The 118,048-nt window shown below is 46.5% G+C and overlaps 3 protein-coding genes and 2 non-coding genes across 16 annotated transcripts; 1 reads left to right on the top strand and 4 right to left on the bottom strand.

The window, feature by feature from the left end:
- Positions 1 to 18,327: 18,327 nt before the first annotated feature.
- Positions 18,328 to 29,248, bottom strand: LOC104003633 (uncharacterized). 3 transcript variants are annotated; one of them, XM_063803101.1, is made up of 6 exons: positions 28,861 to 29,248; positions 28,370 to 28,474; positions 27,019 to 27,104; positions 26,625 to 26,686; positions 25,781 to 25,847; positions 18,328 to 18,546 (listed from the first exon to the last, which is right to left on the bottom strand). In XM_063803101.1, the coding sequence occupies exons 1-2, from the start codon at positions 29,246 to 29,248 to the stop codon at positions 28,470 to 28,472; spliced, it is 393 nt and encodes a 130-aa protein (XP_063659171.1). In that variant the 3' UTR covers positions 18,328 to 18,546; positions 25,781 to 25,847; positions 26,625 to 26,686; positions 27,019 to 27,104; positions 28,370 to 28,469. The 3 variants fall into 3 exon arrangements, with proteins under 3 accessions (XP_063659171.1, XP_063659170.1, XP_016793603.3); XM_063803100.1 differs by lacking the exon at positions 25,781 to 25,847; XM_016938114.3 differs by lacking the exons at positions 25,781 to 25,847; positions 26,625 to 26,686; positions 27,019 to 27,104.
- Positions 26,817 to 26,906, bottom strand: LOC112204039 (small nucleolar SNORD12/SNORD106). The gene has a single exon (XR_002941002.2). It is a non-coding gene; the product is annotated as a small nucleolar SNORD12/SNORD106 (small nucleolar RNA).
- LOC112204038 (small nucleolar SNORD12/SNORD106) lies at positions 27,179 to 27,269 on the bottom strand. The gene has a single exon (XR_002941001.1). It is a non-coding gene; the product is annotated as a small nucleolar SNORD12/SNORD106 (small nucleolar RNA).
- Positions 29,099 to 61,395, top strand: ZNFX1 (zinc finger NFX1-type containing 1). Of its 6 annotated transcripts, XM_016938110.4 has the most exons (15): positions 29,099 to 29,554; positions 30,983 to 31,101; positions 31,690 to 31,798; positions 35,510 to 37,318; positions 40,996 to 41,127; positions 42,391 to 42,539; positions 43,772 to 43,921; positions 46,674 to 46,788; positions 49,604 to 49,851; positions 51,318 to 51,457; positions 52,641 to 52,795; positions 53,483 to 53,628; positions 54,471 to 54,581; positions 55,684 to 55,779; positions 57,585 to 61,395. In XM_016938110.4, exons 3-15 carry the CDS (start codon positions 31,738 to 31,740, stop codon positions 60,027 to 60,029), a joined length of 5,757 nt encoding a protein of 1,918 aa, XP_016793599.2. In that variant the 5' UTR covers positions 29,099 to 29,554; positions 30,983 to 31,101; positions 31,690 to 31,737; the 3' UTR covers positions 60,030 to 61,395. The 6 variants fall into 6 exon arrangements, with proteins under 6 accessions (XP_016793599.2, XP_003317055.2, XP_016793602.2 ...); XM_003317007.5 differs by lacking the exon at positions 30,983 to 31,101 and having other exon boundaries at positions 29,119 to 29,554; XM_009437407.5 differs by lacking the exon at positions 30,983 to 31,101 and having other exon boundaries at positions 29,123 to 29,554; positions 31,698 to 31,798.
- A 1,828-nt stretch (positions 61,396 to 63,223) lies between these two features.
- On the bottom strand, positions 63,224 to 88,500 carry DDX27 (DEAD-box helicase 27). 5 transcript variants are annotated; one of them, XM_024352045.3, is made up of 22 exons: positions 88,263 to 88,443; positions 85,386 to 85,532; positions 83,975 to 84,034; positions 83,558 to 83,723; positions 81,999 to 82,045; positions 81,791 to 81,877; positions 80,463 to 80,568; positions 78,425 to 78,598; positions 76,969 to 77,119; positions 76,203 to 76,295; positions 73,904 to 74,003; positions 73,600 to 73,741; positions 72,221 to 72,374; positions 71,075 to 71,156; positions 70,792 to 70,969; positions 68,255 to 68,361; positions 67,972 to 68,074; positions 65,308 to 65,402; positions 65,089 to 65,212; positions 64,614 to 64,701; positions 63,593 to 63,667; positions 63,224 to 63,480 (listed from the first exon to the last, which is right to left on the bottom strand). In XM_024352045.3, exons 1-22 carry the CDS (start codon positions 88,353 to 88,355, stop codon positions 63,462 to 63,464), a joined length of 2,391 nt encoding a protein of 796 aa, XP_024207813.2. In that variant the 5' UTR covers positions 88,356 to 88,443; the 3' UTR covers positions 63,224 to 63,461. The 5 variants fall into 5 exon arrangements, with proteins under 5 accessions (XP_024207813.2, XP_001166506.1, XP_009435681.3 ...); XM_001166506.7 differs by lacking the exon at positions 76,203 to 76,295 and having other exon boundaries at positions 88,263 to 88,500; XM_009437406.4 differs by lacking the exons at positions 64,614 to 64,701; positions 76,203 to 76,295 and having other exon boundaries at positions 88,263 to 88,498.
- Between the last annotated feature and the right edge of the window lie 29,548 nt (positions 88,501 to 118,048).

Below are 118,048 nucleotides of genomic sequence, written 5' to 3'. Positions count from 1 at the left end.
TTAAGTATAATAATTACCTTCAAAGAGTGGGAAAGGAGACAAGAGCTGTCACTTTAAGTTGTTTACAACAGGCACATATTACTTAATGAGTTTAAGGAAACAAGCAATATTGGTTTTGCCAGCAAGCCTTGGCCCAGCCTTTAGGAGACCTGTCACATGCCCACAAACGACCAGGTTATTCTGCCAAAAAAAGATACTTCCCGAATTTGAGTCAAGGGTTTCTGGGGGCAAATTCCCATCTGAAGACAATGAAAAATGTCCTCCCTCAGAACAAGGACTTTATTTACACCTTATATCTACATTCCGGACTGGGGCCCGCACGGGATGATAGCCTAGGAAGATAATGGAGTCATTCATTTCTGTCAAGGTTAGGCTCCACCTGCCAGCTTCCCATCTGGGTAATTAAACCAGCTGGCAGCTCTGTTATCAGTCTCCGTGGTGTCTGCAGCGCAGAGGAGGGCACCTCTGGACATGGCACTGGCTTCTCCAGAAAGACAGGTTCCTGAGTAACCTCAGGAGAAGCAAACTAAGCCCACGCTGGGTATTCAGGCCTGACTCTGGCTAGGAAGTAGAGCCAAAACCTAGGCAAACATGGCCCTCCTGGCACATCAGGGAGTTGGGAACAGATGTCTGAGCTTTTGCATTTGTATGGTTGCCCAGGTGTAAGCTTCTAACCTCACCCTAACCTTTAATTCTTTGAATGCCACGGGAGTTGCCTACCCCACAGCTAGTCCCCAATGAGCCCCACTTTCTTCCTTCCTCACTAAGACCACCAAGATGTTTCAGGGGAGCACCCCTCTGCCTGCCCCAGAAGGTAAACGTTAACCAGACCTGGCCCTCGCTCCCTAGAGCATGGTCCAGCATCAGCATCCCCTGGGAGTGTGGTGGAAATGCACAATTTCAGGCGCACCCAGACCTGCTGAATCAGAACCTTCACTTTAACTCCCTGGAGATTTGATCGTGTTCATTCACAAATCTGGCTGAACGTCAGAAACGTCTGGAGAGTATTCCATGATACCAATGCCTGGGATCTTCTCCTAGAGATTTTGACTTAATCAATCTGGAATACAACCTGGACATCAGTATTTTTTTAAGTTGTGATGTACACTTAGTAGCATGTGTAAGGTGCACAAACTTTAAACGGATAGCTTGATTTTTTTTTTAAGACAGTCTCACTCTGTTGTCCAGGCTGAAGCACAGTGGCGCGATCATGGCTCACTGCAGCCTCTACCTCCTGGGCTCAAACGATCCTCCTGCCTCAGCCTGCCTAGTAGCTGGGCCTATAGGCATACATCACCATGTCTGGCTAATGCTAAAGTTTTTTTTTAATTTATTTTTAGTACAGATGGGGTCTTGCCATATTGCCCAGGCAGGCTGATCTCAAACTCCTGTGCTCAAACAATCCTCCTGCCTTGTCCTCCCAAAGTGCTGGGATTACAGGCTCGAGCCACAGTGCCCAGCTCAGCTTGATATTTTTTACACATGCGTACACACATGCAACCACCACCCAGATGATGGGATAGAACATTTTCAACACCCCAGAAAATTCCCTCTTGCTCCATCAAGGTAAGGTGACAAACCATCCTAATTTGCCCAGGATTGAGGGGATTTTCTGGGACAGAGGACTTTCAGTACTAAAACCAAGAAACTCCCAAGCAAACCACAAGTTGGTCACACTACTTCAGGGTCTATACTCCAGTGCAGCCTGCAGAGGTAACCACCATTCTGACGTCTATCTAGCGGTAGCTTTAAGAGTTCCCTGGATAATTCCAATGCGCAGCCAGGGCCAATTCTAGTGTGTATCACAATTATCTGGAGCCCTTGTTAGAATCCATTGCTGGGCCTCACCCCTAGACTTTCTAATTCAGTAGATCTGGGGTGCAGCCCCAAAATATGTTTTTGTCTTTGTTTTTTTTGAGACAGAGTCTCGCTCTGTTACCCAGGCTGGGGTGCAGTGGCATGATCTTGGCTCACCACAACCTCTGCCTCCCAGGTTCAAGCGATTCTTCTGCCTCAGCCTCCCAAGTAGCTGAGACTACAGGCATGCATCACCATGCCTGGCTAACTTTTGTATTTTTAGTAGAGACAGGGTTTCACTATGTTGGCCAGGCTGGTCTTGAACTCCAGACCTTGTGATCCACCCACCTCGGCCTCCCGAAGTGCTGGGATTACAGGCGTGAGCCACTGTGCCCAGCCTAAAATATGTATTTCTAACAAGCTTCCCAGGCGATGTGATGCAGGTACAGCTGGTCCCAGCACCTCACTTTGAGACTTCTGGCCTGAGCCAGTCACAGTCATTCTACTCTCCTTGCCAATGACTGGCTTAAGCTTGAAGCACACGACACACATCTGGCTAATGAGATGTGAGGAGAAGGCTGCTAGGACTTCTGGGACCACATTCCCAGAGAGTCTATTAAAATGGTACTCCTGGCTTGTGCCACACGGCAGCCATTGGCTGGGGTGAGGGGTGGGGGTCGGAAGAATGGGCTCCTGGGGAAAGATTTCTCCACTGATAGACAGATGCCTGGAAAGGTACATGCTCCTCTTCCTTTGAAAGTTCAGTTATGTCTGGGTGTGGTCGCTGGCATTGTGTCCTTGACCTTGTGACCTTCACACAACAAGCCTGGGGACAGCACACCAACCATCCAGGATGGCAGGGAGAAAAGTGGGAGAGATCTTGAGCCCTTGAAGAACTTGTTGAAATGGTGGATCAGCCAACCCTAAATGGTCCTCCTTAGGAACATCTCTCAAGCTCCACCACAGACCTACTGAACCAGAATCTGCATTTTAGCTGAGAAGCATCCAAAAGCACTGCTCCAACTTACACAGCAGAACACATGCTTTGGATTTTCTGGGCCTTTCTATTTAGCCCCATGTACTTTTTTTTTTTTTTTTTTTTTTTTTTGAGATAGAGTCTCACTCTGTCACCCAGGCTGGAGTGCAGTGGCGTGATCTCGGGTCACTGCAACCTCCACCTCCCAGGCACAAGCAATTCTGCCTCAGCCTCCTGAGCAGCTGGGATTACAAGCGTGTGCCACCATGCCCAGCTAATTTTTGTATTTTTAGTAGAAATGGGGTTTTACCATGTTGCCCAGGGTGGTCTTGAACTCCTGACCTCAGGTGATTCGCCGCCTCAGCCTCTCAAAGTGCTAGGGTTACAGGCATGAGCCACCACGCCTGGCCCCATCTACTAATAGCTGCATGAAATCATATTATTAATCATGTGAAAACAAAAAATCACAGGCACTACATACAGAAGCTCCCTAGCCAATTTTTCCATGCGTCTCATTGGCCAGAACTAGGCTGCATTCATTAGCTGCAGAGGAGGTTGGGAAGGTGAAGGTCTGGCCTCATCTGCTTCTGTCATGGGAGAAGGAAGCAAAGACCCAGGAGGGGAAAACAACTGTTGGGTAGAAACCATCAGTATCTACCACAAATAAGTATTATTAATGCCCATTTTCAGAGTAAGTCAAGGCTCAGAGGTGTGAACTCACTTGCCTAAGGTCACACAGCTAAAAAGTACCTGCCACTTTGTAAGAAACTGGTGTAAATTTTTACAAATGAGAGGGCTGAGTCAGTTAGTGCATGAAATGGGCCTTGAACCCAGATTCTGTGAAGTTCAATATGGTGATATAGCCACTTCCTCAAGTTGCCTTCCTTTTGCCTTTTGTGTGTGTTTATATCTTAAGGAAGATTTTTTTGGCTGGGCACAGTGGCTCATGCCTGTAATCCCACCACTTTGGGAGGCCGAGGCGGGTGGATCACCTGAGGTCAGGAGTTCGAGACCAGCCTGGCCAACATGGTGAAACCCCACCTTTACTAAAAAAATACAAAAAATTAGCTGAGCATGGTGGTGGGCACCTGTAATCCCAGCTACTTGGGAAGCTGAGGCAGGAGAATCGCTTGAACCCAAGAGGCAGAGGTTGCAGTGAGCCAAGATGGCGCCATTGCACTCTAGCCTGGGCAACAAGAGCAAGACTCCATCTCAAAAAAAAAAAACATTTTTATATATTTTTTAAAGACAGAGCTAAATCAGGGAGCAGTAAGGTACCCATGTGACTTCCTGAGTGGCTAGCCACAGAGAGAAGAGATGAATGCCTGATACAACTGGAATTTTCCCAGCTGCTTCTGTATGCCACCCAACCCAAAACGCATATGGAACCATTAGACACACAGGCAAATGTTATTTTCACCGTTTTCTGCCAAATGTCTAGCTGGCTCCACTGATAAATGATAAAGCTCAGGGTGGAGCCGGGTGCTTAACTTTCTCTGATGGTTCACTTTCCAGCTCAATTTCCCTTCCTGGCAGAGAGTTTGGGAAACTGGAACCCCATGATTTAGAGATGAGGAAAATTCCTCCTAAGCAAATGAAGCATGTTGAGTGTTTATGGAAATGTCTGGAGTTTGACATTTTTATTCTACTTTAACATGAGTCCAGCTCTGATAAGTGTTTAACTGATGTCTGTTATATGTGTCTGAGGCCCAAGTTTATCATGAACAAGTTTTTCAGCAGCTGGAGAATGTTGGACACAATTCTGTGTAGTGTTGCCGAGTTCATTCTCATCTCTGAGCCTTTGCACTTTCTGTCTCCACTCCCAGAATGCTCTTCCCTTTCAGATTTTCTTGTGCCCAGCTCCTATTCATCCTTCAGATCTTGGCTCACATGTCACATCCTCAGAGAGGCCTTCCCTGAATACTGTAATCAAAGTAACCCTCTAGTAATTTTCAATTTTCTTTCCCATTCCTTTTTTTTGAGACAGGGTCTTGCTTTGTTGCCCAGGCTGGAGTGCAATGGTGCAATCTCAGCTCACTGCAACCTCTGCCTCCCAGGTTCAAGCGATTCTCATGCCTCAGCCTCCTGAGTAGCTGGGATTACAGGTGTGTGTCCCCACACCTGGCTAATTTTTGTGTTTTTCGTAGAGAAGAGCTTTCACCAAGTTGGCCAGGCTGGTCTCAAACTTCTGGCCTCAAGCAATCCACCCGCCTCGGCCTCCCAAAGTGCTGGGATTACAGGTGTGAGCCACTGTGCCTGGCCTGTAAATCTCTTTAATGTCTGGGAGGCTGAAACACAAGAATTGCTTGAACCCGGGAGGCAGAAGTTGCAGTGAGCTGAAATCACACCACCACACTACAGCCTGGGCAACAGAGTGAGACTATGTCTCAAAAAGAGAGAGAGAGAGCCTAAGGAGAGAGGACATCTAAATAGAACATGTTTCGACGTTAGCTCTTCATGCACATGTATGTTCATCACAGCACTGTTCACAATAGCAAAGACATGGAATCAACCTAGGTGCCCATCAGCAGTGGAATAAAGAAAATGTGGTACATATACACAACAGAATACTACACAGCCCTGAAAAAAAATGAAATCCCCAGGCACAGTGGCTCACACCTGTAATCCCAGCACTTTGGGAGGCTGAGGTCGGTGGATCACCTGAGGTCGGGAGTTCGAGACCAGCCTGACCAATATGAAGAAACCCTGTTTCTACTAAAAATACAAAAATTAGTCAGGTGTGGTGGCGCATGCCTATAATCCCAGCTACTCGGGAGGCTGAGGCAGGAGAATCGCTTGAGCCCAGGAAGTGGAGGTTGCAGTAAGCCGAGGTCACCCCACTGCACTCCAGCCTGGCGACAGAGCGAGACTGTGTCTCAAAAAAAAAAAAAAAAAAAAAAAGAAGGAAATCATGCCCTTTGCAGCAACATGGATGCAGCTGGAGGCCACTATCATAAGCAAATTACCACAGAAACAGAAAAACAAATACCATATGTTCTCACATACACATGGGAGCTAAACATTGGGTACACATGGACACATACAGATGAAACATTAGACACCAGGGACTACAAGAGGGGGAAGAGAGGGATGGGGCAGGGGGTGAAAAACCGCCTACTGGGTACCTTGCTCACTACCTGGATGACAGGCTTGAGGGGGAAGAGAGGGACGGGGTAGGGGGTGAAAAACCCCCTACTGGGTACCTTGCTCGCTACCTGGATGACAGGCTCAGTCATACCCCAAACCTCAGCACCACGAAATATATCCTTGTAACAATCCTACACGTGTACCGCCTGAATCTAAAGTAAAAGTTGATATTTTTTTTTAATGTGCTCTTGGGTTAGATCTTAGACCATAACAAGGATATTAGTAGGAAAATTGGCAACATTTGAATGAAGTCTATAGAACAGATTGGTTATTCTTAAAGTATGGTGTTTAAGACCCTTTCAGGGGGGTGCAAGGTCAAAAGAATTTTCTTTTTTTTTTTTTTTTTTTTTTTGAGGTGGAGTCTCACTCTGTCACACAGGCTGGAGTGCAGTGGCGCCATCTCGGCTCACTGCAAGCTCTGCCTCCCGGGTTCACGCCATTCTCCTGCCTCAGCCTCCTGAGTAGCTGGGACTACAGGCACCTGCCACCATGCTCGCCTAATTTTCTGTATTTTTAGTAGAGACAGGTTTTCACCGTGTTGGCCAGGATGGTCTCGATCTCCTGACCTCGTGATCCGCCCGCCTCGGCCTCCCAAAGTGCTAGGATTACACGTGAGCTACCGCGCCCGGCCAAGAATTTTCATAATGATAGTAAGACTTTATCTTTTAACATTCCCCTGTGACATTTGCGTTAAATGGTACAAAAACAACAGAGGGCAAAGCTGCTGGCTCCTTAGCATGAATCAAAGTGGTGGCACCTAATTCTATTAGTAATCACTGTATTCTTCACCCCTACAAGCCCACAGTAACAAGAAGAGAGCCAGTTTCACTTAGAAATGTCCTTGATAAAGCAGTAAAAATTGCTAATTTTATTGCATGTCAACCCTTGAATACACTTTTAAAATGTGTTTTTAAAATTCTGTGTGAGGCCAGACATGGTGGCTCACACCTGTAATCCTAACACTTTGGGAGGCCGAGGCAGGTGGATCACTTGAGGTCGAGAGTTGAAGACCAGCCTGGCTAACATGGCGAAACCCCGTCTCTACTAAAAATACAAAAATTCGCTGGGCGTGGTGGTGGGCACCTGTAGTCCCAGCTACTCAGGAGGCTGAGGCAGGAGAATCACTTGAACCCAGGAGGCGGAGGTTGCAGTGAGCCGAGATCCCGCCACTGCACTCCAGCCTGGGCAACAGAGTGAGACTGTCTTAGAAACAGTCTCAGCTGAGCATGGTGGCTCACGCCTGAAATCCCAGCACTTTGGGAGGCCTAGGCAGGCGGAGATCGCTTGAGCCCAGGAGTTCAAGATCAGCCTGGGCAACCTGGCAAAACCCATCTCTACAAAAAAATACAAAAATTAGCCAGGCGTAGTGGTGCATGCCTGTAGTCCCAGCTACTCGGGAGGCTGAAGTGGGAGGATCACCTGAGCCCAGGAGGCAGAATTGCAGTGAGCCGAGATCATCCTGGGCCACAGAGTGAGACTGTCTCCAGAAAAAAAAAAAGAAACAAACAAAACCAGAATCTCACTCTGTTGCCCAGGCTGGAAGATATCACTTCTATGTGGCATCTACACATATAAGTCAAAGTCATAGGAGAGAAGCAGAGAAAATTGTTTTCAGGAGATATTGATCAAAGGGTACAAATTTCCAGTTAAACAAGAGGAATAACTTCAAGAGCTCTATTGTACATCATGGTGACTACAGTTAATAAGAATATACTGTGTACTTAAAAATTGCTCAAGAGATTTTGTGTTCTTATCACAAAAAATATGTGAAGTATCATGCCTGTAATCACAGCACTTTGGGAGGCCGAGGGGGGCAGATCACCTGAAGTCAGGAGTTTGAGACCAGCCTGAGCAAAATGGTGAAACCCGTCTCTACTAAATACAAAAAATTAGCCGGGCGTGGTGGCAGATGTCTGTAATCCCACCTACTTGGGAGGCTGAAGCAGAAGAATCGCTTGAACCCTGGAGGCAGAGGATGCAGTGAGCCGAGATCATGCCACTGTACTCCAGCCTGGGTAACGAGAGCAAAACTCTGTCTCTTAAAAAAAAAAAAAGTGAAGTAATGCATATTTTAATTAGCTTGATTTAGCCATTCCACAACGTATACATATTCCAAAACATCATGTTGTATACCGTAAATATATACAACTTTTATTTGTCCATTAACTATAAAATGTGATGTCACCTGATGTGCCCAGCATCATCATGTATGATGCTTTCTTGCCAAAATATTTAACTTGATCTTATCAAAACTTTAGATTGACTCTCCAATTTACAGGGGATGCAGGATACAGAGGAACAAATGAAATGACACCCCCAGAAGGCAACACTCAGATGAATCCAGAAGGTGAGACATTCTCTAGGACAAGCCCCTATGGTAAAGGGGAAGAAAGGGTGGTGCTAGGCTGGAAGAACCTGAAGGACCTAATGGCCTCCAGTCACACATATCCTCTGCCAGCTGTACAGGACTTTTGTGGACAAATGGGAAATTTATTGATGTGAAAAAATGGAGATGGTTAACTGACAGAGGTTACAAAACAGCACTATAGGCCAGGCGTGGTGGCTTACACCTAGAATCCCAGCACTTTGGGAGGCCAAGGCAGGTGGATCACATGAGGTTGGGAATTCGAGACCAGTGTGACCAACACAGCGAAACCCCGTCCCTACGAAAAATACAAAAATTAGCTGGGCGTGGTGGTGGGCACCTGTAGTCCCAACTACTCGGGAGGCTGAGGCAGGAGAATCACTTGAACCTGGGAGGCAGAGATTGCAGTGAGCCGAGATCACACCACTGCATTCCAGCCTGGGCAACAGAGTAAGACTGTCTTAAAAACAAAAACAAAAAACAAAACAAAACAAAACAAAACAGCATTATGGTATGATCCCACTTTGGTAAAGAATACATAGAGTGTATATATAAACATGTAGAAAAAGATCTAGAAGTGGCCTGACGCAGTGGCTCACACCTGTAATCCCAGCACTTTGGGAGGCCGAGGCGGGCGAATCACCTCAATCAGGAGTTCGAGACCAGCCTGCACAACATGGTGAAACCCCGTCTCTACTAAAAATACAAAAATTAGCCAGGCATGGTGGCAGGCGCCTGTAATCCCAGCTACTCGGGAGGCTGAGGCAGGAGAATCGCTTGAACCCGGGAGGCAGAGGTTGCATTGAGCTGAGACTCTTCTCAAAAAAAAAAAAAAGACCTAGAAGTATATAAAATAAAATAAGGTTCAACAGTGGAGTCTGAGTTGTGTCAGTATCTTCTTGTTTTTATCCTTCTGTACTTCCCTCAACAGTGCACCACATATTCTGCTTTGGTTTTTGTTGTTGTTTGTTGTTGTTTTTTTCTGATTTAGTAATAAAGTTTTTTTTAACATTTTATTTGGAAATAACTATTGATTCACAGAGAACTGCAAAAATAGTATGTAGAATATCAAGTACACTTCAACCAGCTTCCCCCAAGTGTGACATCTTTTTTTTTTCTGTTTTGTAATTTTAATTGAAGAAATTGCTTTTTTTGTTGTTGCTTTGTTTTTAACAGGGTCACCAGCCTGGCAGTCACAGAAAACGCATTTGGCAACTTCCTGCAACTGTTGTGGAAATGACAGCAGGCCACGGTCCAAGCCAAAATGGAGAAGCCGGGCCTCGCAGAAGAAACCAGCAGGCAGCTCTGGGAGGCCATTTGCACAGAGCTTATTTTGAAGTCTTGGGATTCAAATCCCAACTCTGCCTCTGGATAGTCACAACCCACTGGATAGAGAATAGTTCAAGCAGAGTGTAATTTGAGACTAACAAAGGTGCGCCCAGGATATAAGGAAACCACATAAGCTAATGTTGACCCATGAAGCACCCCCTACACCTGACGGGGCTGGCAGGAAGCGGTTACCAGAGCCCAGAAAGTCAGGTGGGGAAGCACTTGAGGGGCTGTGGCCTTAGACAGAGGCAGCCAGGCTGAGGCATGTGCCTTAGGGGAACACACATCTCAGCCTCACCCTCCCTGCCTCCTGGGGAACCTTGAGGCCACCAGACAAGGAGCCATTAATGCAGTGAGAAGGGGATCGGAAGCGCTAAGGAAGACACTGGCAGAGCCATTTATTGTGCATCTGAGGCAAGTCACTTCCCCTGCCCAATCTGTTTCCTTGTCTGTAAAACTGGGATGTTACCTCACTCACTTGAGGTGAGGAATAAATTATTTAAAACATATAATGGTGGCTCACACCAGTAATCCCAATCCTTTGGGAGGTTGAGGCAGGAGGATCGCTTGAGCCCAGGAGAGATCAGCCTGGGCAACAAAGGGAGACACTGTCTCTACAAAAAAATAGAAAAATTAGCCGGGCGCAGTAGCACAAACCTGTAGTCCCAGCTATTCGGGAGGCTGAGGCAGGAGGCTCGCTTGAGCCCAGGAGTTTGAGGCTGCAGTGAGCTGCGATCACACCACTGTACTCCAGCGTGGGGGACAGAGTAAGACTCTGTCTCAAAAAATAAATAAATAAAAATAAAACGTGGAAAGTACCTAGCATGAAGCCCAGTAGGAAATTTTTTTAAAGGCAGTTGTTGTTATTATAACTCAAGTGGGGAGAAATCAGGCTGAGAGAGGTACGTTAGAGTTGGCTGAAAGGTACGACAGCGAGGGATGTTTGAGGCAGCCTAACATACACTATGATAAATACCACCACACTCAACAAGCAGCCTCTCTCCCTGTAAAAACATCAGGTCAACCTGGGCAGAGGCAGAAGACTGCACATACTGCCATTTTAACATCAAGGCAAAAAAAAAAGTTCTCGCTCACTTGGCCCACTCCCATCTCAACCCTTCCTACCCACACAGTGGGGCCAGTCTATTTTAGCAAAAGACCATTTAGTTAAAGGAGGCTGACAAGGAAAGGATCCAGATTTCTCCTTTTCTGTCTTTTAAAAAAAGCCACAGATATAAATAAGCCCAAGACCGTCTGTTTCTGCCACCTTCTAAACAGACCTGTGATGAATTAATATCAGGACCATGGGAGACTGTGACCGAAGGATGGGTTAGGCTGGCCGCAGACCCAGCCAATTCCACAAGCCCAGGCTTTGAAGCCAGTTTGGAAACTAGCCATCGGGAAACTCCACAAACCTCAATTTCTCCCAGACAATTTTGGAGGAAAAACCCAAGTCAGCAAAGAATATGGAAATTACTGAGAAGGTACGAGGTCCACGGAGGCTGCATCTTAAAGAATGATTGCCATCGGCCGGGCGCGGTGGTTCACACCTGTAATCACAGCACTTTGGGAGGCCGAGGCAGGCGGATCATGAGGTTAGGAGATCAAGACCATCCTGGCCAACATGGTGAAACTCTGTCTCTACTAAAAATACAAAAATTAGCTGGGTATGGTGGTGCATGCCTGTAATCCCAGCTACTCGGGAGGCTGAGGCAGGAGAATCACTTCAACTAGGGAGGTGGAGATTGCAGTGAGGCGAGATCATGCCACAGCACTCCAGCCTGGCGATAGAGGGAGACTCCATTTCAAGGAAAAAAAAAAAAGAAATTCAAATTTAACTGAGCATCCTATGTTTCAGCTGGCATCCCAGCTCAGGAATGACAAGAACAGTGCCGAAAGGGACACAGCTCAAGCTACAGAGGTCTCCAACTGGTGGCCTCCAGGCCATATGAGGCCCATGCATGTGTGTTGCTCAGTCTTCACAGTTTATAAAATTGGAACAGGCTACAAACATTTCAAAGAACTTTAAAGGATTTCTTGCCTCTTTAAAAATGGGAAGCTCCAACCATGCAGGTAGAAGCTGCCCCACTATGGGAACATAATGGGGACAGAAGGGAACGCGGAAAAGTGAAAACTGATCACTGACTTGTTAGGATGGAGAAATTGTGAATAAATCTGTTTAGGGGTTGTTTATTGCATAAGGAGTCTGGAAGTGACAGTGTCAGTAGCCCATGCCTGGAGAACCAGCCCTCTGCAGGCTCCACTGCTGCGGTCCCAGAAGTGCTGGCTGCAGTGTCTGAAAAACTTGCCCATCTGCACCATCTCTGCCAGACGGACTTGTACTTCCCTCTTTCCAGGCACAAGATGAAGGCCTCTTGCCACGGGCTGGAGAAATCAGTCCCTACAACACCCCTTGCAGACAGGCTGGAGCTGCAAGTCCTGGGAGAGACCTGCTCTATCTTCTCTGGCAATTGTGGCCACTACTAGAGGAGCTCAGGCAGGCAAAATCTAGGAAAAGAAAAAGAAGATTGAGCCAATGGCTAATACATAACAGAGCCGGGATTTGAACCCAAGTCTAGCTCCAGAGCCTATGTTTGTTTTTAACATTTTTAAAAAGCACTTTCGGAGGGTGAGGCAGGAGGATCACTTGAGACCAGGAGTTTGAGATCAACTCCAGCAACACAGTGAGACCCCTATCTCTAAAAAAATTTAAAAATTAGCTGAGTGTGGTAGCACGCACCTGTAGTCACAGCTACTCAGGAGGCTGAGGTGGGAGGATTGCTTGAACCTGGAAGGTGGAGGCTGCAGTGAGCTAAGATCGCACCATTGCACTCCAGCCTGGGTGACAGAGCAAGACCTTGTCTCAAAAATAAATAATAAAAAAATTGTCATACAATAAAACTATTTTTTTATTTTGCTGTACAGTTCTATAAATCTGGGTTTTTGTTTTGTTTTGAGACGGAGTCTCACTCTATTGCCCAGGCTGGAGTGCAATGGTGCGATCTCAGCTCACTGCAGCCTCCACCTTCCAGGTTCAAGCGATTCTCCTGCCTCAGCCTCCCAAGTAGCTGGGATTACAGGAACGCGCCACCACGCCTAGCTAATTTTTGTATTTTTAGTAGAGATGGAGAGATGGGGTTTCACGATGTTGGCCGGGGTGGTCTCAAATTCCTAACCTCAGGTGATCCACCCACCTGGGCCTCCCAAAGTGCTGGGATTACAGGCGTGAGCCACCATGCCTGGCCCAGTACTATGAATCTTAACACATGTACACATTCATGTAACCACTACTGCAATCATGACACCGCAAACACTTCCTTGTGCGATCCCTTTACATCCACATCCGCCACCCATCCTAACTTCTGGCAACACCATCATCTCTTCCCTTCATCATACCTTTGTCTTTTCCAGAATGTCAAATAAATGGAATCACACAGCATGTAACCATTTGAGGCTGGCTTCCCTCAGTCAGCATCACATCTCTGGGGTTCATCCAAGTTGTTGCACAATCACTAGTTTATTCCTTTTCACTCGGATGAAGATGACGATTACTTATCGGGGGACCTGCCCTGATAATCACGTAGGTTCTTTTCTATTTTCCTAAGCATTGGCTGGCTTGAGAAATAAAGGGACAGAGTACAAAAGAGAGAAATTTTAAAGCTGGGCGTCCGGGGGTGATATCACACATTGGTAGGATCCGTGATGCCCCACAAGCCACAAAAACCAGCAAGTTTTTGTTAGGGATTTTCAAAAGGGGAGGGAGTGTGTGAATAGGCGTGGGTGACAGACATCAAGTACTTAACAGGGTAATAGAATATCACAAGGCAAGTGGAGGCAGGGCGAGATCACAGGACCACAGGACCGATGCGAAATTAAAATTGCTAATGAAGTTTCGGGCACCATTGTCATTGATAACATCTTATCAGGAGACAGGGTTTTGAGATCAACCAAAATTTATTAGGCGGGAATTTCCTCTTCCTAATAAGCCTGGGAGCGCTATGGGAGACCGGAATTTATTTCACCTCTGCAATCTCGACCATAAGAGACAGGTACGCCCCGGGGGGGCCAGTTCAGATACCTACCCCTAGGTGCACATTCTCTTTCTCAGGGATGTTCCATGCTGAGAAAAAGAATTCAGCGATATTTCTCCCATTTGCTTTTGAAAGAAGAGAAATATGACTGTTCTGCACGGCTCACCGGCAGTCAGAGTTTAAGGTTCTCTCTCTTATTCCCTGAACAATTGCTGTTATCCTGCTCTTTTTTCAGGGTGCCCACATTTCATATTGCTCAAACACACATGCTGTACAATTTTTGTAGTTAACGCAATTATTACAGGGTCCTGGAACGACATACATCCTCCTCAACTGACAGGATTAAGAGATTAAAGTAAAGACAGGCATAGGAAATCACAAGGGTATTGATTGGGGAAGTCCATGAAGTCTTTACAATTGACGTTTAGAGATTGCAGTAAAGACAGGCGTAAGAAATTACAAAAGTATTAACTTGGAGAACTAATAAATGTCCATAAAATCTTCACAATCCACGTTCTTCTGTCATGGCTTCAGGCGGTCCCTCCGTTTGGGGTCCCTGACTTCCCGCAACAATTACTGACCTAACCCTGTGGTCAAGCATTTAGAGGACACATTGTCTCACTTGATCCTCACAGTAACTCCAGGAGGAAAGACATGTTATGCCCACTTTACAGATAGGAGATCTGGGGAAGTTACTGCTGTCTGCCAGGAGCTGGGAATAAGCCCAAGCTCCAAACCATTTGTAAAACTGCTCTGTTCCCAGAAAATGAGTAGTGGGGTATGGGGGAGATAATACCACCACCTCTCAGCTAAAATTCTGGAAGACATTGTGAATCTCTTATTTTTTCCCAGAGCTTTCCAGAAATGCTTGTGTGGGTTTTTCTTTGTTTTTGTTTTGTTTTTATTTTGAGATGGAGTCTCACTCCATTGTCAAGGTGTAGTGCAGTGGTGCAATCTCGGCTCACTGTAACCTCCACCTCCAGGGTTCAAGTGATTCTCCTGCCTCAGCCTGCCAAGTAGCTGGGACTACAGGCACGGGCCACCACGCCCAGCCAATTTTTGTATTTTTAGTAGAGACGGGTTTTCACCATGTTGGCCAGGATGGTCTCGATCTCTTGACCTCGTGATCTGCCCGGCTCGGCCTCCCAAAGTGCTGGGATTACAGGCGTGAGCCACCGCACCTGGCCATGCTTGTGCTTTTACCCATGCAGTTGGTGAGGGTCTTAAGCAAAGGCCCTTGGAAATTAGGGGCCTAGGATAGTACTGGTTCACATCCCAGCTTTCAAGAACCACCTTCAAGGTATATGAACTCACCAAACCTCCCTGAGCCTGTTTTGCTATCTATAAAATAGGGTAATAACAGAGTTGGGGTATAGATTAAATGAGATAATAGCACAATATTGGCACGTGGCAAGCACCCAATAAACCTCATTTCACAGATGAGGAAACTGAAGCTTATAGAAGGACTCCTCAGTCAAGAAGACAAAGAGGTAAAACGAGACTGAAGCATCAAATGTTTGGTGGGACGGGTAGGAGCTAAAGCTAGAGACGGGTTGCCAATAGTTTGATCATTAGAGGCCTACAACTGCCTTGGAGCTCAGAGAAGCAACAGCAAAGCTGAGACTATGGGTGTGGCTGGGAGTTCTCCAGGAAGCTTCTCTGGCCCCTGGCTGGCAGGTATTTGGGGCCATTTCTGACCTCAGTGGTATCTCATCAACACAGAAGTCCAGCAAAAGCATTTGAGCTTTTAAGAGCCAGAAATTATCTCCTTCCTGTATCCATTAGACTGCATTTAAGTAACATGTTGCAATTAAGCCAAGGGTTACAAATACAAGTGCCAGGCCAGGCACAGTGGGTCATGCCTGTAATCCCAGCACTTTGGGAGGCCTAGGCAGGTGGATCACTTGAGGTCAGGAGTTCGAGACCAGCCTGGCCAACATGGTGAAACCCCACCTCTACTAAAAATACAAAAATTAAGGGGCACCGTGCAGGCTTCTGTAATCCCAGCTACTCAGGAAGCTGAAACAGGAGAATCCCTTGAACCCAAGAGGCGAAGGTTATAGGGAGCTGAGATTGCACTCCAGCCTGGGGGACACAAGACTCCATCTCAAAAAACAAAACACCCCACAAATACAAGAGCAGACTGACAGAATCAAATGCATGCTCTGCCACTTAACAGCTGTATGACAAACTATATATACACATATACATAGATGTATATATACATTTATGTATATACTATACACATAGGCAGTACCTGTTAGGCACTAAGTAAAAACATGGCCAGGCATGGTGGCTCATGCCTGTAATTCTAGCACTTTGGGAGGCCAAATAGGGAGGATCCCTCAAGCCCAGGAGTTTGAGACCCGCCTGAGCAACAGAGTTTCTATTTAAAAAAATAAAAAACAAGATAAGGGAATAGAAAGTGATAGAGATGATTAGATAGTTCCCCAGAGGGAGTATGTGAGAGCAAATACCTGAATGACACAAGGCAGAGGGCCGTGCAAAACTCTGGGGGTCTAGGGCTGATCATTCCAGGCAGTGGGAAAATCAAGTGCTAAGATACTGAGGTTGGAGTAATCCTAAAGGAATGGAGAAATCAGGGGGCCCATGTGGCTAAGATTGAAAGGGAAGAGATGAAGTTAGAGGTTAAGGGAAGGGGAAGATCATGTAGGCCCTGATGGACTTTGGCTTTTACTGTGTGAGGTGGGGAAGACACTGGAGGCTTCTGAGCAGAGAGCTCCATACCTAATTCAGGTTTTCACAGATCGCTCTGGTTGCATCTCAACTGATTGTAGGGAGCAAAGGCTGAAGTAGAGACCAGTATTCCAAGCTTGTTTGATGGTTTGTACCAAGGTGGTAGCAATGAAGATGCTAAGAGGGGGTGGGTTTCAGATGTATTTTGAAGGTAGAACCAATAGGATTTGCCAAGGGATTCACATGGTACATGAGGTTGATTCCACAGCTCCTGACCAACTGGACTTCTGGTGTTGCCAATACCTGGGAAGGGAAGATTGCAGGAAGCACAGACTTGCAGGGAATGGGGTTAGGTGAGTGAAGCATCAGGCATTTAGTTTTGGACATGTTAAGTCAAATGCACAAATAAGTCTGAAAATGTAGGCTGGGGCCAGACATAAACGCCTCAAATGCTACGTGGACAAATTGAAGTAGCATCAGTTGACTTAGGTAATGGAGATGCCCATGTCAGGACCTTTAGAGTTGGCATTATAGAGTTGTGAATTTACTGCTTTGTAGCAAGTTATCTCAAAACCTAGTGGCTTGAAATACATTTCCTATAGGTCAGAAATCCAAGCACAATCTGGGTGGGTCCGCTCTCAGGGTTTCTCACAAGCATCTCCGAGAGGTCTGCTGGGGTGGTAGTCATCAAGCCTCCGCTATAGAAAGACGTGCTTACAAACTCACATGGTTGTTGGGTAACTCCTCCCACACTAATGGTTCAACCTCAGTTGATTGCTAGGCTAGCCTTTCCCAACATGGCAGCTTAATTAAAAGTGAGCAAGCTAGACCAGGTGTGGTGGCTCACGCCTGTAATTCCAACACTTTGGGAGGCCGACGCAGGGAGATCACTTGAGGTCAGGAGTTCAAGACCAGCCTGGCCAACATGGTGAACCCCCTCTACTAAATATACAAAAATTAGCCAGGCGTGGTAATCCAAGCTACTCGGGAGGGTGAGGCAGGAGAATTTGCTTAAACCCAGGGGACGGAGGTTGCAGTTCGCTGAGATCTCAAAAAAAAAAAAAAAAAAAAAAAAAAAGTGAGCAAGCCAAGGAGAATGAGAAAAAGAGCTAGCAAGTCTCAGAAGTAACACTAGGTCCAGCCTAGTCAAGGGGAGGGGATTCTGAGTCAATACCAGGAGTCATTTTAGAAATCTAGAGGTCCCAGGCTGGGCCCAGTGGCTCATGCCTGTTATCCCAGCACTTTGGGAGGCCGAAGTGGGCAGATCACAAGGTCAGAAGATCAAGACCATCCTGGCTAAAACAGTGAAAACCCGTCTCTACTAAAAATACAAAAAATTAGCCAGGCGTGGTGACGGGCACCTGTAGTCCCAGCTACTCGGGAGGCTGAGGCAGGAGAATGGGAACCCAGGAAGCAGAGCTCGCAGTGAGCTGAGATCATGCCACTGCACTCCAGCCTGGGTGACACAGCGAGACTCCGCCTCAGAAAAAAAAAAAGAAATCTAGAGGTCCCATCTTTGAGGTGAGATTAAGATACTTAAAAAATTATTCAGTGTGTATTTTAAATAAAAAATCATCACATATTGATAAATGATGCAGCCTATTTTTGCAATTTCCTATGATGTTTATAAACAAATACCATAGCCCACATCATCCTTACTCATCTCATGCAACCATTAAGGCCTAATACCCACGATTTAACATACACGATCTTGTGCAGGTGTAAGCATACAAATGAGATACCTCTGTATTGACCCTCTGCTTCGAATTCTGGCCCAAGTGTGCTTGCTTATTCTTAGGTTTCCAATGCAGAAGCCAATCACGAGGCACAATACCTGTGGAAAGCCAGGCTTTGCCCACAGAAACCAACTGCCCACTAGGGTGATTCTCCCCTCAAAAAACTGAAACCAAATGAAACTGCAAATACCTAACTACTACTTGTTATCCCTGTTCAATGGTTATCTCCAATGGCCAAACAGAAGAGCATTTTGATTTAAAAGATTTTATTTTCTTTAGCCAGGTAGGCAGTTAGAAATTTCACCAAAGTCTAACAATGACATTCTTGAAGTGGGCACAGCCTTTTAAACTCAGGCTATGTATACAGTAACCTTGTGGAACTGGTTCAGCCAGATCTTCACTTTCATGAAAGCACAGGGTCTGTCCTTTTCTTTCCAGAGGGCTCCTCTCATATTCCATCGCCAGTTTCTAAGAAAGAAGGTGGATTACAATCAGTGCTCCATTCTGGTCTATACCGCTTCTTGTTTAGGGTATGAAAATACATGTGACTAAGACCTGGTCACTCCAAGTCCATCCCCTTTATCGGTACCGCCAAGTACCGATAAAGGGAGCTGGGAAACTTCCCAATCTCTAATAAGACAACTTTAATTCTGTACTTTTATTGAATCCCATATTGTACCTGCGTTGGCAAAATGTTTAACCTTCATCTAAAAATGACTTCATGTCACAGTAAACACAGAAGACAAAAACCCAGAATGAGGACACTACCAGTAAAAATCTTTTAAAGGATGAGAAGCTGAGCAGTGGGGGGCATGGCTGTAGTTGCAGCTACTGAGGATATTGAGGTGGGAGTTTCCCTTGAAGCCATGAGTTTCAAGCAATCATGCCTGTGAATAGCTACTACACTCCAGCCTGGGTCACATAGCAAGGCTGCAACTCTACAAAATATTAAAACATTAGCCAGGGATGGCAGTGTGTGCTTTCAGTCCCATCTACTTGGGAGGCTGAGGCAGGAGGATCACGGATGCAGTAAGCCATGATTGCACCACTGCACTCCAGCCTGGGTGACAGAGCAAGACCCCATTCTCTTAAAAAAAGAAATTGGGATACCTGTATGTTCATTCAAGAGACAACCCAAGTAATGTGTATTAAAGACATTTTAGGGGCAAATAAGGATACTTTATGAATAAAGTTATACCAGGCTTAGGATCTATTTAACATCTTAGACGTAAGGGTCATTGTTATATGCAAGATGTCTTATTACATGAATGTTGGACTTTAAGAACTATGCACATTCACACATCCAAAAACAAAATACTTCTAAGATGAGTCATCACTGACTGACATGAACTACAATTTTTGAGGTTTTGGTTTTTTAATATAAAAGTTGGAGAATTATGAGGAGCCACATCTATGATGGCAAAAACACTATACTCAAAAGGTGTAAGAAAACTCAGTTTGCTTTTCCCCTTCCATTGATTAAGGACACTAGGCAAACTGGAGGATGATGCAACACAGTTATTTGGTAAAAAAGCTTCCCTGTGTTAGCTCAATTTATTGAGGGATTGTAAAGGTCAGCAGAAGGAAAGCATACAATCATTGTCTCAGGCCACAGTATGCTTATCTGCTGTAAAGTCCAGCCATGTGACCAGACATGGAGGTAGTAGTGTCCCCAAGGGACACGGAAAAGGAGTGGTGTTACTTTCTCTTTAAAGGGGGTGGAAGGTATAGACTTCAAACATCCATCTCTATGTCTTTCTCTCCTGGGTTTGCTCATAGACAAAGCTGCCATGTTAACAGGCCCACGTAACAAGGAGCTGAGGATGGCTCATGGTAGTAGTATGATGAATCTTATACCTGAACCTCACAAGAATTAAGTAAAATCAATTGACTCCCAACTTAAATATAACTTGGAGCTCCTTCTCTTACTAAGTGAATTGGCCAAGGAAAATTAGCTCCACCCAATGTTCAATCACTTTGTCATCCTTTCTTACAAGACTGTTAGGTATGATGGGTTTCTCTTCAAAGTTTAACTTCCTTGTTCCTTGTTCTTAAGGTCAACTTCCTCATACCTTCCCACTCCTAATTACCCATTCTGTAAACATTTCTCCCACCATTCCCAACCTGTAACCCGCATCTGTTCCTTATCTGGAAAAGTCCCCCTCACTCGTGGCAACTGCTCTTCCCACTGCTGTAACCCACACCCCTCCTGTTTAAAATAGCCAATCAGGACTAGTTTAGATTGGACTCTAGCCAATGGGGATAGGACACAGAAGCAGGAACTAGCTGTGTTAGGGATAAAAACCACTTCACCTCCTTTGTTCGGGGTGCTCTCACTGTGACCAGGAGTGCAAGCAGCACCATTCTGCAGAAGTAAATCTGCCTTGCTGAGAAATCTTTTGGAGATCATTTTCTTTGCAACTCTGAGCTCTTATTGCCAACAATTTGGGAGCTCGTCTGGGTTTACCGTTCTCCTTCAGGAGAAGCCCACGATCACCTCCTCTTGAGGAGAGGCATCCCACCACCTCTTTGCGGTGGCCTCACAAACAGGAGATTGGGTCCCACCCAGAGTGACACATAAACCCAGACTCTCAGCAACACAGGCGGAAAGGATCCTCACATACTGCGGTGACCAGGTAACTGCACAGACCAAGGTAAGAAAAGTCACAGGGGCGACAAAGTATTTCCTTGGTGGTCAGGGCATTTTGGAGGTTGAAAGTGTCAATGAGACGCACAACTGAGTGCGAAGCGAGCGATGATTCCGGATCTGTGATTCCATGGTCACCTCGTATAGCTTATGGTGGATTCCTGTCATGGGCTTATACTGACACACCAATGCTAAGGAGGACCTGAAATATTCCCTCCTGGGAAGCAGCCAGAGAAGGATGAAGCGAAAGGAGAAGAGTGCAAGAAATCTCCAGTAGCCGGGGGCTGACCCTCTAGAGAAAGGAATGGCGAGAAATCTCCAGTAAGGGAGGTTGAGCCTATGAGAGGAAAGGCAATAAATCTCTAATTTTGGGCCTCACACCAAACCTTCATTATGGGAAATACCTCAAGAAAAACAGTAAATAGAAAGGATCAAATTAAGGACAGTAACATCCCCTCTGACAGTCCCCTAGGTTCTCATGCTAAAAGAAGGATAGTGAAAGGACTAAACATAACTACAGGAAGCAAGCCAGAAGCCAACTCCTCTGAAAGGAGTAAGGTCTCTACCCCCGAACCGCCTGCTAACATATGGGACCCACCAGACCACTTGCCTCTGCCAAACCCCCTGCATCAAGCAGGTACACAGGATCCCCCCACTCAGTCCTTCCCCCACATAATCCTGAATCAAAACCCCATGTTCCCCCTAGCCACACACTTGAGCCCTACAGCATGAAATAGAACAATGTAAAAAGGATACTCAGAACTTCCCTTTCCCCTTTCCACCTCCAAAGAATTGCCCCCAACTCTCTTCCCCTTGAAGAAGTGCCCCTTGGGAGAGGTGGCATCAGCTTCGTAAATGCCCCCTTAACCAGCTCAGAAGTACAAAATCTAAAAGAAAAAACTCAAGCCCTTGTCAGATGACCCTTATGGGGTAGCAGATCAAATCATTTTTTAGGACCCCAGTTGTATGGGCCGAGCTTATGTCCATTTTAGGCATTCCCTTCTTGGGAGAAGAACCATGATCCATAGGGCTGCTATGGTAGTCTGGGAACATTAACACCCTACCGGTCAAAATGTTCCATCAGTATTCCGAACTGAGAGTATTTCCCAAGCATTCAACATACAAGGGATGGATGAAGGACCCATGAATTCCTAAATAGGCTTAAAGAACAGATGAGAAAATATGCAGGTTTAGAAATGGAAGACCCACTGGGGCAAGGGATGCTAAAGCTTCATTTTGTTACTAAGACTTGGCCAAACACCTCTAAAAACAACTACAAAAGATAGAGAATTGGAAAGATTGTCCCAGAGACTAACTTCTTAGAGAAGCATATAAGTAGGAACAAAGAGCAGCAGAAACAAAAGGCAAAAATCATGCTGTCTACCTTACAACAGAGAACTCTGCGATAGGAGACACAAGGAAGTAAAACTTACAAACCCTCTCGGCCACCAGCGACCAAACTGTATACAAGGAGTAAGGGAATAAAACCTGGAAGTCACAGTGCAGGATAGGGAAGAGGGGAAAACAAATGTTTCAAATGTGGAAGAGTAGGTCACTTCAAAAGAGAATGCCCCAAATGGGAAAAAGAAAAAATATCATTCCACTTATGGCCTTCCAGGAAAATAGGGAGGTCAGGGGCTCTGTCTCTTTTACCTTGAGTCCCACACCAAGAGCCCCTGATAAATTTAGAGGTGGGACCCAAATGTGAACTTAAAACCTTCTTACAGATTCAGCAGCAGCTCGCTCCCGTTCCCTCCCATCTGGTATCTATCACCTGTTCTTCAGAAGAATTTTCTATCTCAGGGATAAAAGAAGATTTAAAGCAAAAATCTTAAAAGACAGAGGTCTATATAAAAATTGATCAGCCCATGTTAAATTCCTGTTAATCCCTGAGGCAGGAACGAACTTATTAGGAAGAGACTTACCACCGCAGAAGAAAAATACATTCATCCTCATGTATGGGCAGGAAAAAGAAATCAGGGAGGCTGGGCGTGCTGGCTCACACTTGAAATACCAGCACTTTGGGAGGCCAAGGTGGGTGGATCACGAGGTCAGGAGTTTGAGACCAGCCTGGCCAACATGGTGAAACCCCATCTCTACTAAAAATACAAAAATTAGCTGGGCACAGTGGCAGGCGCCTGTAATCCCAGCTACTCAGGAGACCGAGGCAGGAGAATTGTTTGAACCCAGGAGGCAAAGGTTGCAGTGGCTTAAGATCACCATTGCACTCCAGCTTGGGTGACAGAGACTCCAACTCAAAAAAAAAAAAAAGAAAAAAAAAGAAACTTCAAGTCACTCCAATCCATACAAAGTTAAAGACCCCAGGGGAAATAGTAAGAAAAAGGTAATATCCCATTCCCCTAGAGGGCAGAATAGAATTAAAGCCTGTAGTTGAAGTTCTCATTCAGGACTGATTCCCTGAACCCTGTATGTCCCCCTATTAACACCCCAGTATTACCTGTAAAGAAATCAGACAGATCTCATCAACTAGTACAAGATCTCCAGGCTATCAACCAAATAGTCCAGACTACCCACCCTGTTGTCCCCAATCCTTTTACCATCCTCAGCAGAATTCCATGACAATCAATGGCTCAGAGTAACAGATTTAAAAGATGCCTTCTGGGCATGTCCCTTGGCTGAAGACAAGAGAAGTATTTGCTTTTGAGTGGGAAAACCCTCATTCTGGATGGAAGCAGCAGTACCAATGGAGAGTCCTACCCCAAGGGTTTACAGATTCACCTAATTCGGTCAGGACTGCCTCTCAGAAAGATACTGGCCTATCTCTCTACGTTATGTGGACTGCCTTATTTACACTCTACTACTGACATTCCTACCTTTGAAACAAAGGATCAAATTATATACTTGGTCTTCCACTTTCTCTTACCTCAGAACTAAAGGTCTTTTAGCACAGATGCCACCCTTACAGTTCCTGGTACATCAATACCAGCCTGGAGATCACATCCTTATCAAAAGCTGGAAGGAGCCAGCTTGGGAAGGACCATACCTAGCACTCCTAACAACTGAAACAGCAGCCCAAACCGCCGAAAAGGGGTGGACCCATCATACCCCAGTCAAAAGAGCATCACCATCTTCAGAGTCATGGGCTATTGTTCCAGGGCCAATTTCTAGCAACCTAAAGCTACGAAAACTTTAACCCTCTTATACTGCCTTGTCTTCTTTCCTCTCTCTACCGTCAGCTACTTTATCATTAATGTAACTAGATCAAGCTCACCTCAATCACATTTGATGCCTGTCTTGTCATACCCTGTGGGGATCTCCAAAACCAGAGGCAACTGGCCTTCTCAGAAAAATATCTCTGCCCTTCCAAGATAAATTCTAAATCCTCACACAATGCTTGCCTAATCGAAACTAAATCCATTACATTCTTTGCAGTTTGGGAATGGGAAGGGTTTGAGGAGAGGTTCTGCCCATCCCGGAATGATGTCCTATGGAATACCGATCCTCAAGGGTAGACTTCCCCAAAAAGCTGCATCTCTCTAGAACCCTACCTTCGTTTCAAAGGGGAGGCCCCCTCTAATTGCCAATATCACCAATGTAACCCAGTGCAAACTTCTATTCTTACCTCTACCTCCACCAATCCTAATCCCACTTTAAGTAGCTTCTACAGCATGGGAGCCGCAACATTAGGGATAGACCCTACAGGATCTTTCGAAATGCGCTTCATTGTTCCCCCACCCCCTTCATCCCCTTCTAAACAAACACCCAATGACAAAACCAAAGTGACCATTGTAGAGGTTAAAGATCTAAAGCAAACTCTACCAATTGAAACGGTACCGAGACGCAAATGCATGGCTGGAATGGATTAAACATTCTGTCTGCTCGCTAAACAAAGCGATTGTTATGCTTACGCACGTGGTAAGCCAGAGCCCCAGATTGTTCCCTTTCCACTCGGATCGTCCTCCGGCCGATCAGGCATTGAGTTGTATGGCAGCTCTCTTCCAAGACCCCACAACCTGGGGCAATAAGCTATGCCAAACTCTCTCGCTGCTGTTCCCTGAAGTCCCCTGAAGTCTGACACCCTGCGGGTCAGCCCCCGAGGGCCATCAAGCATCCGTCTTCCAATGCCAATTTTACCTCGTGTCTCTCACAGGGGGAGAACTTGAATTTGCTTGGAGACCTAACGAGATGCAGTGAGCTCAAGCCCTTCCAGGAGCTTACCAATCAGTCGTCCCTTATTCATCCCCAAGCAAATGTATGGTGGTATTGTGGTGGACCATTACTGAATACTCTGCCAAGTTACTTGGCGTGGCACTTGAGCTCTAATCCAATTGGCTATCTCCCTTTCACCCTGGTATTTCATCCAGAAAACACACATAAAAACAGAACATCATAAAACAATGGATGTCCCTCGTGACTCTCATGTTTATATGGATGCCATTGGAATCCCACAAGGAGTGCCAGATAGATTTAAGGCCCAAAATCAAATAGCTGCAAGTTTGAATCCATGTTGTTCTGGTGGTCAACTCTAAATAAAAATGTAGATTGGGCCGGGAGTGGTGGCACACGCCTGTAATCCCAGCATGTTAGGAGGCTGAGGCGGGTGGATCACAAGATCAGGAGTTTGAGACCAGCCTGACCAACATGGTGACAGCCCCCAGCTACTTAGGAGGCTGAAGAAGGAGAGTAGGTTGAACCCAGGAGGTGGAAGTTGCAGTGAACCATTGCACTCCATCCTGGGCAACAGAGTGAGACTCCATCTCAAAAACAAAAAACAAAAAATGTAACCCAGCAACGATTCATTAATTATACTAGGGATGCTATTAAGGGAACAGTTTAACAATTAGGGCCCACCAGTCAAACGGCCTGGGAAAATACAATAGCATTAGACATGATACTAGCGGAGAAAGGTGTAGTTTGTGTCATGATTGGAACCCAGTGTTGTACTTTCATCCCTAATAATACTGCTCCCGATGGAACCATAACAAAGGCCCAAGGACTTACTGCTTTATCCAATGAGCTAGCTAGAAATTCTGGAATAAATGACCCCTTCACGATTTTAATGGAAAAATAGTTCCGCAAATGGAAAGGACTTACGTCCTCAATCTCCTGCCATCAGAATAGGTTTGCTCATTCTTGTAGGATGCTGTATCGTACCCTGTATCTGAGGATTAATACAAAAGCTTATTTTAACAGCTCTCACCCACCAAAATCTTCCTCAATCCTCCCTCGCATTATTCAGTTAAGCTTCTAATTTCAGAGGACCAAGAGGAACAAAGTCAAGACATGCTAAAACAAGTCTGAATAATTATAAGAATCAAAAGGGGGAAATCGTTAGATACAATGGATTTCTCTTCAAAGTTTTAACTTCCTTGTTCTTTGTTCTTAAGGTCAACTTCCTCATACCTTCCTGCTCCGAGTTACCCGTTCTATAAACAACTTCTCCGGCCAATCTCAACCTGTAACCTGTTCCTTATTTGGAAAAGTCCCCCTCACTCCTAGCAACCAGCTCTGTAAACAAGTTTCCTGCCCTTCCCACAGCTGTAACCCACATGCCTCCTGTTTAAAATAGCCAATCAGGACTAGTTTAGATTGCGCTGTCGACTCCAGTCAATGGGGATAGGACACAGAAGCAGGGACTACTTGTTAGGAATAAAAGCCCTTTCTTTTGTTAGGTGTGCTCTTGCCAGGAATGCCAGCAGCAGCACCCTACGGCAGAAGTAAATTTGCCTTGCTGGGAAATCTTTTGTTCAAGTGCTCGTTTTCTTTGCGACTCCAAGCTCTTATTTCCAACAAAGACCTAGTAATACCAACAGGCCAATGTCAGTCCTAATGACTTATTCTCCCAGTTTTATACCCAACTTGGAAATGGGTCCTGAGGTTAGGCCCAGTTGGACAAATTTTGCTGTGGGGTTTGACAGATAGAAAGCAGAAACCTCACCTGTTACAAGGCAGACTGAATCAAGCCAAGATCAACACACACTGGTACACGTGGCTCCCAACCTATAGAAAGTTAACAGGTCAAAATAAGCCATCTGAATGCTGGAAAAAATAGAGAAAGCCCAGTTCCCATGAACAAGCAATAGTCTCTGATAAAGATAAGCAGAAAACAAAGATAGGAGTTATTACTGGGGCCAATGCATCAGACAAAAGTGGCCAATAGTGTAGAGATCAACAGGGTCGATCTGATGGGGAAAGAAGCTGTATCATCAGCTGCAAAGGCCACATTTGAGTCGTACAAGAAGTAGGGTGACAAACCCACACTGAAAAGCAGCTACTACGCCCTCCAGAGCCTGTGTCTACTCAGCCAGGGAAGACGTGTTGGCACCACTTACCAATTTTATATGTATATATATATTCTACTTCCAACACCCGCATTCATCCTGGTTCAATCAAAGCCTGGTTTTGGCCAACAATAAACCTGAAATGAAAAAACAAAAAATGAGCTCCCATCAGCTAGATGCCCAGGGGAGCTGGGACAAAGGAGCTGCTCAAGCTGGCATATCAGACAGAAACTGGCTTAGAAAAGTTAGATCAACATAGTCGATCTGTCGGGGAAAAAAGCTAAGTCATCATATATGCCAGCAGGAAGTTCTTGAGTGAGGAGTAAGATTTGAAAGCCATGAGGAGTAAGATTTGGTTGGTATGCTTCATATTTGCAAATTTGCATTCGGTGTTTGAGCACTTCTGTGTTGTATCCTGTAGCTGGTAGTAGCCAAACCAAACACCCCTGTCTTCAGTGCTTACACTGAGTATAGGCCCATGATAGAAGCCAGTGTGGCTGGAAGAGTTGAGGAAGTAGTTGGCATTTACTGAGTTGGGAAGTGAACAAGTACCAAGAGATTGCATTTTAACACAAGTTACCACAAGTTACCTGACAAAAGAACAATCTGGAACAATAAGCTTCACATGTGTTCCCATGAAGCCCAGACTTTGTAAATGCCTCACTCCTGGACTCCAGCAAAAATATTAGTTATGTAGTCAGGCACTGGTTTGAGTGGCTGGTTCAACAGAAAAACACATTTGGCTTTCCAAAATATGTCAATAAATCATCCCTCCACTTGGAAATTTAAGCGCCCCAACACACAGGAAGAATGGAATCCAAAAATATGTTTAAGTGGCATTAAAATGTTAAACGCCTCTTCACTAACAAGGTTCTTCCACTTCAGGCATTTCTCTTAAACCTGTTTCTTCACCAGAAATCTAGTTCCAATATTTAAACTGTGAGAATAAAACATTCAGACATGTTTTTCTTTTTCTTTTTTTTTTTGAGACGGAGTCTGGCTCTGTTGCCCCGACTGTAGGGCAGTGGCGCAATCTCAGCTCACTACAACCTCCGCCGCCCGGGTTCGGGCAATTCTCCTGCCTCAGCCTCGTGAGTTGCTGGGATTACAGGCGCGTACCACCACGCCCAGCTAATTTCTGTATTTTTAATAGAGTCAGGGTTTCACCATGTTGGCCAGGCTGGTCTCCAAATCTTGACCTCAGGTGACCCACCTGCCTTGGCCTCCCCAGGTGCTGGGGTTACAGGCGTGAGCCACAGCGCCCGGCCGTCACAACACTTTTTTAAATACCTAATAAATGCTCGATAGAAAGTGCTTTGTTAAATTCCACGTTTTCCTAGAAAACTAAAGCTTCTCAAAGCACGTGTTTTCTACAGTAGACCCATAGGAGACAAAGACTTACTCGTCAGGAGATCGAAGGTTGTAGACGTCTGCACGTGGCTTCCTTGGAGGTCCAGTGGTGACTCCCTCTTCCAAAATCCATTCTGTACCCGCTGGCTGCTCTAACCTGTGAACCAACAAATAAAGGGCGTTAACCGCCATCTTCCCACGGTCAGAAACGAACAAGGCCGGGCCTTTTGAGGCCGATGTATCAGAACTAACTGGCAAAATATAAGACGTCAGCATTGTCGATCTGATGGGGAAAAAAGTGAAGTCATCATTTACACCAGCCAAGGGCTTCTCAGGCCCGTGCAGAAGGCAGTGGCTTTTCCAGCTCTAGAAACTCATTTCTCCCACGCCCTTAAGGCCTATTTGGGGTCAGAGACGGAGAAGCCACGAGAAGGAGATTAGGGCTGGCCGCAGAGACGACGGCACAAAGAAGGGAAGGGAGGACCAGAGGTCTCCAGCGAAGAACATGGAGTTTCCACTCACACACACAAAACGGGAACTTACGGGCAGGACAATAGCGTATGAAGCCTGACTGCAACCAGCAGAAGCACCACACTCCGAGCGCCGCAGACGCGAAAGGACGAATGGCTTCCTGAACCTCCCTTATATAACCAAAGATGGCTTTCGCACCTGCGCACTGGACCCGAAACGCTCTCTTTCCCGCCCGCTCCGCGCGGGTCGCCCTGGGAAATGTAGTCTCGAGCAGCACAGCCCGAGGCGCTCTAGTAGTTGTCCAGGCCGCGTCTAGCCCCGCCCCCTTCCCTCTACACGCCGGGCCACCCGGGCTTGTCCGCTTCCTCGCCATGTCGCGCTTCACACGCACCAAACCGCTCGACGGGTTTCCCTTCCTCTGGGGCCGGCTGAGGCCCGCAAAGGCCTTGGGCGCAGTCATCCCGCCCCCCGCGGTCCGCTCCCCTCAGCCGCGCCCGCCTGAGCCCGCCGGCTCCGCCGCCGGGGGGAGCTGAGGTGACGCCCTCCTCGAGGGCGGAGGCGCCGGCCGTGCCTGGGCCAGGCCCTCGCGCTCTCCACCCTGGGCCCCCGCCTCCTCCTTCTCCTCCTCTGGGCCGCCCGCCCGGCTCCGCCCAGGGTCTGCGGGGAACGGAAACCGAAAGTGCGCGGTGCCGGGCGGGGCCACCGACCTGCCTGGGCCGAAGCCCCAGCACTCGCCGGCGGCAGTGAAAGGACGCGCCGGAGCCGGGTGAGTGGCCCCGCAACTGCCCCTGCCCCTGCTTCTTCCTTGCCTCGCCGCGAACCCCGGCACCCGCGCCGACTCGCCACTGCCTCTGCCCGTAAGACCTGTCACCCTCTCAAGCCCCCAGCGCACCCGTCACCCGCTCAGAGCCCCTGGCCCCTCAGCGCCCCGTCGCCCCCTCAATCCCCAGACCCCCATCACTCACTCAGAGCCTTGTCACCTCTTTGGCCCCCAGCGGCATCAGCACCCACTCAGAGCGCCTCTCAGCGCCCCGTCTCCCCCTCAGACCCCAGACCTCCATCGCCCACTCAGCGCCCTGTCACCCACTCAGCCCCTGGCCCATCTCAGCGCCCCGTCGCCCCTTCGGCTCCCCTGTACTCTCTTTAGTGTCCCCATCCCCTCAGCTGGCCCGTCGCTCTCCCCAGCACCCCCGACACCGTCACCGCTTCTGCCCTCAGCACTTCGATCTCCTCTGCCCCTACCCCTGTCTGTGTCCTCCCTTCTGCCACTCGCACCCCCCTCATTCCTCCGGCCTCACCTCCTGTCACCTTATCAATCCCCCTCTTCTACAGAGCACCTCGGCACCCCCTTCAGCCTGCTCCCTGCCCCCCCCCCCCGCCGCCTCCGTCCTCAGCAAGCACCCCCTGGTGCTCGCTACCACCCTCTCCGGAAGGCCCCCGTAACCCCGCCACCTCACAGCCTTGGCCCTCCCTGACCCCATAACATTTCCATCAGGGACCGTGGGCTCCCTGGGTCAGGGATTCCCCAGGACCCTGGAGACTTCCCCCAAACCCAGCTCTGCCTCCGACCTCAGCCTCCTGCGTCCCACCCTGGTGATGACTAGCCCCTCTCATTCTGACTCCAGGCCAGCTTGATCATCACTGATTTTCTTTTTCGTGCCCTTTAGGCCTTGATTCCCCCCACCAAAAAAAAACACTTCAGTCTGTTTTCGATCCCAGCATTTCCTGTTCATGTCTACTCCTCCCTTCCTTCCCTTGCCTTTTTTTTAACATCTTTTTTTCTTTTCTTCCGTTTCTTTTAAATTTTCTGGAGTTTCTATTTTAGCATTTTTCAACAAGGGGAAGAAGGAATTTTCCCCTCGGAGAATTGAAAATAAACAAACAAACTCTAAATACTGAGTCTGCGCCAGGAGGGCTGGGTTTGATAAGATGAGGGAGGGGACTCACCAGAGATATTCCCAGGGGGAAGAAAAGAGACTCCTTTTTCAGATGAGGAAAAAAGCTGCCCCTCATATAATGCCAAATGTAGTCACAGTTTCCAATTATGAATATTTTAAAACTCAGTGAAGACAGTCTCAAAAATCCCTTTGCTGAGGACTCTGAGTCACCCACTCTTTCCTTAGCCCCAGCCCACACCATGTGTATGAGTTGGGTTGAGAAGCTCCCTTAAAGGGGCTTCCTCTTCCTCTTACAGGACCAGTGTCAAAGATCACCAAGGTAGAAGAATGAGGAGGAAGAAAGAATATCAGACTTCTAGCTGGTCCTGAGGAAACAGCACCTCGTAGTTGCCAAACTTCCTGGTTATTGAAACATGTAATTTCTTTCTCTTGATTCAGTAGAGCAGAGAGCTTAATCATTTGGCTCCATTCCAAAGAGTAGGCTAAGGGGATAACTGCTCACTAATTATTTATAAACTGTAGGGTACTGCAAGCTATTGGGTACTATATAAGTGGCAGATATGTAAATGCCAGATAAGGTGGTGAGCACATGGTTTTGGATTAACAAAAATGTACTCCTTTTTGCCCTGGCAACAATATTGTCTGCTTCTTAGGAAAGGAAAATGAAACCTAGCAACTGATTAAGTAACTTGGCTAAAGGCATAAACCAAACAGCAGTTTCGAATGGGAATTGATGACATTCCCTCTACCCCAAGAAAGTGCCAGGGTAAAAGAAAGGGGAATTCTATCTCTTGAAATCAGCTAAATTGTGAATTTAATATTTTATATCATAATTGGGCATTTGCAGAGTCGAGCACTTGTGCTCTAGATTAAAATCTGTATTTAACCCTTAGTTAACAAATCATTAAAATGTTAACAAAGGCAGAAGGACTGGCTTGATGGTGTTTGGGTTTTTGCTGCTAGATGCTATGTTTCGAGGACACTGATAACTCAACATGTGCAGTTTTCCAGATAACAGAAAGTAACGTGAAGGAATTCAGGTGACTCAGACATGGAGGAGAGAAGACCTCATCTGGATGCCAGGCCCAGGAATTCCCATACCAACCACAGAGGTAAGCAAGGTTTTCTACCTAATGAGAAGGAAATTCTAGTAATAAGAGAAGGAAATAGGGCTCTCTATAAATGAGCAGGCCTACCTAAGATTGTCTGCATCTCTCAAGTAAAGAATGACTATGGCTGGATGCAGTGGCTCAAGCCTATAATCCTAGCATTTTTGGAGCCCGAGGCAGGAGGATTGTTTACGCCCAGGGGATTGAGACCAGCCTGGGCAACATGGCAATAGGCTTTCTCTACAAAAAAATACATAAATTAGCCGGGCTTGGTGCTGCGTGCCTGTAGTCCCAGCTACTTAGGCTACTTGGGAGGCTGAAGTGGGAGGATCCCTTGAACCTCGGGAAGGGGTGGGTGTAGAAGGCAGAGGTTGCTCTGGACTGTGATCTGGCCTCTGCACTCCAGCCTGGGTGACAGAAAGACCTTGTCTCAAAAAAAAAAAAAGAATGAGTTATTTCATAATTACTTCATGAATTACTCTGAAAAACAGCCAACCCTCCAGTTTTCCTAAGAGAGCTGATGAATGGGTGCAGTTCACTTTAACAAAAACCGTGATAGAGTTTCAGAAAGGGAAATGACGTTTGGTGTAGAGCAGCATCCAATAGAAACAATGTAAGCCAAGAGCATAAGTTTTTATTTTCTAGAAACATCATTTTAAAACGTAAGAAGAAACAGATGAAATTTATTTATGTATTTATTTATTTATTTTGAGACGGAGTCTCGCTCTGTTGCCCAGGCTGGAGTGCAGTGGTGCGATCTCGGTTCACTGCAACCTCCACCTCCCAGGTTCAAGCGATTCTCCTGCCTCAGCCTCCCGAGTAGCTGGGATTACAGGTGCCTGCCACCATGCCCAGCTAATTTTCGTGTTTTTAGTAGAGACAGGGTTTCACTATGTTGGACCAGAATGGTCTCAAACTCCTAACCTCAGGTGATCCACCCACCTTGGCCTCCCAAAGTGCTAGCATTACAGGCGTGAGCCACCGTGCCTGGCCTTGAAATTTATTTTTTCAATTTGATGACAATTTAATAAAATTTAGGAATTTAATAATGTCTTATTTAACCCAGTATAACCAAAATGTTATTTGATTATAATAATTGACTATAATTTATTATCATACTTTAATAATTCACGTATATTTATTTCCCTCAAATACTCATTTTAAGATATTATCAACATAAAAATTTTTAATGTAATGCTTAACAGTCTTTGGTACTAGCTTTCAAAATCTCGTGTGTTTTACACGTCTTAATTCAAAGTAGTTACATTTCACAAACATAGCAGCCACATGTGGCTAATGGCTTTGTATTGGATAGTGCAGATCGTGAATCCTAGTCACCAAAGCTAAATTAGTTCCAAGACCATCACTCTACTAAAGGAATTATTCTGCTTGCTCAGCACTTTCTAAAACTAAACAACCAAATGGATTCCTGCTTTTCCATAAGTTTGCAATGTGTCTTCCAAAGAGTTTTAGCTGTGGAACAAATGAGGAAGAACTATGGGCTCTTATGAGCTATGTGAATGGTTTGTTTTTTGTTTTGAGACAGGGTCTTGCTCTGTTGCCCAGGCTGGAGTGCCATGGCATGATCTTGGCTTACTGCAGCCCCGACCTCCCGGGCTCAAGCAATCATCCCACCTCAGCCTCCCAAGTAGCTGGGACCACAGGCATGCACCATCACGTGTGGCTCATTTTTGTATTTTTAGTAGAGACAGGGTTTCTCCATGTTGCCCAGGCTGTTCTGAAACTCCTGAGCTCAAGCGATCTGCCTGCCTTAGCCTCCCAAAGTGCTGGGATTACAGGCATGAGCCACCACACCTGGCCATGAATGTTGAAAGAATAAGAAATGATACGATTTTCCATTCTTCCAAGACATAGAGTCTTCTAATCAGATAAAAATATTAAAAGTAGTACTTTCTTCTGATTTTGGAGGTAGTTTGAAAAGTAAATATGTAAGTAACAATTATAAAAATTTAGAGTTCAGTTGTAGATCATTTATATTTTACCAAATATTCCTTTATGTTGTCACATTAAAGTCTCGGCTGGGCACGGTGGCTGACACCTGTAATCCCAGCACTTTGGGAGGCCGAGGCAGGCGGATCACGAGGTCAGGAGATTGAGACCATCGAGGCTAACATGGTGAAACCCCATCTCTACTAAAAACACAAAAAATTAGCCAGGTGTGTCAGCAGGTACCTGTAGTCCCAGCTACTCAGGAGGCTGAGTCAGGAGAATTGCTTGAACCCAGGAGGCGGAGGTTGCAGTGAGCCAAGATCATGCCACTGGACTCCAGCCTGGGCGACAGAGCCAGACTCCCTCTCAAAAAATAAAAAATAAAATTCTCTACAAAATGCAAAACAAGGAAGAGTGTGCATAAATTGATTTAGTATCTGATGTCAGGAAATGGTATAATCATCTCAAATATAACATGCATTTGAAGCTTTTACAACTTTTTTATCAAATCATTGTATACAGTCGTATTTTATTTGTTTTTAAAATCTTCATGTCATTCTGCTAAGTTAGGTCAGCCCCAGAATCAGTTTTAGCAAAAAGGAAAGTGAAAAAAACTGGACTTTGGGTATGTTAGGCTTCCTGTATAAGGGTTGGTAATTGGTAAGTACTATGAGGGTGAAGTTCATGCTACAGAAAGGAGGAAAACTTGAGTTTCATTTTTCAGTTTCTTTCATAGTCTGTTAGCTCAAAAACATCTTGGTAAGGAAACCCCACCTTTCTCTTTCCCATTCAAACTGCATTTGCTGATGCTGGACAGCATTCAGGTAGTACTTCCCTTTGTAATATTATTTCACTTGATGTCTCTGTTGGCTGTGATAATTGTTTAGTGGTAGAACCAGTGGCCCCCTTAGAATCAATAGGATATTCCCAATTACTGCTATTAGTAATAACTAACATTTATTGAGAGTTTTTAATGTGTCCAGTACTATACTAAGCACTTTATAAACATTTAATCTTTATAAAATCCCCACCAGGCACGGTGGCTTACGCCTGTAATCCCAGCACTTCCAGCACTTTGGGAGGCTGAGGCGGGTGGATCACAATGTCAGGAGTTCAAGACCAGCCTGGCCAAGATGGTGAAACCCCATCTCTACTAAAAATATAAAAATTAGCCAGGCGCGGTGGCAGGTGTGTGTAATCCCAGCTGCTCGGGAGCCGAGGCAGGAGAATCACTTGAACCTAGGAGGCAGAGGTTGCAGTGAGCTGAGATCGCACCACTGCACTCCAGCCTGGGAGACAGAGCAAGACTCCGTCTCAAAAAAAAAAAAAAAAAAGCAGAAACTGAGACTTAGAGAAATTATACAACTTGGCCAAGGTTATATAGTAAGGCAGTGGCCAGGCCAATGTTTGAACCAAGTCAGTTTGGCCTTTAAACTCATGTTCTGACTGTTATTTGGTACTGGCATGAGATTAGAAGCAATGAGACATACTGTATGTATTTATTCTCTAACACACATCAGGTACTCAATAACTGTTTATTCCTTTTCCCTTTTGCATCCTTTGGAAAAATAATATTTTCCTAACCTCTACAGCAACAGTAATTATCTTTCATTTATCATATGACTTGGTAGAAATCGTTTTTCTTACCGTATAAAACCTGAGCTCTTTAGTTATTTTGGAAAATGAAAGCACGTTCATTGTTGTTCTGTTGGGTTTCCAACAGAACTTGGTTCTTGTGGTTACTCAATATTTCATTGTGTTTAGGCCCTGTGGATGGAGAGTTACCACCAAGAGCTAGAAATCAGGCCAGTAACCCACCAGCCAATGCTCTCCGAGGAGGAGCCAGCCACCCTGGAAGGCATCCTAGGGCCAACAAACATCCTGCTGCTTACTGGCAGAGGGAAGAGAGATTTAGGGCCATGGGCAGGAACCCACATCAAGGAAGGAGGAACCAGGAGGGGCATGCCAGCGACGAAGCTAGAGACCAAAGACATGATCAGGAGAATGACACCAGGTGGAGAAATGGCAACCAGGACTGTAGGAACCGCAGACCACCATGGTCCAATGACAACTTCCAGCAGTGGCGGACTCCCCACCAGAAGCCTACAGAACAGCCACAGCAGGCGAAGAAACTGGGCTACAAGTTCTTAGAAAGTCTTCTGCAGAAAGACCCTTCTGAGGTGGTCATCACGCTTGCCACAAGTTTAGGGCTGAAAGAGCTCCTTTCTCATTCTTCCATGAAATCTAACTTCCTTGAGCTCATCTGTCAGGTTCTTCGGAAGGCTTGTAGCTCCAAAATGGATCGCCAGAGTGTTCTCCATGTACTGGGCACATTGAAAAACTCCAAATTTCTCAAAGTCTGCCTGCCTGCTTATGTGGTAGGGATGATCACTGAACCCATCCCTGACATCCGAAACCAGTATCCAGAGCACATAAGCAACATCATCTCCCTCCTCCAGGACCTTGTAAGTGTCTTCCCTGCCAGCTCTGTGCAGGAAACTTCCATGCTGGTTTCCCTCCTGCCAACCTCTCTTAATGCTCTGAGAGCCTCTGGTGTTGACATAGAAGAGGAAACGGAGAAGAACCTGGAAAAGGTACAGACTATCATTGAACATCTGCAGGAAAAGAGGCGAGAGGGCACTTTGAGAGTGGATACCTACACTCTAGTGCAGCCTGAGGCAGAAGACCATGTTGAGAGCTACCGAACCATGCCCATTTACCCTACCTACAATGAAGTGCACTTGGATGAGAGGCCCTTCCTTCGCCCCAATATCATTTCTGGAAAATACGACAGCACTGCTGTCTATCTGGATACCCATTTCCGGCTCCTGCGAGAAGATTTCGTCAGACCTTTACGGGAAGGTATTTTGGAACTTCTCCAAAGCTTTGAAGACCAGGGCCTGAGGAAGAGAAAGTTTGATGACATCCGAATCTACTTTGACACCAGGATTATCACCCCCATGTGTTCATCATCAGGCATAGTCTACAAGGTGCAGTTTGACACAAAACCACTGAAGTTTGTTCGCTGGCAGAATTCCAAACGATTGCTCTATGGGTCTTTGGTATGCATGTCCAAGGACAACTTCGAGACATTTCTTTTTGCCACCGTATCTAACAGGGAGCAGGAAGATCTCTGCCGAGGAATTGTCCAGCTCTGCTTCAATGAGCAAAGCCAACAGCTGCTAGCAGAGGTCCAGCCCTCTGACTCTTTCCTCATGGTAGAGACAACTGCATACTTTGAGGCCTACAGGCACGTCCTGGAAGGACTCCAGGAGGTCCAGGAAGAAGATGTCCCCTTCCAGAGGAATATCGTGGAGTGTAACTCTCATGTGAAGGAGCCAAGGTACTTGCTAATGGGGGGCAGATATGACTTTACCCCCTTAATAGAGAATCCCTCAGCCACTGGGGAATTTCTAAGAAATGTCGAGGGTTTGAGACATCCCAGAATTAATGTCTTAGATCCTGGCCAGTGGCCCTCAAAAGAAGCCCTGAAGCTGGATGACTCCCAGATGGAAGCCTTGCAGTTTGCTCTCACAAGGGAACTGGCTATTATTCAAGGACCTCCTGGAACAGGTAAGACAAAATTTTTTAGAGTACATAAGATCTGCTTTGTAAGATAAGCAAGGGACGGAGCCTTGACTCTAGGTTTCTAGAATGTCTTCTTATTTACTTATTTTATTTTCCAACTTTTATTTTAGGTTTAGGGGTACATGTGCAGGTTTGTTACATGTGTAAATTGCATGTTGCAGAGGTTTGGTGTACAGATTATTTTGTCATCCAGGTAATGAGCATAGTACCTGATAGGTAAGTTTTTTGTTGTCGTCGTTGTTTTTGGAGACAGAGTCTTACTCTGTCACCCAGGCTGGAGTGCAGTGGCACGATTCCGGCTCACTGCAACCTCTGCCTCCTGGGTTCAAGCAATTCTCCTGCCTCAGCCTCCCAAGTAGCTGGGATTACAGGCATGCACCACCGCACCCAGCTAATTTTGTATTTTTAGTAGAGACAGGGTTTCACCATGTTAGACAGGCTGATCTCGAACTCCCGACCTCAGGTGATCCACCTGCCTTGGCCTCCCAAAGTGCTGGGATTACAGGTGTGAGCCGCTGCACTCAGCCCTTGATAGGTAGTTTTTAGATCCTCACCCTCCTCCCACTCTATCCTGAAGTAGGCCCTGGTGTCTGTTCCCTTCTTTGTGTCCATGTGTATTCAATGTTTAGCTCCCATTTATGAGTGAGAACATGTGATATTTAATTTTCTGTTCCTGCATTAATTTGCTTTGGATAATGGCCTCCAACTCCATCCACTTTGCTGCAAAGGACATGATTTTCTTCTTTTTCATAGCTGCATAGTATTCCATGGTGTATATATGCCACATTTTCTTTATTCAGTCCACCATTGTTGGGCATCTAGGTTGAGTCCATATCTTTGCTATTGTGAATAGTGCTACAATGAACATGCATGTGCATGTGTCTTTATGGGAGAATGATTTATATTCCTTCCCATTATATACCCAATAATGGGACTGCTAGGTCAAATGGCATTTCTGTTTTAAGCTGTTTGAGAAATCTCCAAACTACTTTCCACAGTGGCTGAACTAATGTACATTCCCACCAGCAGTGTATAAACTTTCCCTTTGCTCTGCAACCTCACCAGCATCTGTTATTTTTTGACTTTTTTTTTGACTGTTTATTAATAGCCATTCTGACTAGTGTGAGATGGAATCTCATTGTGGTTTTGATTTGCATTTCTCTAATGATTGGTGATGTTGATGTTGAGCATTTTTTTCCTCTGCTTGTTGGCCATGTGTATGTCTTCTTTTGAGAAGTGTCTGTTCATGTCCTTTGCTCATTTTTTAATGGGGTTGTTTAATTGCAGATATTAGACCTTAGATGGATACAGAGTTTGCAAATATTTTGTCTCATTTTGTAGGTTGTCTGTTTATTCTGTTGATAGTTTCTTTTGCTGTGCAGAAGCTCTTTAGTTTAATTAGGTACCACTTGTCAATTTTTGGTTTTGTTGCAATAGAATGTTTAGTTAATACCATTCCTCCCGAAATGGGCATAAAATTTGTTTATAAAGTAGCTGCTCATAGGGATTTTCCAATAGGAACCCATTGTCATGCACAGTAATAGATAACAAGATTGCTAGAGGTAAAATGTAGTGAGATGTGTGATTTCTGCTTTATATAATTGGTTCAATTTTATATTATTTTAAATTAAATAGTATCAAATATATAATAGCACTATGTGTGAAGCAACATTTTACTTACTTTACATACCTTAACTAATTGCATCCTCACAACCTTGTGAAATAGAAGCCATTACTAAAACCATTATACAGTTGGTCAGGCACGGTGGCTCACACCTGTAATCCCAGCACTTTGGGAGGCTGAGGCGGGTGGATCACAAGGTCAGGAGATCGAGACCATCCTGGCTAACACGACGAAACCCTGTCTCTACTAAAAAATATAAAAAAATTAGCCAGGCATGGTGGAAGGCGCCTGTAGTCCCAGCTACTCAGGAGGCTGAGGCAGGAGAATGGCGTGAACCCAGGAGGCGGAGCTTGCAGTGAGCTGAGATCGCTCCACTGCACTCCAGCCTGGGCAACAGAGCAAGACTCCACCTCAAAAAAAAAAAAAAAACCGTTGTACAGATGAAGAAAGCTAAGGCAAAGAAGGGTTAAATAACCTCTTAAGAGGTGGGAAGTATGTACTGAAGCTCACACAAATGTTAAGTGACAAGTTTAGGAATTGAATTCAGGCAGTCTAGCTGTAGAATCCTGGCTCCTATCTGCCACATTGTACTTGTCGTGGAACTATACCTTCCTATACCTTTCTCCTCATGTGCCACTCTCTAATTCTACTCTGGGGTCATAACGATTATTAGAAGTGGGAATTTACATTAACAGTTAAAATAGCTACTGCTAAATTACTCTCCGAAAGGAAGTACCAAAAGAAAACAAAACCCCAAACAGGAAGAAGTCTTTAAAAAACACCAATGAAGTAATGGCAACTCATGATTTAAAAAAAAAAAAAAAAAAACTTTATGTAACAAAGCTGGACGTCTTGACGAGTACCTGTAGTACCAAGTACTTGGGAGACTGAGATGGGAGGATCCCTTGAAAACAGGTGTTCAGGCTGCAGTACACATAGCCCCTGCACTCCAGTCTGAACAACATAGGGCCTTAAAAAAGAAGGAAGAAATTGTTACTTATCCTGCTGTAGTGAAATCTTTGATTATCTTATATCACTCCCTCCCTCAACTTTGAGATTTTTGAGGACAGTGTTTACCTTACCAGCCTGACACAATGTAAGAATTTAGCAGGCCAGGCATGGTGGCTCACGCCTGTAATCCCAGCACTTTGGGAGGCCAAGGCGGACAGATCACAAGGGTCAAGAGATCAAGACCATCCTGCCCAACATGGTGAAACCCCATCTATACTAAAAATACAAAAATTAGCTGGGCATGGTGGCGTGCGCCTGTGGTCCCAGCTACTTGGGAGGCTGAGGCAGGAGAATCGCTTGAACCCGGGAGGCAGAGGTTGCGGTGAGCCAAGATCACACCATTGCATTCCAGCCTGGGCAACAAGAGCGAAACTCCATCTCAAACAAAAAGAGAGAATTTAGCAGTTTTTAGCCTAATTAATTAATTAATGGCCATTTACTAATGAGCCTATAACTCTTATTCCAATGTTGATTTCTACAAGTTTTCCCCTCCCATCACAAAAGTAAATCTACCATGTATATAAAAAGTATTTCTAATTTGCCACAAGATTGGAAACAATATATACGGCATCAATAGAAAACTGGCTAAAAAATACCTTAACAGCTGTAAAAAGGAAAGGGGGGTGGGGGGGATGGGATTCTCCTATGTATTGATAGAGAATGACCTTCAAGATACATTAAGTGAAAAAAAATCAAGATGTAGAATGGTAAAAATAGTCTGTTACTATTCATATTTTAAGGAGAAAAGGGGAAGTCTAGAAAAAGAATACACATTTGTATTGTTTGTATATGCATGGATATACTGTCTCTGTAAAGTTACAAAAGAAACTGGTAACATTGGTTGCTTCCACCCAGAGAACTGGGTGACAGAGTGCAAGAGGGACTTTTCACAATATACCGTGTATGCTTCTTAGATTTTAAACTATCTTAATGTATTATATTAAATTTAAAAAAAGATTTTGCTCTGAGTAATTACTTTACTTAGAAAATGTCTAAATTGTTAAATTCCTTTTTCCTTATTTTCTAGGCAAAACCTATGTGGGTCTAAAAATTGTTCAGGCCCTCCTAACCAACGAGTCTGTTTGGCAAATTAGCCTCCAGAAGTTCCCCATCTTGGTTGTGTGTTATACTAATCATGCTTTGGACCAGTTTCTGGAAGGTAATACTTATAGGCAAATTTGTTCTCTATCAAGATGTTGATGATTGAACCATCAGCAACTTCAGTAGCTTTCTATTGCTCTTCAGAGTCAACAGTCCTTATCATTACTTACATGGCCGTTTGTGATCTGTCCCAGCTGGACTGTGAACCACAGCTCCTACTTCTTAACCTTGTTCTCCCTAACTCCAGCAACACTGGTTATCTTCAGTTCCTTGAAAGCCTCTACGTCCTCCATTGGCCCATGCCATCCTCTGGCCTGGAATAGTTTTTTCCCTCTCCATCTTGAGCTTATTCAACCTGGCCCTACTCAACCTGGCCCTACTCATTCTTCTGGTCCCACTTTAAATCTCTCTTCTCAGGTGGACTTTTTCTATAGCCCCAAAGTGAAGTCTCTTTTGCATTTTTTATTTTTTTATAATCTATTTTATGTATCGCTACCCTAGATGAGGATTGGTCCTTTTCTTGCTGTATTCACATATCCTGGCACGTATTAGGCACTCAAAAAATACTAAATAACATTAATGGATGAATAAATATATGCTTTTCCTTTATTTTTATTCTTCTATACCTCCCTTTCACCTAGATAAATCTTTATTCTTAGAGTCTGAGTTTAAATATTAGATTCTTAAAAATAGATCCCTACCCCACCCAGACTAGGTAATGTCCCCTGCTACCAGTACTCACTACATTTATTGCTGCCATATTAATTATTTAATGAGTAACTTCCTGCCAGAGACAAAGAAATAACAAATCAGAAACTGGGCCTATGTTTCTACTGCTATGTCTTCAGAACTTGGCACATGCCTAAAACATATGAGCAATCAGTAAATCTGCAGAGTGAAAAATATGTAACATATCCTGGGTGCTTGCTTTGTGCTGGGCCCTAGCTAGGAGCTTTAAAGATTTTCTTTCATTTATCCAGACTGTAGCCCTATATGGGAGATATTGCCATCTCTAAATCACAGACAGAGAAACTGAGACTCAAGTCACTTGCCCCAGGTTACACAGCAATAAGTGGTAGAGCTAAGAGTTGGATTTCTAGTTGTCTGATTCCAGAACCTGTACTCTTTAAGTGCTACACTTTACTGCTCTGCAGGTCACATCTTCTCGGGGACCTTCTCACTCATTAATGGGGTAAATTTCCTTTAAGCACAAGTTTATTCTCTAAGGGACCAGACTAGATCCCAAATACACACAGCTCTCACCTGAGAGAACCTAGCATAAGCTCCTCTCAACCCTGCCATGCTCCACTTTGTTCCACAGGCATCTACAATTGTCAGAAGACCAGCATTGTGCGGGTGGGTGGAAGGAGCAACAGTGAAATCCTGAAGCAGTTCACCCTAAGGGAGCTGAGGAACAAGCGGGAATTCCGCCGCAACCTCCCCATGCACCTCCGAAGGGCCTACATGAGTGTAAGTCCCAGCTCTGAAATATCTGGGGTAGTTCAAGAGGGACCTAAACAAGATAGCAGTGGCTTTCTGGGTAGGCAGCCCAGGGTAGATTTGGAGGCTCCTCAAAGCTCTGGAGGACCCAGGTTCCTTTCAGCATTCTATTCTGCCAATCCCTTGGTATGACCTTTGCCTTCACAATCCAAGATGGAGAAAAGACAAGGAAACACTGCCCATCCCCACCCTACCTTAACGCTCCTTCCCCCATACCACCCACAGCACCTCTGTGTACAGCCAACTGACCAGGGAAATGTCATCTTTTAGCTGGGCAGCAATGTGCCCAGTCAAAAATCTGAGTTCTTATTACTAAGGAAAAGAGAGAGAACAGATATTGTGAGCCTTGAAGTCTCTCCCACAGTATTCTTGGCCTGTTTGTTTTTCTGTTGTGTAGGTTGAGCATCTCAAATTGGAAAATCCAAATCCAAAACTTTCTGAGTGCCAACATTATTTCTTTTTTTGAGACAGGGTCTTGCTCAGTCACCCAGGCTGGAGTGCAGTGGCACAATCTCGGCTCACTGCAACCTCCACCTCCTAGGTTCAAGCGATTCTCTTGCCTCAGCCTCCTGAGTAGCTGGGATTACAGGTGCCCGCCATCACACCTGGCTAATTTTTGTATTTTTAGTAGACACAAGATTTCACCATGTTGGCCAGGCTGGTCTCGATCTCTTGACCTCATGGTCCACCCGCCTCGGCCTCCCAAAGTGCTGGGATTACAGGCGTGAGCCACCGCGCCCGGCCCAACATTATTTCACGTTTTGGATTTCCAGATTTGCGATGCTCAACCAGTAAGTATAAACGCAAATATTCCAAAATCTGAAACACTTCTAGTCCCAAGCATTTTGGATAAGGGATATTCAACCTGCCACCACGCCTGGCAAATTTTTGCATTTTTAGTAGAGACAGTGTTTCGCCATGTTGGCCAGGCTGGTCTTGAACTACAGACCTCAAGTGATCCACCTGCCTTGGCCTCCTAAAATGCTGGTATTACAGGCATGAGCCACCACACCCAACCGATACTAGTTCTTTGGTTTCAAGACCACAATAATGTGCCTTGGGAAATTGGTTTGTTGACCAGTCTGTTTATTTATTCTCCCTCCTTAATGTTCCTGTCTTAGCTTTGTTTTCCCTCAAGGTGAGGACTGAGTTTGGGGGATGATGATATTTCCTCATCATTTCTTTCCCTCTGTTCTTGGCAGATCATGACACAGATGAAGGAGTCAGAGCAAGAGCTTCATGAAGGAGCCAAGACCCTGGAGTGCACCATGCGTGGTGTCCTACGGGAACAGTACCTGCAGAAGTACATCTCACCCCAGCACTGGGAAAGTCTCATGAATGGACCAGTGCAGGTAGGGGTCATCCTGGGGGACACAAATATGTCTCTGGCCTCAGTACTTTGAGGTAGCCTCCAGGAGAAGCATCAGTCCAAAACTTTACCTGTTTGATAATCTGATGCTGCCACAATGTGTAAAGTTCCCTTTTGTGATGAGAGGCAGCTGAATATGCTGGTCAGGAACAAAACTCGAACCAGCCTGTTGGGTTTTAGTCTGGGCTTGGCTCTGGACAAGTTACTTAATTTTCTGTGGCTGTTTCCCCTTTTATAAAATGGGGATAATAATAAGCATTAAGTTGAACCATATGAAATTGCCAATATCTGTAATATTGATTTGCAAAAAAGGCAATTTCTTACAGATCTTTGTTCTTACAGGATTGTTATTTAGATGAGCAAGGTGATATTTGTAAACTTATTAATTTAGTAACTGTACTATAAGTGTTTGTTAAATGAAATGAAGAAAATCATAACCAGAGGCAAACTAGCACAGATAGAGAACTTGGGAGTTGATAGATATAGTCATGCAGACTGACTGTGTGACTTGGGTTCATGTGATCCTCAGCAATCAAACATGGATAATAATAATGCCTACCTTCAAAAGATACGGTAAGAAATAACTGAGACAGTCTCTGTAAAGTGGCGGGCTAGGAACCCCGTGAAATGGTAGCTTTGTTATCATTAGGTTGCTGATTTACAGGATTACAAACCAAAAGCTTACAGAGGTCATTCAGGTCTTACAAATAAGTGAAGCAATCTAGATTTGAAATATTAAGAAGCGGAGAGGACTGTGGCAAACTAGAACAGATGTGGTAGCAACCCAGCTCCAGCCATTTGTTGCCATTCAGTAATAAACAGTCATTGCTGCCATAGCTCCTGATTTTGTCAAAATAGGCTGGAAAATTTTTTTAATTCTTTTTTTTCTTCTTCTTTTTTTTTTTTTTTGAGACAGAGTTCTCACTCTCTCACCCCAGGCTGCAGTGCAATGGCACGATCTTGGCTTACTACAACCTCTGCCTCCCGGGTTCAAGCAATTCTCTTACCTTGGCCTCTTGAGTAGCTAGGATTACAGGCACCTGCCATCATGCCTGGCTAATTTTTGTAGAGACAGGGTTTCACCACATTGGCCAGGCTGGTCTTGAACTCCTGACCTCAGGTGACCCGCCCACCTCGGCTCTCCAAAGTGCTGGGATTATAGGCATGAGCCACCGTGCCCAGCCCTCTGATTTTTAAAATTCTGTACAAGTCATGTTAAATGTTCCAGTTGCCCAAGGAGATGCTAGTTCACAGCCTCTGAACTTTTTTTTTTTAACAATATAATGTTTATTTTTTAATTTTTTTTTAACTTTTAAGTTCAGGGGTACGTGTGCAGGTTTGTTACGTAGGTAAACTTGTGTCATGAGGCTGAGCGCGCAGTGGCTCACGCCTGTAATCCCAGCACTTTGGGAGGCCGAGGCAGGCGGATCACGAGGTCAGGAGATTGAGACCATCCTGGCTAATACGCTGAAACCCCGTCTCTACTAAAAAAATTAAAAAATTAGCCGGGCATGGTGGCGGGCGCCTGTAGTCCCAGCTACTCAGGAGGCTGAGGCAGGAGAATGGTGTGAACCCGGGAGGCAGAGCTTGCAGTGAGCCGAGATCGTGCCACTGCACTCCAGCCTGGGTGACAAAGCAAGACTCTGTCTCAAAAAAAAAAAAAACTTGTGTCATGGCGGTTTGTTGTACATCACCTAGATATTAAGCCTAGTACTCATCAGTTATTTTTCCTGCTCCTCTCCCTCCTCCCATCCTCCACCCTTCAATAGGCCCCAGTGTGTTGATCCCCTCTATGTGACCATGTGTTCTCATCATTTAACTTATAAGTGAGAACATGCAGTATTTGGTTTTCTGTTCTTGTGTTAGTTTGCTAAAGATAATGCCCTCAAACTCCATTCATGTCCTCGCAAAGGACATGATCTCATTCTTTTTTATGGCTGCATAGTATTCCATGGTATATATGTACCACGTTTTCTTTATCCAGTCCTTCATTGATGCGCATTTAGGTTGATTAGATGTCTTTGCTGTTGTGAATAGTACAGCCTATAAACTTTAAGGGAATTACTTTTGATTCTTTTTTCTTTTGAGATAGGGTCTTGAGCCCAGGCTGGAGGGCAGTGGCATAATCATAGCTCACTGCAGCCTCGGCCTCCTGGGCTCAAGCAGTCCTCCTACCTCAGCCTCCTGGGTAACTGGGATTATATGTGCATGCCATCACACCCAGCTTTTTTGAGACAGAATCTTGCTTTTGTCACCCAGGCCGGAGTGTAGTGGCACAATCTCCACTCACTGCAACCTCTGCCTCCCGGGTTCAAGCAGTTCTTCTGCCTCAACCTCCTGAGTAGCTGGGACTACAGGCATGCACCACTATGCCTGGCTAATTTTTGTATTTTTAATAAAGACAGGGTTTCACCATGTTGGCCAGGCTGGTCTCAAACTCGTGACCTCAGGTGATCCGCCTGCCTCAGCCTCCCAAAGTGTTGGGATTACAGGCGCAAGCCACCACACCCAGTCTTTTTTTTTTCTCTCTTTTTAAAGACATAGGGTCTCACCGTATTGCCCAGGCTGGTCTTGAATTTCTGGGCTCAGGCAGTCTTCCTGCCTTGGCCTTCCAAATTGCTGGGATTACAGGCATGAGCTACCATGCCCCAATCTGCTTTTGATTCTTTGAGGAGACCCAGCCTTCACATTGGTTGTCATAGAATCCTCACAAATGCTCATTCTTCTTTCCTTAGGATAGTGAATGGATTTGCTTCCAGCACTGGAAGCATTCCATGATGCTGGAGTGGCTAGGTCTTGGTGTCGGTTCTTTCACGCAAAGTGTTTCTCCAGCAGGACCCGAGAATACAGGTAAGAAGTGCATGTCTTCCTAGAATCAAATCTTAACGTAGAATATAGTAAATACCAGAACAGTGAGACTTAAAAATAATTCCCAGAATAAATAAAGAGCTATGAGTCAATCAGAGAAAGACAAATAGCTTAATATAAGGAAAAGAGATAAAATACTTTTTTTTTTTTTTTTTTGAGATGGAGTTTCACTCTTGTTGCCCAGGCTGGAGTGCAGTGGCGTGATCTCGGCTCACTGCAACCTCCACCTTCCAGGTTCAAGCGATTCTCCTCTCCTGCCTTAGCCTCCCAAGTAGCTGGCATTACAGGCAAGTGCCACCACGCCCAGCTAATGAGATAAAAGACTTTTAACAGGCACATCACAAAATAGGAAATTGTTCAATAGATATATGAAAAGTGCTCATTAAAAACTAGAGGAATTAAAACCACAATGAGATAACTATTACTTACACACCAGTTTGGCAACAATTAAAGTTTGATATAACCCCATGTTGATGAGAATTTGAAGCAATGGAAACTCTGATGCACTGCTGCTGGGGATATTTAAATTTACGTAACCACTTTATCATAGCAGAAAATCAGAAAGAACTCAAATGTTCATCAACATTTCTTCAATGGATGGATCAATTAAGTCAACTCAGATAATGAAATACAGTACAACAGTGAAAAGGAATGAAACACAGCATATACAGTAACACATACGAATCTCAAAAACATGCTGAATGAAAAAGGCAAGTTAGCCGGGCATAGTGGCCCATGCATGTAATCCCAGCACTTTGCAAGTGCAAGGCAGGAGGATTGTTTGAGCCCAGAAGTTGGAGACCAGCCTGGGCAACATAATGAGACCCCGTCTTTACTAAAAAAAAAAAGAAAAAAATTTAGCTGGGTGTGGTGGTGCGTGCCTGTAGTCCCAGCTACTTAGATGGCTGAGGCGAGAGGATGGCTTGAGCTCAGGAGGTTGAGGCTGCAGTGAGCCATGACTGCAATGCTGCACTACAGCCTGAGTGACAGACATAGTCTCAAAAAAAAAAAAAAAGGCAAGTTATGGAAACATATATACTAGACAATGTGTTACTTAGATACAGTATAAATGTGGTAACATTATTATCTTTTAAAAAGGAAATGAGTAATATAAAATTCAGGTTAGGAAGGCTAACAAAGGTCTTCAAAAAATTTGTCAGTTTTCTACTTAAATTGGGTGGAAGGTACTTGGGTATTCATTTTATATATTTTTATTATCCTTTATATTACATATTTACATTGTATGCCCTCCATTGTATATGTATTTGGTATAAGTAAAACCTTTATTTATTTATTTTGTATTTATTTATTTTATTTATTTATTTATTTATTTTTTTTTTTTTTTTTTTGAGACTGAGTCTCACAGTCTCACTCTGTCCACCAGGCTGCAGTAATGGTGTGATCTCGGCTCACTGCAACCTCTGCCTCCCAGGTTCGAGCAATTCTCCTGCCTCAGCTTCCCAAGTAGCTGGGATTACAGGCACACTCACCACACCCAGCTTATTTTGTATTTTTAGTAAAGATGGGGTTTCCCCATGTTGGCCAGGCTGGTCTCGAGCTCCTGACCTTAGGTGATCTGCCCACCTCGGCCTCCCAGAGTGCTGGGATTACAGGCATGAGCCACCACGCCCAGCCTTATTTATTTATTTTTGAGATGGAGTCTCGCTCTGTTGCCCAGGCTGGAGTGCAATGGCACGATCTCGGCTCACTGCAACTTCCACCTCCTGGGTTCAAGTGATTCTCCTGCCTCAGCCTCCCAGGTAGCTAGAAATACAGGCATGCGCCACCACACTTGGCTAATTTTTGTATTTTTAGTAAAGACGGAGTTTCACCGTGTTGGCCAGGCTGGTCTCGAACTCCTGACGTCAGGTGATCCACCCACCTCAGCCTCCCAGAGTGCTGGGATACAGGCATAAGCCCCACGCACAGCCAAAACCTTTCTTTAAAAGGCATATATTCGTATGATTTTTTTAACGTAAAACATGTAACAAAAAGTATATAAGGAGACCTAAGCCTTTCCTAACTCTCCTCTCATTCCTTCTAGTTTCTCTTCTCAAAAATAATCACATAGGGCTGGGTGCAGTGGCTCACACCTGTAATCCCAGCACTTTGGGAGGCCGAGGCAGGCCTGAGGTCGGGAGTTCGAGACCAGCCTGACCAACATGGAGAAACCCTGTCTCTACTAAAAATACAAAATTAGCTGGGCGTGGTGGTGCATGCCTGTAATGCCAACTACTCGGGAGGCTGAGGCAGGAGAATCGCTTGAACCCGGGAGGTGGAGGTTGTGGTGAGCCGAGATTGTGCCATTGCACTCCAGCCTGGGCAACGAGTGAAACTCCGTCTCAAAAAAAAAAAAAAAAAAATCACATAAACCCTTGATAATGTCTTCATGCATCTGAGCTCTTGTAGGTGCCGTCTTCTGTCCCTTAGCTTCAAGAGTTTCCATCTCTGGCCAGGCACGGTGGCTCATGCCTGTAATCCCAGCACTTTGGGAAGCCAAGGTGGGCAGATCACGAGGTCAGGAGTTGGAGACCAGCCTGACCAACATGGTGAAACCCCATCTCTACTAAAAATACAAAATTAGCCTACAAAATTAGCCAGGCGTGGTGGTGGGTGCCTGTAATCCCAGCTACTCAGGAGGCTGAGGCCGGAGAATCACTTGAACCCAGGAGGCAGAGGTTGCAGTGAGCCAAGATTGCACCACCGCACTCCACCCTGGGCAAAAGAGCGAGACTCCATATCAAAAAAAAAAAAAAAAAGAGTTTTCATCTCTCTCCTGCCTGTTTCTCTCTCTTAGCCCAGGCAGAAGGGGATGAGGAGGAAGAAGGGGAGGAGGAGAGTTCGCTGATAGAGATCGCAGAGGAAGCTGACCTGATTCAAGCAGACCGGGTGATTGAGGAGGAAGAGGTGGTGAGGCCCCAGCGGCGGAAGAAGGAAGAGAGTGGGGCAGACCAGGAGTTGGCTAAAATGCTTCTGGCCATGAGGCTAGACCATTGTGGCACTGGGACAGCAGCTGGACAGGAGCAAGCCACAGGAGAGTGGCAGGTAAACTCACTTCCTTGGGTTGAAACAGGCCTGAGAGTGTTCTGACCACTTGTTTTCCCCCATTTCTGATACAGTATATTCACTTCACCATTACAATTAGCTAAGTACCCGTATTACAGCCTATCCCTGGTATGAGATGGCTTTAGTGATTCCCAAGGATATAAATACGATGGTTCTTCAGAGGGCCTCTGGCAAGAAATGCCAACTTAGAAAGACAGGAAGCAGGTAGCCAAGTGCTTCTGTAGAACTTGTGGAAGAATGTAGCACATATGAGTCAGGTCAAACACGGTCTCAGTACTTAATGCCTTCAGGAGTGTTGTTTTCTCTATTTCAAATGAGTTTGTGAACATGTACTAAGATTTTAGAGGATTAAAGTAAGCAATGAAGCGAGACCTCCAGGCTGGATGGAATATTCCTCCTTCATTCAGCCTGGAATTTGACACTTCTCTTAAAGCCAGAATTGTATGAATGCCCAGGTGTCTTCATGTAGCCTTCCCTCTGCTCCTTTTGGTGGAGCCTAGTAGTCCTCACTGTTTACCATGCATAACTATGATGATCGAGGATTAGATACTCAAAATAAGAATTTGTAAACCTTACCAATGATTTGAGAACTTTCAAGGGCAACTTTGGATGCAGTTTTCATCTGAGTGCTGGCTTTGCACCTGATCTAGTTCAGTTCAGTATCACTATATGTGGTGAGCGGAGTCATGATCTCAATTCTTAGAAGCACAGATTTAGCATCTCTCCCAGGAGGCATCAGGAAAGGTTGATTTGTTTCGTTTTGAAGCAGCGGGAAGATCTTTATTTAGTGACATCTGTCTGACTTGCGAGCCTTCTAAAGGCTCATAGCCTCAGACTCAGTGACGGCCAGAAGAGAGCACTTTCTCATAAACAGTGCTTTCCACCACTTGTTAAAGGTACTGTGTTGATACGATGGCAGTAGGACCGTTTTAGCAGGCACTGTGCCAAGTCCTGTGTGAAGCACCAGTAGCTAGGCACTGGTTGTACAGCATTCAACAAGAAAGTACCACCCCCATGACTTTCATGGCATACATTTTAGGAATAAGAAACAGGCTATGGTCAAAGATGTTTAATGATAACTAGTGCTAGTACTAGTATAAATGCTTTCCACGTATTTACTCCTGACAAGCCAACAATCCTATAAAGAGATACCATTATTATTCCCATTTTATAGAAGGTGATACTGAGGGACACAGAGGTTAGGTCATTTACCTTAGGTCCCACAATCTAGTAAGAGGTAGAGTAGGGCTTTGAAGCCAGGCAGACTGGCTCCAGAGTCCTCGTTTAGCCACTCTACAGTGGAAGAGCTGTTGGGAGAATGTAAGACACTTGACATTAATCAGCGATGCCAGCCCTTTTTCTTATGTGCTGTGACCCCTGCCTTGGGCTTAAAACCAAGCCTGCCTCTGCTCAGACAGTACCCTGCCTGGTATTGATGTCTGCAGACCCAGCGCAACCAGAAAAAGAAAATGAAAAAAAGAGTGAAGGATGAGCTTCGCAAACTGAACACCATGACTGCAGCCGAGGCCAGTGAGATCGAGGATGTTTGGCAGCTGGACCTCAGTTCTCGCTGGCAGCTTTATAGGTACTGTGTTCCACATCCAGCCAACCCATGTAATTTTTCCCCAGGGAGTTCCTCTTCTGTTCCTAGAACATTCTCCACCTCCAAGACCTTCAACGATGTTAACTAATTATTGATTGAGCACCACCACTGAGCTGAGTGATAGGGATACAGCCATGGGATAGAATAGACACTTTGCTCTACTTTCATGGAGCTTATAGAGTCTATCCAGGGTAACAAATTAATTATTACCTTCGTGGAGCCTATGGAGTCTATCCAGGGTAACAAATTAATCACATAATTCCACAAATAAAAAGTTACAAATGGGTATAAAAACTCAGAAAAGAACAGAGAGGTAACAGGCACAATGACTCACACCTGTAATCTCACCACTTTGGGAGGCTGAGGCTAGAGGATCTCTTGAGGCCCAGGGTTCAAGACCAGCCTGGGCAACATAGTGAGACCTCATCTCTACAGGAAAAAAAAAAAGAGTAGGAGAGGCCGGGCGCAGTAGCTCACGCCTTTAATCCTAGCACTTCGGGAGGCCGAGACAGGCGGATCACAAGGTCAGGAGATTGAGACCATCCTGGCTAACACAGTGAAACCCCGTCTCTACTAAAAACACAAAAAATTAGCTGGGCGTGGTGGCTGGTGCCTATAATCCCAGCTACTCGGGAGGCTGAGGCAGGAGAATCGCTTGAACCCGGAGGTGGAGGTTGTAGTGAGCCGAGATCACGCCATTGCACTCCAGCCTGGGTGACAGAGCAAGACTCCGTCTTTAAAAAAAAAAAAAAAAAAAAAAAGTAGTAGAAAGCCGTTGGAAAGTTTTACAGCGATTAGTGACATCATCAGTTTTACTAATAAAATAAATACTCTATGGAGAATTAGAGGAGGGGAGGGAAATTAGGCAGGGATGCTGCAGCTGGGAGAATTTATGAGAAATTCTTCCCAAAGTTTTTAAAGTCTCTTATTTTCTTCCCATAGTTAACCTTTGTTCTTTATCTCACCCCTTTCCTTAGCTCCTGACCACTCTGCACATCTTTTTGTTGGGCATTTTGGATTCTTAGGTCCCTGAATGTATCTCTCTGTTTGTCACTATGCTCCAAGGGTCCAAGGTTCACTTCATACACTGGGCACACTGAAGGGCGTTCTTCCACCTTCTCAAAGAGCATGTGGCTTTCTTTCCTTGGTTCTTCCCATTCTCCAGGCTCTGGCTACAGTTGTACCAGGCTGACACCCGCCGGAAGATCCTCAGTTATGAACGCCAGTACCGCACATCAGCAGAAAGAATGGCCGAGCTGAGACTCCAGGAAGACCTGCACATTCTTAAAGATGCCCAGGTTGTAGGAATGACAACCACAGGTAAGAAACTGTGGAGAAATTTGCCTGTTGCATCTAAGTTCACTTCTGGTGCCAGATTATCTAAGGACAGGTAAAGAGGAGCTTCTTTGGTAGGTTAGAGGAAAATACCATGAAAAGCTACTGAAAGCACCCATATTTTGAGAACTCATGGTGAAATTCACTCACTTTCGCCAGGCGCAGTGGCTCACGCCTATAATCCCAACACTTTGGGAGGCCAAGGCAGGTGGATCACCTGAGGTCATAAGTTTGCAATCAGCCTGGCCAACATGGTGAAATCTCGTCTCTACTAAAAATACAAAAATTAGCCGGGTGTAGTGGTGGGCGCCTGTAATCCTGGCTACTCGGGAGGCTGGGGCACAAGAATCACTTGAACCTGGGAGGTGGAGGTTGCAGTCAGCTGAGATCGCACCACTGCACTCCAGCCTGGGTGACAGAGTGAGACTGTCTCAAAGAAAAAAAAAGAAAGAAAGAAAAAAGAAATTCACTCACTTTCTCCTGCTGGGTTTGAAACTCCAACAGTGACCAACACGGTTTTAATGTTCTGGAGACCACCCAGAACACTATAAGGACCAGCTGTCGCTGATCCAGGTTCAGGGAAGATACAGAAGTGGATTCCCAGAGGCCCAGTGGCCCTGTGGGTCCTGTGCCTCAGCTCAGAGGAGCCTTTCTCTTCTTTCCTCACTTGAGGTGCTGCCAAATACCGCCAGATCCTACAGAAGGTGGAGCCGAGGATTGTCATAGTGGAAGAAGCTGCAGAAGTCCTTGAGGCCCATACCATTGCCACATTGAGCAAAGCTTGCCAGCACCTCATTCTGATTGGGGACCACCAGCAGGTAAAACAAGAGTCCCCCTAGAAGATGGGCTGGCTCTCCGTGAGGGTGAGATCATAAAGGAAGACCCTGGCCTCTGCTTCAACAGTCCTCAAGCTTATTAGTAGCTTCTTGTGATTCCTCTTGTCTTCACCTCCCACGTTCAGTCTAAGAGCAGGTGCTATTAGATTTGGGGTATATTTTAGTGGCAACGTCATTTATTTCATCCATTCCCTCTGCTATTTACCTAGTCCACCATGGCCTCTTGAGTGGACTGTATTGTAATAGCATGCTCCTCAGTCTCCCTGCTTCCATTTTTGCTACCTTCTAATGCACTCTACATAAAGGAGCCAAAGTGAATTTTTTTTTAAAAAAAAAAAAAGGTAGATAGATAATATCACTTTCCAGCTGAAAACCCTCCAGTGGTTTCCCATTGCACTTGCATAAAAATCAAGCTTCTTAAAGTGGCCCACAAAGGCTTATGTGATCAGGTTTCAGCTTATTTCTCTGACTTCATCCCATTTGCTCTTGGTGTCCCACTGTGTCCTTTCCGCTCCCCATTATGGATCTTGCTTTTCAAATGACTGAAGAACTGGCAACTTCTGCCATGCTAGTGTCTACTCAGATGTCACTGTTCAGAGGCCTAGCTAGAAAAAACCCACCATGGGGCACTCTGTCATATCACCTTTAGTTCTACTAATCCTTAACCCTTGTCATTATTAATCCTTAAACTGTGAGTATGTAGAATAGTGCCTGGCACATAGTCAACACTTGAAAAACATTTGATGGTTGGTTGGATGGATGGAAGTATGGATGGTTAAATGACTTTATCAGTAGAGAATCCTCAGCCATGTTTCTCTTCTCAGCTGCGCCCCAGTGCCAACGTGTATGATCTGGCCAAGAACTTCAACCTTGAGGTGTCCCTTTTTGAACGGCTAGTGAAAGTAAACATTCCCTTTGTCCGTCTGAATTACCAGGTGAGAAGCTGGGCCTCTGTTGTTACCAAATGCCCCGGAGAAAGCTCCTGGGAAGCTGCCAGTTGCCAGCAAAAGAGGTCTCATATAAATAAAAATAATTTAATACTGAAATGACTCTGTCAACCTTACATTTTCTGTTTTAAAACACCACAAGATCACCGTGTTGAGTTTTTGTTGGACAAAGGAGCTGTTTATGTTATGCTTTCTCCTTATTTTTTTGAAATGATAATCTCTATCTCTCTAGATTTTCTTTCCTTTTTTTTTTTAAGAAAAATAGAGGCCAGGTGCGGTGGCTCACACCTGTAATCCCAGCACTTTGGGAGGCCAAGGTGGGCAGATCACCTGAGGTCAGGAGTTCGAGACCAGCCTGGCCAACATGGTGAAAGCCTGTCTCTACTAAAAATGCAAAAATTAGCCGGGCGTGGTGGTGGGCGCCTGTAATCCCAGCTACTCAGGAGGCTGAGGCAGGAGAATCGCTTGAACCTGGGAGGCGGTGGTTGCAGTGAGCCGAGATCATGCCACTGTACTCCAGCCTGGCAATAGAGCTAGATTCCGTCTCAGAAAAAAAAAAAGAAAAGAAAAATAGAGGCCAGGTGTGGTGGCTCACACCTGTAATCCTAGCACTTTGGGAGGCCAAGGCGGGCGGATCCCTTGAGTTCAGGAGCTCGTGACCAGCCTCGCCAACATGGCGAAACACTGTCTCTGCTAAAAATACAAAAAATTAGCCAGGCGTGGTGCCTCATGCCTGTAGTCCCAGCTACTTTTGGAAGGCTGAGGCAGGAGAATCACTAGAACCTGGGAGGCAGAGGTTGCAATGAGCTGAGATTGCGCCACTGCACCCCAGCCTTGGTGACATGTCTCAAAAAAAAAAAAAGAAAGAAAGAAAGAAAAATAGAGACAAGGGCTCACTATGTTGCCAGGCTGGTCTTGAAATCCTGACCTGAAGTGATCCTCCTGCCTTGGCTTCCCAAAGTGATGGGATTACAGATACAAGCCATCACAACTGGCCCTCCCTAAATTTTCTAACAGCAACCTTATCTTTAAAGAAATTGTCCGTGTGTGCTCTGCCCATGTTTCTAATGACATGCATGTGTTTTTTCAGCACCGTATGTGCCCTGAAATTGCCCGCCTTTTGACCCCCCACATTTACCAGGATCTGGAGAATCATCCATCTGTTCTTAAGTATGAGAAGATTAAGGTGAGTCTGTCCTACCCGATCTTTCTTGGATGGTGTCAGCAACCTAAAAAGGCTATAATTTCCTCAAGATAAAAAAGCTTTTCAGCGGCCAGGCGCGGTGGCTCACACCTGTAATCCCAGCACTTTGGGAAGCTGAGGTGGGCAGATCACTTGAGGTCAGAGTTCGAGACCAGCCTAACTAACATGGTGAAACCCTGTCTCTACTAAAATACAAAAATTAGCCGAGCATGGTGGCCAGCACCTGTAATCCCAGCTACTCAGAAGGCTGAGGTGGGAGAATTGCTTGAACCCGGGAGGTGGAGGTTGCAGTGAGCTGAGATCGTGCCATGCTACTGCACTCCAGGCTGGGCAGCGGAGAGAGACTCCCTGTCAAAAAAAAAAAAGAAAGCCTTTCAGAAGGGAGTAGAGCCAGCTTTTTAAAAGCTGGTTACTGGGAGAAAATTGAAATACAGACCAGGGTTTTTTAATCCCAACTCTGCCTGTTAGCCATGTAACCTTAAGCAAGTTATGTAAGAATTCTGGCCAGGCGCGGTGGCTTACGCCTGTAATCCCAGAGCTTTGTGAGGCCGAGGCAGGCGAATCACAAGGTCAAGAGATCAAGACCATCCTGGCCAACATGGTGAAACCCCATCTCTACTAAAAATACAAAAATTAGCTGGGTGCGGTGGCGTGTGCCTGGCTGGGTGTGGTGGCTCATGCCTATAATCTCAGCACTTTGGGAGGCCAAGATGGGTGGATCACCTGAGGTCAGGAGTTTGAGACTAGCCTGGCCAACATGGTGAAACCCCGTCTCTACTAAAAATACAAAAATTAACTGGGCATGGTGGTGGGCGCCTGTAATCCCAGCTACTTGGGAGGCTGAGGCAAGAGGATCGCTTGAACCTGGGAAGTGGAGGTTGTGGTGAGCCAACAAGACCGTGCCACTGTACTTCAGCCTACGCAACAAGAGTGAAACTCTGTCTCAAAAAAAAAAAAAATTGTCAGCTGAGGCCAAGAGTTCAAAACCAGGCTGGGGAACATAGCAAGACTGTCTCTTTTTTAAAAATAAATAAATAAATTCTGAGTATCAGGTTCTTCTGGACAATAAGAATAATGGCTCCTGCCATATCCCATTACTGTATGGAAGGAGGTAATGTATATAAAGCAGTCAGCACAGTGGAGTGCTCAGTAAGTTAGCTGCTCTGTCATCATCATCCTCACAGCACTGCTTGTTCTTTCAGCTATAATGGTTGGATTGTGGATGGCTGTTTTATTTTTTATTTTGGAGTCTCACTCTGTCTGTCACCCAGGCTGGAGTGCAGTGGCATGATCTCGGCTCACTGCAATCTCTGCATCCTGGGTTCAAACTATTCTCCCATCTCAGTCTCCTGAATAGCTGGGATTATAGGCGCCCACTACCACGCCCAGCTAATTTTTGTATTTTTAGTAGAGACGGGGTTTCACCATGTGGGCCAGGCTGGTCTCAAACTCCTGACCTCAGGTGATCCACCCACCTCGGCCTCTCAAAGTGCTGGGATTACAGATGTGAGCCACTGTACCCAGCCAGCTTTTTAAAATATTAACATCAAACAAGTATCTTGAAAACTGAAAGAGACATAATCTTTTATTTTCATAACTTGCTGTGGCCCCAAAATGAAGCACACAATGACTAACTAAAGAACTAAAGATAGTGATGTTGAGTGGACAAAAAGCTTTCCAAGGTCTCTCTCTGGAGCAGAGTAAGTGGCCAGTGCATGTCAAGAGAGGAAGAAAAAAACAAGTGCCATGAGTGAACCTTTTAACATGTCACTTCTTTTCCCTGTCAGGGGGTGTCTTCCAACCTTTTCTTTGTAGAACACAACTTTCCTGAACAGGAAATCCAAGAGGGCAAAAGCCATCAGAACCAGCATGAGGCTCACTTTGTGGTAGAGCTGTGCAAGTACTTCCTGTGCCAGGAATACCTGCCTTCCCAGATCACCATCCTCACTACCTATACCGGGCAGCTCTTCTGCCTGCGCAAACTGATGCCTGCCAAGACATTTGCTGGCGTCAGGGTCCACGTTGTGGACAAATACCAAGGGGAAGAGAATGACATCATCCTCCTCTCGCTAGTGCGGAGCAACCAAGAAGGCAAGGTGGGTTTTCTGCAGATATCCAACCGCATCTGTGTGGCCTTGTCCCGAGCCAAGAAGGGAATGTACTGCATCGGAAACATGCAGATGCTGGCCAAGGTGCCCCTGTGGAGCAAGATCATTCATACACTTCGAGAGAACAATCAAATAGGCCCCATGCTCCGGCTCTGCTGCCAGAACCACCCTGAAACCCACACCTTAGTATCCAAAGCTTCTGACTTCCAAAAAGTACCCGAAGGAGGCTGCAGCCTGCCCTGCGAGTTCCGCCTGGGCTGTGGGCATGTCTGCACACGTGCCTGTCACCCTTATGACTCTTCACACAAGGAGTTCCAATGCATGAAGCCATGCCAGAAGGTCATCTGTCAGGAAGGGCACCGGTGTCCCCTTGTTTGCTTCCAGGAGTGTCAGCCTTGTCAGGTGAAGGTGCCCAAAACCATTCCTCGGTGCGGCCATGAACAAATGGTCCCTTGTTCCGTGCCTGAGTCAGATTTCTGCTGCCAGGAGCCTTGCTCCAAGTCTCTGAGATGTGGGCACAGATGCAGCCACCCATGTGGTGAGGACTGTGTGCAGTTGTGTTCAGAAATGGTCACCGTAAAACTCAAGTGTGGGCACAGTCAACCGGTAAAATGTGGTCATGTGGAAGGCCTCCTGTATGGTGATCTGCTAGTCAAGTGTACCACAAAGTGTGGCACTATCTTGGACTGCGGGCATCCTTGCCCAGGCTCCTGCCACAGCTGCTTCGAAGGGCGTTTCCATGAACGCTGTCAGCAGCCCTGCAAGCGCCTGCTTATCTGCTCACACAAGTGCCAGGAACCATGCATTGGCGAGTGCCCACCCTGCCAGCGGACCTGTCAGAACCGCTGTGTCCACAGCCAGTGCAAGAAGAAATGTGGGGAGCTGTGTAGTCCCTGCGTGGAACCCTGTGTCTGGCGCTGCCAGCACTACCAGTGCACCAAACTCTGCTCTGAGCCCTGCAACCGACCCCCATGCTATGTGCCTTGTACTAAGCTGCTAGTTTGTGGCCACCCCTGCATTGGTCTCTGTGGGGAGCCATGCCCCAAGAAATGCCGGATCTGCCACATGGATGAGGTCACCCAAATATTCTTTGGCTTTGAGGATGAGCCTGATGCCCGCTTTGTGCAGCTGGAAGACTGCAGCCACATCTTTGAGGTGCAAGCCCTAGACCGCTACATGAATGAACAGAAGGATGATGAAGTCGCCATCAGATTGAAAGTCTGCCCTATCTGCCAGGTGCCCATCCGCAAAAACCTGAGGTATGGAACTAGCATAAAACAGCGGCTAGAAGAGATTGAAATCATCAAGGAAAAGATCCAGGGCTCAGCAGGGGAAATAGCAACCAGCCAGGAACGGCTTAAGGCCCTGCTGGAGAGGAAGAGCCTCCTCCACCAGCTGCTTCCTGAAGACTTCCTGATGTTAAAGGAGAAGCTGGCCCAGAAAAATCTGTCAGTGAAGGACCTGGGTCTGGTTGAGAATTACATCAGCTTCTATGACCACCTGGCCAGCCTGTGGGATTCCCTGAAAAAGATGCATGTCTTAGAAGAGAAAAGAGTGAGGACTCGACTAGAACAGGTCCATGAGTGGCTGGCCAAGAAGCGCTTGAGCTTCACTAGCCAGGAACTAAGTGACCTCCGAAGTGAAATCCAGAGGCTCACATACCTGGTGAACCTTCTGACCCGCTACAAGATAGCAGAGAAGAAGGTGAAAGATAGCATAGCAGTAGAGGTCTATAGTGTCCAGAATATCCTCGAGAAAACATGTAAGTTCACCCAAGAGGATGAACAACTTGTGCAGGAAAAGATGGAAGCTCTGAAAGCCACCCTTCCCTGCTCTGGCCTGGGCATCTCAGAGGAAGAGCGAGTGCAGATTGTCAGTGCCATAGGTTATCCTCGTGGTCACTGGTTCAAGTGCCGCAATGGCCATATCTATGTGATCGGCGATTGTGGGGGAGCCATGGAGAGGGGCACGTGTCCTGACTGTAAGGAAGTGATTGGTGGCACAAATCATACTCTGGAAAGAAGCAACCAGCTTGCTTCTGAAATGGATGGAGCCCAGCATGCTGCCTGGTCTGACACGGCCAACAACCTGATGAACTTTGAGGAGATCCAGGGGATGATGTAGGAAGATGGTACACCACTGCCTTTTGCCCTCGCCACTGAATGACTGGGGCCAGCTCCCTAATGAAGGAACTGAAGTTTGTTTTTTATTATCATCCTTTTTAGGCTGGGCGCAGTGGCTTACGCCTGTAATCCCAGCACTTTGGGAGGCCAAGGCAGGCGGATCACGAGGTCAGGAGTTCGAGACCAGCCTGACCAACATGGCGAAACCCCGTCTCTACTAAAAATACAAAAATTAGCTGGGCGTTATGGCGGGCGCCTGTAATCCCAGCTACTTGGGAGGCTGAGGCAGAAGAATCGCTTAAACCCAGGAGGCGGAGGTTGCAGTGAGCTGAGATCATGCCATTGCACTCCAGTCTGGGCGACAGGAGCAAGACTCTGTCTCAAAAAAAAAAAATCATTCTTTTTAGTCTTAGCACCTACTTAAGGATCCACTTTTAGGGCTCACCCACATTTGTTTCTAGATTTACCCCTGCGCTAGAGTAAGCACTTTATCTCCAGAACTGAGAGCAAAGTTAACAAATCTCACCCCTTCTCTCCTGCAAATTAGTGGACAGACTCCCTGGAACATGTTTGGGGCTTCCACCTAGGGCCACCTAGTGGTATCTCTGGGTCTTTACTTGGTCAAATGTTTATTCTACATTGTTCCCCAGGAACAGAGTATGAGCTCATTGATGCAGACCGATTCTAATTGCCAGGCCCTAATTTGCAGACTAACTCTCATAATAAACAGAGGCCCATCGTTGTTTATGAACTGCTTATCCCTTAAAGGAGCACAAGAACCCCTCCCTGCCCTCCTTGGGCACCCTGCCTCCAGGAGATGGAGGCACGTGATAAGACAAAAGACTGCACCAACTCACCCTGACACAGTTACATAGTCACTGAGAGTGGGGAAGATGGGACAGCCCACATGCTGCATAAGATGGGCCTTATGCAGCAGGCCCAGGTCGTCATTAAGGAGTGACCCCTTTCCTGTAACCTGCACTTTGGGATGGTAGAAGTTTCTTTACCTGCTGACAGGTTTGGTGGCACTGCTGGTTACCCCTGGGCCCTGAATGGAGCTAAAATCACATTTGGTACCAGCAGCATCTATCCCAAGTGTGATCCTTCATCCCAACACTCCCTCTTGGAGCTGTTCCCTGGGTAGGGCTAGCATGCCAGCAGCTTCTGCAGGCTCCAAACCCAGGCCAGAAGCCAGACCCAGGCCTGCTGCCTGCATCTGCATTCCCTCCTTCCAGTGTTCCTTAGAACAGACATTTAGGTATCTCAGGTCCTTTCTAAGTGTCCCTTTCCTATGTATGCATTTCCTTTTTTTGTCTTTACTATGCACTTTAGCTTATAAAGCCAATTAAAAACGATGATTGAGAAAATCAGTGGTCCACGTGTATCATCAATTTTCAGAAGCAACTCAGCCAAAGACAGTGAAGACGGGCACAGGGAAGGCACTGTCTACAGTGAGGCTGTGATTTTGTTTTTGTGATGCAGGATTTTTATTTAGCTGGTGAATGAATCATTTTTACCCACGGTAAAAAGAACATTTTTTCAGCCTGTACAAAAGGGTATACCTGAAGTTTCTTTCTCCAGAGGCAAACCCTGTTAACTTCCTGAGTCCTCCCAGAGAGAACTTATGCACATGCAATACACATCCCTTAGGCCAGGCATGGTGGCTCATATCTGTAATCCCAGCACTTTGGGAGGCCACATTGGGCAGATGGCCTGAGCCCAGGAGTTCAAGACCAGCCTGGGCAACAGGGCGAAACCATCTCCACAAAAAAAAAAAAATAAAAAAATAAGCCAGGTGTGGTTGCTTGCACTTGTAGTCCTAGCTACTCCAAAGGCTGAGGTAGGAGGATCACCTGAGCCTGGGGAGGTCGAGGTTGCAGTGAGCAGTGAAGCCACTGCACTCCAGCCTGGGCAAGAGTGAGACCCTGCTTCAAAAAAAGGAAAAGGAAAAGAAAAAGTACACAGTTCTGCACTTGGCTTTTTTAGCCTAATAACCTACTTTCTGTAAAATCCAGTAAGACAGTAGTCTGAACTGTACTCCCTCACACAGTTGTGCCATCATTTTCTGAATTGGACCCTCTGTTGGTGACTTAGGTGCAGTCTGAATGAATAGCTTTGAACACACTCTTTAGTATCTAGGGTATGTGCTACTGGATAACTTATAATTTTTAAGCTGGGGGTAGGGTGGTAAGTACTCCCTGAAATTATAACAAACTATACAGTTTTCCCAGGTGGGGCCCCACAGCTTTCATCTCATTCTGAGTCAGAAAAGGATGAGAACCGACGTTCTTACAGGATCAAAACTGGTTTTTGGCCAGGTACAGTGGTTCATGCCTGTAATCCCAGCATTTTGGGAGGCTGAGGTGGTGGATCACCTGAGGTCAGGAGTTCAAGACCAGCCTGGCCAACATGGTGAAACCCTGTCTCTCCTAAAAATACAAAAATTAGCCAGGCATGGTAGCGGGCACCTGTAATCACCGGTATTTGGGAGGCTGAGGCAGGAGATTCGCTTGAACCCGGGAGGTGGAGGTTGCAATGAGCCAAGATCGTGTCATTGCACTCCAGCCTGGAGGACAAGAGACTCTGGTTTTTGCAGCAAGTAACTAATTTATGGTGTCAAGGCTCCTTCTGTCCTTTTCGGGCTTCCATTTCTCCAGCAGCATTTCCACAGCACAGCAGCAAGAGGTAAGGTGAGGGTTCAAGTAGATGTTGGTTGAAAACCTGAATTCCCAGCTGTGCAACTCTGGAAAGTTAGTCTTTCCAAGCCTCTGTTTATTGGAAAATGAGGATATCACTGCCTGCCTCACAGGAGTGCAGTGAGTTGACTGGATTCTATTCAGCACACAGAATATCTGGTGCATGGTTGGCATTCATGCTAAAGTTCTCCCCTGTTGATGTTTTAGAACTAAGAGTTATCATTTAGCTATCTTCTTCAGCTATCATTTAGCTCTTAGTTCTAGAGTATCAACAGAAGAGAACTTTTCTGTTGTTGTTTTTTTTTTTAAGAGACAGGGTCTTGTTATGTTCCCCAGGCTAGAAGAGAACTTCTACCAAGAATTTCCTCACTCCATACCCAGTTCCTCTACAAGCATAAAGATTATGCATTCCAACCGTATGTGGTGATACCAAGCTAGTAGACTGTGGGCACATTTGTCATTGAGGAAGAGATAGTAATAAGATATACACTTGGATTGGTTTCTCTTTTCCCAAAAATACTTCCATTTAATATAGTCATATGAAAGCTAATCAGCAAGAAGGGAGATTGACAGACATGCTTAGGAAAATAGCTACGTACCATACCACCACACCAAAGTGTTGGTTTTTGTTTTTTTTTTTTTAAAAACAAATGGAGAAAAGACAGACCAGCCAGGATGACTTCCCACAGGGAAGGGATTTAAGGGCTGCCCCCATGAATTTCTTCGGGCCACAACAGCTACTTCCTCCTCTTGTATCTGTAAGAAAATCAGAGTTAAGACCAGAATGAGGATGGAGAAGCTCCTTTTCCATGAAAGGTTTTTATCTCTAATCCCAAAACCTATGCCCCTCCAAAACAGCCAGTATCACCTGGATTTAGATTTAAAGTTTCCTCCTCGTCTCTGGTGGGGCAAGCCCAACTGTTTCCTTTCTTCAAAGGAAGGGCTGTGAGAGAAGATGACATGCTGAAATGAGCAAACTGTTGAACAAATGGGTGTTGTCTCACCCCCACCCTCCCCAGCTCCTACATGAAGCAGTAGCATCTCTGGGATGCATCATTTTCAGGCCCTAAGTTCTAAGCCTTTATGTGTTTCCACCTGATAACGTGTTTCTGGAAGTCAGGGCCCAATTTTAAAACAAGGTTGGAAGAGGCCCTTCTTAGGTATATACGACTACTTGGGAAGCTTAGTCTGCCCCTACCCCAACCTTGGGCTGGGGAAAATGGTGTGGGACAACATATTCCTAAAAGCAAGCCAGGATTCTCTGGGGTTCTGCAGGATGGAACTTGAGATGAAAGAGTTATCACTCCCCTGAAGGAAAGCTCCATTTCTGAACCCAACAATGTACTATTTCACCTCCAAGGCAGGAACAGTGCTAACTGAACACCCCTCTCCTGTTCTCACCTTGGGATCCTCAGGTGGCCCTGAGAGGGGTGGGGGGTGGAGAACAGACAGGTACCCTTGAATTTACATAGTATAAAGCTATAGGTGTGCAAAAACTGGGAATGGGGAAGGAGGCAGAAGACTCATAGCTTCCATTAGAATACCAAGGGCTCGCTGGGCACGGTGGCTCAAGCCTGTAATCCCAGCACTTTGGGAGGCTGAGGCGGGTGGATCAGGAGGTCAAGAGATCGAGACCATCCTGGCAAACATGGTGAAACCCCATCTCTACTAAAAATACAAAAATTAGTTGGGCATGGTGGCGTGCGCCTATAGTCCCAGCTTCTTGGGAGACTGAGGCAGGAGAATCGCTTGAACCCAGGAGGTGGAGCTTGCAGTGAGCTAAGATGCACCACTGCACTCCACCCTGGGCGACAGTGCGAGACTCCGTCTCAAAAAAAAAAAAAAAAAAAAAAGAATACCAAGGGCTCCATGATGACTTAAAATCCTACCCAGCTCGATACTGTTTCAGGGCCTTCTTGCTTGTGTTGGTGAGTTCTTCATCAAATACAGATTTCTTCCCCTGCTTTTGCTTCTTGGCTGTGCACAGAGAGAATGGGTTACATATGGTTGTCTTTGGCCCAAGCTCCTAAATCCCCTTAAGTTCAAGGTAATGATTCCAAGTTCAGTGGATACTCTGGCATCCAAAGACTATCTTCATTCTGTCCTCACCAGCTCCTCCAAGTAGCAGCTGGTGAGGCCTTAGGCTCCGGAGTCAGAAAAGCTGGCGTTCAAATCCTAGTTCTCACCAACCACAAGGTCACTGCACCCCTTAGACCATGGAGGGATAGCTGTACACATTGGTACATACTAATTACTCAAATAATGTGGGCTACTGTCATCATCCCTCAGATTTTCTCCCTGATCCAAAGCACAGGTTTCAGGGAAAACCTTGTACAAGCTCCTTTGGGCTCCCCATTCACCTACCAGGACCTCTCACTGGCTCCTCCTCGGGCATTGCTCGGGCCCGCTTGGCTCTGCGATTCCTCTTCGCTAGCCGTTCAGCAAACATCTGCGCCTTGAGGATTTCAAACTGGGACCTTTCCTCTGCCTAGGGGGAGTGGGGAGGTGTGAGTGTGGAACACACCAGGCCACTCTGACCCACCCCACCGAGTGGGCCCAAACTCCAAAAGGGAGGCCACTCACTGTCATCTCCCCCTTTTTTTTGGCATCCTTCATAAACTTCTTCCTTTTCTTCTTTCCTCTTAAGGCCAAGTCAAATTCCTGCAGAGCTTTGGCAACTGGGATGAGAAGAAAGCATAAGATTTCAGGGATGATTTTATCTTTTTTTAAGCTTATGATAAGAAGTACACGTTTTCAATTGGTAAGTTAGCAGATTAAAATGAAAAGCGGCAAGCACTTCTTGGCCGAGTGCAGTAGCTCGTGCCTGTAGTCTCAGCACTTTGGGAGGCTGAGGTGGGTGGATCACCTGAGGTCAGGAGTTTGGGACCAGCCTGGCCAACATGGTGAAACCCCGACTACTAAAAATACAAAAATTAGCTGGGCATGGTGGTGCACCTGTAATCCCAGCTACTTGGGAGGCTGAGGTGAGAGAATTGCTTGAACTTAGGAAGGGGAGGCTGCAGTGAGCTGAGATCGCGCCACTGCACTCCAGCCTGGGCGACAGAGCGAGACCCTGCCTCAAAAAAAAAAAAGAAAAGAAAAGCCGCAAGCACTTCTTCCACTGATTACCTCCATCTCACTAAATAACATGCTTTTTTGACTATTTCTCAATCCACTTAAGATACTCATTACAAACCTCCTGCTATGAAGGATGAAGATTTAGGTCACTTATACTACTTTACCCACCAATACAGTTATAACTCTATTTTTATCAGAAATTTAACTTATATACAACCTTATTTTGTCCCATCAAATATAGACAGCATTTCTAAAACTGCTGGTATACCCTCTAGGAGGGAAATTTTGCAACCTCTAACAAAACTAGAAATACAAATATCCTCTGACCCACTATTCCACTTTTAGGAATTAATCCTGCAAGCCAAATATACACTTGCTTAATTGTAAAAGGGCATATGTGCAAGGTTATTCCCTACATCACTTGTTTGTAATGACAAATGATTATTTTTTGGGTTTTTTGTTGGTGGTGGTGGTGGTTTCTTTTGAGTCGGGGTCTCATTCTGCCGCCCAGGCTGCAGTTCAGTGGCAGAATCTTAGCTCACTGCAACCTTGACCTCCCCAGGCTCAGGTGATCCTCCTACCTCAGCCTCTCAAGTAGTTGGACTATAGGCATGCACCACCATGTCCGGCTAATTTTTTGATTTTTAGTAGAGATGGGGTTTTGCCATGCTGCCCAGGCTGGATGACAAATGATTGTAAACAACCTCAATGTCCCTCAACAATCTACTCATATGATGGAAGAACATGAAGCCATTAAAAAAAAACAAAAAGGGGGCCGAGTGCAGTGGCTCATGGCTCACACCTGTAATCCCAACACTTTGGGAGGCCAAGGCAGGTGGATCACGAGGTCAGGAGATCGAGACCATCCTGGCTAACACGGTGAAATCCCATCTCTACTAAAAATACAAAAAATTACCCAGGTGCGGTGGCAGGCACCTGTAGTCCCAGCTACTCGGGAGGCTGAGGCAGGAGAATGGGGTGAACCCAGGAGGCAGAGCTTGCAGTGAGCCGAGATTGCGCCACTGCACTCCAGCCTCAGTGACAGAGCAAGACTCCGTCTGAAAACAAAAAACAAAAAGGGCAGCATATGTGGGCCTATATAAAGCATATCTCTAAGCTTCAAAATTAAGTGAAAAGGTAAGGCATAGAACAATGTGAACTTATAAGTGTTTTGGGTCTTTTTTAAAGGGAGATGGAGAGGAAATCTGTATTAAATATCTCCTGCCTTTTTTAAAATTATTTTTATTGTGGTTATATATACACATATAAAACAAAGGCTGCCATTTTACCCAATCTTAAGTATACAATTCAGTGGCATTACTTACATTCACAACATTGTACAACCATCACCACTATCTGTTTCCAAAACTCCTATCAGGAGGCTACTCACTGACATCATTGAAAACAGAAGCTCTGCAACCACTAATAATTTCCTATAACCCCCCTTCCCCTAGCCCTAAGTAATCTATAATCTATTTCTGTCTCTGTGAATTTGCCCAGCTAGGTATCTCAGGTAAGTGAAATCAGACAGTATTTGTCCCTTTGTGTCTGGATTATTTCATTCAGCTTAATATTTTCAAGGTTCATCCTTATGGCATGTATCAGAACTTCATGGCTGAATAATATTCCATTGTGTGTATATATACACACACCCCAAATTTTGTTTATCCATTCACTTGTTGATGAACATAGTTTGTTTCCACCTTTTTGCTATTATGAACAGTAATTCAAAGAACACTGGCATCTAAGTATCTGTTTGAGTCCCTGTTTACATCCTTTACAACAGTGGTCCCCAACCCCCAGGCTGCATACCGGTTCCAGTCCATGGCGTATTAGGAACCAGGCTGCACAGCAGGACGTGAGCATTGGGCAACCAAGCATTGCCACCTGTGCTTGGCCTCCTGTCAGATCAGCAGCAGCATTAGATTCTCATAAGAGCACTAACCCTACTGTGAAGTGCGCATGCGAGGGATCTAGGGTGTGCACTCCTTATGAGAATCTAATGCACCCCCCACACCCCAAATGTGGAAACATTGTCTTCCACGATACTGGTCCTTGGTGCCGAAAGGTTGGGGACTGCTGCTTTACAGTATAGAACTAGGAAATGGAACTGCTGAGTCCTGTGGGGTAATTCTGTATTTAGATTTCTGCGGAACCTCCCTGACTTACTTTTCTCCTTCTTCCTCTCTTCTTTGGTCTGGAACCAGCTCCTCTCAGGCTCTTGGACCACTGCCTCCTTCCCCTTCTCCAGGAGCCGCTTTGCTGTATTGATCTGTAGAGATAACAAAAGGATGCCTGCCGTGAAACCCATATCTACTAACACAGGAAGCCACGGGCTGCAAATGCCTGGGGCTCTGATGGGAGAAACATTTCAGAAGGGCAGCACCAGCAGGGATGCAGCAGCTTGCTTACTGAGCAGCCTTGTGAACAAGATCCCGCCTCGCAGCCTCACCTGGGCTTCCGACTGCTGCATCTCTTTTTCCTCCGCCTCTAGCTGCAGAACTGCATACACATCTTTCTCCATTTTCTCAATCTTGTCCCGGAATTTGAGGATGACATCTCAATGGGAGAAAATAAAAAGGATTTACAAATAAGGGTAGGCCAGGCATGATGGCTCACACCTGTAACCCGGCACTCTGGGAGATTGAGGTGGGAGGATTGCTTGAGCCCAGGAATTTGAGGCCAGCCTGGGCAACGTGGCCAGACTCTGTCTCTACAAAAAAAAAAAAACAAAAAAAAACGCCAGGCACAGTGGCTCACGCCTGTAATCCCACGCTTTGGGAGGCCAAGGCAGGTGGGTCACCTGAGGTCAGGAGTTTGAGACCAGCTTGGCCAATGCTGTGAAACCCCGTCTCTATTAAAAATACAAAAATCAGCTGGGTGTGGGGGCACACGCCTGTAATCCCAGCTACTACTCAGAAGGCTGAGGCAGGAGAACTGCTTGAACCCACGAGGCGGAGGTTGCAGTAAGCCAAGATGACACCACTACACTCCAGCCTGGGCAAAAGAGCGAGACTCCATCTAAAAAAAAAAAAAATTAGCCATCATGGTGGCACACACCTGTAGTCTCACCTACTCAGGAGGCTGAGGAGAAGAACTGCTTGAACCCAGGAGTTCGAGGCAACAGTAAGCTATGATCGCACCCCTGTACCCCAGCCTGGGCAACAAAGCAAGACCTTATCTTAAACAAAATAAGGCAGTGGCTCAAGCCTGTAATCCCAGCACTTTGGGAGGCCAAGGCGGGTGGATCACGAGGTCAAGAGATCGAGACCATCCTGGACAACATGGTGAAACCCCACCTGTACTAAAAATATAAAAATTAGCTGGGCATGGTGGCACGCACCTGTAGTCCCAGCTACTTGGGAGGCTGAGGCAGGAGAATCACTTGAACCCGGTACGCAGAGGTTGCAATGGGCCGAGATCACACCACTGCACTCCAGCCTGGCAACAGAGCAAGACTCCATCTCAAAAATAAATTAAATAAAATAAAATAAGGGTGACTACTAATACTGTGTAACTGATGAAAATAATTTAGCTGTGCATTTACTGACATAGGAAATGGTGTTTGTAATGTGTGCCTTCTCTGCTTCATATCCCCCAGACTCAGAGTGGCCCCTGCCTACCGCTCTGATCTTCTATGTGTCCCTGCTCACCACGCCTGAGCCTCCTGACCTTTCTCTTGTTCTCACACACTAAGCTCGTTCCTACCTCACAGCCTCCGCCCTTGTTCTCTCAGCTTAGCACTTTGCCCTCAGACCTCTCATGCCTCATTCCGATCACCCAGGACTCAGCTCCAATGCCAGCTGTGCAGAGGCCTTTCCTTAACAGCTTAATGAGGCAGTCTCCTCCTGCTGTTCTCAATCACATCTACTGTTAGCTTATTTATTGTCTCTTTCTCCCAGAACCACAGCTCTGCTTTGTTCCCTGTTGTATCCCCAGCACCTAGAACAGAATCAATAGCACTAGGCCCACAGCAGGACTCAATAACTAGTCGCTGATTAAATGAAGACAATGAAAATGAAAAAAATAAAAGGGACATTTAAGAAAGGAAAAATGGTTTGAAAAGACATACACCTAAATGCTACCAGTGGTGAGCTCTTTGACACAGAATTACAATTTTTTTATTTACTAATTTCCAACAATAAATACGTACTTTTCATTTCATTTTTTAGAGACAGGGTCTTGCACTTTTGCCCAGGCTGCAGTGCAGTGGCGCAATCATAGCTCACTGCAGCCTCAACCTCCTGGATTTAAGAGATCTCCTGCCTCAGCCTTCTGAATAGCTGGGACTACAGGCACACACCACCATGCCCAGCTAATTTTTTTTTTTTAGAGACAGGCAGCTCACTATATTGCTCAGGTTGGTCTTGAACTCCTGGCCTCTAGCAATCCTCCTGCCTTGGCCTCCCAAAGTGCTGGGTTATAGGCAAGAGCTACCATGCTCAGGCTAAATATGTATTATTTTTATAACTTTAAAAATTTTTAAGGCTGGGCATGGTGGCTCATTACTGTTAATCCCGGCACTTTGGGAGGCAGAAGGTGGGTGGATTGCTTGAGCCTAGGAATTCAAGAACAAAACAAAACAAAAAAAGACTTTAAAGAGGATGTGCTCTATAAGACCCCTACAGATCAGAGGAACAAAATCAATGAAAGGACCCAAAAAGAATGAGTACTGATCTCTCTCTTCCCCACCACCAACAGTAAGGGAAAGAGGAGTTTAGTGAGAATTTTGCCCCAAGCAACCTTCTCTTCTCAATTTCCACCTAAATGGGGCACTGTGTTTACAATTCTGTCATAATTCCCTTCTACACACAGGAGGCAAGCTCAGAGAGGTGAGGTGAAACCTGCACATGGTCACTCGGCAAGGAAGCAGCAGGGCTGGAATTCAAATCTGGCTCTGAACTGCAAAGTACCTGCTCTCAGCCGTTACACTCTGTCCTTGCCCTGCCCACCGAGCCATTCTGCACTGCCACAGGGGTGCCTGCTCACCTTGGGGAAGTATCCTGGCCTTCACAGGGGCCTTGGCAGCTTTTACAATCTCCTTCAGCATCTTCCGCTCATCTTCTCCCACCAGAGAGACTGAGCGCCCAGCCCTGCCAGCACGTGCTGTTCGCCCCACCCGGTGGACATAATGTTTGATGGTATTAGGCATTGTGAAGTTGATTACCTAGAAGGTCAAAAATGAACACCAGTCAGGCCTGGCAAGGGAAGGGGGGTGCGAAGAGGCAAAAAGACTTCCACCAAAAGTCCAAGGAAGATAGGGTCTGCTCACCGTTTTGACCCCCTCAATGTCAAGTCCACGGGCTGCCACATCAGTGGCCACGAGGATGTCAATCTGTTCATCCTTAAAACGCCTAGAAACAGTCACAAACAGCTGTTCATCCAGACACCCTCCCCTAATAATGCTCCACAAGAGCCTGAGCCAGCAGAGGACAAAACAGGGCATTAAAATGGGGATAGAGGCTGGGCACGGTGGCTCACACCTGTAATCCCAGCACTTTGGGAAGCCGAGGTGGGCGGATCACGAGGTCAGGAGATCGAGACCATCCTGGCTAACACGGTGAAACCCCGTCTCTACTAAAAATACAAAAAATTAGCCGGGCATGGTGGCGGGCGCCTGTAGTCCCAGCTACTTGGAAGGCTGAGGCAGGAGAATGGCGTGAACCTGGGAGGCGGAGCTTGCAGTAAGCCAAGATTGCGCCACTGCACTCCAGCCTGGGCGACAGAGCAAGACTCCGTCTCAAAAAAAAAAAAAAAAAATAGGGATAGATTCTAAATGTGAGCACATGGGATATTTACACCCACCCTTCAACAACCCATCATACAGAGCAAACGTAGTTCTGTATCTGCTAACAGCATAGGCAATTGTCTCAGTTTAAATCAGCCTATCTTTAACAAACACCTTTCAGCACCCACTGATGAACAGGGTTAGGTGGAGAGTTCTAAAGGGTTCCTCCTTGCCAACCACCTTGATGCCATTCTCTGAGGACTAAACAAGAAATCACATGGAAAGCACGCGGCACGGTGCCTGGCAAAGTAGATGCTCAAGTAATGGCTGCTAACTTTGACTCTAAATCTTGTTCAATCAGACCCAGGAATGTTCACCACTCTCAGAAAGCTTCCAAGAAGAGACCATGTGTTGCCTTTCCAAGCCAGCTTCCTCTGTCACGCCACACAACAGCTCCCATGCTAGGGACAAGCATCCAAGGACATGAGGGTCATCTCTGACTATGAAGTTAGAGTTCTAAACACATCTAAGACATGACCTCACAGTGGTTAGGTTAAAATGTTCAAGGCCAAGATCATGCTATGTGTCCCCTGCTAATGCTCTAATAGAATGCTCAGGGTCCTCTTCCTCCTTCTATCCTCTCTGCCCCAGAAGGATGGTGGGAGCCTCAGTCCCCACCCCAAATGTTACCGGAGGGCCTCCAGCCGCTGCGTCTGTGACAAGTTGCCATGGAGCTCGCCCACCTGCAGCCCCATGAGCCCCAGGAGGATGTGCATGCGGTGGGCCTGCTTCTTGGTTTGCGTGAACAGCATCACATGGTCAGTGAAGGTCCTCGTCAACAAAGCTGGCAGGAAGAGAGGACTGAGCTGGCAGCTGTTTCTAGGCTCTTATTCAACATGTACCCCCTCCTCATCCACAAAGTATGGTCACTGTGCCTGGCACTGGATAGACAGGCACTGTCCCTGTCCTGTGGAACTGAAATTCCAGGGTGGATACAGAGAAGCCAATTCCTGGGGGGTGAAAAATGCTGTGAGAGAGAGTGCAGGGACAAGGGGGAAGCAGCTAAGGGCTGGCCTCTCTGAAGAGGTGACATTAGGTTGAATGACAAGGCAGATGATCCATGGGAAGATCCAGGGGAAGATTCTAGACAGAGGAAATGGCAAACATGAAGGCCTGGAGGCAGGAACCAGCTTATAGTGAGAAGTGCAAGCAGGCAGCTGGATGTAGTGGCTCATGCCCGTAATCCCAGCACTTTGGGAGACCAAGGAGGACAGATCACTTGAAGCCAGGAGTTCAAGACCAGCCTGGCAAACACGGTGAAACCCCATCTCTACTAAAAATACAAAAATTAGCCAGAAGTGGTGGCAAGTGCCTGTAATCCCAGCTACTCGGGAGGCTGAGGCAGGAGAATCGTTTGAACCCAGGAGGCAAAGGCTGCATTGAGCCAAGATCGTGCCAGTGTACTCCAGCCTGGGCGACAGAGCAAGACTCTGCCTCAAAGAAAAAAAAAAAAAAGTGCAAGCAGGCGAATGTGGCTGGAGCCATGAGCAAGCCTCCACGGCTGGGATCCCGGGCAGGCAAGGGCCAGGCCCGAAGAGTCCTAAAAAACTAAGATGTTTGGATTTTAGTCTAAGACCAATGGAAGCCACCGCAGGGTGTTCAAATAAGGACATAATAAGTACAAATGTCTTCTGCAAGCAATCATCGTAAATGCTCTGCAATGCAGAGAGTCACAAAAGGCCGAGTGGAAGCAGGGAGCTCGAGCAAGAGGCTGCGCAACGATCCAGGCAACAGAGAACAGTGGTCTGGACTGACGGGTACAACAGCAGCTGATGCCAAGTGGTTGGGAGTTGAACAGGACACAAAGAGGATTGGTGAGGCGATAAAGCAAAGGGAGGAAGGACCCGTGGAGAAGTGAGGCAGCGGATCATCGTTAGTGCAGTGCAGCCTCTGCGCTGGGGAAGACTGGACGGCAGAGGCGCAGGGGAAACCAAGCACTTCAGCATGGATACTACGAGCTCAAGGAAGCTGACCAGCCCACCCTGCCCAGGCTTGCCCTGGGCTGCCACCTGCCACAATGGCTTCCCGGTCTCCTTCACGATTAGGCCGGATCCGGATGAACTCCTGCCGCAGGAAGGGAGCCACATCTGTGTTGCTGTTCACAAATATCCGGACAGGATTCTTCAAGGAGACAGAAGCCAGATCTTTCACCTGCCAAGCACAAAGCCAGGTTTCCTCAGCTCTCTGCAAGGTGGTAGGGAAGGAGGCAGCAGTGCTCACCCCAGGCAAACCCCCTCAAGCCCAGTCAGGGTCCTCTGCATGGCCCCCTCTGCGCACACCTGCCACCCGCCACAAAGAAGTCCCTCGGCCCACCTCGTCTGTCATGGTGGCCGAGAAGAGCATGGTCTGGCGGTGGTGGGAACACATTCGGATGATCTCCTTCATCTGCTCCTCAAAGTACTCATCCAGCATCCTGGGAGCAGAGAAAGACATGGCAGAAATGGAGAGAGTGCTCTTCGGTCACAGTGAGGGACACGGGATTGCATACCGGCTGCTGTTTGTTGTCATTGGTTACATTTAGGACTCATCTATTTTATTATTTTATCTTTTCACCAAGAATTATCATTTTGCCACATTTGCTTTGTCTTTTTGTGGCAAGTCAGTCACAGATGTTATAACACCTTACCCCAAATATTTCAGCACACAACTCCTAAGCACTAGGACCTTCTCTTACAGAAACACAACTTCATCAACACACCCAAGACTTTTGAGTGCGTGAATATCTAAAGTACAGGCCACATTCAAATTCCTTCAGCTGCCTCCAGGTTCCAAGTGTCTTTTTTTTTTTTTTTTTTTTTTGAGATGGAGTTTCACTCTTGTTGCCCAGGCTGGAGTGCAATGGCACAATCTTGGCCTCCCGGGTTCAAGCGATTCTCCCGCCTCAGCCTCCTGAATAGCTGGGATTACAGGCATGCACCACCACACCCACCTAATTTTGTTTTTTTTTTGGTTTTTTTTTGAGACGGAGTCTCGCTCTGTCGCCCAGGATGGAGTGCAGTGGCGCGATCTCCGCTCACTGCAAGCTCCGCCTCCCAGGTTCACGCCATTCTCCTGCCTCAGCCTCCGGAGTAGCTGGGACCACAGGCGCCCGCCACCACGCCCGGCTAATATTTTTGTATTTTTAGTAGAGACGGGGTTTCACTGTGTTAGCCAGGATGGCCTCGATCTCCTGACCTCGTGATCCGCCTGCCTTGGCCTCCCAAAGTGCTGGGATTACAGGCATGAGCCACCGCACCCGGCTAATTTTGTATTTTTAGTAGAGATGGGGTTTCTCCATGTTGGTCAGGCTGGTCTTGAACTCCCTATCTCAGGTGATCCGCCTGCCTCGGCCTCCCAAAGTGCTGGGGTTATAGGCATGAGCCACTATGCCAGGCCAAGTTTTATTTTATAGTTACCTTTTGTTTTAGTGCAAGAACCAAAGTTCCTGCCTTGCAACTGGCTGCCACGTCTCTAGTCTTCCTCCATCTAGAAAAGCCCCCTCAGCCTGGGCAGCATAGCAAAACCTCATCTCCACAAAAAATACAAAAATGAGCTGGGGCCGGGCAAGGTGGCTCATGCCTATAATCCCAAAACTTTGGGAGGCCGAGGCAGGAGGGTGTCTTAAGCCCAGGAGTTCAAGACCAGCCTTGACAACATAGCAAGACCCCGTCTCTATTTATTTAATATAAAATAAGCCAGGCATGGTAGCGTGTGCCTGTAGTAGTAGCTACGTCGGGGGACTGAGATGGGAGGATCACCTGAGTCTAGGAAGTAGAGGCTGCAATGAGCTGGTGTTCACACCATGGCACTCCAGCCTGGGTGACAAAGCAAGACCCTGACTCAAAAAAAAAAAAAAAAGAAAAGGAACAAAAAGGCCCCTCATCCTTCTCACAGTCTGGATTCGTATAATTATTTCTCAGTAACTGGATTCAGAGAAATCCTCATGGGGACAGCGCTGCTGGGCACAGCTGTGCCCTGCATTCACGCTCCATCATGAGATACTGACGGCCGGTTTGTTCCAGAACTGTGGATGTGAGGTTGGTCACTTGGCTATAGTGTCTGCCAGATCACACCACTGTAAAGGATCCTCTTTCTCTTTATACATAATAGTAATCTGTGAGATTCCTTGGATTCCATGTTTTCAGCAAGCCCAACCCCTTACAGCATTTCTCTCCCCAGTGCAGGCTACAGTCTAGGTCCAGGTATCACACAGAGCTGTCTCCTGATCTAAATCTCAAATACTTCCTCCGCCTTTTTTGGTCTTTTGAGGTACATACTTGAATAGTTTCCCTCCCCCTTTAAAACCTAAACCAGATCACATCCCCTTGGCTTAAAATGATCTCTTTTTCATCCTTTAGGCCTCAGGAATGGGTCTTTTGTTCTGGGGGAGTCAGCCAATTGGTTATTCAACAAGTATTTACTGAGCGCCTGCTATATACTAGACATGCCCTTGTTCATGGGGGTACAGCAGTAGCCCCTTCATGAATACTGTATCCTAGGGAGAGAGGGGGACTTGGCACTCCATGAACCCTCAGTGACAATGCAGGCAGGATGGGAGGAGCAAGTCAGGGCAGGACCATCACAGGGCGGCCAGCAAAGGCCCCACTAACAAGATAACAACTGGAACAGAAACCTGAAGGGGCAGGAGATGGCTCCAGGCTGAGGAAATGGCAAATGCAGAAGCCACAAAGTGGGGGCGTGTGGACAGGCTGTGCCGACAGGCGGGCTGTGGAATGTGAAAACAGGAGGACACGCTAAGAATTCAGAACAGCTGGAAGGATGGAGCTGCCATTCCCCAGGCTGGTGAAGAGTCAGGGATTAAGGGCCTGCAACCTTAGCATGCCCTGGGGCTGTCTGCAAGCTCCTTCCCCTGCCCCACCTCCAGCCTCAGTCCAGAGTTCAGGAAGAGTTCCTTCTGTTCAGTCCCAGAGCAAAGAGGTGAGCAGATGGCACAGAGAGGAACAGAGAGCTGGGGGGCGGGGTGGGGGGAGAGGGAGTCCCCACTGCAGTCACAGAGGCCCTGTGGGAGCCACGCTGGCACTTCCTCTTCCTCCCTCCTCAGCTCCTCAACACTATGGTGTGCGTATGTCCTTATCTCCCATTTACAAATGAGAAAAGATTTGTTTTGAGAATCTAAATGTTTCCAAATCTCCCTTAGGAAGTGGCAGGACCAACATTTGACCAGCCTTATCACTTAACCACCATAATAGAGAAAGAGAAAAAAGAGGAAAACATGGGCTAAGGCTGGGCAGAGGCCCCAGCACAAGTGGCTGATCTGATATCGCACACCAACGGCCATGGCCCAGAGCCACAGAGAATAACGCAGTGTGGCAGGTCCACATCCAGGTTCTGGGCCTTGGAACCCCACAGTGCCCTGGGCCCCACGCTGTGAGGAGCACCTGTCAGCCTCGTCCAGGATGAGCACCTCGATGCTGCTCAGGTGGAAGGAAGGGCAGTTGTGGAGGTGATCGATGAGCCGGCCTGGGGTGGCGATGAGGATGTCAGGCGCTGCCCGAAGAGCTGCTTCCTGAGACTTCACATCTAAGCCGCCTGCAAAGAGAAGAGAGCCCCACCAGGCGGCCAGGTCAGCTGCTCATGGGTGTTGACTGAGCACCAGCCACTCACCAGGCCTCAGGCCAGATGCAGAGGAAACCACTGAGTAAGACTGACAAAGGCCCAAGCACATGGGTTTCCCAGAAACACACTGGGAAAGACAGATCATGTCATTAAAATTGTGCTAAGTGCAAAAATCAACAATGATGATGACACAAAAGCACTTCAGAAGAGAATGCATGGGCTGGGCGAGGTGGCTCATGCCTGTAATCAATCCCAGCACTTTGGGAGGCCAAGGCAGGTGGATCACCTCAGGTCAGGAATTCGAGACCAGCCCACCCAACATGGCGAAACCCCATCTCTATTAAAAATACATAAATTAGCTGCGCATGGTGGTGCACACCTATAATTCCAGCTACTTGGAAAGCAGTGGGAGAATCACTTGAACCCAGGAGGTGGAGGTTGCAGTGAGCCAAGATCATGCCATTGCATTCCCACCTGGGCAACAGAGTGAGACTTCCTCTCAAAAAAAAAAAAAAAAGAGAATGCCTGAAACATTCAAGGACTAAGAGAAGCAGCTGAGGAAAGTGATGAGGTGTCTGTTACAGGGAGACAAAGATCATTTCTGACTTCCAATAGCACAAGGAGGGCAAAATGCAGGCTAGATAACACTATCATATAACTTCATTGGAAAAACGCTGCCCAAAGTAATATTTGATTCATTATTCTCACAGAGCAGAAATTATACCCCAAATTTGTTCAGTACCAAGAAAAAAATGTTCATAGTTTTCAGGTTTCATTTGTGAAGGTTGGTTAAGTCTCAATCAAATCCCACCCACCTAAAGCACTATGAAAACATGTCGGCTGGGTGCGGTGGCTCATGCCTGTAATTCCAGCACTTTGGGAGGCCAAGGCAGGCGGATCATGAGGTCAGGAGATCGAGACCATCCTGGCTAACACGGTGAAAACCTGTCTCTACTAAAAATACAAAAAATTAGCCAGGCGTGGTGGCGGTAGTCCCAGCTACTCGGGAGGCTGAGGCAGGAGAATGGCGTGAACCCGGGAGGCGGAGCTTCCAGTAAGCCAAGATTGCGCCACTGCACTCCAGCCTGGGCGACAGAGCGAGACTCCTCCGTCTCAAAAAAAAAAAAAAAAAAAAAGTCTTCCAGTTTTTAAGTGGATTCAATCAACACAAAGGCCTCTCCTGGCACCTGTCACCAACACCAACAGATGGCGGGGCACATCCATCCTCCACCCCACCACAGTCTCTCAGGGGCTGGCAGCCCTTGGCCAGAAACTCACCCACAGCCAGGCAGGTGGTGATGTTGCAGAACTGGGCCAGCTGTCTGGTGACAGAGTGCACCTGGATGCCCAGTTCTCGGGTGGGCACTAGCACCAGCACGCGGGTGACTGGAGCCTGGCGGGGTTTGTAAATCAGACGCTCCAAAACAGGCAGGGCAAAGGCGGCAGTTTTACCTGGAGGGAGGGGCAGCAAGGAAGCAATGAGAAGACGTTTAGTTCCCTCCAGGGTTAGGTTTTCACCAGAGCACAGAAAAACTACGTCTGGTTGGGGAAAATAAAGGAACTTATTTTTCATAGAATATTTTTTCTGCTTTCAAATCACATGGTCAGGCTCACATATGTAATCCCAGCACTTTGGGACGCCAAGGCAGGCAGATCACCTGAGGTCAGGAGTTCAAGACCAGCCTGGCCAACATAGTGAAGCCCCAATTCTACTAAAAATACAAAAAACTTAGCTGGGCATGGTGGCGGGAGCCTGTAATCCCAGCACTTTGTGAGGCCAAGGCAGGCGAATCACCTGAGGTCAGGAGTTCGAGACCAGCCTGGCCAATATGGTGAAATCCCGTCTCTACTAAATATATAAAAATTAGCCAGGCTTGGTGGTGGGCACCTGTAATCCCAGCTACTCAGGAGGCTGAGGAAGGAGATTCACTTGAAGGCAGAGGTTGCAGTGAGCTGAGAACGCACCACTGCACTCTAGCCTGGGTGACAACAGCAAAACTCTGTCTCAAAAAAAAAAAAGAAAAAATACGGCCAGGCACAGTGGCTCATGCCTGTAATCCCAGCACTTTGGGAGGCTGAGGCAGGTGGATCATGAGGTCAGGGGTTCAAGACCAGCCTGGCCAAGATAGTAAAACCTTGTCTCTACTAAAAATACAAAAATTAGCCGGGCATGGTGGCGTGTATCTGTAATCCCAGCTACTCAGGAGGCTGAGGCAGGAGAATCGCTTGAACCCGGGGGGCGGAGGTTGCAGTGAGCCGAGATTGTGCCACTGCACTCCAGCCTGGGCAACAGAGCGAGACTCTGTCTCAAAAAAAAAAAAAAAAAAAAAATTTCCTCCTCTGATATGGCAGGGCCAGGAGGCCATGGTCACAGAGATCAGGGATACCCCAAGAGGATTAAATGAAAATGACCTTCATCAGACCCTTTGAAACTTGTGGCCCACTACTAGACTGGACATCCTCTCATGCACTGTTTATCTTACAAAATTAATCCTTCAGTATGCCAGGCACGGTGGCTCACACCTGTAATCCCAGCACTCTTGAGAGGCTGAGGCAGGTGTATCACTTGAGGTCTGGAATTCGAGACCAGCCTGGCCAACATGGTGAAACCCTGTCTCTACTAAAAATACAAAAATCAGCCAGGTGTGGTGGCGGGCACCTGTAAACCCAGCTACTGGGGAGGCTGAGGCAGGAGAATCACCTGAACACAGGAGGCAGAGGTTGCAGTGAGCCGAGATTGCGCCACCGCACTCCAGCCTGGGTGACAGAGTGAGACTCCATCTCAAAACAAAAAATTAATCCTTCAGTAAACTGAGTAAGCTCTGCAGTCTAGGAAACGCTGTTGTATCAGTGCCAATTTCCTGGTTTTGATTTTGTCCTACGGTTATGTGGGATGTCACCATTGATGCAGGATTCGAGAGACCCTATGCACTATTTTTGCAACTTGCCACTGATCTACAAATACTTCAAAATAAAGTGGTTAAAAATTTAAAAGTCCTTTACTCTCTCAATTGCACCAGTATATCTTTTTTGTGTTACAAAAATTTTATGGCCAGGCACAGTGGCTCACGCCTGTAATCCCAGAACTTTGGGAGGCCAAGATGGGAAAATCGATCACTTGAACCTGAACCTAGGAATTCAAGACCAGCCTGGACAACAAAGTGAGACCCCTATCTCTACAAAATAAAAAATAAAAACGAAATAGTTCAAAAAACCAAGAATATTTATTTAGCAAACCAGCCTTTGGTAAGTCAACCTACAGCCCAGCCCTGGCCGTAACACCCTTCTGCCCACCCTGGGTCCCTATCCTTTTCACCTGTCCCAGTGGCTGCACAGGCACAGATGTCCTTCCCCAATAGACCCACAGGTATGCACGCCTTCTGGATCGGGGTGGGCTGCTTGAAGCCCATGGCTGTAATGGCCTGAGGAAAAAAGAACTGGGTCAGACAGGGTTGAGCGGGGGAAGTCTCAGCACAACACAAACAGGGCAGGTTTCCAGACAAGTGGGGACCACACCAATCCCCACCAATCATTCATTCCACAAACATTCACTGAACGCCTACTATGTGTGAGGTGGTGCTCTAGACACTGAGGACACAGCAGTAAATAAAAGAAATAAAAACTCTGCCCTCAGGAATCTTACAGTCTGGTAGAAACAGACCAAAAAACAAACACATGTCATATGGAGAGATGCTGCGGAAAACAATGCAGCGGCCAGACGGGCAGCGGGGGGAGTGCTATTCATGGTAGGGCTGCCAGGGAAGGTCTCACTGAGCAAGGGATACTGAGTTGAACCCTGAAGGAAGCTAGAGAGCACCCCAAAAGATTTCTGGAAGAGTCTTCCAGGCAGAGGGAACAGAAAGTGCAAGGGCCCTGAGGAAGAGGAGGCCTAACCTATTTGAGGGCCAGCAAGGAGGCCAGTGTGGACAGAGCAGAATGAGTGCCAGGAGGTGTCGTCAGAGAGGGCCAGAAGGGGCAGAGCCTTGTAGGTCAATATAAGGACTCGGGCTTCTAAGACGAGTGAGACTGGGAAGTACTGAAGGACTTAGAAGAGGAGGGACACGATGGAACTCATTGCTTAAGAGAGTTCTCGGCCGGGCGCGGTGGCTCACGCCTGTAATTCCAGCACTTTGGGAGGCTGAGGCGGGCGGATCACGAGGTCAGGAGATCGAGACCATCCTGGCTAACACGGTGAAACCCCACCTCTACTAAAAATACAAAAAATTAGCAGGGCGTGGCAGTGTGTGCCTGTAGTTCCAGCTGCTGGGGAGGCTGAGGCAGGAGAATGGCGTGAACCCGGGAGGTGGAGGTTGCAGTGAGCCGAGATTGTGCCACTGCACTCCAGCCTGGGCGACAGAGTGAGACTCCGTCTCAAAAAAAAAAAAAAAGAGAGAGTTCTCTGGCAACTGTGTGGACAAGAGTTGAGGGAGGCAAAGAGAGAAGCAGAAAGTCCAGTTAGGGGTGGCTGCGATAATCCCATGGTTGCCAAAATAAGCCACTACTGGCCAGGCACAGTGGCTCAAATCCCAGCACTCTGGGAGGTTGAGGCAAGAGGATTGCTTGATGCCAGGAATTTGAGACCAGCTTGGACAACGTAGCAAGACCATGCTTCTACAAAGAAAATTTTTGACAAGAAGCTGCTACCTTCAGAAGAGGGCGGGAAAGGTTCATGTCCTGGAACGAGAGGTTTTCATCGTACTGAGATGCATCTTCAAAAAATCCTCCTGCTTCCTACACCAGAAAACCAAAAGAGAGAAGAGAATTCAACAAAAAGAGCCAAGAAACCCAAACGACCTTAAACTCCTTTCGGTTTGCCAACAAGCTGCATACTGTCTTGCAGCCCCAAGCTCACCTGTCCTTTCTTCTTCTTCTTCTTCCGATCCTTTACTTTGAGTGTATCTATGGAGAAAAACTTAGCTGATGACCACGGCTCAGACTTACAAAGCACTTGCATCCTGCTGGACACTGTCCTAAGTGCCAATGCCACACTTCAGCCTCTGAGGGGTGACCATCATCAACCTCGTTTCACAGATGAGGACACTTTGTGGCAGCATGGTGAAGTAACTTGCCTAAGGTCGGAGAGAAAGCTAACCCAGTGACTTTGGTCCAGAGACCAGGCTCTCGACCACTACACTGTATTATGATGCTTTAGCACACATTTCTGCAAGAAATACTTATTGAGGGTGGAAGCAGTGGCTCACGCCTAAAATCCCAGCACTTTAGGAGGCCGAGGCAGGTGGATCACCTGAGGTCAGGAGTTCGGGACCAGCCTGACCAACATGGTGAAACCCCATCTCTACTAAAAATACAAAAATTAGCCAGGTGTGTTGGCGTGTGCCTGTAGTCCCAGCTACTTGGGAGGCTGAGACAGGAGAGTTGCTTGCACCCGGGAGGCAGAGGTTGCAGTGAGCTGAAATTGTACCACTGCACTCCAGCCTGAGTGACAGAGTAAGACTCCATCTCAAAAAAAAAAAAAAAAAAAAAAGAAATACTTATTGAGCACCCACTATGTGGCTGGACCCATCTGAGTATGTCACCCCAAACGAGTTTGTATCACAGTGGCATCCGGCAGCCGCATGGGGCTAGATGGGAAAAGAGTAAACTACCTATGAAGTACAACAACCCAAACAAAATCCCAAGAGAAAAGAAAACCTAAAAGAAAGGATTCAGCGGGCACAGTGGCTCCCGCCTGTAATGCCAGCAGTTTTAGAGGTCGAGGCGGGAGGACTGCTTGAGCCTAGAAATTTGAGACTAGCCTGAGCAGCAAAGCAAGACCCCGTCCCTACAAAAAAAAAAATCAGCCAGGCAAAGGGGCATGCACCTGTAGGCCCAGCTACTTAGGAAGCTAAGGCAGGAGGATCACTTAAGCCAGTGAGTTCAAGCCTTCCAGTGAGGTATGATTGCACTACTGCACTCCAGCCTGTGGATGGAGTGAGACCACATCTCTTTTGTTTTGTTTTTTGAGAGAGGGTCTCATTCTGTGGCCCAGGGTTAAGTTCAGTGGGACAATCTCAGCTCACTGCAACCTCTGCCTCCCAGTTTCAAGTGATTCTCGTACCTCAGCCACCTGAGTGGCTGGGATTACAGGTGCATGCCACTACACCAAGCTAATTTTTGTATTTTCAGTACAGATGGGGTTTCACCATGTTGCCCAGGCTGGTCTCAAACTCCTGGCTTCAAGCGATACACCCACCTCAGCCTCCCAAAGTACTGGGATTACAGGCATGAGGCACTGCACCCAGCCAACATCTCTTAAAAAAAAAAAAAAAAAAGAAAGAAAGGAGTTCAATGTTGTAGGCAGAATAGCTTAAAGATAAACTGTGCAGAAGAGTGGAGGAAACCCTACAAAGTAAAGGAGGATGCCTTCTGATCTCCTGTCCCTGTTACTGACACCTCCGCCGTAACATCTACCTGCTTTGGTGAGGATGTTCTCATCAGCTGATGAGTAGTCGGTCTCCGAGGCTTCATCTTCTGAGCCTTCCTCATCATTCTCTTGAAGGTCTTCCTGCTCCTTTGGTTCAGAGCCTTCCTTTGCTTCTTTCTCCTTCTCCAACTTCCCAGACTTGGCTTCTTTATCCTGGGAAAAAAATTAAAGTGAGGGTGTTGAGAAACTTCTAGAAATCCAGAACCTAAGTAGAGCGATAGGAAGCTCTCCGGCCTGAACGGACAGCTGTGGGGATTCTCAGTACAGATTCACAGCAAACACACAGAAGAGTGCGCCTGCCCCAGCCATGCCCTGCTCTGTAAGGGCTTCCAGAGAGATGCTGGGGTCGTGGTGAGAGTAAAGAGTGGGGCCTAACAACGAGAAATAGCCACTTTTCCTCTCACCTCTGTTTTCCTTTTCTTTCGAACTTTCTCAATCTTCTCATCTAATGTAGTGGCTGCCCTCTGCAGATAAAAATAAAGAGGTGAAAAAGAAATTTTCATGGAAACATCGAATAAGAGAACAAACTCTTCATAATTAACTTGAAAAAGAAAAAATTTTGGCCTTCTCTGAAAATACATATACATATTATATATATAAAAATTTTAGGCCGGGCGCGGTGGCTCACGCCTGTAATCCCAGCACTTTGGGAGGCCAAGGCGGGCAGATCACCTGAGGTCAGGAGTTCGAGACCAGCCTCAACATGGAGAAACCCCGTCTCTATTAAAAAAATACAAAATTAGCCGGGTGTGGTGGTGGTGCATGCCTGTAATCCCAGCTACTCGGGAGGCTGAGGCAGGAGAATTGCTTGAACCTGGGAGGCGGAGGTTGCGGTGAGCCAAGATCACACCATTGCACTCCAGCCTGGGCAACAAGATCAAAACTCCGTCTCAAAAAAAAAAAATTTTTAAATCCTCTCCAGACGATCTTGAAAATGCAATGCTGGTAAGGCTGAGCACAGTGGCTCCTGCCTGTAATCCCAGCTACTCAGGAGGCTGAGGCAGGAGAATCTCTTGAACCCAGGAGGCAGAGATTGCAGTGAGTCCATTGCACTCTGGCCTGGGTGACAGGGTGAGACTCCATCTCAAAAACAAAAAAAAAAAACTACAAAAAATTAGCTGGGCGTGGTGGTGGGCACCTGTAATCCCAGCAACTTGGGAGGCTAAAGCACAAGAATCGCTTAAACCCAGGAGGCAGAGGTTGCAGTGAGCTGAGATGGCGCCATTACACTCCAGCCTAAGCAACGGAGAGAGACTCTGTCTCAAAAAAAAAAAAAGAAAAGGCAATACTGGTTTACTTCAATCAGAGTAAGGACCAGCAAAGCCTGGATTAAACTGTTCTGGACAGGCAATATTTCTCTTTGAAGACATGAAATGGAAAACAACTTAAATGCATCTTCTAGTTTAACCAGATTCACAGAAAGGCATGGGATCTTGGCAAACAAACAGATGACAATGACATCTGTGGTAGCTTTGGCTGTGCTGTGTGGGAACCGGGGACACTGCACAGTGACACCACCGGAGACCACCTGGCAAGTGCTCATACTTTGTTTGGTATTAAAGACGAGTCTTCCCCAGCAAGCAGACTCAGAAAAAAAAAAAAAAGACAGCGAGTCATTTGTGATCCCTGTGCCCATCTCATCAAAAGTATACCAGATATTTTCTTTTGTTTTTTTTTTAACCAGTTATTTTCAAAGGAGTTGTAGTATCTGCTGAATGTAAACAGATGGTCAGTCAGGTCAGGGCTAGGCCCTGAAACCCACACTCCAATCTTAATAGCCCGAAGTCTGGAGCTGTCCATCACTGTCAGTCTCACCTTCTTCTTGAGTTGGCTCATGACATCAGCCAGGGCCCAGCTGCCATCGTACGTCCCCTCCTTCTCAGTGAAAACGAAATCAGGGTTGAAATCAGCACTGCGGTTCTTCCCCAAGGCTTTTTGTCGTCTGCCCAGCACAATGGGCCCCTGGGAAGAGTAAGAGACAGAGTGACTTTGGGGCTGAGATAAAGAATGACAGAAAGCAAGAAGGGGCCGGGCACAGTGGCTCACACCTGTAATCCCAGCACTTTAGGAGGCCAAGGCATGCAGACAAGGTCAGGAGTTCAAGACCAGCCTGACCAACATGATGAAACGCAGTCTCTACTAAAAATACAAAAAAGACGGGCGTGGTGGCTCACGCCTGTAATCCCAGCACTTTGGGAGGCCGAGGTGGGCGGATCACGAGGTCAGGAGTTCAAGACCAGCCTGGCCAATACAGTGAAACCCCATCTCTACTAAAAATACAAAAATTAGCCGGGTGTGGTGGCACACGCCTATAGTCCCAGCTACTTGAGAGGCTGAGGCAGGAGAATTGCTTGAACATGGGAGGCGGAGGGTGCAGTGAGCCAAGACCACATCACTGCACTCCTGCCTGGGCAACAGAGTGAAACTCCATCTCAAAAAAAAAGAAATACAAAAAAATTAGCTGGGTATGGTAGCACATGCCTGTAATCCCATCTACTCAGGAGGCTGAGGCAGGAGAATTGCTTGAACGCAGGAGGCAGAGGTTGTGGTGAGCCGAGATTGCACCACTGCGCCCCAGCCTGGATGACAGAGCGAGACACGGTCTCAAGAAAAAAAAAAAAATAGAAAGGAAGAAGGAAATGAGGGTCACACCTCTCTCAGCAACTGATAGATCAAGCAGACCAAAAATGAGTAAGTCTGTAGAAATTTTGAACAGCACAATTAAAAAGCTTCATCCCAATGAACGTATACAGAACGCTGCATTTCTCATTACAGAATGCATACGGAATCAAAAAAATCAAATCCATAGAAACAGAGAGTAGAATGGCGGTTGCCAAGGTCTGGGGTGTGGTGGAAATGGAGAGATGTTGGTCACAGGGTACACACTCTTCAGTTCTGCAGTGTACAAGTTCTGGGGATCCAATGTGCAGCATGGTGACTACAGTTAATAACAATGTATTGGGCCGGGCAGGGTGGCTCACACCTGTTATCCCAGCACTTCAGGAGGCTGATGCGGGTGGATCAGCTGAGGTCAGGAGTTTGAGACCAGTTTAGCCAATACGGTGAAACCCCGTCTCTACAAAAAATACAAAAAATTAGCCAGGTGTGGTGGTGCATGCCTGTAGTCCCAGCTACTAGGGAGGCTGAGGCAGGAGGATTGCCTGAACCCGGGAGGGGGAGGCTGCAGCGAGCCGAGATCGCGCCACTGCACTCCACCCTGGGCGACCGAGCAAGACTCTGTCTCAAAAAAAAATGAAGTGAATGAGACTGGAGTGTTGGTCATGAAGAGGAGAGTTGCGAGAGATGAAAGTCAAGGTGGAAAGGACAAGATCGTGAGGACCTTGAAAGCCACGTGAAAGCAGGCTGGAGAGTTTTTTTTGTTTTGTTTTGTTTTTAGCAATTTGAATCATTTCTTGAAAAACAAACACAGACAAACACCAAACACTGAGTTGGTGCTCGGCGCGGTCTGCAGGGTTGGAGGCCAGCCCCGCATCATGGGTGTGACCGGGCACTGTGCAGGGGCCCGGCTCCTCGGGGACTGGCCCATGACCTCCCACGCAGCGGGCTGAGCCAAGGCCTGTCCGAGAGGGGGCCGCAGCCAGCAGGCCTGGGTGGCCGCCTGCGCCCGCAGGGGACATCGGGGAAATGGGGACAGTGTACGGGACCCAGACGCTGCCTGAGGAGTCTCTGCAAGGTGGACAGGCCCGGGGTTCTCTACCAGCAGGCTGGAGAGTTTTAAGCAAGGGAGGTCTCTAACGTGACTGTATCGCAAAGAGATCCCTCTGCTGCTAAGCGAAGAATACACTGGAAGTGCTCAAGATAAAGAGATGAAGTATGTGTGGACTGCAGGTGTGCTGGTGTGCAAGCATGAGACAGCAGTAGCCGGAGCTAGGGTGGGTACAGTGTGAATGGAGAGAGGCGGGAGAAGCTTAAGAGAGATTCATGAGCTAGCTTGCAGAGCACTGGCGGCGGTGAGGAAGAAAAAACTGTCAAGAATAACTCTAAGGTTTCTGGCTTGAGAAGGGAACAGGATGAGAGTGAACACAAGTTCAGCTTTGGAGGAGTTGAATTTGTAGAGGCCATGGGACATCTGGATAAACCTATCAGGCGGACAGATGAGAGTGCAGAGGGGACAACATCTGGGCTGAATGTTTGAAGGGCAAGCATCCTTTTCAGAACACCAATACCTCTTTAATTGCCATACTGCTTAATGTCTGCAAGCCCCCACACCACCATACGCTTCAGGAGAGTGGCACTCACCTTGTTCATTGCTACGTCCCCAACGCTTAACACTAAGTCTAGCACGCGTAAGTATTCAATAAACACTGGCTCGATGAACATACGAAAGGACAGCTAACCATGGCTCCTTGAGCAGGAACCATGGCTGACTTCACCTCTTACAAGGTGTAAGAGACCTGCCGTCTCTTACACAGGGCGTGGTTAAATATCAGTTCAGTGAATAGATACTGAGTTCAGCAAGGAGACAGGGAACGACACGGCCAAAGAAGCAGGCGGACGTAGAGAAAACCTAGTGGCGGGGAAACTGAGGAAGATCTTGGGGTCCTGGTGAGATCCTTTTCGGGAAACTTCCGGGGCTGGCAGGGGATGATGACGATTCGGGGACAGGGACCTGAGGAATCGCGAGGAGGGGAAGCAGTCAAGGAAACCCAAAGACCAGAACCGTGCTCATACCTCCTCTTCCTCGTCCCCGGAGTCAGACTCGGGCTCCACCGGCACCTCGTCATCCTCGCCTATGGTCCCGATTAAGCCGAGGTCCGCAAGCATGTTGTCGCAGAAGCCACTTCCGGAAGCGAGCACAGCGTGCGGTCCGGCCCTTAACTTTTCGCAGCCTCCTCGTCGTCTTTGCGCAAGTACCATGCGTCACTTCCGTTCCAGAGCCCCTGCCGCCCTCCCCGTTCGACCTCTTAAGAGTGCGCATGCGGCAATATGGGGCGTGGTTGGTTTCGTGTGACGCCATCAAGGGGCGGAGCTTTTTAGGTAAGCAAATTCCATTGTCTCCGGCCTCAAAACGGTGGCAGTATTTGAGGAGGGTGGAAGGGTGAGAGAGTCTAAAGAGTTACATTTATAAACTCTAGATGTGTATATTTAGATACAAAAAAAGCTGTGGAAGAAAATACAATAAGCAGTTAGCTGTGATTGTTTCTGGTTGGTAAAATTCTAAGTAATTTTTTGTCTTTTTTTTTTTTTTTTTTTTTGAGGCAGGGTTTGGCTCTGTCGCCCAGGCTGGGGTGCAGTGGAGATCATGGATCACTGCAACCCCGACTTCCCGGGCTCAAGCGATCCTCCCGCCTCAGCCTCCTGAGTAACTGGAGGTACAGGCGCCACCACCACGCCCGGCGGAGTTTCACCATGTTGCCCAGGCTGGTGTCGAACTCCTGGGCTCAAGCAATCCTCCTGCCTCGGCCTCCCAAACTGCTGGGATTACAGGTGTGAGCCACTGCGCACAGCCCCGAAATTTTTAATTAAAATTAATGTTTATCGTAGGGGAAAAAAATCTCAGAAGAAAATAAAAATCAAGACCAGGCAAGGTGGTTCACACCTTTAGTCACGGCACTTTGGGAGGCCAGGTGGGTGCATCGCTTGTGCTCAGGAGTTCCAGACAACCCTGGGCAACATGGCAAGACCCCATCATGTTTTTTTTGTTTGTTTGTTTGTTTTTGATTAAAAACGTTTTGGCTGGGCGTGGTGGCTCACGCCTGTAATCCCAATACTTCGGGAGGCCGAGGCGGGCGGATCACGAGGTCAGGAGATCGAGACCACCCTGGCTAACATGGTGAAACCCCGTCTCTACTAAAAATACAAAAAAATTAGCGGGGCGTGGTGGCGGGCGCCTGTAGTCCCAGCTACTCGGGAGGCTGAGGCAGGAGAATGGCGTGAACCCAGGAGGCAGAGCTTGCGGTGAGCCGAGATCGGGCCACTGCACTCCAGCCTGGGCGACAGAGCAAGACTCCATCTCAAAAAAAAAAAAAAAAAAAAGATTGGGCTTTGTAGGGAGTGATGGAAAATGTGAATTAAAAAAATATATATTGCTAGCTGGGCGCGGTGACTCGCGCCTGTAATCCCAGCACTTTGGGAGGCCGAGGCAGGTGGATCACCTGAGGTCAGGAGTTTAAAACCAGCCTGACCAACATGGTGAAACTCCGTCTGTACTAAAAATACAAAAAATTAGCCGGGCATGGTGGTGTGCGCCTGTAATCCCAGCTACTCGGGAGTCTGAAGCAGGAGAATCGCTTGAACCCAGGAGGCGGAAGTTGCGGTGAGCTGAGATCACACCATTGCACTCCAGCCTGGGCAACAAGAGGGAAACTCCGTCTCAAAAAAAAAATTATTTTATTTTATTTTATTTTATTTTTATTTTTATTTTTATTTTTGAGACAGGGTCTCACTCTGTCGCCCAGGTGAGAGTGTAGTGGCACGATCTCGGCTTACTGCAGCCTCCACCTCCTGGGTTCAAGTGACTCTGCTGCCTCAGCCTCCCGAGTAGCTGGGATTACAGGCATGAGCCACTGCGCCTGGCCTAAAAAAAAAAAAAAAAAACATATATATATATATATATATTTTTTTTTTTTAAAGGAAAAAAAAAAAACAGGATGGGCTTTGGAGCCACACAGCCTTGATTCAAATCCTGCTTCTGCTCCTTACTGTGTGGTCTTGGGTAACTTCCTAGTTATTTATAAAATAAAGACACTGTTAGGAAGGATATACAACAGCTAAAGAAAAACTCCGGATACAAAGGATGCAAAATGGTATTGGGGAATACAAGTTTTTGTTCTTGGTTCTTTGTGTAGTTTCATCTAATAGTTTTCAAATTAATAAGCTGTGCCCGTTATTACGGTACTGTCAGCTTCAAACTAACCCTTCTATACCTGGCTCATGTACCTGGGGTGGGACTCCGGGAACCATGTTTGTACTTTGCCATCAAGTTCCTTGTTAGGATCTGCCAGCAGGGGGCGCGTGTGAGAGAGAATGGAGCACTGGAGGAGGAAGCGGGAACTTGGGTCTTGTTCTATTTCGCATTCCTGTGTCACTCCAGCAGCACTTCTCCCTAGAAGCAGCAATTCATTCCATTTGGCAGCGCGGGGGGGGGGGGGGGGGGGAGGGGGTTGCTTGTTTTTCTTTTTAATACTCACAGAACCAGCTTTTCTGTACCCAGCCAGAGCACCAGCAACGCTGAGCAGCGCCTCATTCTCCAAGGTTTGGGTCCCAGCCCCATGGGAGCCTCTGGGCTCAGAGACATCAGCACCATCTCTTTGGAGATCTGTGCCCCGTGGGTTGCAATCTTATTACCTCTTTATTTGATGGGGCCAAATCCTGGCTGCCTTCACATCCTAATTCCCCAGAATGATTTGCAATGGATAAGATGTAGGCAGATGTGAAGATCTTGAAAGCCTTGCCCAAGAATGAGCAAGTCTTCTGAGATCCTTGGAGGTCAAAGATGTTGGGAGCTTCAGAGATCTGCTTCACCTTCCTATGAAATCGATCTCAACTTTCACCCCCAGCCTACTTCCCTGCCACGTCCCATGTCATTCTTTTTATCTCCCTCCCAAACCCAAGTCTAAAAGGAATAGACTGGGAAAAAGGAAAAAAAATTTTCTTATTTTTCTCTTTGGGGGTTTCACATCAGTCCCAGATCATTAGCTATGCTCAGGAGAATGAAGTTTTCTCCCCTCAATTCATTTTTTTTATTTTGAGAGTTTTTAATTCTTTTTAATTAATTACTTATTTTTTGAGATGAGTCTCACTTTGTCGCCCAGGCTGGAGTGCAGTGGCATGATCTCGGCTCACTGCAACCTCCGCCTCCTGGGTCCAAGCGACTCTTGTGCCTCAGCCTCCTGAGTAGCTGGGATTACAGGCACCCGCCACCATGCCCGGCTAATTTTTTTGTATTTTTAGTAGAGATAGGGTTACACCATGTTAGCCAGGTTGGTCTCGAGGTCCTGACCTCAAGGGATCTGCCTGCCTTGGCCTCCCAAAATGCTAGGATTACAGGTGTGAGCCACCGCACCCAGCCTTGAGGGATTTTTTTTTAAGATATAAGGGTCTTGCCATGTTGCCCACACTGGACTGGAACTCCTGGGCTCAAGTGATCCTCCAGCCTCAGCCTCTTGCATAGCTGGAACTATAGGTGTGGGCCACTGCACCCAGCTATGCCCCCCAATTCAAAGCAAAGAGTTTTCTTCTTCTTTTTCTCTTCTTCTTTTTTTCTCTTCTGCTTTTTTTTTTTTTTTTTTTTTTTTTTTTTTTTTTTTTTTTTTTTTTTTGAGACATAGTCTTGCTATATCACCCAGGCTGGAGTACAGTGGTGCAACCTTGGCTCACTGCAACCTCTGCCTCCTGGGTTCAAATGATTCTCCTGCCTCAGCCTCCCAAGTACCTGGGATTATAGACATGTGCCACCACACCCAGCTAATTTTTGTATTTTTAGAAGAAACTGGGGTCTCACCATGTTGGCCAGTCTGGTCTCAAACTCCTGGCCTCAATCAATCCACCCACCTCAGCCTCCTAAAGTGCTGGAATTATAGGCGTCAGCCACTGCGCCTGGCAAAGCAGGGAGTTTTCTACTGATTTTATTCTCGGAGACTCAAGGTGAATGTTACTCAGTAATCAATGTTGAGCAATATTCTACTATTGAGTAGTGGCACCAACTGAAGATGAGTTTATTAACATAATATTTTCCTTAATCCCACAAATATTATTGAGATTCTACATTGTTCCAAGCTCTGTTGTGGACACTGTAGATATCACCGTTTCATTTCTCCCCAACACTGAAGAGCCAACCACTCTCATGAATCTAAAGTGTAAGTTTCCTATGGGTGCTGTTATATCCCCATTTTACAGGTGAAGAAATTGAGGCTCTTGAGGAAATTAAGGAAATTGCCCAAGGTCAGAAGGTTGGTAGGTCTCAGAACCAGGTGATACATACAGGTGATATAAGTGAGATGAAGAATAAAAGGCGGGTCAACAAGAGGGGCCTGAGGCATGTGGTCAGGGGAGCCCTCTCTGAGACGGTGACCACATTCCAAAGCTGAGACTCAAAGGCAGAGAAAGAGGCACCAGATGAAGATTTCTAAGAAAAAAATCCAGCAAGTGCAAAAGCCCCAAAGTGGGAACAGACTTGGATGGAGTGGCTGTCACTCTCATTCCCATCTTGGGCCAGGAGGATGAGGATGGTGGATCAGAGAGCTGGAAGGAGCCTGCGCTTCTAAGGTCTTTAGGGAGCACAGCCATGTAAGCCTTGGACTAGCAACCTCAGACTTCCTCAGCCTTCATTTATGTGAGGTCAAATTGTCTGCTATGTTGTTGAAACCACTGTTGTTTTGTTTTGTTGTCACATGCAACTGAATCTAATCCTAACTGATCCCATGTTCCTTCTGTTATGGACTAAATGTTTGTGTCCCCCACAAATTCATGTGTTGAAATTCTAACCCCAACTGATGCATTAGGAGGTGGGAGCTTTGGGAAGTAATTAGGTCATGAGGCTGAACTTGATTAGCAATGTGGAGTCAGAGAAAAAGCAAGAGAGCTAAATTCATGCCTGATGCTTCACAAGCATGATCTAATTTAATCCTCATGACTCTATGAGCTATTCCCATTGGACAGATGAGGAACCCAAGCCCAGAAAGTGAGTACCTTACCTTCTATACAGTAAGGGGGGTGGCAGGCATTTGACTCTAGGTCTGTTTGAGATCTAGACATTATCTCTTAGACATGGACCCAAATCTTCTTCTTGTTATTGTTTTTTGTTTTGTTTTTTTTTTGAGACGGAATCTCACTCTGTCACCCAGGCTGTAATGCAATGGCACAATCTCAGCTCACTACAACTTCTGCCTCCCGGGTTCAAGCGGTTCTCCTGCCTCAGCCTCCCAAGTAGTTGGGACTACAGGCACATGCCACCATGCCTGGCTAATTTTTGTATGTTTAGTAGTGACGGGTTTTCGCCTTGTTGGCTAGGCTGGTCTTGAACTCCTGACCTCAGGTGATCCACCCGCCTTGGCCTCCCAAAGTGCTGGGATTACAGGCGTGAGCCACCACACCCAGTCTTTCTTTTTGTTTTGTTTTGTTTTGTGATAGAGTCTAGCTCTGTCGCCCAGGCTGGAATGCAGTGGCACGATCTCAGCTCACTGCAACCTCTGCCTCCTGGGTTCAAGCAATTTCCCTGCCTCAGCTTCTCAAGAAACTGGGATTACAGGGGTGCATCACCATGCCCAGCTAATTTTTTGTACTTTTATTAGAAACAGTATTTCACCATGTTGGCGAGGCTGGTCTTGAACTCCTGACCCAGGTGACCCACCCGCCTCGGCCTCCCAAAGTGCTGGGATTACAGGCATGAGCCACCCACCTGGCCATGGCCCCAAATCTTCTGATTCAAGCATAGAATGATTATCACTTGGACATTATCTGTGTTCCATGGGCAAGCCTTGATCTTTTCATGGTTTTCAGTTTTCCATCTCCATTTTACTTGATTGCTTATACCTCACCTTTTGAAAACAGAGTTTGAAAGAGACAGTAGTGATATTTTTTATCTACTTTATATGGCTGTTGGGAGGACTAAATAGGGTGGCGTTGGTGACGTTGGATTTATTTTCTCCAGCCCATTTACCTGCTTCCTGAAACTGAATTGTGACTCATCTTAACCATCTTTAAGATTTTCCAATGGGAATTAATTAGTTGGATAAGTAAGCATGTTTTAAAATGCAAGAGTGTTCTTTTCAGCATTGATTATAATCGCCCCACATTAAAAGCAAATAGGCCGGGCGCGGTGGCTCACGCCTGTAATCCCAGCACTTTGGGAGCCCGAGGCGGGTGGATCACGAGGTCAGGAGTTTGAGACTAGCCTGACCAACATGGTGAAACCCCATCTCTAATAAAAATACAAAAATTAGCCGGGTTGGTGGCCCACACCTGTAATCCCAGCTGCTCAGGAGGCTGAGACAGGAGAATTGTTTGAATCCAGGAGGCGGAGGTTGCAGTGAGCTAAGATTGCGCCACGGCACTCCAGCCTGGGTGACAGAGAGAAACTCTGTCTAAAAAAAAAAAAAAAATTGAGAAATGAGCCTGGGCAACATAGTGAGACCCCCATTGCTGCAAAAAATACAAAATTACAAAAAGTAGCCAAACATGGTAGTGTGCGCCTATAATCCCAGCTACTCAGGAGTCTGAGGCAGGAGGATTGCCTGAGCCCAGGAGGTGAAGGCTGCAGTGAACCAGGATCATGCCACTGCACTCTAGCCTGGATGACAGAGCGAGACCCTGTCTCAAAAATAAATAAATAAATAAAATAAAATAAAAAAGTTTGAGAAATGGCTATTGTTAAGCAACAAATGGTTGCTCCCACATTGGGTAACACATATTACCCGATATTACAACACTAAAAATTCCAGTAGGCCGGGCGCGATGGCTCAAGCCTTTAATCCCAGCACTTTGGGAGGCCAAGGTGGGTGGACCACCTGAGGTCAGGAGTTCAAGACCAGCCTGACCAACATGGAGAAACCCCATCTCTACTAAAAATACAAAAAATTAGCCGGACATGGTGGCACATGCCTGTAATCCCAGCTACTCAGGAGAATTGCTTGAACTTGGGAGGTGGAGGTTGTGGTGAGCTGAGATGACACCATTGCACTCCAGCCTGGGCAACAAGAGCAAAACTCTGCCTAAAAAAAAAAAAAAAAAAAAATTCCAATAGCTTCCGTTTTTATGGGGAATATCCAGAAAATATAAACAACTTTAACAACTCAACAACTACAAACCAAACAACTCAATGAAAAAACAGAGAAAGGACTTGAATAAGCCTTTATCCAAAAGATGGTAACCATGTGTGGTGATGAGTATGTTAATTAGATTGTGGCAACCATTTCCCAATGAATACATATATTCAATCATGACATTGTATACCCTGAATTATGCAAAATTTGTTAATTATACCTCAATAAAGCTAGAAAAATAAACAAAATTTCTCCAAAGAAGATATACAAGTGGCCAAAAAGCACATGAAAAGGTGCTCACCTGGGCATGGTGGCTCATGCCTGTAATCCCATAACTTTGGGAGGCCAAGGAAGGGGCATCACTTGAGCTCAGGAGTTGGAGACCAGCCTGGGCAACATGGCAAAACCTTGTCTCTACAAAAAATACAAAATTAGCCAGGCATGGTGGTATGCACCTGTAGTCCCAGCTACTCAGGAGGCTGAGATGAGAGCATCACTTGAGTCTGGGGAGGTTGAAGCTGCACTGAGCCATGACCGTGCCACTGCACTCCAGCCTGGATGACAGAGTAAGACCCTGTCTCAAAACAAAACAAAAAAAACAACTGTTCATGAAGATATGAACATTTTGAACCCCTGTACATTGCCAGTGGGGATGTAAAATGGTTAGCTGGTGTGGAAAACAGTTTGGTAGTTCTTCAAAAAAGTGAACATAGAATTAGCATATGACAGCCAGGTACTGTGGCACATGCCATAGTCCCAGCTACTCAGGAGGCTGAGGCAGAGTGGGAGCAGTGGCACACACCTATAATCTCAGCACGTTGGGAGGCTGAGGTGGGCTGATCACTTGAGGCCAGGAGTTCAAGATCAGCCTGGCCAACATGGGAAAACCCTGTCTCTACTAAAAATACAAAAATTAATGAGGTGTGGTGTCATGTGCCTCTAATCCCAGCTACTCAGGAGGCCGAGACATGAGAATCACTTGAACCCGAGAGGTGGAGGGTGCAGTGAGCCTAGATCGCACCATTGCACTCCAGCCTGGGCAACAGAACTAGACTACGTTTCCAAAAAAGAAAAGAAAAAAAGGAGGCTGAGGCAGGAGGATCACTTGAGGAGAGGAGCTCAAGACTGCATTGTGCTATGATTGTGCCTATGAATAGCCACTACACTCCAGCCTGGGTAACATAGAGAGACCCTGCCTCTATTAAAAAAAAAAAAAAAAAGAATTACTATATGAACCAGCAATTCAACTCCTAAGTATATACCCAAAAGAAGTGAAAACAAGGACTCAAACAAATCCTTGTACACGAGTGTTCACAGCAGCACTATTCACAGTAGACAAAAGGTAGAAACAACTCAAATGTCCATTAATACATGAATGGATAAACAATTTGTGGTATATCCATATAATGGCATATTATTCAGTTATAAAAATGAATGAAGTGAGATACATGCTACATTGTGGATGAACCTCAAAAACATTATACTAAGTAGAAGAAGCCAGACACCAAAGGTTACATATTATTTTATTCCATTTATACTGATTATCTAGAATAGGTAAATCCTATTTAGGTAAACAGGAAGCAGATTGGTAGTTGCCAGAAATGTGGGGGATTAGGGAATTGGGGGATGGGGACTAACTGCTTAATGAATGCCAGGTTTCCTTTTGGAGTGATTAAAATGTTTTGGAACTACATAGAGATTACGGTTGCATAACATTGTGAATGTACTAAATGTCACTGAATTGTTCACTGTGAAATGGCTAATTTTATATTATGTGAATTCACTTCAATATATAATTTCTAAAAAGAAAAAATTAAAAGGAAGAGTTGCAGTATGGGGGATGATAGAAAAGTCATTTTTACCATTTATGAAGATACAAGAACAAGTTTTTCAACCAAGAAAAGCCAGACATGATTACATAAGCCTGCTCTCCCTGTTAACAGTAATTCAAACAATATGCAAAGTGTAAGTGCCAAGTCCTTTTTCTGCTATGTAAATAAAGTCTGTGTTAGGAAAACAGCTGTGTGCTTTTTGACAGCTCTAGAGTTTGAAAACCTAGTGATGTAGAATTTTCCCCCACCACTACCAGAAACAAGGAGGAGAAGGAGGAAAAAAAGGAGAGAGAGAAGAGGAGGAAGAAAAAAGTTGGTTTCTCATACATGTGTAAATTAGCTAAGAAACACATTTGCCCCCTGGAATGAGAAAGAACTCCATTCCTGAAGGACAATGATTTCTAACCTAGCATTGTATACCCAGCTAAATTATCCATGAAGTGTGAGAACGAAAAGACATTTCCAGATATGTAGTGTCCACCCCTTTGACAGGAAGTGAGTGGAGCATGAGGCAGAAAACTATGCAAAAGGAACTCATGGAATTCAGGAAACAGGAGATTCAGCCCAGGAAAAAGGTTAAAGCAAGACACAGTGCCACAGCTGCCCAACTGGTCAGGAGAGGAACCCACACCAATCAGAGATAAGTATACAGAAAACTAAGCGTAGCGAATTTATTAATTTTTTTGATTATTATTATTATTTTTTTTTGAGACAAGAGTGTTGCCCTGTCACCCAGGCTGGAGTGCAATGGCGCTATCTCGGCTCACTGCAACCTCTGCCTCCCGGGTTCAAGGGATTTTCCTGCCTCAGCCTCCTGAGTAGCTAGGGCTACAGGTGCCTGCCACCATGCCTGGCTAATTTTTTTGTATTTTTAGTAGAGACGGGGTTTCACCATGTTGGCTAGGATAGTCTCGATCTCCTGACCTCGTGATCCGCCTGCCTCGGCCTCACAAAGTGCTGGGATTACAGGCATGAGCCACCACACCTGGCCAATTATCATTATGTATATTTTTTGGGACAGAGTTTTGCTCTTGTTGCCCAGGCTGCAGTGCAATGGTATGATCTCAGCTCACTGCAACCTCCACCTCTTGGGTTCAAGTGATTCTCCTGCCTCAGCCTTCAAGTAGCTAGGATTACAGGCATCCAACACCCTGCCCGGCTAAATTTTGTGCTTTTAGTAGTGACAGGGTTTCACCGTGTTGGTCAGGCTGGTCTTGAACTCCTGACCTCATGTGATCCACCCAACTTGGCCTCGCAAAGTGTGAGATTACAGGTGGGAGGCACCATGTCTGGCCTTCCTTTTTTTTTTTTTTTTTTCTTTTTTAACTGTAGAGATACGGTTTCACTATGTTGTAAGCCAATTTATTGATCAGGTGGTGGGACTCATGCATAGGGTATAGACAGAAAACAACTTTATTCTTTGCATGTTCAGTTTGTCTCTGGGAAGCCAGTTCTTCCCCATACCTTGAATGAAATCTAGGGTAAGTCCCATGGCTTTTTTTTTTTCTTTTTAGATAGAGACAGGGGCCTGGCGCGGTGGCTTACACCCATAATCCCAGCGCTTTGGAAGGCCGAGGCAGGCAAATCACCTGAGCCAAGGAGTTCGACACCACCCTGGCCAACATGATGAAACCCGTCTCTTCTAAAAATACAAAAATTAGCTGGGTGTGGTGGTATGTGCCTGTAATCCCAGCTTCTCGGGAGGCTGAGGTAGGAGAATCACTTGAGCCTGGGAGGCAGAGGTTGCAGTGAGCTGAGATTGTGCCACTGCACTCCAGCATGGGTGACAGAGTAAGACACTTTCTCTAAATAAATGAATAAAAAAAAAAGACAGGATCGGTTGGGCGCAGTGGCTCACGCCTGTAATCCCAGCACTTTGGGAGGCCGAGGCAGGCGGATCAGGAGGTCAGGAGATCGAGACCATCCTGGCTAACATGTTGAAACCCCGTCTCCATTAAAAAAATACAAAAAAATTAGCCGAGCGTGGTGACAGGCACCTGTAGTCCCACCTACTCGGGAGGCTGAGGCAGGAGAATGGCGTGAACCCAGGAGGCAGAGCTTGCAGTGAGCCGAGATCACGCCACTGTACTCCAATCTGGGCGACAGAGCGAGACTCTGTCTCAAAAAAAAAAAAAAGACAGGATCTCACTATGTTGCTCAGGTTGGTTTTGAACTCCTAGCCTCAAGCAATCCTCCTGCCTTGGTCTCCCAAAGCCATTGCTTTCTTAGTGACTCTCAGGCAATACAATTTTCTTGTGCCAGGCATGGTGGCTCACGCCTGTAATCCCAGCACTTTGAGAGGCCAAGGCAGGCAGATCACTTGAGGTCAGGAATTCAAGACCAGCCTGGCCAACATGGTGAAACCCCATCTCTACTAAAAATACAAAAAAAAAAAAAAAAAAAAATAGGCCACGTGCGGTGGCTCACACCTGTAATCCTAGCACTTTGGGTCACTGAGGTGGGCAGATCACGAGGTCAAGAGATCGAGACCATCCTGGAGAACATGGTGAAACCCCGTCTCTACTAAAAATACAAAAATTAGCTAGGCTTGGTGGTATACGCCTGTAGTCCCAGCTACTTGGAAGGCTCAGGCAGGAGAATCGCTTGAACCCAGGAAGCTGAGGTTGCAGTGAGCTGAGATGGCGCCACTGCACTCCAGCCTGGAGACTGAGTGAGACTCCGTCTCAAAACAAACAAACAAACAAACAAACAAACAAAAAATTAGCTGGGTGTGGTGGTGTGCACCTGTAATCGCAGCTACTCGGGTGGCTGAGGTGGGAGAATCACTTGAACCCGGGAGGCAGCGGTTACAGTGAGCCGAGATCATGCCACCACACTCCAGCCTGGGTGACAGAGCGAGACTCCATCTCAAAATAAATAAAATAAAATTATCTTGGTCACTTACAACCCCCAAACAGTCTCGGTTCAGTAATTTAAAAGCCCATTTGGAGTCGGGCGTGGTGGCTCACGCCTATAATCCCAGCACTTTGGGAGGCTGAGATGGGTGGATCACGAGGTCACGCGTTTGAGACCAGCCTGGCCAACACAGTGAAACCCTGTCTCTACTAAAAATACAAAAAATTACGCAGGTGTGGTCGTGGGTGCCTGTAATGCCAGCTACTCGGGAGGGTGAGGCAGGAGAATTGCTTGAACCTGGGAGGCGGAGGTTGCAGTGAGCCGAGATCACACCACTGCTCTCCAACCCAGGCAACAGTGCGAGACTCTGTCTCCAAAACAAACCAACCAAACAAAAAAAATTCAAAATTCATTTAAAGTTAATTAAATTCCCTTCTTCCACTTCAGCCTGCTTGGACTGGCCACATGAAGACAGAAAAAGAGGCCTGCCTGGAGGACTTCTCTATTTCTTCCACCCAAGCCTTCCACTAACCCTGCTCCACTCACAAGTCAGCCCCTGGCTCCTCCAGGACAGAAGGAGGCAGTGGAGGCGAGAGAAAAGTGGCATGGTGGACACTCTTATTTGGCAGGTGCTCATAAGGGGCTATTCCTATCCCAGGGAACTTTTGACTTCTTTTTTTTTTTGCAGGGTCTCACTCGGTTGCCTAGGCTGGAAGGCAGGGGCATAATCATAGCTCGCTGCAGCCTCAAATTCTTGGGCTCAAGTGGTCCTCCCACCTCAGCCTCCTAAGTAGCTGGGACTACAGGTACATGCACCACCGTGCCTAGCTAATTTTTTAAAAATTATTTTTTTGGCCAGGCGAGGTGGCTCACGCCTGTAATCCCAGCACTTGGGGAGGCCAAGGCGGGTGGATCACAAGGTCAGAAAATCAAGACTATCCTGGCCAACATGGTGAAACCCCGTCTCTACTAAAAATACAAAAATTAGCTGGGTGTGGTGGCGCACGCCTGTAATCCCAGCTACTCGGGAGGCTGAGGCAGGAGAATCGCTTGAACCCGGGAGGTGAATATTTCAGTGAGCTGAGATCATGCCACTGCACTCCAGCCTGGTGACAGAGCCAGACGCTGTCTCAAAAAAAATAAATAAATAAAATAAAAAAATATATATATATATAATTTCATTTAAAAATTTATTATTTTTTAAAAAATAGAGGCAGGGTCTTGCTATGTTGGCCAGGCACGGTGGCTCATGCCTATGATCTCAGTACTTTGGGCGGATCACTTGAGCCCAGGAGGTCGAGGCTACAGTAAACCATGACCATGCCACTGCACTCCAGCCTGGGTGACAGAGCAAGACCCTGTCTCAAAAAAAAAACGGAAGATGCCCGGGCACGGTGGCCCAGGATCACACCACTGCACTCCAGCCTGGGCGACAGAGCAAGACTCCGCCTCAAAAAAAAAAAAAAAAAAAAAAAAACAGAAGGAAGATGCCAAGAGGAAGAGTTGAGTGGACATTGTTTTTCATGATAAGCTTCTTAAAATTATTTGATTCTCTAAACTATGGACACACATTACTTTGATTAAGAAAATTAATTTTGACCGGGTGTGGTGGCTCACGCCTGTAATCCCAGCACTTTGGGAGGCCAAGGCGGGTGGATCACTTGAGGTCAGGAGTTCCAGACCAGCCTAGCCAATACGGTGAAACCCCGTACTTACAAAAAATACAAAAAAAAAAAAAAAATCAGCTGGGCATGGTGGCGAGCGCCTGTAGTCCCAGCTACTTGGGAGACTGAGGCAGAGAATCGCTTGAACCCAGGAGGCGGAGATTACAGTGAGCCGAGATCGTGCTACTGCACCCCAGCCTGGGTGACAGAGCTAGACTCTGTCTCAAAAAAAAAAAAAAAAGAAAAGAAAATTAGCCGGACACGGTAGCTCACACCTGTAATCCCAGCACTTTGGGAGGCCGAGGTGGGCAGATCACCTGAGGTCAGGAGTTTGAGACCAGCCTGACCAACATGGAGAAACCCCGTCTCTACTAAAAATACAAAATTAGCTGGGTGTGGTGGTATATGCCTGTATTCCCAGCTACTCGGGAGGCTGAGGCAGGAGAATCGCTTGAACCCAGGAGGCGGAGCTTGTGATGAGCCAAGATTGTGTGCCATTGCACTCCAGCCTGGGCAACAAGAGCAAAACTCTGTCTCAAAAAAAAAAAAAAAGAAAAAGAAAACTAATTTTGGCCGGGCACAGTGGCTCATGTCTGTAATCCCAGCACTTTGGGAGGCCGAGGTGGGTGGATCACGAGGTCAGAAGTTCGAGACCAGCCTGACCAACATGGTGAAACCCCATCTCTACTAAAAATGCAAAAATTAGCTGGGCATGGAGGTGCGTGCCTGTAATCCCAGCTACTCAGGAGGATGGGGCAGGAGAATCTCTTGAACCCGGGAGGCGGAGGTTGCAGTGAGCCGAGATCGTGCCACTGCACTCCAGCCTGGGCCACAGGGCAAGACTCCATCTCAAAAAAAAAAAAAAAAAAACTGTCATTATCTAGAGACCAGGCAATATGTGGATATAACAAGAGCACTTGTGTGCGTAATGAGAAGTAACTTGCACAAGGCCACCAAAAGCTATTTTGCATGACCAAAACGCTCTCCATCATTATGAGGAGAATGACTCCCTTTAGCCTTCTGCCTCCAGTATAATACGAAAATACGTTTTAAATTTATATAGCATGGGATTTGCTTTTCCCATTGGGTTACTTGGTATTAAATTTGAGAAATAACCAGGTCAGCTAAGCCAACAGGGGCTATCTTGTTGACCTAAAATGAACTCATGATCACTGCTTCTCTCCTCAATTACCCTTGAGCCCATAATATTTCTGTACAAAATCTTGTGAATTTTTTTTTATGACAGTGGGTGGAGAAAAAGACCAGGAGTGGGCCAGGCACAGTGGCTCACGCCTGTAATCCCAACACTTTGGGAGGCTGAGGCAGGTGGATCACCTGAGGTCAGGAGTTTGAGACCAGCTGGGCCAAAATGGCAAAACCCTGTCTCTACTAAAAATACAAAAAATTAGCCAGGCATGGTGGCAGGTGCCTGTAATCCCAGCTACTCGGGAGGCTGAGGCAGGAGAATGGCTTAAACCTGGGAGGCAGAGGTTGCAGTGAGCTGAGATTGCACCACTGCACTTCAGCCTGGGTGACAGAGTGAGACTCCATCTCAAAAAAAAAAAAAAAAAAAAATATATATATATATATATATAATGTAAAATCCACCAATTGCATGAGGAGATATACAAGAATGTTGACAGCAGCATTGTTTACTATAGCAACAAAGGACACCAACCTAAGTGATCCTCAGAACAAGCCTGGGTAAATATAAAAATAACATATCCATTTGTTGGAATACTGTACAGCACTGAAAATGAAAAAATAGAACTATGCATGTAAATATAGGTGAACCATTCAGAATGTAATGTTGAAGGGAAAAACGCAAGTCACAGAAGAATTCAAGTAACATGATGCCATTTACATAAAATTTTAAAGTACACAATAAAAAATACAAAAAATAGGGTGTGGTGGTGCGGGCCTGTGGCACCAGCTACTCGGGAGGCTGAGGTGGGAGGATTGCTTGAGCCTGGGATTGGGAGGTTTCAGTGAGCAGAGATCATGCCACCGCACTCCAGCTTGGGTGACAGAGTGACAGAGTGAGACTCTAAAAAAAAAAAAAGTAAATACACAAAACAATATTGTTTTAGAAAACCTTCATTTGCAGTATTCTGTAAGTATTTAAAAAGTGTAAGTATTATAGAAATAATAAACAGCAATTATTAAATGAATGGATAAATATATCTTTTAAAACTACTACCCCCTGGCCAGGTGAGGTGGCCCTTGCCTGTTATCCCAGCACTTGGGAGGTCAAGGCGGCGGATCACAAGGTCAGGATTTCGAGACCGGTCTGGCCAACATGATGAAACCCCGTCTCTACTAAAAATGCAAAAATTAGCCAGGCGTGGTGGCACACACCTGTAATCCCAGCTACTCAGGAAGCTGAAGCAGGGGATTTGCTTGAACCAGGGAGGTGGAGGTTGCAGTAAGCCGAGATTGTGCCACTGCATTCCATCCTGGGCAGCAGAGCGAGACTCCGTCTCAAAAAAATAAATAAATAAAATAAAAATATATAGCATTTTATTTGTGAATAATTATTGCATATGTAATTATATATGCATATTTAAAAGAATACTAAAAGGTATTTCAATGAAAGGGCTCTTTCTTCTCTTATCCCCAAACTTTCCTCTCGAATCGTCACCTTAAAATCCAGAGAAGCTATGTCCATTACAAAGCATATATGTATGTTCTGGACCTGTCACAAATATTCTGGCTTTTTTTATTGATCATCCTGGTTAGAAACTTATCAATTTTATTGATTTTCCCTCCTCAAAGAGATCGCTTTTGGTTTCACAGATTTTCTCTATTGTTCTTGGTTCGCTGCAACCTCTGCCTCCCCGGGTCAAGCGATCTTCCTGCCTTAGCCTCCCTAATAGCTCAGACTAAAGGCATGCACCACTACGCCTGGGTAAGTTTTGTATTTTTGGTAGAGATGGGGTTTCACCATGTTGGCCAGGTTGGTCTCAAACTCCTGACCTCAGGTGATCTGCCCGCCTCGGGCTCCTAAAGTATTGGGATTACAGGTGTGAGCCACCATGCCCGCCCCTCATTGATATGTACTCTTGTCTTTCATTATTTATTTTCTTACACTTACTTTGGGTTTAATTTGATCTTATTCTAATTTCTTTTTCCTTTTTTCTTTTCTTGAGACAGAGCATCCCTCTGTCATCCAGGCTGGAGTGCAGTGGCGTGATCTCAGCTCACTGCAATCTCCACCTCCTGGGTTCAAGCGATTCTCATGCCTCAGCCTCCCAAGTAGCTGGGGTTACAGGCAGGTGTACCACCTTGCTGGCTAATTTTTGTATTTTTAGTAGAGACAGGGTTTCACCATGTTGGCCAGGCTGATCTCAAACTCCTGGCCTCAAGCGATCCACCCACCTCAGCCTCCCAAAAGTGCTGGGACTACAGGCGTTGAGCCACGGAGCCTGGCCTCCTTCTCCTTCTTCTTTTTTTTTTTTCCTTTTTGTAGAGACATGGTTTCCCTACGTTGTTGAGGCTGGTCTTGAACTACTGAGCTGAGCTAAAGCGATCCTCCTGCCTCAGCCTCCCAAAGTGCTAGAAATACAGGTATGAGCCACTACTTTCAGCCTATTTTATTTATTTATTTATTTATTTTTTAGTTTTTTGAGATGGAGTCTTGCTCTGTCACCCAAGCTGGAGTGCAGTGGTGCGATCTTGGCTCACTGCAGCCTCCACCTCCCGGGTTCAAGCAAGTCTCCTGCCTCAGCCTCCCCAGTAGCTGGGATTACAGGTGTGCACCACCAAGCCCGGCTAATTTTTATGTTTTTTAAGTAGAGACCGAGTTTTACCATGTTGGCCAGGCTGATCTCGAACTCCTGACCTCAAGAGATCTGCCCAGCTCGGCCTCCTAAAGTGCTGGGATTACAATGTGAGCCATCACGCCCGGTGTCCCAGCCTATTCTAGTTGATTCTTTCTTTCTTTCTTTCTTTCTTTTTTTTTTTTTTTTTGAGATGGAGTCTCGCTCTGTCGCCCAGGCTGGAGTGCAGTGGCACGATGTTGGCTCACTGCAAGCTCCGCCTCCCGGGTTCACGCCATTCTCCTGCCTCAGCCTCCTGAGTAGCTGGGACTACAGGTGCCCACCACCATGCCCAGCTAATTTTTTGTATTTTTAGTAGATACGGGGTTTCACCGTGTTAGCCAGGATGGTCTCAATCTCCTGGCCTCGTGATCTGCCTGCCTCGGCCTCCCAAAGTGCTGGGATTACAGGCGTGAGCCACTGCGCCTGGCCTCTAGTTTCTTAAGGTAGAAAATTAGGTTACTGATTTGAGGCATTTCTTATTTTCTAATATAAACATTTAATGCTACAACTTTCCCTCTAAGTATTTCTTTAGCTGCATCCCCAAATTTCTGACATGTAATTTTGTCTTCATTCAGTTCACAATATTTTAATATTCCCCCCTCCCCATTTTTTTTTTTTTTTTTTGAGACAGAGTCTTGCCCTGTCACCCAGACTGGAGTGCAGTGGTGTGATCTTGACTCACTGCAACCTCTGCCTCCTGGATTCAAGCGATTCTACTGCGTCAGCCTCCTGAATAGCTGGAATTACAGGTGCCTGCCACAACGCCCGGCTAATTTTTATATTTTTAGTAGAGATGGTGTTTTGCCATGTTGGCCAGGGTGGTCTTGAACTCCTGATCTCAGGTGATCCTCCCGCCTCAGCCCCCCAAAGTGCTGGGATTACAAGCGTTAGTCACCATGCCCAGGCCAATATTCCCCATTTTTGTGAGAGACAAATTTACCAACTGGAGTACAGTGTCAATGTGCAGTTCTTTTGGCTTTTGCCTTAGCCAGTCAAAACACATTTTCCAAAGTTAATTAAGTCAGTGACTTTTTTTTCTCCCTTCCTCATCAATGACATTAGTTTGTCACAGTTTTCATTCCATCCTCGTATCCTCAGACATCCTTGTTGATTCTTAAATATTTGTGTACAATAAAGGTTACTGCATAAGGGTTTTGAAATATTCGGTCATATATCTACCATTTTAGTAGCATAGAGAACAGTTCCATCAACTTCCTTTCCCTTCCCCAGCCCTTGACAACCACTGATCTCACTGATCTGTTTTCTTTTCTTTTCTTTTCTTCTTCTTCTTCTTCTTTTTTTTTTTTTTTTTTTTTTGAGAGTGGGTCTTACTCTGTGCCCAGGCTGAAGTGCAGAGTGCAGTGGCATGATCACGGCTCACTGCAGCTTCAGTCCCCCAGGCTTAAGTGATCCTCCTGCCTCAGCCTCCTGAGCAGCTGAGACTACAGGCATGCACCACCATACCTGGCTACTTTTTGTGGGTTTTTTTTGGTAGAGACGGCATCTCACTATATTGCCCAGGCTGGTCTCAAACTCCTGGGCTCAGGTGATCCTCCCTCCTGGGCTTCCCAAAGTGCCACTGCACTGGGCCTGATGTATTTGCTGTCCCTATAATTTTACCTTTTCCAGAATGTCATAGAAATGGAAGCAAACAATATGGGGGCTTTTGGGTCTAATTTTTTTCCACCTAGAGAGATGCAATTAAAGCTTATCCATGTTGTTTCCTGGACACAGCTCCTGTTTGTTTGTTTGTTTGTTTTTTGAGACGGAGTCTTGCTCTGTCGCCCAGGCTGGAGTGCAGTGGTGCGATCTCGGCTCACTGCAAGCTCCGCCTCCCAGGTTCATGCCATTCTCCTGCCTCAGCCTCCCGAGTAGCTGTAACTACAGGCGCCTGCCACCACGCCCAGCTAAATTTTTTTTGTATTTTTAGTAGAGATGGTGTTTCACCCTGTTAGTCAGGATGGTCTCGATTTCCTGACCTTGTGATCCACCCGTGTCGGCCTCCCAAAGTGCTGGGATTACAGGCGTGAGCCACCGCACCTGGCCGCTCCTGTTCTTTATTATTACTGAGTTGGATTCCATTTTACAAATGTACCAGTTTGTTTATCCAGTCACCCGTTGAAGGACATTTTGATTGTCTCCAGGTTTTGGCTCTTACGAATTAAGCTACTATAAACATGGGTGTAAGATTTTAGTGTGAATATAAGTTTTTAATTAAGTTGTGTAAACACCTAGGACTGGGACTGCTGGGTTGTATGATAAGTATATCTTAAACTTTGTAAGAAACTGCCAAACTGTCATACCAGGTGGCTGTACTATTTTGCATTCCCATCAGCAATGAATAAGAGTTCCTGGCTGGGTGCAGCAGTTCACACCTGTAACCCCAACACTTTGGGAGGCCAAGGTGGGAGGACCTCTTGAGGCCACGAGTTGCAGACCAGCCTGGGCAATATAGTGAGATCCCATCTCTACAAATTATAAAAAATATGGCCGGGCACAGTGGCTGACATCTGTAATCCCAACACTTTGGGAAGCCAAGGCAGTTGGATCACCTGAGGTCTGGAGTTCAAGACCAGCCTGGCCAACGTGGTGAAACCCCGTCTCTACTAAAAAATACAAAAATTAGCTGGGCGTGGTGGCAGGCGCCTGTAATCCCAGCTACTCGGGAGGCTGAGGCAGGAGAATCACTTGAACCTGGGAGGCAGAGGTTGCAGTGAGCCAAGATCGCACCACTGCACTCCAGCCTGGGCAACAGAGCAAGACTCTGTCTCAAAAAAATAAGTAAATAAAAGAAAAATAAAATAAAAATAAAAATAAAGAATAAAATAAACATGGCCGGGCGCGGTGGCTCAGGCCTGTAATCCCAGCACTTTGGGAGGCCGAGGTGGGCGGATCACAAGGTCAAGAGATTGAGACCATCCTGGCCAACATGGTGAAACCCCATCTCTACTAAAAATACAAAACTTAGCTGGGCGTGGTGGCGCATGCCTGTAGTCCCAGCTACTCAGGAGGCTGAGGCAGGAGAAGCACTTCAACCCAGGAGGTGGAGGTTGCAGTGAGCCAAGATTGCGCCACTGCAATCCAGCCTGGCAACAGAGCGAGACTCCATCTCAAAATAAAAAAAATCAGCCAGGCGTGATGATATGCACCTGTAGTCCAAAAAGTTCCAGTTGCTCTACATTCTCCTATTTGGTGTTGTCCATTTTGTTTTGTTTCGAGATGGAGTCTCTCTCTGTTGCCCAGGCTGGAGTGCAGTGGCACGATCTCGGCTTACTGCAACCTCTGCCTCCCGGATTCAAGTGATTCTCCTGCCTCAGCCTCCCGAGTGGCTGGGATTACAGGTGCCCACCACCACGCCCAGCTAATTTTTGTATTTTTTTGGCGGGGGGGCGGGGGGGGCGGGGGGACGGAGTCTCATCTTGTTCTGTCACCCAGGCTGGAGTGCAGTGGCACGATCTTGGCTCACTGCAACCTCTGCCTCCTGGGTTCAAGCGATTTTCCTGCCTCAGCCTCAAAAGTAGCTGGGACTATAGGCACATGCCACCATGCCCAGCTAATTTTTTGTATTTTTAGTAGAGACAAGGTTTCACAGTGTTAGTCAGGATGGTCTCGATCTCCTGACCTCGTGATCTGCCCGCCTCAGCCTCCCAAAGTGCTGAAATTACAGGCGGGAGCCATGGCGCCTGGCCATTTTTGTATTTTTAGTAGAGATGGAGTTTTATCATGTTGGCCAGGCTGGTCTTGAATTAGTGACCTCAAGTGATCTGTCTGTCTTGGGCTTCCAAAGTGGTGGGATTCCAGGCATAAGCCACCATGCCCATCCCATTTTTATTTTTATATATTATTTCTTTATTTTTTATTTGTAAGATGGAGTCTTGCTGTGTTGCCCAGGCTGGAGTGCAGTTGCATGATCTCAGCTTACTACAACCTCCACCTGCTGGGTTCAAGTCATTCTCCTGACTCAGGCTCCTGAGTAAACTGGGATAACAGGCACACACCCAGCTAATTTTTCTATTTTTAGTAGAGACAGGGTTTCACCAGGTTGATCAGGCTGGTTTTGAACTCCTGACCTCATAATCTGCCCACCTCGGCCTCCCAAAGTGCTGGCATTACAGTCGTGAGCCACCGCGCCCGGCCTATTTTTATTTTTATTTTTAGCCATTCTAATAAATGTGTAATGGTATATCCCATGTGTATGTATATGTGTGTTTTATTTGCATTTCCTAATGACATCTTTTTATATGCTCATTTGCCACTCATATACTTTTATAAACTTCTGTGGCAAAATGTCTGTACAGATCTTTTGCCCATTTGTTTTTCTTATTGCTAAGCTGTAAGAGTTCTTAATATATTCCAGATATGGCTGGGCAGTGTGGCTCACGCCTATAATCCCAGCACTTTTGGTAGGCTGAGGCCAGAGGATTTCTTGAGGCCAGGAGTTAGAGACCAGCCTGAGCAACATAGTGAGCCCCCCATCTCTAATAAGAATAAAAAAAACGAGTTGGCGGTGGTGGTGTGCACCTGTATTCCCAGCTACTTGGGAGGCTGAGGCAGGAAGTTTGCTTCAACCTAGGTGTTTGAGGCTGCAGTGAGCCAAGATCAAGCTATGCAGACTGGGCAACAGAACAAGATTCTGACTGGAAGAAAAAAAATAAAAATGAAAATCATAGGCCCAGCACCGTGGCTCATGACTGTAATTCTAGCACTTTGGGAGGCCGAGGAGGTTGCATCACCTGAGGTCAGGAGTTCGAGAACAGCCTGGGCAACATGGCGAAACCCCCGTCTCTACTAAAAATACAAAAGTTAGCTGGGCCTGGTGGCACATGCCTGTAATCCCAGCTACCTGGGAGGCTGAGGCAGGAGAAGCAGTGGAACCCGGCAGGCAGAGGTGGAGTGAGTTGAGATCGCGCCACTGCACTCCAGTCTGGGCAACAGAGCAAGACTCCATCGCAAAAAAAAAAAAAAAAAAAAAAGAAAAGAAAAAGAAAAGAAAATTATATATATGGATATATGTATGTATTCCAAATACAACTTTTTATTTTACAAATGTTTTCTCCAAATCTGCGACTTGCTTTTTCATTCTCTTTATGGTGTCTTTCCTCGTTTTTTTTTTTTTTTTTCTTAACCACTGATCATTATTCTATTGTATGAATATGTCATGACTTATTTAGCCAAGCTTAGGTTGATGGACATTGATGTTATTTTATTTTATTTTATTTTATTTTATTTTATTTTATTTTTTGGAGACAGAGTCTCACTCTGTCACCCAGGCTGGAGTGCAGTGGTGCGATCTCGGCTCACTGCAACCTCCACCTCCCACGTTCAAGCAATTCTCCTGCCTCAGCCTCCCGAGTAGCTGGGACTACAGGTGCATGCCGCCACGCCTGGCTAATTTTTTTGTATTTTAGTAGAGACGTTTCACCATGTTGCCCAGGCTGGTTTTGAACTCCCGAGCTCAGGCAATCCGCCTGCCTCGGCCTCCCAAAGTGCTAGGATTACAGGCGTGAGCCACCACGTCCGAACCATTGATGTTATTTCTAAACTTTTGTTATTACAAACTGTGCTTCTGTTAATATCCTTGAATTCACGTTGCTGTTTCTTTTTTTTTTCTTTTTTTTCTTTTTTTCCTTTTTGAGACAGAGTCTCGCTGTCACCCAGGCTAGGGTACTGTGGTGCCATGTCTGTTCACTGCAGCCTGCAGCCTCCGGCTCCTGGGTTCCAACGATTCATGATTCTCCCCTCGAGAGGAGCTGGGATTACAGGCATGCGCCACCACGCCGGGCTATTTTTATTTCGTCATGTTGGCCACGCTGGTCTCAAACTCCTGAGCTCAGAAGATCTGCCGGCCTCGGCCTCCCAAAGTGCTGGGATTACAGGCGTGAGCTGCCACACCTGGCCTCATGTTGCTATTTCTTTTCTTTCTTTTCTTCTTCTTCTTCTTTTTTTTTTTTTTTTTTGAGACGGAGTCTCCCTGTTGCCCAGGCTGGAGTGCAGTGGCGCGATCTCAGCTCACTGCAGGCTCCGACCTCTGGGGTTCACGCCATTCTCCGGCCTCAGCCTCCCGAGTAGCTGGGACTACAGGCGCCCGCCACCTTGCCCGGCTAATTTTTTGTATTTTTCGTAGAGACGGGGTTTCACTGTGTTAGCCAGGATGGTCTTGATCTCCTGACCTCGTGATCCGCCCGCCTCGGCCTTCCAAAGTGCTGGGATTACAGGCGTGAGCCACCGCGCCCGGCCTCTTTTTTTCTCTTTCTTTTTTTTTTTTTTTTTTAGATGGAGTCTTGCTTTGTCGCCCAGGCTGGAGTGCAGTGGTGTGATCTCGGCTCACTGCAACCTCCGCCTCCTTGGGTTCAGGCTATTCTCCTGACCTCAAGTGATCCACCCGCCTCGGCCTCCCAAAGTGCCAGGATTACAGGCATGAGCCAGCGGCCCAGCCATTACGTTGTTGTTTCTTTGTTTTTTTTTTTTTTTTTTCTTTTTTCTTTTCTTTCTTTTTTTTTTTTTTTGAGAGGAAGTTTCACTCTTGTTGCCCAGGCTGGAGTGCAATGGCGCTATCTCACTGCAACCTCCGCCTCCTGGGTGCAAGCAATTCTCCTGCCTCAGCCTCCCAAGTAGCTGGGATTACAGGCATGTGCCACCATGCCTGGCTAATTTTGTATTTTTAGTAGAGAGGGGGTTTTTCCATGTTGGTCAGGCTGGTATCAAACTCCCAGCCTCAGGTGATCTGCCCACCTTGGGCTCCCAAAGTGTTGGGATTACAGGCGTGAGCCACGGCGCCCAGCCTACATTGTTATTTCTAAGAACCATTTGTTTTTCCTTTCCCATGAACTGTCTGTTGCTATCTTTTTTTTTTTTTTTTGAGACGGAGTCTTGCTCTGTCGCCCAGGCTGGAGTGCAGTGGCACGATCTCGGCTCACAAAGCTCCACCTCCCGGGTTCACGCCATTCTCTTGCCTCAGCCTCCTGAGTAGCTGGGACTACAGGCACCTGCCACCACACCTGGCTAATTTTTTTGTATTTTTAGTGGAGACGGGGTTTCACCGTGTTAGCCAGGATGGTCTTCATGTCTTGACTTCGTGATCCGCCTGCCTCGGCCTCCCAAAGTGCTGGGATTACAGGCGTGAGCCACAGCGCCCGGCCTGTTGCTATCTTTTAATCATTTTTCATTGGGTTGTTAATCATTCTGTTATTCAAAGTAATTCCTTACATGTCATGAAATTTGTGAAATCATCCTCTCTGAGATGCAAATTTTTTCCAGTTTATCATTTGTCTTTGTATTTCCTCTTATCACATTTTTTATTTTCCTGAGTCAATGAATTGATCTTTTCCTTTAAGGATTCCGAATTTTGTGTTAATAGTTAAAAGAGTCTTCTCCACTTCAGAGTGATACAAACATTCTTGCAGGAATTCTTCTGGTACTTTTATGGTTTCCCGTTATTTTTTTTTTTTTTACTTTGACACAGGGTTTCACTGTTGCCCAGGCTGGAGTGCAGTGGTGAGATCATAGCTCATTACAAGCTGACAGGGTGGCTCATGCCTGTAATTCCAACACTTTGGGAGGCTGAGGTGGGTGGATCACTTGAGGTCAGGAGTTGGAGATCAGCCTGGCCAACAGAGTGAAACCCCATCTCTGCTGAAAATGCAAAAATAAGCCAGGTGTAGTGGTGTGCGCCTGTAATCCCAGCTACTTGGGCTGCCGAGGCACGAGGAATTGCTTACCCAGGAGGTGGAGGTTGCAGTGAGTTGAGATCGTGCCACTGCACTGCAGTCTGGGCAACAGAGCGAGACTCTGTCTCAAAATAATAATAGTAATAATAATAATAATTTAAAAAGATCATAGTTCTCTGCAGCCTCGAACTCCTGGGCTCAAGCAATCCTCCCACCTTGGCCTCCCACAGTGCTGGGATTATAGATATGGGTGACCATGCCTGGCCAGTTTCCTTTCTTTTTTCTTTTTCTTTTTTCTTTTTTTTTTTTTTGAGAGGGAGTTTCGCTCTTGTTGCCCTGGCTGGAGTGCAATGGCACGATTTTGGCTCACTGCAACCTCTGCCTCCCAGGTTCAAGTGATTCTCCTGCCTCAGCCTCCTGAGTAGCTGGGATTACAGGCGTGCGCCACCATGCCCAGCTAATTTTGTATTTTTAGTAGAGACGGGGTTTCTCCATGTTTCTCAGGCTGGTCTCTCAAGTCCCAATCTCAGGTGATCTGCCCGCCCCGGCCTCTCAAAGTGCTGGGATTACAGGTGGGAGCCACAGTGACCAGCCCAGTTTCCTTTCTTCTATTTAAATATTTGATCAATTTGGTATGTTCCCTGGTATGTAATATGAAGTACACATTTAATTCCCTCTGCCCCAGAAGCTACCTTATTGTCTCAAAGTATTTATAAAATGAAATCTATCTTTTCCTCACCAATTTGAAATACCACTTTTTTTTTTTTTCTTTTTTCTGAGATGGAGTCTCTGTTGCCCAGAGTGGAGTGCATTGTGGCGATCTCTGCTCACTGCAAGCTCCGCCTCCCGGGTTCACGCCATTCTCCTGCCTCAACCTCCTGAGTAGCTGGGACTACAGCCACCCGCCACCACGCCTGGCTAAGTTTTTGGATTTTTTAGTAGAGACGTTGTTTCACTGTGTTCGCCAGGATGGTCTTGATCTCCTGACCTCGTGATCCGCCTGCCTTGGCCTCCCAAAGTGCTGGGATTACAGGGCGTGAGCCACCGCGCCCGGCCCCTGTTTTTTTGAGACGGATTCTTGCGCTGTTGCCAGGCCCAGGCTGGAGTTGCAGTGGTATGATCTTGGCTCAGTGCAACCTCCGCCTCCCGCGTTCAAGCGATTCTCCTGCCTCAACCTCCTGAGTAGCTGGGACTACAGGTGGGCACCATCACGCCCAGCTACTTTTTGTATTTTTAGTAGAGACGGGGTTTCACCATGTTTGCCAGGATGGTCTCTATCTCTTGACCTTGTGATCCCCTGGCATTGGCCTCCCAAAGAGCTCGGATTACAGGTGTGAGCTACCGGCCCGGCCTTTTTTTTTTCTTTAGAGACAGAGTCTTGCTCTGCTGTCCAGGCTGCAGTGCAGTGGTGTGATCTCGGCTCACTGCAACCTCCACTTCCTGGGTTCAAGCGATTCTCGTGCCTCAGCCTCCCCAGTAGCTGGGATTACAGGCGCCTGCCACCATGCCCAGCCAATTTTTCTATTTTTAGTAACGATGGGATCTCACCATGTTGGCCAGGCTGATCTCAAACTCCTGACCTCAAGTGATCCGCCCACCTTGGCCTCCCAAAGTGCTGGGATTACAGGCGTGAGTCACTGCACCCAGCCTTGAAATACCACTTTTACTGAGTATTAAATTCATACATGTGTTTGTGTCTATCTGGAAATATCTCTTCCATTGACTGTGGAACTAATCAGGCACTAGCATCTAACTATTTTAATTGGTAATGCTTTACCAATAGTATGTTTGCTATTTGGTCAGGAGTTTTCAGAAAGTTCTTGGTTATTTTTCTTATTAATTTTTCCATAAGACTTTAGACATGGCTCATAGAGATCCAAAACAAAATCCTGTTTGTTATTTTTCTTGGGATCTCATTCAATGTCTTTTTAAATTTTAATGTATTTTTTGAGTCAGGGTCTCACTCCAAGCCTGGAGTGCAGTGGTGCAATCACAGCTCACTGCAGCCTCAACCTCCTGGGCTCACGCGATTCTCCCACTTCAGCCTCCCAAGTAGCTGGGGCCACAGGCACATGCCACCACACCCGGCTAATTATTTTTGTACTTTTTTTGTAGAGTTGGGGTTTTGCCACGTTGGCCAGGCTGTCCTTCAATGTCTTGATCAACTGATATCTTAATGATCTGGATGGAACCTTCCTAGCCAATACCATAACCTGTATTTCTCTTTGTTCAAGTCTTTTTCTGTATTCTTTTGCAGAATTAAACATTTTTTCTTCACACAGATTGTGCATATTTCTTGTAAAGTTTATTTCTAGGTATTTTTATTTTTCCACTGCTTTGTAAATGGGATCTTCCATTATATCTTTTTTCTCTTGTTTTTTTTTTTTTTTTTTTGAGATGGAGTCTCGCTCTGTTTCCCAGGCTGCAGTGCAGTGACTCGATCTCAGCTCACTGCAAGCTCTGCCTCCTGGGTTCACGCCATTCTCCTGCCTCAGCCTCCCGAGTAGCTGGGACTACAGGTGCCTGCCACCACGCCCAGCTAATGTTTTGTATTTTTAGTAGAGATGGGGTTTCACCATGTTAGCCAGGATGGTCTCGATCTCCTGACCTCATGATCCGCCCTCCTCGGCCTCCCAAAGTGCTGGGATTACAGGCGTGAACCACCGTGCCCAGCCTCATTTTGTTTTTTGAGATGGAGTCTCGCTCTCTTGCCTAGGCTGGAATACAGTGGCGTGATCTCAGCTCACTGAAACCTCTGCCTCCCAGGTTCAAGTGATTCTCCTGCCTCACATGCCCGAGTACCTGGGACTAAAGTTGCATACCACCACGCCTGGCTAATTTCTGTATGTTTAGTAGCGATGGGGTTTCACCATGTTGGCCAGGCTGGTCTCGAACTCCTGACCTCAAGAGATCCGCCTGCCTTGGCCTCCCAAAGTGCTGGGATTACAGGTGTAAGCCACTGCGCCCGGCCCCATTATATTTTTATGTCTTCTAATTGTTGCTCTTAGATTCTGATATATCCCTAGGAGTGCAGGCTACCTCAAATAAGCTTGGGAATTACTTATTTAGGCCAGCAAGTAGTTCTCAACCTTGTTCTCCTGTGCTACACATACCACAGGTGACCCTGACATACACCAATCAACCCTACAGGTGTTCCCTGTTTCTTAGGGACTTTCGCAGAGATAAGCAAGGCTGTAATTTTTCAGCAGTCTACGGAAATTTATCATGTACCTATTGTGTCCCCGGCACTGTGTTAGGGGCCAGGGACCATCATGACTACTAAGACAGGCTGAGTCTCTGCTGTCATGGAAGTTGATTACTTAGTTCTAGCCTAATAGATATACTGAATAGATAATTGAAAATTATAAGGGTGCAAAGTTCTACTAAGAGGCTATGAGAGTGGAATAGAGATAATTCATCAGAGGTTAACATTCACACTTGTAATCCCAGCACCTTGGGAGGCCGAGGCGGGTGGATCACCTGAGGTCAGGAGTTCGAGACCAGCCTGGCCAACATGGCGAAACCCCGTCTGTACTAAAAACACAAAAATTACAGGGCATGGTGGCAAGCGCCTGTAGTGTCAGCTACTCGGGAGGCTGAGGCAGGAGAATTGCTTGAGCCCGGGAGGTGGAGGTTGCAGTGAGCCGAGATCGCGCCACTGCACTCTAGCCTGGGTGACTAAGGGAGACTCTGTCTCAAAAAAAAAATAATAATTAAAAATAAAAATCAATGTCTCACAGGGCTTTTATGAGCTTTGCATCAGAGAGCCGAGATCACACCATTGCACTTCAGCTTGGGCAACAGAGTGAGATTCTGTCTCAAAAAAAAAAAAAAAAAAAAAAAAAAATTCAGCATCTCACAGGGCTTTTATGAGTTTTGCATGTTCCCATTCCTTAGTACAAATGCACATAATTTATCTTGTGAGAAGGAACACACATAATTTATCGTAACATACTTAATGCTCACAGTTTCTTGTGAACCAAGAACACACAGCTTCCATCTTTTTCTCAAGATAAAGAAAAATGATTCCTTAATTACTTAGCAAGACTCAAGAGGTCTTCAGGACCTTGGAAGAGAACTTGACTGATAGTTTCTAGGTACAAACAGAAGAAAACAAATCTAGGTGACCTACTCCTGGTCAGGTACGGTGGCCCACACCTGGAATAATCCCCCCAGTACTTTGGAAGATTGAGGCAAGAGGATTGCTTGAGCCTAGAATTTGAGACCAGCCTGGTCAACTTAGTAACTTAGTAAGACCCTGGGCAACTTAGTAAAACCCTGTCTCTATAAAAAATTAAAAAATTAGCTGGGAGTGGTGGCACATGCCTGTGGTCCCAGCTACTCAGGAGGCTGTGAGGTAGGAGGATTTCTTGAGCTCAGGAGGTTGAGGCTGCAGTTAGCTGTGCTCATGCCACTGCACTCTAGTTAGGTGACAGAGCGAGACCCTGTCTCAAGGAAAAAAAAAAAAAGATGCGGAAGGAGGGAAGAGGGAAGAAAATTGAGACTGGAAGTCATAGACACACCACTTTTGTCCCTATGGGTGATAGCAAAATCACCTTTGACGAGATTGTCTGATTGTGCGCAGCTTTGGGTTTAGGGAGACCTCTCTGCATCTGCTCCTTTACCCAAGGAGGTATGGGATCCACACTGCTTGGAAGTTAGAAAGAAAAGAAAGATCACTTTTAGCAGAGGGCTGGACAATATCTGAATGTTGCTTACTACTGTCTTGCATGGGCACTAAAGGGACGGTGAAAGTCCTTTGACTATTTCTGGTGTTCTGAAATTCAGTGTCATTGCACTTCACAAGAAGCAATGTAAGGAGGCCTTGTCTAGAGAAAAGTGTCCTCCCAGGCTTCGCTAAGGCTCCAAAGCCTTGTTTGGAGGGGCCCCTTCAGACACAGCAGCTCGTATTTTG

Source organism: Pan troglodytes, chromosome 21 (assembly GCF_028858775.2).
Source record: "Pan troglodytes isolate AG18354 chromosome 21, NHGRI_mPanTro3-v2.0_pri, whole genome shotgun sequence".
NCBI lineage: Eukaryota > Metazoa > Chordata > Mammalia > Primates > Hominidae > Pan > Pan troglodytes.
This window is presented reverse-complemented; position numbering and strand designations above follow the sequence as displayed.

Excerpts from the sequence above, each read along its gene's own strand:
- LOC104003633 (XM_063803101.1), bottom strand. The coding sequence starts at position 29,248 with ATGACTGCGCCCAAGGCCTTTGCGGGCCTCAGCCGGCCCCAGAGGAAG.
- ZNFX1 (XM_016938110.4), top strand. The coding sequence starts at position 31,738 with ATGGAGGAGAGAAGACCTCATCTGGATGCCAGGCCCAGGAATTCCCAT. Across the intron at positions 31,799-35,509 it reads TTCCCATACCAACCACAGAG|GCCCTGTGGATGGAGAGTTA; the intron begins GTAAGCAAGGTT and ends CATTGTGTTTAG. Across the intron at positions 51,458-52,640 it reads TCTCGCTGGCAGCTTTATAG|GCTCTGGCTACAGTTGTACC; the intron begins GTACTGTGTTCC and ends CCCATTCTCCAG.
- DDX27 (XM_009437406.4), bottom strand. The coding sequence starts at position 88,448 with ATGGTACTTGCGCAAAGACGACGAGGAGGCTGCGAAAAGTTAAGGGCC. Across the intron at positions 74,004-76,968 it reads ATCCTGGACGAGGCTGACAG|GATGCTGGATGAGTACTTTG; the intron begins GTGCTCCTCACA and ends CTCTGCTCCCAG. Across the intron at positions 73,742-73,903 it reads CGGCCACCATGACAGACGAG|GTGAAAGATCTGGCTTCTGT; the intron begins GTGGGCCGAGGG and ends TGTGCTTGGCAG.